We start from the raw sequence: 134,894 nt of genomic DNA, 5'->3' as shown, positions 1-134,894 counted from the left end.
CTGAATCTCTCTCTCTCTGAATCTCTCTCTCTCTGAATCTCTCTCTCTCTGAATCTCTCTCTCTCTGAATCTCTCTCTCTCTCTGAATCTCTCTCTCTCTGAATCTCTCTCTCTCTGAATCTCTCTCTCTGAATCTCTCTCTCTCTCTGAATCTCTCTCTCTCTGAATCTCTCTCTCTCTGAATCTCTCTCTCTCTGAATCTCTCTCTCTCTGAATCTCTCTCTCTGAATCTCTCTCTCTCTGAATCTCTCTCTCTCTGAATCTCTCTCTCTCTGAATCTCTCTCTCTCTGAATCTCTCTCTCTCTGAATCTCTCTCTCTCTGAATCTCTCTCTCTCTGAATCTCTCTCTCTCTGAATCTCTCTCTCTCTGAATCTCTCTCTCTCTGAATCTCTCTCTCTCTGAATCTCTCTCTCTCTGAATCTCTCTCTCTCTGAATCTCTCTCTCTCTGAATCTCTCTCTCTCTGAATCTCTCTCTCTCTCTGAATCTCTCTCTCTCTCTGAATCTCTCTCTCTCTCTGAATCTCTCTCTCTCTCTGAATCTCTCTCTCTCTCTGAATCTCTCTCTCTGAATCTCTCTCTCTGAATCTCTCTCTCTGAATCTCTCTCTCTGAATCTCTCTCTCTCTGAATCTCTCTCTCTCTGAATCTCTCTCTCTCTGAATCTCTCTCTCTCTGAATCTATCTCTCTCTGAATCTCTCTCTCTCTGAATCTCTCTCTCTCTGAATCTCTCTCTCTCTGAATCTCTCTCTCTCTGAATCTCTCTCTCTCTGAATCTCTCTCTCTCTGAATCTCTCTCTCTCTGAATCTCTCTCTCTCTGAATCTCTCTCTCTCTGAATCTCTCTCTCTCTGAATCTCTCTCTCTCTGAATCTCTCTCTCTCTGAATCTCTCTCTCTCTGAATCTCTCTCTCTCTGAATCTCTCTCTCTCTGAATCTCTCTCTCTCTGAATCTCTCTCTCTCTGAATCTCTCTCTCTCTGAATCTCTCTCTCTCTGAATCTCTCTCTCTCTGAATCTCTCTCTCTCTCTGAATCTCTCTCTCTCTCTGAATCTCTCTTTCTCTGAATCTCTCTCTCTCTGAATCTCTCTCTCTCTCTGAATCTTTCTCTCTCTGAATCTCTCTCTCTCTGAATCTCTCTCTCTGAATCTCTCTCTCTCTGAATCTCTCTCTCTCTGAATCTCTCTCTCTCTGAATCTCTCTCTTTCTGAATCTCTCTCTCTCTGAATCTCTCTCTCTTTGAATCTCTCTCTCTGAATCTCTCTCTCTCTGAATCTCTCTATCTCTCTGAATCTCTCTCTCTCTGAATCTCTCTCTCTCTCTGAATCTCTCTCTCTCTGAATCTCTCTCTCTCTGAATCTCTCTCTCTCTGAATCTCTCTCTCTCTGAATCTCTCTCTCTCTGAATCTCTCTCTCTCTGAATCTCTCTCTCTCTGAATCTCTCTCTCTCTGAATCTCTCTCTCTCTGAATCTCTCTCTCTCTGAATCTCTCTCTCTCTCTGAATCTCTCTCTCTCTCTGAATCTCTCTCTCTCTCTGAATCTCTCTCTCTCTCTGAATCTCTCTCTCTCTCTGAATCTCTCTCTCTCTCTGAATCTCTCTCTCTCTCTGAATCTCTCTCTCTCTGAATCTCTCTCTCTCTCTGAATATCTCTCTCTCTCTCTGAATATCTCTCTCTCTCTCTGAATCTCTCTCTCTCTCTCTGAATCTCTCTCTCTCTCTCTGAATCTCTCTCTCTCTCTCTGAATCTCTCTCTCTCTCTGAATCTCTCTCTCTCTCTGAATCTCTCTCTCTCTCTGAATCTCTCTCTCTCTGAATCTCTCTCTCTCTCTTTGAATCTCTCTCTCTCTCTGAATCTCTCTCTCTCTCTCTGAATCTCTCTCTCTCTCTGAATCTCTGAATCTCTCTCTCTCTCTCTCTGAATCTCTCTCTCTCTCTCTGAATCTCTCTCTCTCTCTGAATCACTCTCTCTCTCTGAATCTCTCTCTCTCTCTCTCTCTGTCTCTCTCTGAGAAAAAGCCTGTTTGACTCTCTCTGTTGCAAAGTCACATGACCCTCTTAGAACAGCAAGTTCCTTTCCAGACAGAAGGCAGCTCAGACAAGATCTTTCATCTGTTGCCTTTTTGTAAGCAACAATCCATTAGTGAATTATCTTGGACAGTCTCCAAAGCTCTTGCAAAAGCTGTGGGGCAAATATGTCTAGCATTAGTAGAGCTCCAGTATTTCAAATAAGATCTGTTTTAAAGAATTTGTATGTGACTTACTCTAACAAACCTTTCCCAATTTATCTCCCAAAAACATATCTATATACTCTGTCACAGTATTGATTCAAGTTTTCTTTAGTCCTAACCTCCAGATGATTGTTAACAATAATTAATGATAGTTCCTTTACAGATTGCTGACTTTGAAAAATAATTTTAAAAAAACAGAAACCATTTTAACCTCAAAATAACGGCAATAAATGTTAACAAATTTTTCAGAGACTTTTTAAAGAACTTGTAATCTTGCTGAGACCTTTAATAGAGACAAGTTTAATGAGTTCTCTATTTCTCCATCCATAAATATCCAAAACCTATTTCTAGTTCCTTCTTCCCCTTTTCACAGAAAGGAAACAAATGAACTGGAAAAGGCTCAGCATGGAGCTATATGTTAACACTAGCATCATATACCCTGTCTGAAATGCCTTTTACAACAGACTCAACTTCATGTTGTGTTAGCAATCTAAAACAATTAGCTACGCCTTCTAATAGCCAGTAATCTTGTTTACAAAAAAAATATTTCTGGATAGGGTAGTATGAAAAAAACCAAAAAAGTTTCTATATCTTAAACGAATAATTGTTAGATCAAGTGGGCACTCAGCTCATCTTACTGTTATTGCAAAATGAACTAGGTAAGAAATCTTGCACTTCTTATTATCTTTTCTCTAATTATTGAAATTAGTAAAGAAAAAAGTCAAAGATCATTTTTTCTAGCTTAGAGTTATACAATTTTTTCCAGATAACAAAGATATCTCCTCGAGATACAGAAGAAATTGCACATTTAGGACTCGCCAGTGAAGCACCCCTGAGAATTTGTACACTTATGATGGTCTTCCAACACCATTGCAATCATTTAATGTTTTTAAAGTAAATGTTTCAATTTAATTTAGAGGTACAGCATGTTAATAGGCTCTTCCTGCCCATGAACCCATGCAGCCCAAATACACCCAATTAACCTCCCAACTTTGTACATCTTTGAAACATGAGAAGAAACTGGAGCACAGGTAGAACATGTTAACTCCTTACGAACAGTGGCACATATGAACCTGGTCACTGGCGCTATAACATCATTGCATTAACTGCGAAACTAACCATGCAACTGCTATGTTAAACAGTTCCCTCGACTCAGGGGAAATTGGACCATCGGATCAAATGGGTGGCAGCTGTTCGTAACTGTAGCTGACCTAATTTGATGTGATCATCATATAGTCCAGATGTCAACTTCCAGAATATAATAAAAATCAGATTCAAATGAACGTTTATTGAAGATTAGTAATTAAAATTGAGAGGGTCACATTCAGTGCAGTTCACAATTGTTCGTTCTTCACTTAAGATAAATCATAAAAGGTTTTCATAAGAATATCACTTGCAATATATAATTATTTGATGATAACACCAAGCTATATTTTAAAGTGAATGAAAAAGAGATTGACTAATTATCTTTAAAAGGTCATAGGCTCAGAAAATTAGATCAGATGAGAAAGGATGTCCAAACTCAAAGAAGAATGCTGTATTCATAAGTTGCAACCATTAAGTATTCCTTGAAATATTGGAACACTTGGTGAGGCATATTCATGATTAAATATAATCCATCGCAATCACTTTTTTAAAATATAATTAAATACTTGCAAATTGTATCAAGCCAAAATTTAGACACATTCTCACAATGTCAGTTTTGCTTGTAAATCAATTACTGGACAATCATTTACCACAGTATACCATCAGTCATTATCTCAACTTTAAAAATATGTTACTTCTGCTTCATCAGGCATTTTATTCACAGTGCCATCTTTATTATAAACTACCAAGAGACGTGTTTATCAGTAACTTGTGAGGAGAAAAGTAAAACCTACTTATGAAATAAAATTAATAAATATATTTGCATAAATTTTCTTTCCTGAAAAATGACATCATGTGTTAGGTATTAACAAAAAATGCTGGTTATCATAATGCCTTCAACATTTAAACTCAAGTAAATTTTAATGTTAATGGGCTGATTTAAATAAAAGGGGTATTAATATATATTAAGAAATTGGGTGTTGATGTAGCTTTTCTTCAGGAATTGCATTTAACTGAAAAAGAACATCTGAAATTAAAAAGAGATCTTCATTTAATTCTAAAGCAAGAGGTGTGGCAATTTTGAATTTAAAAAAACCCTTCTGATTAAGGTTCAAAATTTGGTTACTGGCAGCGGATGTTTAATAGTTGTCAAATATTTTCAGAAATGTGGACTTTTTTGAATTTGTATGCTCTGAATGTTGATAACTTTATTCAAAACACTTTTCTTAATTTAGCAGAAGCACATGAAAATATTTTAATAGAAAAGGATTTTAATTTTTGTTTAGATGCTTTATTAGATAGATCTACTTAAACAACAATGAGAACAAAAGCAGCTAAAGCTTCATTTGTTTTGATAAAAGATTTGAATTTAATAGATCTACGGAGAAGGATTCATCCTAAAGAAAAAGATTGTTCATTTTATTCACGTAGATTTGATTCTTACTCAAGAATTTATTTATATTTAATTTTGGCTCAATTACAGGCTAGGATCCTTGAAGCAGATTATAAACTGAGGATTTTATTTGATCACTCCATCATCTTTGTTATTAATTATGGAAATGGCTGATAAGGAGATGTCGATCTATAGAAGGAGGTTAAATTCTTTGTTGTTGAAAAGGAAAGATTTTTGTGTCTTTAATTTGTGGATATTTTTGATAAATTTATTATATGGAATACCTTAAAAACATATTTAGGATGTCGTAAATGTTATTTCTAAAATTAAAAAGGTTCAGTGGGTTGTGTGCAAATGCAGCAAAATGCACTGAGACAGCAGACTGTGAGCTTGTTAAGCACGACTGAGTTCGCACTGCAGCCTTCAAGGCTGTCTGGAACCCACTTCTCACGTACTGGAACTTGCATCACGCTGATGTAAGCATGTACTTCTGGTCTGTACCGGAAGAGAAGGACCCATCTTTGCCGTGGCTGCTCCGCTGACTGTGCGTGAAAGTGGGCCCAGTTCGCTGCTGCAAATACGTGCACTGCCACACAACCCCCCCACCAATAACTGGTGCTGGTCGTCTTGCTGCACATTGTGGGTGAGGTCTTCTGCTTTGATAGCCGACCCTTACATGTTGGCAGTGGGACCATTACCGGCTGTGACGTCTAAGTGTGCTGGTTTGAGGCGGTTGAGGGTAAAAAGTTTCTCTCTGCCTTCAATGTCCAGAGTGTAGAGGCACTTCTCCAAAGCACTTTGTATGGTCCCTTGTAGGGACACTGGAGGGATGGCCTATGTCCACCCCTGAAAACAAACACCTAGTCACAGATGTCTAAACCTGCAGGATAAGTGGAAAGGGGGTGGCAGGGTCATGATGGCAGTGGTGGTGCAAGTGATCCCAATTTGCCTCAATATTTCCAGTGTGATGATGGTGCTTGAGTCCTGCCCTGGTAGTGAAGGGAGGAATTTGCCCAGGACTGCCTGGGGTTCTTCGTAGACCAACTCTTCTGAGGAGATTTTCAGGTTGTCCTTTGGTGCTGTGCAGGAGGACCCATGGCAGTTCGCCAACCCAGTTTGGGTTCTCCAGCCTTGCCATCAGTGCCGACTTAAGGTGGCGATGAAAAAGTTTGACTAGTCAGTTGGACTGGGGATGGTAGGCAGTGGTGCATTGTAGCTGGGTCCCCAAGCATTGAGAGAGTTCATTCCAAAGGGTGGCAGTGAATTGGGCTCCCTGGTCAGTTGTTATGTGTGCTGGAACTCCAAAATAGGAGACCCAGGCAGAGAGGAAAGCCCTGGCCCAAGTGTCAGTGGTGGCATCTGGAATGGGAACAGTCTTTGGCCACCAGGTAAATCTGTCCACTAGCATGAGCAGATAGCACAACCCTTGGGAGACTGGCAATGGACCTATTATATCGAGGTGGACAAGTTGGGATCTGCAAGTCTGAGCCTCAAACTGTTGGAGGCGGGGTTTGGTGTACTGCTGAACCTTTGCAGTTTGGCAGTGTGGACAGGCTTTCACCCTTTCACTAACTTGCTTTCACAGCTCGTGCCAGACAAAGCAGGAGGATGTTATCCATACCCTCATTTGGATAGAGCGATGGGAGTGTATTGAAAACCATTCGTCAACCACTGGGTGGAACAATTGGTCAGGACTGGCCAGTGGAGACTTCGCAGAGCAAGGTCGCATCATTGGTGTCCAGTGGGACATCCTGGAGCTACAGAACCATGGTCGCCATCCTGAAACTGTAGGTCTTGAGCCAGGTCAAAGTAGATGATGCTGTGCGACAGGACGTGAACAGTCGGCCTGGAGAGTGCATCAGTGACAACATTCTCTTTGCCCAAGAGGTGGCGAATTGAAGTGGTGAACTCCAGGATGTAAGATAAGTGCTACTGCTAATGGGCAGTCTATAAGTCAGATGACTTTGAGAATGCGAACATCAGCGGTTTGTAGTCTGTGTAGATCGTGAATGGTCACCCCTCCAAGAAGTACTGGAAATAGTGGACGATGAGGTAGGAGTCCAGCAGCGCTTTGTTGAATGCGCTCAGTTTAGGCACTCGTAGGTGATGGCAGAAAAAGGCCAGGGGCCTCCAAGTGTTGTCCATGAACTGTTCCAGGACACTGCTCGCCGATGTGTTAGATGTGTCAACAGTGAGGGCTGTGGGCACGTCCATGCATGGATGGACAAGCATCATTGTGGCAGCCAGGGCCTCTTTGGTTTTCTGGAATGCGGCCTATGACTCGTCAATCCAGTCGAGTTCTTTCTTGGAGTTCGACATTGACGTGAAGATTGTAAAAATTCACCATGCCCACTAATTCTTGCAGCCCATTCAGGGTTGTCGGTCTGGCGAACTGTCAGATAATCTTCACTTTGTCAGGTAAAGAAGTGGTGCAGTCCTTGGTAACCTGGTGGCCTAAGAAGTCAATTACCTCGAGGCCAAACTGGCAATTTGCCTGTTTGTTGGTGAGGCCGTACTCATCTAGCTGGTTGAAAAACTGATAGAGGTGTGAGATATGCTCCTGAAGTGTCTTGCTCACTACCAGGTATCGTCCAGGTAGATGAAGAGAAAGGACAGTCTCTGCCGACCACATCCATGAGGTACTGGAAAGTCTGAGCTGTGTTTTTAGGGTGAATGGCATGAGGAGAAAGTTGAAGAGGCCGAAGGGGATAATGATAGCGGTCTTCTGGACATCGTCCAGATGAACAGGGATCTGGTGGTATCCCAAGATCAGGTTGATCTTGGAGAAGAAACCTGTGTCATGGAGGTTTGCTGCAAAATCCTATATTTGAAAGATCTAGTAACAGTCGGGCATTGTTGCGTCGTTGAGGCATCCGTAGTCTCCACAGGGTCTCCAGTTGCTATTAGACTTGGGCACCAAGTGGAGGGGAGAAGCTCATGGACTGTCAGACCGATGGACGATACTGAGTTCCTCCATGCACTTAAATTCTTCCCTGACGAGTTTGAGCTTGTCGGGAGCCAGACATCTGGATCAGGAATGTCCTGGCAGGCTCGCTATATGGTGCTGGACATCATGCTTCAGTATGGCAATGGTGAACTGGGGGATACAGGATGGAGGGATAGCTGGCAAGGGGGCAGCTGTATTCGCCGTGCAAAATCTCCACAGAGGTGAGTTGGGTGGCTGGCTCATTGGATGTGCTGAGGGGTACTGTCTGGAAGGTCTCTGAGTGGACCAATCATCTGCCCTGGATGTCTACCAATAGGCAGTGTGCCCGCAAGAAATCTGCTCCCAGAAGAGGCTTATCCATGGATGCCAGTGTGAAAGACATCTCTCCAAAACGTACAGGGATATGCCTCTTGCTGAAAGTTTTAATGCCGGTGCTGTTGGCTGCACACAGGGTGGGGAATGAGGTCTCGTATGTGTCTCAGACGATGTAAGGGGGTATGATGCTCAGCTCCGCACTTGTGTCCACGAGAAATCTGCGGCCCAAGATCCTGTCCCAAACATGGAATAGACTGTTTGGTTGGCTAGCTGCCATGGCCACTAACAGTGGCTGGTCCTGTCATTTCTCTGAAATGAGCATGGTTGGCGGCATTTATTTGTTTCTGCGCCCCATAGTTGATGTTTAAAGATAATTAAAAGCAACTTTTGTTCAAGTATCCTTTTCTCTTGGAGATTATCTATTGCTGCTGGGTTTGTGGGCCCTCTTGGCTCGTAACAACAGTCTGTTCCAGATTCAATAGATTTGCAAAGACATTGTGATTTTACAGGGGAGAACTATTCTGACTGCTGAAGAGAAAACAGTTTGTGAAGCAGCTCTTGTGGCCAGCCATTTTGTGGAATTCCGAGAAACTTGATAAGGAAAATAAAATTATTGATAAGGCAAAAAGCTTTTAGATTGTGTGGATTTGTCAGAAACTTTTCTTGTAAACCAGGATATTGATGTTGAACCTGAAAGCAAGGATTTTTCTTTATTACAAAGGGATTTGATAGGAAAACAGAAAACAGATATTGATCTTGCTGAGGTGAGAAATAAGGTTTTATCTGAGGAGGAAATTGAGAGAAAGTGCCAGTTCTATACTATTTTTAAAACGGTGTGCTTATGAGAAGGTGGAGACCAAGTAATGTGCCTGATAAAGAAGAATGGGCAGTTATTTGTCATGTAGTTCCTAAAGAATATAGGAATGAAATTTTAAACTGGGCATATTAGCACACCCTTGGGTGGTCATTTTGGAGTAAAGATAAAATAACAAGACACTTTTATTGGTCTAGTTTAAGGAGGGACATTCTGACTTTTTACAGGATGTGTCACATTTGCCAGGCTGTGGATAAACCTAATCAGGAGCTGCCAAAGGCACCATTACATCTACATGTTTGTGGAGAACCCTTTTCTAGTGTTATTGTGGATTATGTTGGTCTGTTGCCTAAAACAAAAGCTGGAAATCAGTACTGTTATGTGTGCAACTTCCAGGTTTCCAGAAGCTATTCCACTGAAGAAAATAAAATCCGTAAACAAAGCATTGGTTAAATTCTTTACATTTGGTGGGATTGTGTAAGGAAATTCAATCGGATCAAGGAAGTAATTTTATGTTAGGGCTTTTCCATATATAATTTATAAATTCAAAGTTAAATAAATTACATCATCTGCATAGCATCCTGAAACTCAAGGAGCTTTGAAGAGATTCCATTCGACACTCGAGCATAATGACGACCTATTGCTGTGTTAATGATAAGGATTGGGATGAGGGTGTCCATTTGCTTCAGTTTACAGTAAGAGAGTCTGCACAGGAATTATTAGGCTTCAGTCCTTTTGAGCTGGTGTTTGGACATTGAGTTAGAGGACCTTCAATGTTGTTGAAAGAGCAATAGGTTAATGAGGATGTGCAATTAAATTTATTGGATTATGTTTGTAAGTTCAAAGACCAGTTGCAGAAAGTCTGGGAATTGGCTCAAGAGAATTTGAAGATGGCTCAAGGAAAGATGAAAACCTGGTGTGATAAGAAAGCTAGAGTGAGGAATTTTAAGAAGGGAGATAGTGTTAATTATTTCCCAACAAAATCATATCTACTTCAGGCTATATTTTTAGAACCATATGAAATAAAATCAAAGATTCTATTGTTAAAACACGTGATCAGAGACACAAAACATAAAATTTTCACGTAAATACATTGAAGCCATATTTTGAGAATTCAGGTGTTCGTAAGGAACAACCTTCCCCAAGATTAAGGAATCTATGGATCATGAAACAATACAAGTTGATTCTTATGAAGGTTGCTTTAAACAAAACATTGTTCTAGTTTGGCTATCTAATTCAACCATTTTGCAGAATTTGAATGATAAGTTAGATCATCTCCAGCCCCTGGAGAAGAAGCAATTGAAACAACTACTTTTAAAGTTTTAAAAATTTGTTTCCAGATGTGCCTCAAAGAACTTCGGTGATTTATCATGATGTGGATGTAGGAGAAGCACGTCCCATAAAACAACACCCCTATCAAATAAACATTGAAAAGAGTAAAATAATGAATCAAGAGGTTGTACACGTGTTGGAAAATTATATTATTAGACCTTTGAACTCAAATTGTGTTCTGATACCTAAAACAGATGGAAATGTTTGATTCCGTACAGATTTAAGAAAGGTTAATGCAGTAACCAAAACAGATGCTTATCCCATTCGTGGAATTGATGATTATATTGATAAAATTGGGAAAGATAAAGTTCTTATGAAAATGGATCTGTGGAAGGATTATTGGAGTGTGTCACTAACTGAAAGAAGAAGGCATATTTCCACATTTGTGACACCATCAGGCTTGTACAAATATAATGTGATACCTTTTGGCATGAAAAATACCCCAGAGACGTTCCAAAGAATAATAAATTCTGTAATCCAAGGTCTAAAACATACAGATGCTTCTATTGATGACTTGGTCATTAAAAGTGACACATGGGAATAACATCTGATGGAATTGGAGAAATTGTTTGCAAAATTATCCAAAGCAAACTTAACTGTTAATTTAGCTAACAGTGAATTTGGACATGCTACTGTGACATACTTAGGATGTGTAGTTGGTCAGGGCAAAGTTGTGCTTGTTCCAGCAAAAGGCGGGCAATTTCTGAATTCTCTATTCCCAATAGCAAGAAAGCAGTCAGAACGTTTTTAGGAATGATAGGATATTTTTGGAAGCTTGGCAAGAATTTTTCTGAAATTGCTCTTCTTTTAACCAATATTCTGAAGAAGGAGGAGAAATTTGTGTGACAAAATCTTGTCTGAGAGCTTTAGAACATTTAATGAAGATATTGTGTCATTACCTTGTTTTAAAATCTCCTGATTTTTGACAAACCATTTTCTTTGGCCGTGGATGTGAGTGAAGAGTGCGAGAGTAGTGTTATTCCAAAAGAATTATTGTGATTATATTGATCATCCAGTGGCTTACTTTCCTAAGAAATTCAATAAACATTAAAAAAAATTATTCTACCAGAGAGAAGGAACTATTATCCCTTTTACTGGCTTTGCAGCACTTCGATGTTACATCTGCACAGTTCAGGGACCAATTATTGTGTATACTGACCATAATCCCTTGGTGTTCTCTGCAAGAATATAATTTAATAATAACTTAAAGGCAAAGGTAACATAATTGCTGATTGCCTTTTCATATTTGAAGTTTGCAATGTTTTGCAGCAAAACAAAACTTTATTAGTTATATTTGCTTCAAAAAGAACTATTTTTTTTGTATTTAGATTTTATAACAATAGTGAAGGTTTTATTTAATGTTGTAGATTGTAGTTAAAAATTTTGCTCTTATACCTCATAATTTTCTTTGTTGGGGGGAGGTATTATGAGCTCCTGTTTTAGTAAAATGGAATTATCACTGTGAGGGATAGTATAGACAGGAAGAACTGAATGGTCATAGTTAACATTTCACACTTCACACAAGCACCATCACAACACAAATCACAGCCCAGTGACAATTGGAAGAATTGAGGGAAGACTTATCACGGTCTGTTCCAGATTTGTTACATTGGCAAAGACCATGTGATTTTTGCAAGGGCGAACCATTCTGACTGCTGAAGAGAAACAGCTTGTTGAAGCAGCTCTTGAGGTCAGCCATTTTGTGGAATTCAGAGCAAAGCATACTCTGTGAATGACTGGGCCTTTTTTCATTGATTGACCTATGCCAGGAAGGTCTTTTGAGGAACAAAGTGCTCCATTTTGAGTGTGACTAACAGTGAAGGTATTTTGGAGAGACCAGTTCCAGGGTCTTAGATGAAGGCCACCCAGTTCGAGTGTTGCCTACAAAAGGACCAGGAATGTTATGACTACAGCTTATGCGGTTGGACATTTCTTCAAAGGCAACGTAAGGAGAATTTCTGAGTCTATGGCAGCCACAACTCCAGTCTTCTCATCAGTTCATCATTAATTGTGGGCATCAAATTTCAAAGGCCTATGCTTCAGCACTGAATTTGAAAGACTGAACTTTGAAGTAACTTTCTATATTTTGGCCTGTAATGGTTTGGGTATATCACACATTCACTAGTACACCTGCGCATAATTGGGGATAGATTTAGTGTAAAGGATAGTTTAAAAGTGAAGACTATAGTTTGAGTTGGAAATAAAATTAGTGTTTTAAAATTATATACTGTCTGCTTCATTGTCTATTGCTGCTCATTACGCATGGTTCATAACACAAGAATACAATATATTTTCTAAACATTTCCTATTTTAATACCTAAAAATTTTTTGAAAATTTAAATAAACAAGTAAGGAAATTTCTATGACAAGATAAAATGTCAAGAGTTTCTATAGAGAAATTAACATCAAAATATGAACTTGAAGGTCTACAGCTTCCTCATCTTAGAAATTATTATCAAGTGGCACAAATGAGATTTCTTGCTTCCTATTTTGAAAATGAAAAACCGACATGGGTTAATATAGAACTGAATAAGGTTGGAGAGTAGAAGAATTTGTATCTAAGTGGCAACCAAAATTGATGGTTGCTGATAAGGAGACATCACCATTGAAACATTTGCTTAATATATGGAATAAAATAAATGATGAGATGGTGTTAGAGAGTCTATATCGCCTAAAATGCCATTGATTCAAAATCCCCTTATAGATATTTCAAGGGATAATCAGTTTTTGAAATAGCAGAACAGAAAACAACCGTACATCGCTCCCCAACAAACTCAATGCAGTCTCTGCTCACTTTGAGCAGGTGCCCAGTGACACACACCTCTTCAACCTTAGGAACATGCTCACCCACAGTCAATGTTACAGACACCAGAAGACTGAACCTGCAGAAAGTGACTGTCTCAAATGGAGTCCACAGTACAACTAGGAGTATTCACAGATATTGTCCACCTTTCCCTGCCACAGGCTCAAGTATCCACTTGCTTCAAGAAGCTCACTATCATTCCTGCTGCTGAGGAAGAATGGAGTGATGGGCCTCAATGACTACCAGCAAGTGGCTCAAACCCCCACCATTATGAAGTTCTTTGAGAGGCTATTCAAGTCTCCTGTTAACTCCATGTCAACCCTTGACTAGCTCTAATTCACTTACCATCACAATGGGTTCAAAGCAGATGCCATTTCCCTGGCTGCACACTTAGCTTGGAGCACCTGGAGTACAAGGATAACTTCCATCTATAAATTCATGGATGACTCCACAATCATAGACAGGAACTCAAACCACAAAAAGTTGGTGTATTGATAAGGAAATAGAAGGACTTGTCTCTGGGACAATAACCTCTCTCACAAGACCAAAGAGCTGGTTATAGATTTCTGGAGCATGGCAGAGGTCACTCCCCGGTCTGCATCGATGATGAGGTGGAAGTGGTAGACACCTTTAATTTGCTAGGAGTAAACATCTCTAGTGACCTGTCCTGGTCTACCCAAGATAACTCAATGGTCAAGAAAGTGCACCAGTGCCACTACTTCCTTAACAGCCTAAGGAAAGTTGGTGTGTCACCTGTATGCCTGTCAGGATGCATCACTGCATGGTACAGGAACTGCTCTGCCCAAAGGAACAAGAAACTGTAGACTATTGTGAATGCATCTCAGTCCATCACACAAATAGACCTCTTTATTTATTCTGTCTATACTTCCCACTTTCTTAGAAAAGCAGCTAGCATGTTAAATGACTCGTGCACTCCAGCACCCTCACCTTTCAGGAGGAAGATTCACAACTATGAGATCATGCACCATCATATTCAAGGATGTTTTCTTTCCTGCCATTATGTATGTTCTTCACAATAGCAAAATTAGATTATTTTTTCTCAATGTCAATAGATCTCTCTTTGTAACTCTGCATTTCTGTACTGTCTTATTTCTATTGTATATGAGATGTCTAATTTGACAGTTTACAAAGCAAACTATCATTGCACTATAGTATATGACTTTAAACTTGAACTTTAACACTAATATCAACAGTTTTTAATCTCCAGATTGTTTGGAAACAATTGGCAAACTAGAATTGCTCCAATCAAGTGCAATAGTTTGAGGTCCTCCCTTGGTTTCCTCTGACTTATGTACACCCCATACATATAAACAAATATTTGCAGAAGAGATGCGGATGAGTTTGCTGGCTGCCTGTGGGCAGCAGGCATCTTCTGGTTGGAACAGGACATATTCATGTTCATTCTCTCCCCTCATGTTTGAATGAATTTAAGCACCTTCACTACCTTATTCTTCAATGGCTCAGAGTTACTTCTCTGACAACTGTAGCCTGTTGCTTTACATTGCCACAATGCTACGTTGGATGATTATACCCATGTTGCGGGGGGGGGGGGTGGGGGGAAGCAATCTACCAGGGTCCAGTTGTGGTGGTCATGACTCCAGGGTAGAGGCTGGCCCCTTGGCTCAAAAGGGAAGGGGGAGAAGAGGAGAGGTTATTGGGGACTCATTGGTTAGGAGAGCAGATGGGTGGTTTGGTGAATGAGATTGAGGCTCCGGGATGCTGTTACCTCCAGTACCAGGGTCAGGGAAGTCTCTGATTGAGTTCATAGTATTCTGAAGAGGGAGGGTGAGCAGGCAGATGTCATGGTCTACATGGGGGCCAATGACATAGAGAGGAATAGAGATGAAGTCCTGAAGAGGGAATATAAAGAGTTAGGAAAGAAGTTAAAAAGCAGGATCTCAAGGGTGGTAATCTTGGGATTTCTGCCAGTGCCACACACCAGAGATGTTAGAACAGTAGTTGTGGCAGATGAATGCGTGGCTGAAGAGTTGTTGCAGGGGGCAGAGGTTCATATTTGTGGATCATTGGGATTTCTTCTGGGGAAGGTCTGACCTGTACAAAAAAGGATGGGTGGCGCCTGATCTAGCAGGCAAGTTTGCTAGAGTTGTTGGGGAGTGTTTAAACTAGAGTGGGAATCAGAATGGGAGTGCAAAGATTAGGGTAGGACAAAAGCATGATACTTTGTGCTCTGAGTTAGTGCGGAAGGACAAGCAGGGGACAAAACATAAATGTAGCCAGTTGGAGTGGTTGAAATGTGTCTATTTTAATGGTAGGAGTATTGGGAAAGGGGATGAACTTAGAACATGCATCAGTATGTGGAACTACAATGTTATTGCCATTACTGAAACTTGGCTGGAGGAAGGGCAGAATTGGCTAATGCAGATACCTGGGTCTAGGTGTTTAAAAGGAATAGGATGGGAAGTAGAAAAGTGTGTGGGGGTGGGGGGGAAGAGTAGCATTACTGGTCAGGGATAGTATCATGGCTATAGAAAGGTAGAATACTGCAGAAGGAGGTGTCCACTGAGTTAGTGAGGATGGAAGTCAGAAATAGGAAGGGAGCTATCACTGTGCTGGGAGTGATCTATATGCCTCCAAAAAGGCCTTGGGACACTAAGGAGCAGATAAGCAGGCAGATTTTGGAATGGTGCAAGAAATGCAGGGTTGTAATAATGGGTGACTTCAGCTTCCCTAATATTGAGTGGCACATGCTTACTGCAAGAGGGATAGATGTGGCTGAATTTGTCAGGTGGGTTCAAGAAGGATTCCTGACACAATATGTGGACTGGCTGATGAGAGGGGAAGCTGTACTAGATCTAGTTCTAGGTAATGAACCTGGTCAAGTGGCAGACCTGTTGGTGGGGAGCATTTTGATGAGAGTAACCACAACTTCCTTAGCTTCAACATAGCTATGGAAAAGGATAAAAACAGACAAAATAGGAAAGTGCTTAACTGGGGAAGGGCTAATTAAGTGATGAGACAGGAAGTAGCAAGTGTAAATTGGAAACAGATGTTTAAGAGTGAAAGCACAGAAGTAATGAGGAGAAAGTTTAGGGACCACGTGCTGGGTTCAGGATAGATTTGTCATACTGTGACAAGGAAAAGGGAACTGTGGCTGATAAAACAGGTGAGACGACTACCGTAGTTAAGAGGAAGAAGGAAACAGGAAGAGCTCATGAAAAATATATAGTAGCCAGGAAGGAGCTTATGAAAGGATTTAGAAGAGCTCAAAGGGGGCATGAGAAGGCCTTGGCATGTAGGATTAAGGAGAACCCCCAAGGTGTTCTATGCATATGTGAAGTACAGATGGATGATGAGAATGAAAGTGGGGCCTCAAAAGGGTAAAGGAAGCAATATGTGGCTGGAGGTTGAGGAGGTCCTAAATGAATACTTTGCTTCAGTATTCACAAGAGAAAAGAAGCTTGATCAGGGTGAGGTTGAAATAGAACAAGCCTGTGTGCTGGACACTGTGGAAATTAAGGAAGAGGAAGTGTTGGATCTTCTTAAAAACATCAATATTGATGACCCCAAGGGCCAGATGTGATATATTCCAGTTGCGGTGGGAAGTGAGAGAATAGATAGCTGGGACAGTAGCTATGATCTTTGAATCCTCTTTGGCTTCAGGAGAGGTGCTGGAGGATTGAAAAATGTAGTCCCCTTGTTTAAAAAAGGTAATAGGAAGAATCCTAGGAATTATAGACTGGTAACTCTTACATCAGTGATGTGAAAACTATTGGAGAGGATTCTTAAGGATAGGAACCATGAGCATTTGGAGAAGTACAGTCTACTCAAGGACAGTAAGCATGACTTCATGAAGGGAAGGTCATGTCTCACGAGCCTAATTGAGTTTTTTGAGGAGGTAACAAAAGACATTGATGAGGGTAGGGCAGCAGATGTGGTCTACTTGAATTCTAGCAAGGCATTTGACAAGGTCCCCCATGAGAGACTCATCCAGAAAGTCATGAGGCATGGGATCAGTAGAACCTTGGCTGTATGGATAAAATATTGGCTTGCAGGAAGAAAGCAGAGAGTACCAGTGGAAGGAAAATATTCTGCCTTGTGGTCGATGACTAGTGAAGTGCTGCAAAGATCTGTTCTGGGACCCTTGCTCTGAGATTTTTTAAATGATCTGAATGAAGAGGTGGAAGGATGGATCAGTAAGTTTGCAGATGACACAATGGTTGGAGGACTTGTGGTTGGAGCTGAAGACTGTCGAAGGTTAAAAGAGGGTATAGACAGGATGCAGAAAAGGGACAGATGTAGTTCAATCCAGATAAGTGTGAGGAGATGCATTTTGGAAGGACAAACCAGATGGCTGAGTACAGGGTTAATGGTGAGTTACTTAAAAATGTGGATGAAGAAAGGGACCTTGGTGTTCAAATCCATACATCCCTCAAGGTTGCTGCACAGGTTGATAGGATAATTAAGAAGGCCTATGGGATGCTGGGTTTCATTAATAGGGGGATCAAGAGTAGTGAGGTCATGTTGCACCTCTACAAATCTCTGATAAAACCACACCTAGAGAATTCTATTCATTTCTGGTCACCTCATTATAGGAAGAATGTGGAAGCTATGGACAGGGAGCAGAGGAGATTTACCAGGATGCTGTCTGGATTGGAAAACAAATTTATGAGGCTAGGTTAGTAGAACTGGGACTTTTCTCTTTGAAGCATAGAAGGTTGAGAGGAGATTTGATAGAGATCTACAATATTCTGAGAGGTATAGATGGGGTGGACAGCGAGAACCTGTTTCCCAGGGCAGGAACAGGAAACACCTGAGGACATATGTACAAAGTTAAAGGAGGGAAGTTTAGGGGTACTTTTTTATGCAGACAGTTGTGGGTGCCTGGAATGCCTTGCCAGGTATGCTAATGGACGCTGAAACATTAGAGGCATTTAAGAGACTCTTAGACAAGCACATGGATGAACGAAAAAATAGAGGGTTACAAGGTAGGGTATATTTAGAAATTTTTTTAAGGAATATATGGGTCGGCACAACATCAAGGACTGAAGGATCTGTACTGTACTGTTCTATGTGTTTTGATCATAATTTCATGTTGATGATACTTTCAGATTTGTCATAATTTTATGAAGAGCAAACAGTAGAATTTTGGTTCATCGTTCATCTTTTTGACACATGCCTTGAATCTGTAGGGTTTTTTTGTTTTGATGTTAAAGCCATAAAAATTAATTTGGCATGTTTTGTGCCTGGTTCCTTCATAACTTAACCCAAATAAACTTGCATAGTATTGTGAGAGATAAGTAAAACTGATATAAAAATATGAAGATGAGGAAACTACTATGGATATATGTGTAATGAATAAAGCCAGTATGAATAGGATAAGAATAGATATTAGAGAAGTAAAGTTAGTTTGAATAAGATAAGGGTCTTCTAGCCTTTAGACAGAATTAGCAAGTTCTGCATATAAGGTTGTAGCCCTGAGAGTCGGGAAGGTGTGAATTAGAACAAAGGCAGGTTTGTGAATAAGGACAATGACATGATGGGATACCCCCTGGTCCTCCAAGTGCACAGAAACAGCACATAGGCAGACAGGATTGCCTAATACCAAAATCATCCAGGAGGCAGAAGAATGTAAGGGGGAGGGTACTTCTATACTGAAATAAACTGTATAAAAGTTGGGTGAGCCCCAGTGTATGTGTGTATTCCCAGGGTAAGGGGAAAGCAACCAACTTTGCATTGTTGTGTAATAAATCTTCTTTGTTCTCAATTTTTCTCTCGAGCAATTTCTGTGAAGGTACTTCTGTTTCTCACAAATGGGGGCTCGTCCGGGATCCCTCTCCCTCCACTGACAGAGTGCCCGATGACGGGGGTAGGTGCACCCCGGCTGATTCAGCTGGACTCACGAACGGCGGGTGACTGGTCAGTGGATGAAGCGAGTGATATCCGAGAAGAGGCATTGAGAACAAACAACGGGAGGACGTTAAGGAAGCGCACTAGGAATAGCTACTGGATCCCGGTAAGAGGAATTTTACTTACCTGTTAGTATGGGAGGTGTGAGTAGCATGGAAGATAGTCTTAGGGAAGGATGGGACGACCAGATAACTAAGCAAAGTCCGTTAGGATTAATGCTATCTGATTGGGGTGCAGGGAGAACTCATGGGAATGACAAACTGACCATGGTCAGGTATTGCTGTCTGGAATGGGTTAAAAGTCCGATAAAAGGGAGTTCGGTATATTGGCCAAAGTTCGGATCCGAGGATGACTGGATGTGTCAGGCATTGAACATCTGGCTCTATCAAAACCAAAGAGATAATATTGAGAGCAAGGAATAATATGTGCCTGCTGGCTCAGTGGATCGGTTGATCAACTGGTTTTGAATGAAAAGGAATGTAAGGACAAGAAGGACGAGGAACCTTTTGTCCCTGAAACACAAGGATGGGATGTGTTACATTCCCTTCCTCCACCTTATGCTCCCCCTATGCCGGCTCCTATCTTTCCCCTCTCTCCTATGCTCTACCCTCTGCACCTTCCCCTCCTCCCCCACAGCTAAAGAAAGTAGGGGTGGTATGATGACCTGTTCACAAAGTACTAGATTACCACCTCTATTGACAAGAGAGGGAGGAGACTGGCACTCAGAACAGTGTGAGACCCTCCGGGAAGAAAGGGCAGAACCCTTTGATTCATTTCCCGGAGAGCAGGAACCTAGACATAATAAGCCAGAAATTAACTGGATGAGACCTCTATGGGAAGTTCCCGTGGGAGGGGGTCTCGGTTTTGTAAATGTGCCCCTGACTAGTACGGAGGTGCGTAACTTTAAGAGAGAAATTACCTCCCTGATAGAGGATCCTCAGGGATGAGCCGAACAATTAGATCAATTTTTGGGACCAAATATATATACATGGGATGAGTTAACATCAATCTTTAGGGCCATGTTCACTTTGGATGAACGTGGGATGATTCGCCAAGCAGGGATTAGAGTCTGGGAAAGGGAACACCAAGGGGGACCAGAGGCGGTACCTGGGGAACTTAAATTTCCCCTGGCAAAACCAAATTGGGATAAGAATACTAATGATGGTCGCACATTAATGGAAGAATATAGGATTAATCTGATAAAAGGAATCAAGGAATCTGTTCCAAAGGGACAGAATTTTAAGAAAGCATTTGAGGTAACCCAAGGTCCCGAGGAGACCCCCTCTGCATTTCTGAATAGATTGCGCACAGCCATACAGCAATATGGGGGTCTGGATGTAGAATCCCCAGCGGGTGAACAATTGGTATTAATGGGCTTCGTTACAAATTCAGCCCCAGACATTAGAAGGAAATTGCAGAAGACTGAGAATTGGCATGAGCAGGGAATAACACAGCTTCTACAGATCGCACAAAGAGCATACGTCCAGAGGTCTGAGGATAAACAGAAAGGAAAGGCTAAGATTTTGATGCAGGCAGTCAAGGAAGTCGTGGAGGAACAGCAAGGAAAGGGTGCCAGCTGTGTGACTGTGTGCCAGCTCCTGGACGTTGGGAGGAGCGCCAGGGGTGGGGAAGTAGAAACCAGAGCAGAGAGAGGGGTAGAGGAGAATTCCGGGGACGACGACCATTCCCAGGACCCCGTGGAGACCTAGGTAGAAATTGGGAAACAGGAACAGTAGTTTGCTACCATTGTAAAAAGGAGGGACACTTTAAGAGAGAATGCCCAATGCGAGCCAGGGAGATGCAATCTTACGCCCTGATGGAAGCAGATTATGAATAGGGGGGGTCACGGTTCTCAGTCAATACACACCGTGGGGCTGCACGGAGAACCATTGGTAAATTTAAGCATAGAACCCCACAGTGACAAGATGGTATTTTAGTAGATTCTGGGACAGCCCGGTCTAGTATTTTACAACCAACCGAGGGTGTTAAGATAGAGGGGACCGTGATGATTTCGGGAGTAGGAGGAAGAGATTTTACGGTCCCTGTATTAAGGGATGTAAGAATACAAATGGGAGAAAAGATAATAACAGAGGATATTTTACTAGTTCCCCAAGCTGGAGTTTGTTTGTTAGGACGAGATTTACAGGACCAATTGGCTATCGGCACCAGACCACAGGAATCGGGTATCGGGGTTCAATTGTATGTATTAAGCGAGGAAGATCGAGAACTAATAAATCCTGGAGTATGGGCAGAAAGAGGCAATAGAGGAGTGTTAGATATTCCTCCCCTGCAAGTTACTCTAAAGGATCCTGAGCAAGTAATTAGACGAAAGCAGTATCCAATTCCGATGGCTGGCCGAAAGGGGCTGCAGCCAGTAATTGACCAGTTGGTGAAAGATGGTATACTCGAACCTTGTATGTCACCTTTTAATACCCCAATTTTACCTGTCCAAAAACCAGAACAGTACCTATCGATTAGTGCAGGACTTGAGGGAGCTGAACAAAATTATTCTCACCCGTCACCCGGTTGTACCTAATCCTTATACAATAATGGGTAAAATCGATCCCCATAGTAAATGGTTTAGTGTGATTGACCTCAAAGATGCTTTCTGGACCTGTCCGTTAGCAACAGAGAGCAGAGACATGTTTGCCTTTGAATGGGAAAATCCTTTTACCGGACGCAAGAATCAATACCGGTGGACGGTCCTTCCCCAGGGCTTTACAGAATCACCAAATTTATTCGGCCAGGTCTTAGAACAAATGTTAGATGAGGCTCCTCGGAGAGAGAATTGTCAGTTGATACAATATGTTGATGATTTGTTAATTACGGGAAAAACGTACGAATTAGTTTAACAGTATACTGTTGAACTTTTGAATTTTCTGGAGAATAAGGGTCTCAGGGTGAGCGAATCCAAATTACAATTTGTTCAATCAGAAGTTAAATACTTAGGTCATCTGGTAAGTCAGGGAACTAGGAAAATAAGTCCAGAGAGGATATATGGTATTCTACAGATCCCACCTCCCAAGAATGTCCAAGAACTTAGGAAATTCCTTGGTTTAGTGGGATACTGTAGAATCTGGATTGAAAATTATTCTAGCCTGGTCAAATTCCTCCATAATAAACTCACGATTCTAGGGGGCGAAGCTGTTGTCTGGACAGAGGAAGAGATTAAAGATTTTAACTTGGTGAAACAGCACCTTATCAGTGCCCCAGTGTTGGCTTTACCCGACCTAAATAAGCCATTTGACCTATATACCAATGCGAAAGGAGATGTAGCCACCGGAGTACTAACACAAGAGAGGGCAGGCTGTCGACAGCCAGTTGCTTTTCTGTCAAAAGTTTTAGACCTTGTTTGTCGTGATTGGCCAGAATGTGTGCAAGCCATCGCAGCCACTGCTATTTTAGTTGAGGAAGGACGAAAGATTACGTTTGGTGCCCCGATGATAGTTCACACCCCTCACACAGTCCGCAAAATTCTCTTACAACGTGCTGGAAGGTCGCTCACAGACTCTAGAATTTTAAAATATGAAGCGATCCTAATGGATAGGGATGATTTGACCCTGATTATGAATAAAGAACACAATCCAGCAGCTTTCTTGGTTTCTCCAAATTCTGACAATACCATAAATTAGTTAGAGCATGTATGTTTAGAGGTAATAGATTTACAGACCAAAATTAGAGAGGATTTAAGTGATTAGCCTTTACAGGAGGGTGAAAGGTGGTTTATTGATGGATCTTCCCGTTGCATTGATGGCACTCGCTATAGCGGGTATAGTGTAGTGAATGGGAAAGAAGGAGTGGTGATTGAAGCCGGTCACCTCCCCGGTTATTGGTCAGCACAATCTTGTGAATTGTATGCCCTCTGTAGAGCTCTCCAGGGTATAGAGAACAAGGTGGGCACTATCTACACGGACTCAAAATACGCTTTTGGTGTAGTGCACACCTTTGGGAAGATGTGGAAAGAGCGGGGAATGATAACTGGAAAAGGACAATGTTGATCCATGAAAACTTAATTGTTCAATCTCTAGATGCTCTTACATTACCTGAGGAAATAGCTGTAGTTCATGTATGAAGCCATCAAAGTGGTGACAATCCTGAAGCACAGGGGGAACAGACAGGCAGATGCAGCTGCCAAACAGGCTGCGCTCACGGAGAAAATAGACATGCAGCTGTTACTGCCCACCCCACTTGAGGTTAAAAAGGCTCTCATCTTTTCACGGGAAGAGGAGGTTTACATGAAAGACCAAGGAATGCGTCAAACCGTTGATGGGTTGTGGTGGATGGCAGAAGGACGTCAAGTACTGAACAAAGCCTTGGCTCGGCAAATTATTGATCAGCTACACCAGCAGACACACTGGGGAACACAGGCAGTTGTGGATACTTTTGTACGGTCTTTTCATTGATCAGGCATATATACTATGCCAAACAAAGTACTTGGGGTTGTCCAATCTGTCAGAGAGTAAATAAAAAAGTTATGCGCCAGGTAATGCCTGGCGGTCGCGATATAGCTGTACGCCCGTTTCAATGGATACAAATTGACTTTACAGAATTACCTAAGATAGGGGTTTACAAATACCTCCTGGTGATGGTAGATCATTTCACACCCCTAATGATCGTGCCAGCACTGTTATCAGGATACTACTGGAGTCTGTGATTCCACGATATGGTATGATTCAAACCATTGACTCAGATCGAGGTACACATTTTACCTCTCAGGTACTCCAGAGTGTGTGCAAAATACTGGGAATAGATTGGCAGCTACATACCCCATGGCACCCCCAGAGCTCAGGCCGTGTTGAACGAATGAATCAGACCTTGAAAAATCAGCTCACTTGACTTCATGAGGAAACTGGCCTCTCCTGGATTAAATGCTTACCCTTAGCTTTAATTAGGACTCACACAGCTCCTCGTAAGGACCTTGCTGTCTCACCATATGAAATGATGTTTGGTCTTCCTTACATGGAATTCCACACTGATACCCCTATCCCTGAGGCTAATGACCAGTACATATCTAAATATTTACAGGGACTTTCTACTTCTCTCTATGACTTACGACAGAAGGGTTTATTAGCTCAAACCCCACCCCTGGAGTATCCTATTCATTCTATTAAACCTGGTGATTGGGTATATGTAAAAGCATGGCAAGATCACCAACTAAAACCTGTCTGGGATGGCCCCTATTGTGTACTTTTGATTACAGACACTGCCGTGCGAACGAAAGAAAAGGGATGGAGCCACATCCAACGAATTAAACAAGCTGCTTAACCACAGACTAACGACATTGATAATCTACCCTCCACCTGGCGTGCAGTCCTTCATCCTTCTGATCTGAAAGTTACACGACGCCAGGTAAAAGTGCTGTAATTATGTTTTTACCATTTGCTGTTTTATTTACTTGTTGGTTCCCAATTTTTGGGAAATCACCAAATTGCTCACAATGTATTAAGTCCTCCTGGAACAAGGGCAGCAGAGGTGACAATTATTTACCTTTAGAATGTAGACAGGGCACAGATATAGAGTATAATCATAGTGGGGTATGGGTTAATATAGGATCCCAACATGGACCAGGGGAACAGAACAGCTCTAGAAGAGTAGATTTGATTTGTATTTTGGCCTCTACAGGTATTAAAAAGAGGAGTTTTAAAGGGATAGCACAAAGAAGATGGTGGGACAATGACAGACAGAATGTTAGTCAGGATTGTACATGTAGCAGAGATAGAGTGAATACATATGCTAATATTCACAGACAGGCTGCAACTCACAGGTTCAGTGATACTTATGCTAATGTTCGCAGACAAAGCTGCAACTCACAGGTTAAGTGATAAGAAACACCTCTCCCCAACTTGGTACTGTAAAGCATCCTTTGGGTCACACAGACATTCGGAATGTTAAGCACCACCTCGGTAAGGGGAGTTCCAGCTGTAAAGGACGTAAGCTGCTCCAGAACACCACAGCTGCTTGGCATTTAAATCGTTTAATCAGACTCCAAGCAGCCTTGGAGATCATCACCGAACAGACAGCAATGGCCCTGAATTTATGGGCTGAAGAAAGACGACAGATACGAGCCACAGTTCAACAAAACCGCCTGGATCTCGATTACTCGTTGGCTGCTGAAGGCAGCGTTTGTGAAAGACTGGTTAATGACAATGCTCACAATGGTCAGGCGGTTAAAGACACTTCTTCAGGAGTTCGAAAATCTTCCCATGCCCAGGTTCAGACTTGGCAACCTCGATCCAGTGTGGAATGGACTAGACTTTTTATTGGTAACTGGAGTCTGATACCCACAGCCCTTATAGCAGCTGGACTCGCTATTCTGGCCATTATGGTGCTCCCCTGCCTAAAGACTTGTGTGCAGTATTTAATTCAACGGACCCCTCGTTACTAGAACCCAAAGGATGTATGTTTCCCTAATTCTGTCTGATGATGCTGAGACTGCAGTTCGTTTACTGACCAGCTGGGAAAAAGACCAAGTTTACAAATAATACATTCCAGTTGAGAAGTCATGAAGCGTAGCTAAAAGAAAAGTGAGGATTGTGAGAGATAAGTAAAACTGATATAAAAATATGAAGATGAGGAAACTAGTATAGATATATGTGTAATGAATAAAGCCAGTATGAATAGGATAAGAATAGATATTAGAATGTAGGAAGTAGAGTTAGTTTGAATAAGATAAGGGTCTTCTAGCCTTTTAGACAGAATTAGCAAGTTCTGCATATAAGAAGGTTGTAGCCCTGAGAGTCGGGAAGGTGTGAATTAGAACAAAGGCAGGTTTGTCAATAAGGACAATGACATGATGGGACACCCCCTGGTCCTCCAAGTTCACAGAAACAGCACATAGGCAGACAGGATTGCCTAATGCCAAACTCATCCAGGAAGCAGAAGAATGTAAGGGGGAGGGTACTTCTATACTGAAATAAACTGTATAAAAGTTGAGTGTGTGTGTATGTGTATTCCCAGGGTAAGGGGAAAGCACCCAACTTTGCATTGTTGTATAATTGTTCTTTGTTCTCAATTTTTGTCTCAAGCAATTTCTGTGAAGGTACTTCTGTTTCTCACAGTATCATCATAATTTTGGTGGAGTCTCCTAGGAGTCTTTAACCATAGTTTATACTTAAGGAAGGCAGGAAAATGGCAGTTTCATTCATTCTGCAACATGACAGCAGGCCAAGTTGTCTTGAATCAAAAGAAAAATATTTTTTTAACTTGACTTTTAAAAGTTTGAAGAATACTTTGTCTCATCTTTGTTTCATGCCTCTTAATGGATTGGGTTTGTGTGTAATTAGAGTATTGTTAACTTTGAATATTTCATCTGATATTAATTGATATTCTGAGGTCAGGTTCTGGTTTGTTGTTTACTGTGAAGCTGCAAAATGCACATTGGACACGTGTATCGTGCAGAATGCCTCGCTAATATTCAGATAGTGAAAATCTTTGTCTCATTCACTTTTACTCACTGTATTGGACTAATAGCCATTATGTTTCTGATTCAGAAACAGGAACACTGCCCTTGAATTGCCCCAATTCATATGAACATTTCATTTTTAAATATCTTTTTATGCCCTAGATCTCTCGAAATTGTTTAAAATACCACTGAGAATTTTTTAAAAACTCTTCATTAACATTAAGATTTCAGATTTATTGTCAGAGTGCATACATGACATTACATGCAAACCTGAGATTCCTTTTACCTGCTGATGTGGCAGAATTACCACTAATTGGTAGTACAAGAAAATAAACTATACAGTGTAAACATGTAAACAAACAACTGTAAACAGATAATGAATGTAAAAAAAACTGTGCAATGCAGAGAGAACAAGAAAATCAATAAAGTACACAAGTAAGAGTCCTTACATGAGTCTCTGGTTGAGTTTGTCGTTAAGGAGTCTGATGGTGGAGGGTAGCAGCTGTTCCTGAACCTGGTGGTGTGAGTCTTGTGGAACCTATTCTTCTTTCCTGATGGCAGCAGCGAAAACATAATGTGTGCTGTGTGGTGTGGATCCTTGATGATTGCTGCTGCTGTCCAACTGCAGCATTCTCTGTCAATGTTCAATAGTGGGGAGGGTTTTACCTGTGATGTCCTGGGTTGTATCCATTACCTTCTGGAGGGCTTTACACTCAGGGGTATTGGTTTCTCATTCCTAGATCATGATGAGGCCACTCAGCACACTCTTCACCACACTTCTGTAGAAATTTGGAAGGGTTTCTACTGAGAAAGTGAGACGCTGATGTCCTTTCTTCACGATGCCATTGGTGTGTTGGGTCCAAGAAAGCTCCTCCAAGATAGTGACTCCCAGGAACTTAAATTTGCTCACCCTCTCAACCTCTAATTCCCCCAATGATCACTGAATTGTATTCCTTTGGCTTTCCTTTCCTGAAGTCGACAATCAGCTCCTTAGTTTTGGTGACATTATGTACAATGTTGTTGTCGGTTCACCATTCAGCCAAGTTTTCAGTCTCCATCCTGTATGTTGACTCATCCCCTTAATTTATACAATTCACCACCATGGTATCGTCGACAAATTTGTAGATGGTGTTACTGTTGTACCGACCCACAGAGTTGTAGGTGTAAAGTGAGTAGAGCAGGGGGCAAAGAACATTTAGTATTTAAACACCATAGAAGTTGGCTAAATCCTGGCCATGGCTTTGACAGTTTTCAAAGTTTAATGAAAGAGATTTTTCAGCTCACATTTGAGCATTGCAAGGTCATTCCATTCGGGATTGGGATAGATTTAGTCTGTAAATTTACATTGCAGATCGTAAAAAGGCAAGTCCATTCACATCATATAATTTGCAGCACATGTGCATGGCTTATAATTGTGCAAATATATTAATCATGACTTCCAGTATTACTGATCAATGAGGATCTGAAAGAATAATTGCTTCTTCATTCTTTTACATTCTCAGGAGAATGCATTGGAAGATTGGGGTAATTGATTTTGTCTTGACATGAATCTCACCACCTCAGATCTAATATTCAACAAGCTTCTTCTGATGAGCATTAGTGGCTATAATGATCAGGGTGATTATGACTGACCCGCATTTTGGAATCAGAAAGTGTGCCTAGAATAGGAGATCTTCATATAGTGATAATATTTGTCAGAGATTCACTTAAGATGCAATGGTTACCTAAAGGTTTCCATTCCTTTCCCTGATAACACGTAGGGAAAAAAAACTACTTTGATATGGACGTCAATCATGTTGGTCATATGTTTAAAATGAAAAAAGTTAACCCCATTCCTTTAGCTGAACACAATCTGCTGGAGAAACTTAGTAGGTCAAACAGCATCAATAAGAGAAAATGGTCTTCTTTATGGAATGGAGCCCTTTGTCAGATTTAATGAAGACCTGAGCTCAAGTCTGAAAAATAGACTATTCTTTTTATTCCATTGATTCTGCTCAGCCCACCACTTCCTCCAAGTCATATTAATCTTCATGATCTAGCATCTATAGTCTCTTATGTGAACCTGTAAAAAGAACATAAGAAATAGGAGCAGGTGTAGGCGATTGGCCCGTCAAGCCTGCTTTGCCATTTAATGAGATTCTGACTGATCTGATGAGAGGCTTATCTCCACCTAGCTGACTTTTTCCCCATATCCTTTAATTCCTATACGTTTTAAAAATCTATCAAACTTATCTTAAATATATTCACTGAGTTCACTTCCACTGATTCAATGGGGACTGAATTCCATAGATTCACCACCCTTTGGGAAAAGCAGTTCCTCCTCACCATGTTGTAAATCTACTACCCTGGATCTTGAGGCTATGTTCCCTAGTTCTGGTCTCCCTTACCAATGGAAGCAACTTGCCTATCTCTATCTTAACTATGCCTTTCATAATTTTATACATTTCCTCTCTCATTCTTATAAATTTGAACAGTCTCCTAATAGGCTAACCTCCTCATCTCTGGAATCAATCTGGTGAACCACCTCCAAAGCCAGTACATCTTTCCTCGAGTAAGGAAACCAGAACTGCATGCAGTACTCCAGATGTGGCCTCACCAGTACCTTGTACAGTTGCAGCATAATGTCCCTGCTGCTAGATTCAATCTGTCTTTTTTTTAGCAATGAAGACCAACATTCCATTTGTCTTCTTGATAGCCTGCTGCATCTGTAAACTAACCAATTGCAATTCATGCACAAGCACACCAAAGTCCTTCTGCATGGCAGCATGCTGCAGTCCCCTGCTATTTAAATAATAATCTGATCTTCCATTTTTTCTTCCAAATGGATAACCTCACATTTACCAACATTGTACTCTATCTGCATTTCCCTGCCCACTCACTTAATCTATCTATATTTCTCTGCTGACTCTCTGTATCCTCTTCACAATTTGCTTTTCCACTCAGTTTAGTGTCATCAGCAAACTTAGATACACTACATTGTCTCCTCTTCCAGATCACAAATGTACATCATGAACATTTGCAAGCCCAGCACACCACTCATCACTGATTGTCAACCAGAAAAACACCCCTGTATCCCAACTCTCTGCTTCCTATTGGGTAATCAATCCTTTATTCATGTTAATACATCACCCCTAACTCTTTGCATTCTTATCTTGTGTATAAATCTTTTTTGTTGCACCTTATCGAATGCCTTCTAGAGATCCAAGCAAACAACATTCATCTGCTCCCCTCTATTGACTGCGCTCATTATGTTCTCAAAAAACTCCAATAATTCCTTTGCTGTCTCCTCCCTTTCCTGATAGATATTTGTTGCATTTCTATCACTTTTCATATCATATTGATCCTAGCAGACCATCTCACAACTTGAAAATTATGTTCAGCTTGTTTATGAAAGTTTGCAAGAATAGCACTTCCAATGTTCAAGTTCTATCTTGCTTTGCTGTTGCTCCTTCTGAGTTAACTGCTGTCTACACCCTATTGTTTTTTTTAAATCACAGGTAGTTTCTTTTTATCAGAGTTAGTTTCTTTATCTTGAAGATTCTGGAGCACATGCCTGTGGATTTTAACAATAAGACTGCTAGTGAGTCTGAAGTTCCTGAGCTACTTGATATTTAAATTCTACCTCTTGTTTAAACTCGGTTGTGGATCTGTGTTTAACCCTGAGGTATGCACAAGAGATATTGATTGATTCTGATGTTTTAGTATGTCCACTCTTTGATTGTGTAAAAATACAAATTTAAAGATATAACATTTCCATTTGCATTCATTTCTCATTGTGATTATTACTTTTGATTAATGCTAGTTTCTCAGTGAGAATTGCATTTGTTTTTTAGAGAGACGTGTAATTTTTGGTTCATTAACTGTCTTTTTTTAGTTCCATCATAAATGACAATGATGTCTTTAACTGTTTCAGGTTTTCAGATTTATTATCGGAGTACATATATAACATCACATATAATCCTGAAATCCATTTTTCCTGCAGTCGTGGCAGAATTACCACTAATTGGTAGTGCAAAAAATAAATTACACAGCATAAACATGCAAACCATTAAAATTGTGAACAGATAATGAATGTAAACAAACTGCAACACAGAGAGAGCAAAGAAAATCAATAAAGTGCACAAGTAAGAGTCTTTAAATGAGTCTCTGACTTTGCTATTGGGGAGTCTGATAGTGGAGGGGTAGCAGCTGTTTTCTGAACCTGGTGGTGTGAGTCTTGGGCACATATACCTCTTTTCTGATGCCAACAGCAAGAACAGAGTATGTGCTGGGTGGTGTGGGTCTTCAATGATAGGTCATTCCTTGTAGATGTACTCAATAATGGGGAGGGTTTTGGTGGGGTTTTGACAGCACACCCCATCAAAACAGTTTACAGGCTTCTGACTGTACTAATGCTGAATGACTTCTGATGTTGCAATCTTACCCATTATTCAATTTTTCAGAAGGCTTTTAACATTGCATGTCTCAAAGGATCCATTTAACCCTAATCCAATAATGTTCATGTGACGAGAGATTCTAATTTTGAATAAGATCACAATAAATTAAAGAACATTTGTTTTTCAGTACTTGGACAACTACATGTTGAGGAGGTAAGCAAGATCTTAAAACACTCACTTAGCTTTTTCACTGTAAAACCAATCAGGATTTCCCAGTTCTATGCAAAAAGTGAAGAATGCTTGAATTGACTTCTAGAATCATCTCATAGCACAAGGTAATCTGTTTCAAAATCCTCTTCTAGAACACTGGCAGAATATAGAAAGAATGGATGAAGTAACACTTTCTGATGATCATGTAAGTAATCGAAGAACCAATAGCTAAATCACAACTTGTGTTTAAGAATTGAGAGTAAGCAATTAATCAATATAAATAAATGTAATCAGAACAATCTAATAGTTTGAATAACACATTAATAGACACAAACTAAATAGCAGGATTGTAAAGATAATTAGACAGGGAAATTGTAATTATAAACAGTAAGAAAGACCTTGTCAAAGTAATTATGCTGGAGATCACTAACACCAACTGTTAATTTGGAAAACAAGGTGACAAATAAATCCCTATCAATTGACAAATTATAAACATTAGAGTCTACTATAGTAGTTCTCAACCTTTTTCTTTCCACATACCACTTTAAGTAATTCCTATGCCATCAGTACTCTGTGATTAGTAAGGAATTGCTTAAAGTTGCTGATATCTCTGGCATCTTGCCCAACTTTAATTCTCAAACTTGAAGATCTCTTTTACTTCTAATGGTTCACATCTTCTGTTGTCAATCATTTTTAATAAGTATTCACAATTCTCAGAAATGCCTCTGCATCAATAAACCCTGAACATACTGATGAAGGTCTTCGACCGAAAACATTATTTTGTGTTATTTTATTTTCACACATGCCTAGTGTTTCCACCATTTTCTCTTTTGGGTTCTGATTTGCATCATCAACATCCAGGGCCTGTCAAGCTTTGGATCAGATTTGTATTTGATCAGGATTTACTCAAAGAATAAATTTGTGCATTCATTCTGCAATCAATCTAACTAAATGGAAGATTGCTATAGAATCCAACATCATTCCATATTGACTGATGTAAGGCAATTTCATGTTAGTCTCTGCTACATTCGCTTTTAAGCGTTGAAGTAGTAAAACCCCAAAATACTTAATTGTAAACAAAATGAAACTAATGAATTAAGAACATCTCAACATTGTATTGGTAGTAATGCTACTGAATACAATCCAACGTTTATGAGCAGTTTTGGTAATTTTCTGCTGGAAGTTTTCTTGAGGGTTGTGAGAAGATAATGGAATATTCTATTTCAAAGCAATGGGTTGCTAGAAAACACTTGAACCACTTGACTCAGTCATGTTGACTTGATGCTCACAATAATCTCAAAGTTCCTTCAATAGGTCAAGCTCCTTCATTTTGTTTTTACCTGCAGGATCTTCTTGGGCTCCTCATGGAGTGGCCCAGATCATTGACTGTAAATCCAGAGAGTAGGTCACTATCTCTTAAGGTGTTGAAATGCTGTACTTGTGCAGAATATATACCAAATGGTTTACAGGTTTTCTGTGGAGCCAGTAGGAATGTCACTTAAAATGTAGAAAAACTAATCATGACAAGGTAGAAATGGAAAGTCCTCGTCAGAAGACACAGGATGCTCCAAACGTTGCTCAGATGGACAATACTTCTGCTTTTTGGAGTGGAACGATTAACATGATACTTCAGAGGGAGCTGCAGAAAATGTGAGAGGTATCAGCAGTGATCCTAACTATACTTTGCATCTCTGCAGAAAATTTGGAGGACTCAATTTCAAGCATGAATTCTCTTATGTATTATAATTCATCTCAAAGAGATTTTTTTTTAACTGTTTGCCTATTCTTGATACCCTATGAGGTCATGAATGAAAAGATGCAATGTATATTTGCAATAGGAGGCTATGAAAGAGGTGCTTGGCTTTTGCAGTATGACTGTGTTTGTGACTGGGCATAGATTGATTGAGGTGGAGTTGAGATGGTGATGTACGACGCTAAAATAATATTATAATATATCTGTTACTGGATGCATGTAAAGGTATAGCCTAAGTTGAGCATGTAACTCTGAGAAATTTAGACTCTGATAGTGATCCTAACTATACTTCATTCAAAATAGAATCAAGAGATATGGGGATAGTGAAGAAAAATTGTGTTGTTTGAAGATCAGTCAGTGGCAAAGGGCCAAATAGCCTATTCTTAATATAGCAGATTACTTGTGAAATAATTTCACATGTGCTTGTGCTAGCATCAGATTTTGCCTCCAAAACCTACTTCTGCCTCTCACTCTCAACTTTATTTCCTGAATCATCCAAAGAGGATCCATACTCAGAATCTTGTTGCTCCTGTGTGCAGAGATCAGTTCATCTATCTTGGAGATCCTTATTGTTGCATACTGAAGGACATCTCATTTCTGATCAGTCACGTGAGATATTTGTTCAATGGGCACTGCAGGGATCTGTGCATCTTGCCTCTACCATTGATGAAGGCACAGGCTTTCATATGGCTTGTTCTAAAACACATCTGCTGGCATAAAATATTGGTATATCATTTCTGAGTCACATTTAAGCCAGAATGTTTCCTAGGCATGGATGATGAGCCATTGTAAAACAAAGATTGTGGCACTTGTGGAGGATCTGTACTCTGATGGAATGGAAACCTCTGTACCTTCTGATCGATATTGCCATGTGTATATGCTGTTAATGATGAACTACACCTATAAGAAACCAGCCTGGACAGTGAACCAAACACTATTTCATTCTGATAGTTATCAAGATCATCAAATTTAATATATTTGTCATCACTAGCAAAAAACTAATAAGTCATGTGTTCCATTTATAATATCCTACAAATGCCTTCAGCACAACCCAGAAAAAGACAAATGCATTGAAAAAAATTGAAGGTGATGTAAACTTTGAAAGCACGAGAGTCACCATCAGATCTACTTTTCTGCAGAGCTTGTCCCTGGAGGTGGCAAATATTTCCCACCATGTGATGTGTTATATGCTAGGCTTCCTGCCACACTGTGCTCTGGCAATTGAGTTAGTTCATGTTCTGCCTTTCTCTGCAAGTCTGACAGCAGATGCTGTCATTGACATTGATGCTGCTCATTATCTGTTGGTGTGCAAGTTGACCTCATTAAACATCATGATGAAAGCAGCACTTTTGTTGATCTGATAGACAGGCAAAACTCTCCCCACCATCAAGAAAGTGTGCACGGAACACTAACGTTGGACTGCAGCAGCAATCATAAAAGATCCACACCAGCCAGGACATGCTCTGTTCTCACTGCTGCTATCAGGAAAGAAGTACAAGTAACACAAAACCCCTACGAGCAGGTTCAGGATCAGTTGCTACCCCTCCACCAACAGATCCCTAAAAAAATAAACTCAGAGACTCATTTACTTTCCGCATTATTTATGACTGAATTTTTTTTTTGTATTGCACAGTTAGTTTGTCTACATTTCACTCTTTGTTGACATTTTGATGTACACATATATTTTTTTGAGTACAGTTTTTTTTCAGTACCGGTACCAATAAGTAAAAATTCTGCCTGCCCCATCAGATAAAGAATCTCAGGGTTGTGTGTGATCTCATGTATGTACTCTGACAATAAATTTGAACTTTGAGATCAGATGTACAAAGTACAGGCAAGATGTCTCCTCCAAAATATGGAAAAATCACCTTGCAACTGCACAAGTTAGAATACCATCACAAGCCGCTTGCCACATGCAGATGTGAAATCAGTTGTATTATGATTTCAGCTTCCTCATTTACCATTACCTTTTGTGTTTCCTTCACTCAAGTTACAGGAAGTTTAGGAAAATGCTTGTGCCAAAATTAAAGTTCAAATCCCACATTAATATCTCTCTAATCTTCTGATTAACATTGAAATTAGCAACCAATCTTTACTGTCTAGTTGTCAAATGGACCATGGCTGACATACATTTTTTGTTATTACTTCTGGGTACAGGCTGTTTTGAAGTGACATATCTTCAGACAGCCAGCAAGCTGTTGATGTGAAACAAATGCTTGTAGAACTGACCGAAAAATCAGAGACTGAGTTCACAACATTTGGTCAAAGGTGTTGTATTTAATTTAGAAACGTAGCATGGTAACAGGTCCTTCTGGCCCGTGAGCCTGTGCTCTACAAATCTTGTACATTGATTTGGAAGATGGGAAGAAACCAAACTAGCTGGAAGAAATTCTCACAGACATGAGGAGAACATACAAACTTTTTACAGGCAGCACTGATTCAAACGCAGGTTGCTGGCGTTATCATCGCATTGTGCTCACCACTCTGCTCATTAGACATTCTCTTCATTTATCTATTTGAATGGCAATCAGAGAGTTTTGAATATATGCAACCCCTTATTAAATATTTTGTTTTCTACTACTCAATAAAGCCTGTTCTAATTATGGCAGTGGCTAGAAAACTAGCATGAATGGGTTAATATGTGCTATCAACCTGAAAATGTCCATTGGAACTGCTTAAAAAAATTCAAAACTCATATTCGATGATGGGTAATATACAATTTATGTTGTATACATATATTTTCTTAAATAAAATCCAATAACTCTTACAATGGCATGCACACCTCAAGTGGGGTTATTACTAAATCGTAGTATAATTTATAAAATGTGGAAATTGCAAATGGAAAGTATTCATTATACAGTACTAAATCTTCCAGCATTGAAATGAATGTTACTACATCACTAAACAACAGATTTTCTACATCTGTTTTCTTTAATTGTTCTTGATCAATTGAAAGAGCAGGCAGGGATTTCCAGAAAAGGAAAGTAGATTCTGTATGTCACATCTTTCAAAACATCTGAACTGATCAATACCTTTTTATGGGGTGAAGTTGCAAAAAATATTATTTAGCATTGTAAACTGTGCTTAAGACTGTAGAGTCAAACAAGAAACACATTTTAATGATAAACACTGTAGCAATGAATTTTCCATCATGCAAAAAGAAATACGAGAAGCACATTCTTGACTTGTTTCATTGTAGTACACCTGATCCCAAAGGCAGCAAATTTATTTTCCAGCAATACATTTTTTTGAATGGAGAATGGAACCCAATCGAAAATAATGATGGCAGTGGCCAACAAAAACTCTTAAGAAAATGTGCATCTTTGTCCTAAAGTACAAAACAATTACCAAAACCCTGTCCTACCACAACTGGTTGAAAAGGCACAGAGTTTTGTCTGGTAAAGTCTTGCTATGAATTAAAATATAATTGCACTATACAGATTTCCTAGTTTCTAATTTTTTGAAGCCATGAGTTAATTTATATGATTAAATATTTGTTGTTTTGGCAATCGTGCAGTGAACCAAAAGGTAAAAATAAAGCTAATTATGCTGAGAGTTTTCATTTTAAGTAATGATCCATTGGACTTCTAGGCAAAGTATATCCTGGGGATAATAATGTCAAGCAGCAAAACTGGACATTTGCCATCAAATCAAAACTGTTCATCCTTTGAAATTTTTCGATCACATTCAAATAATGGTGGGATAATTATAGGTAATAGCGTCATACAGCACAGAAATAGGTCCTTTTGCTTGATCATTTTACAACAACTATAAACATGAATCCCATTTTGTTTTCCACCACTCACTGAGACATGAGGGCAATTTACAATGCCAATTAATCTCCCAAAGCACATATCTTTAGGATGTGAGAGGAAACCAGGACACCTGGAGGAAAATCATGCAATCACAGGGCCGATATGTAAACACCACAGAGTCAGCACGCAAGATCATGGCATTATCAGGCAGCAGTTTCACTGGCTGTTCTATATAGTGCTGACAAATAGTCACAAAGTTTAGAAGCATTCATGACAGAGAAATTCACTATATTGATATTGAGCCCACCAATTCCTCCACAAGTAGAGATGACCCACCCCAATGCACTGCAAATCATAGTCGATAACCCAGCCCAATTACCACAAGCATGTAACATGCTGTACCAGAGATCCCAGCATACTTGATCACTGCTATTCCAAGATAAGGAAGGCCTAAATGTTTTTTTTTAAATTGAATACTTTATTCAAAATTTAAAATTATGATGCATAAAATTAATGAATATTACAAATTATAAAATTTGCATAGCATATAACAGAAACCACTCTAAGAATAAAACCCTCTCACTTTATATACCCCTTACTTAAAACCACCCCTAAACTCCCCCCTGAATACTCCTAAATGAAAGAAAGGAAGAAAAAGAAGAGAGGAAATGTAAACTATAATGACATAGATAAATATTGTGGATTGAGACATTTCACCACATCAAGGCAGAAGTATTCTAAATTTTAAACCCATAGAATCCAAATAAGGGCTCCAAACTTTCCAATAGAAAAAATAATTATCTCTTAATGTTATTTTTTCCAATGGTATACAAGATCTCAATTCTGTATCCCATTGAAATAAATTCAACTCTATTATAATTTTCCAAGTAATCGCAATACATTTTCTCATAACTGCTAGTGCTATTTGAAATTTATTTAATCTTGATTTCAAACAAATATTCTTAACAAAAATATTGATGAGTCCACTGGGAATTTAACTTTAAAAATATTTTGTAAAAGTTCCTTAAACTGCATCCTGAAAGCTTTCACCTTTTCACAAGTCCATGTTGAATGTAAAAATGTTCCTTTTTCTTTCTGGCATCTAAAACATAAATCTATAGAAAGTAAATTATATCTCATTAATTTCTCAGGAGTTAAATATAATTGATATATACAATTATAATTAACTAATCTATATCTTACATTCTTTATTTTTGTCATACTATCTTTACACAAATTCATAAGATTCACATGACAAAGGAACAGGAGCAGGCCTCTAGGCCCAATGAGTCTGTTCCGTAAATCCTCCTGAGTAATTTGTATTCCTAGGTCTTTTTCTCATTTTAACCTAAATATTTGTAATATCTGGCGGAAGAGAAAACAAGGCTTGTGGTCTTCCGCCAGGGCCAGCATTTTGTCCATCAGTGCCGATAGACTACAGTCCCCAGGCCCATCTAGGTGAAGGAACCTGGAAACCTGTTGCTGGGGAGTTAGCCCAAAAGTTCCAAGCAGCAGGTCTTTGTGGGCAGTGTACTTGCCCGTAGCAGTGGGCAAATATTTATCAGTGTCATCCACCCTCACTGCCGTATCTTGGTCCAGAGCACTCACGACATGATAGAACATCATGAAATTGTGCTTCTGCCTGCCCGAACCATGTTCTTGGTTGGTGGGTCCAAAAGGGGGGAAGCTTGATGGAGACAGTGTTAACCTCTCCTGAATCCATGGTGTTTTGAGTCCAGAAAAACATCTGGGCTTGTTGGGGTCACCACTGTGGCAGTTTGAGCAGTGGAAGAAACACAGCCACCACCTTGAGGGTTGTTAACAACTTTTTATTCAAATTCACCGCGCCCCTTTAAGGGCAGCATGAGCTCAGTCAACTGGTGCATTGTGACATCGTAATCGCTGCCCAGGGTGCGCGCTGGAAGGGATGCTGGAGTCAGAGAGAAACCTCTGACAATGCTATTTCTCCATGTCTGCCCCGCCAAGTGGTGATACAAGCGGGGCCGGTTCGCCATGAGGATATGCACCACCACAGCTTAAACATTTGATTCTGTAATAATACATACATTTCTGATATAAACCTGTTTTTTCTACTGTCCGTAATTAAAATTTCAAAATTAGTCTATCCAGGCAACCTCATAGTATTCCCAAATTGATCCATCAACAAAGCTCTAACTTGAAAATAACAAAATAGAGTATTCAATGGTATTTTGTATTTTTCCTTCAATCTTTGAAATGTAATAATATAACTGCTTCATAACAATCCTGTACAAATTTAATTCCTTTTTGATCCCAGACTTTCAGAAATTCATTATTAACCACAAAAGGAAAAAGCTGTCTTCATAGAAACTTACCACATGTACCTATCTCTTCATTTATTTTGTTCCATAATTCCATCAAGTGCATCAAAATTGGTGAATCATATTTATGTAACAATTTCAAATTCCATATATATATACAAATTGATACCTCTTCTTCTTATTAATTCAATTTAATTCAAAATCTGCCCATACCAATCGAGTTTCCAAATCAATCATTTTATTAATAAACTTTAATTGTGCCGCCTTATAATAATTTTGAAAATTTGGAAGTTGGAAACCTCCTAGATCATACTTCCATGTTAATTTTTGCAAAGATACTCTTGACATTTTATCTTTCCATAAAAACTTCTTAACTCTAAAATTCAAATCCTTCAAAAAATTTTGAGGAACTTTACAAGAAATAGACTGAAAAATATATTATAATTTAAGAAAAATAATCATTTAAATACAATTAACTTTGCCTATTAATGCTAACGACAAATCTTTCCATCAATTTAAATCATTCTTAATTCTATAAAATAAAGGTAAATAATTTAATTCATATAAATGATTAATTTTTTTATTATTAACTTTATTACCTAAATATTAAATTTGATCTGACCATTTAAATTTAACAATATTCTTACAAGAGGAATAATCATCTTTAATTCATGGCATAATTTCAATTTTTTCCCAATTAATTTTGTAACTAGATATTACTCCATATATTCCAATCTATTATATAACAATCTCAAAAGATTTTTTTGTTTCTGTTAAATAAAACAAAACATCATCCACAAATAAATTAATTTTAAATTCATCAGATTTCACTTTATACCTTTAATATTACTATATTTTCTTATTAGTTGTGCCAAAGGTTCAATTATCAATGCAAACAATGCCGGTGACAAAGGGCAACCCTCTCTTGTGGACCTCTCCAATATAAATGGTCACGATATCTGGGCATTTGTTACAACTCTAGCCATCGGCTATATTGCTTTAATCCAACTAATAAATACTGGTCCAAATTTAAATGTTTTCAATACTTTAAATAAAGATCTCCATTCCACTCTATCAAATGCTTTTTCTAGATCTAATGATAAAACCATTAGATATCTCCTGTGAAATATTTATCAAATTAATTAACTTTGTAATATTATCAGTAGAATAACAGTCTTTAATAAATCCAGCTTGATCTATATGAATCAAAGAAAGTAGATACATTGCCAATCTATTAGCTAGAACCTTTGTTATAATTTTATAATTAACATTTAACAAAGATATAGGTCAAAAGAACTTGTTTTCAAAGGGTATCTTTCTTAAGAATAATTGTAATAATTGCTTGAGAAAAAGAATCCAGTTAAGAATGAATTTCCATAGCTTGCTTAAGAACCTCAACCAATAAAGGTATCAATAAATCTTGAAACATCTTGTAAAATTCAACCGTAAACCCATCTTCACCTGGGGATTTCCCATTAACCATTGATTTGTGCTTCTATAATTTCCTTTTGAGAAAAAAGGGTCACAAATTCCTTAATTTCTTTATTAGTTAATGAAGGCAATTGAAGATCAGATTTAAAAAAATTATCTATCTTAACTTCATCTTTCACAGCCTCAGAAGGATATAATTTTTAATAAAATTCCTTAAATACATCATTTATCTCTTGAGGATTATACGTAATATCTGAATCTTTTCAAATAGCATTTATTGTTCTTAATACTTGTTCTGATTTCAATTGCCAAGCTAAAACTTTATGAGCCCTTTCCCCTAACTCATGATACTTATTTTTAGTTCTTTGAAATAATTTTTCAAATCTTTGTCATGAATTATATTTGTAATTTCTTATTAGCCAATTGTATCTTTTTAACCTCTGTTGAATTCTGTTGTAAATCTTTCTCTGAGGATTCTATTATATTTACATTAGTTTCTAATATATTTACATTAGTTACCTCACACTTATTCAACCAATAGAATTGACTGAAATTTCTTGCAGAAATATTCTTTTGGCATAACTTTAGAAGTGTAATGAATCCAAATATCTTTTTTTTTGCATCAACGAGCATTGCATTTGCTACTTGGAGTTTCTTTTTCAATGTACTTAGTTTCTAAAAAATATGTCCGTCAAGTAACTCACATAAGCTTTGTCATCTGTTGTTAGCAAGAGCTTCATTTCACATTTGTCCTTCAAAACTCACTGAGTAGATCAAACAGTTCTATAAACCTTCTGAAGCAGTTTCCCTTTGATAACCACCTTACTTCAGTGTGAAGCAACAATCTCACATATTTTGCATTTTTATTGACACAAAACTGCTTAAACAGACATTCAGATTTAGCATTAGCACAGAATACACTATCTCATGTATAACTTTCTTGGCAACTAAGTTTTCTTAGTGGATAACACAATGCACAACCAACATGCTTGGATTTTCATCCTTCATTAATTTTAAACATCCTTTTTTTTTCGATCATAGCAGGTGCATCATCTGCAGCACAAGATACAGTGTTTCTTTTTGGTATTTCATTTTCATCCAAATAATTTTTGAGTTTGCTGTAGTGGTTGTTTCTAATGATTCACAAAACAATATCTCTTCTTGAAATGCATCCTGATCAAAATATCTTGCGTATGCCAATAACAAATCCTCACTGTCCCTTACGGTAGATTCATCCAGTTGCATTGAGAACTTTCATGATTTCAACTTCTCAGTAAGCTGGTTTTCAACATCTTGACCCATGTCATCTATTCTGTTGCAGACAGTACTATTTCTCAATGGCATTGCTCAGACAGATTGTCATCCTTTTGCAGAACTGTCTTGAGAAACAAAGATATTGCGGGTTTAATCAGTTTCTCCCCATTCGTATGATTCTTCCCATGTTTTGCTATCATCAGAGAAATTTCTTAGCTAGCTTTAAGGGTACAATTCAGGGCTATAGTTTGCACAGTGAATAATGAAGTAATTTGTGATCTATTTTCAAACTTCTCTTTCAGTGATTTAAAATATTCCAATTTCAAATTGACATGATTAGGATGTTTTACTCTCAAATGAGCTTCAAGAGGCCTGCTTTCATTGATTCGTTTGTCAAAATCTGTTGACATAATAGACAAAAAGGTGCACGTTCATCATGTACAGCAGGTATAAGCTTCAAGAACTCTGCTGAATATTGACGAACCTTTTGCTTGCTTGGTCTGCTCATTTTGAATATACAACAGTGCGAGCTCCCTGAAACAGAATAAGACAACAGCGCAAGCTCCCTGAAAGTGATTAATCAATATTTTATTATGTCTTAGAATTGAAAAATGTAATAAAAGTAATGATCGAATAAAAGGAAGAATACTGACCCTTAAAAAAAAAATTTAACAAACACTAGCGCATCTTCTGATATTTTTTCTCACAGACAGTGCATCGAAACTGCGCTAGCCTCCTGCTTAACTTTTTGGGGTCCCTTTTTTCTGATTTTGGCGTCCTGCTCAGGTTGGTATTGGGGTAGACCCACCCCCCCCCCCATCAATATGCTAGTACACAAAGATACATACAGATACATGTCTCACTCACTACTGAACTGAAAAATTAAAGGGGAATGGACAGAGACATGATTGTTGAGAAAATTTGGAATCCTCATCGCCAATGAGATAATTTGGAATGGATGATAATAAGACTGGTCAGACAAAATATAATTTTGTTTTAAAAACCACTTGTCTTGGTGAATTTCTATTGCTGTTGGGTTTTGGGGTCCTTTGGCCTATAACAGTCTCTGGCCAACAGATGTGTCAGGAGCAGACACACGATAGGCCTTTTCAATCATTATTGGTTCACTAAAGTTGTCCCTGTCTCAGAATATCTGGGATCCAGCCTTTAAAAATTTCTATGTGATCCTTTCTGTCAGAGCCTTCCTTCAGGTTTAACGATATGGACATTATTATACCTGCTGTAATTTTTTAGCTGGTCCACTTTTCTCAGCAGAAAGTAATTTTCCTTCCTTAGTGTCTCAAAGGAGGGGTCTATTTCTGTTACTTGGTCCTTTACCATCTCGACGCGCTCCTCTATGGCAACCACTCAGGAGGTCAACTGGCTGAACATGACTTTAAGTCCTGTGATGGACTAGTTAATCTCATCTGTTTTGGCATCTAATTCATTAGAGAGGGCTTTGTTACCTCTTTGAATCTCCTGAAGGAGGACATGTAAATCCCCTTCCTTCAGTATTTGCTCCTGAGTTGGCCCTGTTCCTAGGATGGATCTTTCCACAGACCTCAAGGCTTTTACAGCCGCCATTTTGCCAGCATCCCATTGCTGAGATGGATTCCACTATCAAGACTGAATTTTAGTCAGTAACTGTATTTCTTTGTTTAGTTCCTCATTTCTTGCTCATGTTCTACCGATGTAGCTGGTTTAAAGATGATTTTAAGTGTTTTTAATGGTTTAAAACTGCTGGCATCTGTGATGAATATCTTGCAATCATGGATGGGTTATGATAAGGAAGAGTGAACTTTCACTTTGAATCCATTTGGGAAAATTAGTGGAATAATTCAGTAACAAAAGAAGGTGGCTATGAAAGCAAGTTTTGGTGAATTCCTTATTAAAAATGGGATGGGCAACTGAAATCAACAAATCTTTCTCCTGTCTGAGAGAAAAACAGAGCTTTGCATTCCTGCAAGCGAAGTGACAATGTATTAAAGAGCAATACAAACGCTATACTGAAAATACTGGACTTTCTCCTGCTCAGTTCTTCTCAAGTTCAAGTTTATTATCATTTAATTCTACATATACACCAGACAAAACAACATTTCTCCAGTCCACAGTGCACACATATACACACATGATACACAGCACATAATAATCACATATATTCCATTAAACTATCAAGGACTTTATACTATCTTTCAGCTTTGATTTGAACCAAAGTGTACCTCCCATTTGAAAGATGCAATCTTAACAATGAATGATAAAAATTTGGCTTGAGATAATCAGTAAAAAATAAGTTTATGGAAATCTAATAATGTTCAGAAAATGCTGGAAACACTTAGCATGTTGACAGCATTTATACAAAAGGAAATAGGATGAAAATTTTAGTTTGATAACCTATTATAAACCAGAGCTAATGCTTGCTATTCAGTAACTGTATATGTTCATTATATCTTCTTTGGCTTGGCTTCGCGGACGAAGATTTATGGAGGGGGTAAAAAATCCACGTCAGCTGCAGGCTCGTTTGTGGCTGACAAGTCCGATGCGGGACAGGCAGACACGATTGCAGCGATTGCAGGGGAAAATTGGTTGGTTGGGGTTGGGTGTTGGGTTTTTCCTCCTTTGCCTTTTGTCAGTGAGGTGGGCTCTGCGGTCTTCTTCAAAGGAGGTTGCTGCCCGCCAAACTGTGAGGCGCCAAGATGCACGGTTTGAGGCGTTATCAGCCCACTGGCGGTGGTCAATGTGGCAGGCACCAAGAGATTTCTTTAGGCAGTCCTTGTACCTTTTCTTTGGTGCACCTCTGTCACGGTGGCCAGTGGAGAGCTCGCCATATAACACGATCTTGGGAAGGCGATGGTCCTCCATTCTGGAGACGTGACCCATCCAGCGCAGCTGGATCTTCAGCAGCATGGACTCGATGCTGTCGACCTCTGCCATCTCGAGTACTTCGACGTTAGGGATGTAAGCGCTCCAATGGATGTTGAGGATGGAGCGGAGACAACGCTGGTGGAAGCGTTCTAGGAGCCGTAGGTGGTGCCGGTAGAGGACCCATGATTCGGAGCCGAACAGGAGTGTGGGTATGACAACGGCTCTGTATACGCTTATCTTTGTGAGGTTTTTCAGTTGGTTGTTTTTCCAGACTCTTTTGTGTAGTCTTCCAAAGGCGCTATTTGCCTTGGCGAGTCTGTTGTCTATCTCATTGTCGATCCTTGCATCTGATGAAATGGTGCAGCCGAGATAGGTAAACTGGTTGACCGTTTTGAGTTTTGTGTGCCCGATGGAGATGTGGGGGGGCTGGTAATCATGGTGGGGAGCTGGCTGATGGAGGACCTCAGTTTTCTTCAGGCTGACTTCCAGGCCAAACATTTTGGCAGTTTCCGCAAAACAGGACGTCAAGCGCTGAAGAACTGGCTCTGAATGGGCAACTAAAGCGGCATCGTCTGCAAAGAGTAGTTCACGGACAAGTTTCTCTTGTGTCTTGGTGTGAGCTTGCAGGCGCCTCAGATTGAAGAGACTGCCATCCGTGTGGTACCGAATGTAAACAGCATCTTCATTGTTGAGGTCTTTCATGGCTTGGTTCAGCATCATGCTGAAGAAGATTGAAAAGAGGGTTGGTGCGAGAACACAGCCTTGCTTCACGCCATTGTTAATGGAGAAGGGTTCAGAGAGCCAGCTCCCCACCATGACTACCACCCCCCCCACATCTCCATCGGGCACACAAAACTCAAAACGGTCAACCAGTTTACCTATCTCGGCTGCACCATTTCATCAGATGCAAGGATCGACAACGAGATAGACAACAGACTCGCCAAGGCAAATAGAGCCTTTGGAAGACTACACAAAAGAGTCTGGAAAAACAACCAACTGAAAAACCTCACAAAGATAAGCGTATACAGAGCCGTTGTCATACCCACACTCCTGTTCGGCTCCGAATCATGGGTCCTCTACCGGCATCACGTATGGCTCCTAGAACGCTTCCACCAGCGTTGTCTCCGCTCCATCCTCAACATTCATTGGAGCGCCTTCATCCCTAACGTCGAAGTACTCGAGGTGGCAGAGGCCAACAGCATCGAGTCCACGCTGCTGAAGATCCAGCTGCGCTGGATGGGTCACGTCTCCAGAATGGAGGACCATCGCCTTCCCAAGATCGTGTTATATGGCGAGCTCTCCACTGGCCACTGTGACAGAGGTGCACCAAAGAAGAGGTACAAGGACTGCCTAAAGCAATCTCTTGGTGCCTGCCACATTGACCACCGTCAGTGGGCTGATATCGCCTCCAACCGTGCATCTTGACGCCTCACAGTTCGGCGGGCAGCAACCTCCTTTGAAGAAGACCGCAGAGCCCACCTCACTGACAAAAGACAAAGGAGGAAAAACCCAACACCCAACCCCAACCCACCAATTTTCCCCTGCAACCGCTGCAACCGTGTCTGCCTGTCCCGCATCGGACTTGTCAGCCACAAACGAGCCTGCAGCTGACGTGGACATTTTACCCCCTCCATAAATCTTTGTCCGCGAAGCCAAGCCAAAGATTGCTACTCAATATAGGTAGTGTGGCTACTTTGAACAAAACAGCAACAAATTCCATCTATCAACAATTGCACAACCACAGTCCCATATCGTCACTTCTGTGCACATCTTACATCAGACGCACACTTGATGGCTATTCAACCATACTAAGCATATCATACGTAAGCCTTACAATACATTAAGTAACATTCGTGATTCACTGGTAGAAGAAGATTGAACACAATTTCAGCTCAAGACTAGTGAAGACCCTGCTATGCCAAATGCTCAGCTATCTGGAAAATGCTAATGATCTCAGAAATTCTAGGTCTATCCTTCTTGGCACATGTCAATTCTTCTTCATCCCTAATCTCTTCTGCTTTAAAATGTAGTTTAAATACCTGTCCCCTCTCCTGACACCTTCCTCTTTTTGAAAACTCAACAAAAATTGCATCACACTCTGAAGAGGAACCTGGCACAAATTCATAATTTGATCACTACTACCAACTCCAATCTGGACCATAATGAACGTTGCGATAATTCAAAGTTATGACCGACACATGCTGAGTGTCTGCAACCAAGTTAGATGGAAAGAAGAACTACCCAGTTTGCAAGCATACACATTGAGAAAGGACGCAGGTGAATATACAAGTGGTGCCCTTCAAGGTTAAATCTAACCTCTTCCAGGAATGATTTTGGTCTTGATTGAATGTGTAAAAATAATGTTCATTTGCTTGTTTATGGTGTTCATATTTTGAGTATACAGAAAAACAGGGATGATTTGTCACAGAGATATGGCCTCGTGGGTCACCATGGAGACTCAGTTTTCTTCTTTCGTCATTACAACTGAAATTATTGCCAATGTTGAGCCACTCACACTTGTTATTAATCTGCATTGTAATCAGAACTTAATCTTTTGTGGATATGACAATGTGAGCTTGCTCTCGAAATCCATCTTGAACCTGAAGAGTGAGTCTTATTTGAAAAAAGTGCTATTGTGAGGGGAGGCCAGAGAAATTCTGGCCTACAAAACAGCTGGAAACTATTTTCATAGCAGGCTAAGTTATGTCCTTTGACAACTCGTTCAACCAGTTTAATTAAGTACTGGAGAACTGCTGCAAGCTTGTGCTCTTGGCACTAGACTTTATAAGGTATCCACAGTCAGCCATCTATTAGTGAAAATTGGCTCATTATTGAACAGTGGCAATTGTGTGGAGATGCATTCTCCTTCATTAATGTAGACCATTATCACTCATAGGTGATGAGTATCATCGGCAGATCAAGATTTGATATTTATCCATAATTTGTCTTTGAGAGTTAGGCTCTCCTCAGTCATTATCTTGCAAGTGGTTAGCACATTCAATAGATGATTGCACTTTTCTTTCTAAGTAGTTGCTCTACACTGGCCACACTCCTACCAGCCTACTGCAGGGGCGACCACTGTACCTCCAGGATGGAAACCTGGGAGGCTGGTCCCACCAGCCAGCTGTCAATCACCAGCCCATATAAAGACTCGAGCCGGCCCCTTTCAGGGACAGTCAGACATGGAGCCAGCAAGGATACTAAGACTGGTGTACAAAGTTTAAATGAATTAAAGCCTGTTGTACAGTCTGTGAGCTTTGCGTCAAAAATCATTCACATAACAATTTAATTAGATTAAAATTAAAAGGACCATGGAGAATTTCCTCACCATTGAGAAGCTGGATATCAACACCTGGATGCTCCAGCAAACTTCGAGATCTGGATGCATGCAATTGAGACGATTGTCCACACACATGCTAAGGTCATCAACGCCAACCAGAAGAAATTCATGGTACTTGGCATGAAGTTGGGCCCGTGCACTTTCCAGACTCTCCGAGACTGCACGGATTTCAAAACAGCGATGGTCATCCTGAAAGGCATGTACCTGCCCCCGATGAATGTACTCTATGCCCGGTACTTGCTCAGCATCAGGGTACAGCAGCCAGGTGAGACGGCAGACACTTAACTGGGGGCACTGCGAGAACTAGCACACCCATGCAGGATTGAAGCTGGAGTGACTGCTGGGGAGGTGGAGCGACTTGTCCGAGATGCCTTCATGCTAGGTTTGCGGTCGAGGGCAACTTGACTGAGACTGTTGGATGAGAATAATGCCTCCATTACGAGGATCATGGAGGTAGTCCACTCCCTAGAAGCTGCAGCTCACCATGTAGAGGCCTTCGATGCTCGCCTCCCCCAACCACCTGCCTAGCCATTGTTGATGATAGCAGTTACTGAATGGCCCGCACGTGGAAGAGACGATCAACACCGCTGATGCAGTCCGCCGCTGTAAGTGTTGTGGGTCCCAGTGTGGGTTGGACAGGCGTTCCCGAAAGAACTGCCCTGTGAGAAATTTGCATTGCTCCTGATGCAGGAAGAAAGACCACTTCATTAAAGTGTACCTCTCCAGACCCACCGGGAGTGCTGCGGCCTTCCATGACCAATCGGGAGCCCCTTCCGACTCTCTGGATGCCCCCACATACGGATGGCAGGCAGTGCCATTATTCTGCCCACCATTTCCACCCACACTGATGATATCACTTCCAGTCTGTCCGTCCAACCAAGCCACCACCATGTGTTAACCATGGACACTGCCATCTTTCACATTGTCCAACTTCGATTATGTCATTTCTGCCTGCAGTGATGACATCACTCTGATGTCACTTCCGGATAAGTCAGCTAACCACGCCAAAGTCATATGCGTCTCCTGGGTGCCGCCATCATGGGCCAGCCAAATCCTGACCACATCAACTCACCCGACTGGTTGACATGGTCAACATGCATCCATACAAACATGCACCCCATGCTCTGAAAAGCACCCACTGGCCGCTACTTACCACAACCATCAAGAAGCAGCAACTTGGACCCCAAGGTGGTCCTAGTGTCCACCAAGGGTTCGGGAGCTCCATAATGGACATCGCTGTCAATGGGAAGGTAATAAAATGTCTGTTTGATAGTGGTAGTACTGAGAGCTTTGTGCACCTGAATGTCGTCTGTACACTGAAACTCATAGTATACCCAGCGAACTTCGCTATCACTTTCGCAGCCCAGGACCACTCCATCACTGCACTAGGGTGCTGCTCAGTGAACTTGACAGTTGTGGGGGATCATATCCAGAGTTCAGGTTCCTGGTCGTGTCCAAGCTCTGTGCCCCAATTATCCTGGGACTTGACTTCCAGTGTCACTTCCATAGCCTCACCCTTACCTTAGGTAGCCCACTCCCCCCCATACACCATCCACAACACAAAGTCCAGTGACCACCGCAGTCAACCTGCAGGCTCTCCACCCTACGGATGCACCCTCCATCCTTCTTCAACTACCTTACACCAGACTTTAAGCCCATAGCTGCCAAGAGCAGATGCTATTGTGCCGCTGGCAGAGGTGAGATGGTTTCTGGCGGAAAGAATTATAGAGCCTAGCACCAGCCCCTGGAGAGCCCAGGTCCTTGTTTTAGAAGGGGCCAGCAAACCGAGGATGGTCATTGACTATAGCCAAATCATCAACTGGTACATCCAGCTGGATGTCTACCTACTGCCTTGCATTGCCAACATGGTCAACAAAATAGCCCACTACAGTGTTTACTCCACAATTGACCTGAAGTCGACCTACCATCAACTCTCCATCCATGCCCGGAATAAACCTTATACGGCCTTTGAGGCAGACAGGCGCCTCTGCCAGTTCCGTTGGGTCCTGTTTGGGGTCACAAATGGAGTCTCAGTGTTTCAGTGAGAGATGGACTGCATGGTAGACTGGCACAATCTAAGAGTGACCTTCCCATACTTGGACAGTCACCTGCAGGACCGCGATGCCAACCTGGAGAGATTTCTCCAGATGGCTGAAGCACTGAACCTCACACAACAGGGAGAAGTGCGTGTTCAGCACTACCTGCCTAGCCATCCTTGGCTACATCATGGAGCTTGGTCTCATCAGTCCTGACCCCGAATGCATGCACCCCCCCTAATGGAACAGCCCTTCCCCCACACACTGGTGCCTAGGGCTCTCCTCTTACTACTCCCAATGGGCACCCCGCTTCTTGGACAAAGTCCGTCCACTCGCCCAAGCCACCACTTTACCCTTCCATGCCGAGGCACAAGCGACTTTCACCCACATCAGACAGGACATTGTCAATGTCACGATGCATGCCGTGGATGAAACCACCCCATTCAAGGTGAAGTGCGATGTCTCTGATGTTGCCCTTGCTGCCACCCTCAATCAAGGGGGCAGACCTGTGAATGTTTTCTCCAGGACTCTCCATGATTCAGAGCTCAGACACACTGACATCAAAAAGGAAGCCCAGCAATCTGGGAAGCAGTCCACCACTGGTGCCACTAGCTGGCTAGCAGAAGGTTCACCCTTTTCACAGACCAGCACACAATAACATTCATGTTCAGCACCACCCACAGAAGCAAGATCAAAAATAGCAAGATAAAAAATAACAAGACTATGTGTTGGAGAGTCAAGCTGGTCATTTTCATCTATGACATCCAGTATAGGCCAGGGAAACTCAATGAATCCCCCGATGCCCTGTCCTGGAACTGCGCCAGTGTGCAGTCCGAACAGCTTCAGACGCTGCACAACACCGTTTGCTATCTGGGCATCATGGAACCTCCCCTTTACCGTCCAATAAGTCCAGACCATGACTGAGTCTTGCATGGTCTGTGCAGAGTACAAATAGCGCTTCTTCTGCTTGCCACAGGGCCATGTAGTGAAGGTCACTTGGCCCTTCGAGCGACTCAGCGTCGACTTAAGAGACCACTGACATTCACGAATAAGAACATCTATTTCCTCTCTTGGTCATAGACCTAGCCCTGGCACCTCCACCGCCTCTGTTATCAAGGCACTGACTCAGAACTTCACCATGTTTGGATACCTGGCATTTATCCACAGTGACCGGGGGTGCTGCTTGAATGAATCCAAATTTGACATTTTTATGTTCAAATAGTTGCAAAACAAACTTTTTTTGAGTTTTGTGTCAATTGTAGGATTGAATCATGACAGATTTATAAATAGTTTAGCTGTTTCATAAAACAAATTTCAGTGATATTTTTCAAAAGAATGATGACATACTGCAATTATCTTCTGTTCTGTATGTCAGCATTGGTTTAATGCTTTTAATTTCACATCAGCCAATCACTAATATATGCTGATACAGATTTAGCAACATGATCATCAGTGGTTGTTTTTAGATTATTGGCTCCAAACTCATAAGACTGTTATATGGTAGTAAGCACCAAACTGTGATTATTGAGGTTCTAGCATTAAACAAATAAACCAACAGTTGAGCTTATTCAAGTTTAACATCTTAAACAGAAATTAAAAATCTGATTAGAATAACTTAATTGCAATGAAGCGGAGAAAGAGAGTATCATGCCCCCAATAAAAGTGACAACTTTTGAATATCTGACAACCCAAAATGTCATGCCCAAAATCCATCTGGATATGCCATAATTTGGAGTAGAGTCTGGTTAAGATAACTCCCTTTCATTCTTCTGATTGCCAAAGTAATTTTATACTTGCTCATTAGTTGAGATATATTGCTGGCATAATTTTTGTCATTTGCAGTTGAAACAAATATAGATAAAGGTAACTGTGTGCATTACTTTGACGGCACTTGAAGACACTATAAAAAATTAATATTTGAAGGACATGTATCAAGCAATGTGCAATCAAGCATTTAGTATAATGTGTATTGAATGAGCCAGCACAATAGATAGGGATGCATTTTTTAAAAAGAATGTTCCGCTGGACTTCATTTATACTGAAGCACATCTGCACCCTACCTGAAACAGGCAACAAACAAGTTTAGCCTGGAGAAGCTGGGATTGTTCAAGTTTGAGAAGGTATAGTATTTGTTGTAATCTACAAGATTATGATGGATCCAGTGGATTGTTTAAAGCAGACATTCTCAGCCATTTTTTGGCTCTGGTCCCCATAGGACTCTGCTCAAAATTTATGGGGGTCCTATTTTGAGGAGAAGTTAAGTTTACTTGGTTTCTTCTGGACTGGTCTCCTATCATTTACATAAAAACTATTTTATCATTTCTTGTCCATGGCCCCACTTTGCTGTGCAATGACTGGTTTAAAGAAAAGATTTAAAGTGACAGGTGATAAATTCAGAAAGGATGTGAGGAATATTCTTTTACACAGAATATTGATGATCTAAAACTCATGGTTAGTGAGGGAAGCAGTCAATCTGGGATTTTAAAAGAAACAGAATAGATGTTTGAAGAAATGTAATTTGCAATACAAGTGGGAGAATAGGACTAAGCACATTGCTGGAGGATTTCAGCAGGTCAAGCAGCATCAGTGGGAGAAAATAATGATGTACAAAATGTTTTATCTATAAAGCCCTTCAGCTCGAAACATAGACCATCTCCCAGTAATGCTGCTTGACCCACTCAGTTGCTCCATGTTTAGGTTCATGTTCTCACATTTACAGTTTCATATTTATCTCAGGAGAATAGTTTGCTCCACAGACAGCCAACAAGGACAGAACGGACTGCTTCTGTTCACTAAGGATACAAGATGATGAGAACCTAGGGCAGGGTCATGAGTAGTAGATGTGAGAGGATGAAGGTCATGGCCATTTCAGAATGTATTGTCAGGAAAAATCTAATTGCCTGCAGGTTCTCCTGAAGGCTCTGTTTTGTCTTTTGTACTCTGCAGATTCACAATATGAAACTAATGTGTGCCACAGACAATAGCCATGCATAATCTTTTGACAAGGGCGAGAGGTCAACTTCTTGCAACTCCACTGTATTTCTCATGCAGAAATTACAGAAAGACTTCAGTCTCATTAACAGAGAGGTGACTAGGAAGAACACACATGCAGCACAAGAGTATCCAGGTTTAAGCCTGACCTCGGCTGCTGTCTGCAAGTTTGTACATTCTTCCTGTAATTGTGTGGGTTTTCTCCTGATGCTCTGGTTTTGTTCCATATCATGGTTAACGTAGAGGGCAGAACGGTATTATAGCACCAGCGAACAAGGTTCAAATCCAGTGGTCTCTGTAAGGGGTTTGTACGTTCTCCCAGTATCTGCATGGGTTTCCTCTGGGTGCTCCAGTTTCCTGCCATCCTTCAAAATGTATCAGGGTTTTAGGTCAATTGTTTGTCTCAATTAAATAAATTAAATTTAAGTCTTGAAGACATGCAGATTGAGAGGTTAATTGCCAATTGAAAATTGCCATAGTGTATAGGTGAATGGCAGAATCTGATGAGAAAAATGGGAGAATAAAAATAGGATTAATCTAGGGTTCGAGTAAATGAAGGGTTGATCGCTGGCATGAACACAGTGGGCCTGTTTCTATGCTTAATCTCTCTATGATTCTATGATACATTCTAGAAATAGATGGGAATAGAACATCAATAATGTACACATGGATTCTTATGTTAATGATGTTAAAAATCTAAAAAGTTGACCATCGCAATCTGTTAGGCAATATTAAGAAAGAACAGCAAAGAAATAATCATCCACGTAGAATTGTCATGGTGTTCTCCCAGTTTTCCCCTGTATTTTAACTATTTCACTGACATCCAATGTGAACTGAAATTTTAATGGGAGCCCATTGAGTGGGTGAGTTGTGTTTTCTTTGGAGCAGAGAAGGCTGAGGGAGACCTGATTAAGGTCTACAATGTTTTGTGAGGCATGGACAAGGTAGACAGAATGAGAAACTCTCCTTTAACTCATTCATTGGTGTGGTGTGCTGTGGCACAGTAAGCAGACACAAAACACAGGAAAGACTGTACTACAGGCTTTAATCCACTTAAACTCTGTTGTACACCAGTAGAAACCTCGAAGGCTCCATGTATGACTGGCTAGGAGGGGCTGGCTCAAGTCTATATACAGGTCGGTGATTGACAACCAGCCAGGTGGAGTCAGCCTCCCAGGTGGCCTTCCTGTAGGTACAGAGGTCACCCTTTGCAGTAGGCTTGTGGGCATGCAGCCCAGTGCTCTGGTTGTATCACCACGTTCACTCCCTTCTTAAAATGAGCCCTGTGTGGGGAGGGGGGAGGGAGGTGTCTCAGTGCTGGGTAATATTTACAAGTTCAGGCACTCCAGCGGCTGTCTTTGCCTCTGTGACTATTGTAGTGTTGGATCCTGGTCAATGGTCAGCAAGGGCGGGGTTGCCTGAGGGTCGGCTGGGTCTGGGGTGGCCGGGGTGACAGGCAGTGTGGGCAGGGCCATGTCTGGCAGTGAGGGGGTCTATATGTGGGTCTGGTCCATGAGGAGTGGGGCCCTCTGGAGAGGCATGGGAAGGTAGTTGACTTCCAGTGAATCCTGGGTGGACCAAGGGTACCTGTGGTGGGGAGGTTGGGCAGGGTACTCGTGGTGTAGGGGTGGGGCCACTACTGGTGCCAGATCCCTGATCAAGACGGTGTCTTCATGTCCATTGGGGTACCTGATGTAGATGTAGTTTGGGTTCGAATGGACAAGGAGGACCTGCTCAACCAGGGGGTCAGACTTGTGGGTTCACACATGTTTGTAAAAAAGCACAGGTCCCGGAGATGTAAGCCATGTTGGGAGGGAGTTGCCAGTCACCGATTTCCTAGGGAACAAGAAAAGGCACTCGTCGGGGGGTCTGATTGGTAGCTGTGGACAGAAGTGACTGTATGGCATGAAGTGCCTCGGGTAGTTGATGGACCAGCCTTTGGTCCTCAGGGCCAGGAGGACTGCCTTCCAGATCACCCTGTTTTTGTGCTCCACCTGCCCATTGACCCTGGGGTTGTAGATAGTCATGCAACTAGCTGTAATGCCTCGTGCTATCAGGTACTGCCACTGCTCCTCACTCATGAAGCCAGACCCCCCCGGTCACTGTGGATGAAGGCCGGGTATCCCAACATGGTAAAGATCTGCATCAGTGCCCTGACAACAGTGGCGGTGGAGGTACTAGGGCAAGGGATGCCGAAGGGAAAACGCAAGTATTCGTCTATGACCGAGAGGAAGTAGACGTTCTTGTTTGTGGAAGGCAGGGAGCCCTTGAAGTCGACACTGAGCCACTTGAAGGACCAAGTGGCCTTGACAATGTGGGGCTGTGGTGGGCGGAAGAGCATGGTTTTCAATCTGCACAGACCCTGCATGACTCAGTCATGGTCTGGACTTCTTGGACTGTGAAGGGAAGGTTTCGGGACAATGAAATGATACAGGCATGTGACACCTGGGAGGTAAAGGGTGTCGTTCAGCGCCTGCAGTTGGTCAGACTGCACACTGGCACAGGAAGTCGGGGGAGTTGTTGAAGTTCTAAACTTTGACCTGGATGTCGTAGCTAAACATGGCCAGCTCAACACTTCAGGTCAAGATCTTGTCATTTTTGATGTTTCCCCTGTGAGTGGTGCTAAACATGAATGCCACTGTGCACTAATCAGTGAGAAGGGTAAACCTTTTGCCTACCAGGTAGTGGTGACAGTGGCGGACAGCTTCCACGACTGCCTGGACCTCCTTTTCAATGGCGGAGTACCTGAGCTCTGAACCATGAAAGGACCTGGTTGAGGGTGACCATGAGGGCAACATCAGAGGCATCAGAGTCCAAGTGGAATGGGGTGCCCTTGTCCACAGCATGCATCGTACCATTGGATATGTCTTGTCTGATGTGGGCGGATGCCGCTCGTGCTGTGGGGGGGACAGAAAAGGTAGTGGCTTGGGCCAGTGGGTGGACCTTGTCCAAGAAACAGTGGACCCACTGGGAATAGTAAGAGAAGAGCCCTAGACACTTGCGGAGGGCCTTGAGTGTGTGGGGAAGGGGCAGTTCCATTAGGGAGCGCATGCATTCGGGGTCAGGATCAATGACATGATGCTACATGATGTACCCCAGAATGGCGAGGCGGGTGGTGCTGAATACGTACTTTTCCTTGTTGAAAGTGAGGTTCAGCTCTTCATCGGTCCAGAGAAATTGTCCAGGTTGGTATCGTGCTCCTGCTGGCCGGAGATGGTGACATTGTCCAAGTACGGAAGGTTGCTCTTAGATTGTGCCAGTCTACCATGCAGTCAATCTCCTGCTGGAATACAGAGACCCCATTTGTGATCCCAAAGGGAACCCAGCAGAACTGGGAGAAGAGCCCATCTGCTTCAAAGACAGTATAAGGTTTATCCTGAGGGTGGATGAGGAGCTGGTGGTAGGCCGACCAGGTCAATCATGGAGAAGACCTTATAGTGGGCTATCTCATTGACCTTGTCAGCTATTTGGGTTAGGGGGTAGGCATCCAGCTAGGTGAACCAGTTCATATCTGGCTATAGTCCATGACCATCCTCAGTTTGCTGCCCTCTTTTACATCAGGACCTGGGCTCTCCAGGGGCTGATGTTGGGCTCTATGATACCTTCCACCAGAAACCACCTCACCTCTGCCTTGATAAAAGTCCTGTCAGCCACACAATAGCGCCTGCTCTTGGCAGCTATAGGCTTGCAGTCTGGCATTAGGAAGTTGAAGAGGGATGGAGGGGGACCCGCAGTGTGGAGAGGGAGGTGGACTGAGGGCAGTCGCTGGGCTTTGTGCTGTGGACCGTGAGTGGGGGAGTAGGCCACCGAAAGTAAAGGGTGAGGCTTTGGAAGTGACACTGGAAGTCCAGCCCTAAGGTGACAGGAGCACAGAGCTTAGTCATGACCAGGAGCCTGAACCCTTGATATGTTTCCCTACCCACTGTCAGATCTGCTGAGCAGCACCCGAGTGCTGTGATAGAGTGGTCCTGGGCAGCAAAGGTAATAGAGAAGTTCGTGGGATATACCTATAATTTCAGCATCTGGGCCACATTTGGGTGCACAAAGCTCTGAGTACTGTCACTATCAAACAGGCATTTTGTTACCTTCCCGTTGGCTCAAACGCCCAAGTCCATTGGGGATGCCCTTCTTTGGCGTGGTGGACACTAAGACCATCTCGGGGTCCGAGTCGTTGCTCTTCGAAGTTTGTGATGAATAGCGGCCAATGGCTTCTTCTGGGGCATGATGTGCATCAGATGCGCGAGACTGAAGGTGATGTCATTGGAGCAGGCTGATGTGGTGTCTTCAGTGCGGGCGGAAGATGGTGGCACCTGTGGTGAGCATACAGTGGCAGTGTGGGTGGGTGGCCGGACCAGAAGTGATGTCGATGACTTGGGTGGAAGTGGTGGGCTGATTTATGGCACTGCCCGGTGTTTGCATGTGGCGGTGGCCAGGGGCTCCTGACTGATCATGGAGAGTCATAGTGCTCCTGGTGGGTTTAGAGGGGCACACCTTAGTGAAGTGGCCTTCTTTACTGCATCAGGAGCAATGTGAATTTCTTGCCAGACAGCTCTTTCAGGAGCACCGGGCCGACCCACATTGGGACCCGCAGTACTTACAGTGGTGGGTTGCGTTGGCGGCAGCGATCGTCTCTTTCCCTTAGGGCCCTTCAGCCACAGACGTCAGCATTGGCCAAGCTGGAGGTTGCGGGAGTCGGGCATCAAAAACATCTACATGGTGGGCTCCAGCTTCCAGAGAGCAGACTATCTCCATGATTCTGGTAAGGGTGGCAGTATTTTCTTCCAGTAGTCTCTGTTGGGTGACCCTCGATTGCAACCCTCACAAGCAGGCATCTTGGTTTAGTCCTTCCAACTCCCCTTTGGTCACCCCAGTCTCAGTCAGGGAGAGGCAAGCTAGCTCACACAGAGCCCCCAGATAGGCATCTTCCATTTCACCTGACTGCTGCACCTTGATGCTTAGCAGGTACTGGGCATAGAGCATGTTCATCTGGGGGCTGTGCATGCTTTCCAGGATGGCCATTGCAGGTTCATTGTGTGAGCAGTCTCTGATGGCCTGGAAAGCATGGAGGCTCAGTTTGGTGTGAAGTATCATGACTCTTTTGGTTCATGTTAATCACCTCAGCATATGGATGATCATGGGGAGGCATGGCAAGATGGCGTAGAGGGAAGACATGTGGTTCTACCTTCCCCCAGTTAGACTTCTAAATACTCGACTTTAAAATTTGTAAAAGTGGTTAAATATAGTATCTATAGATCTTGGAAAAGTGAAGGATTGAAATGGCTGCAAACGTGAAAAAATCAAAATCTCAATTGCAAAGGAAATTACCTTACAAAAGTGTTGAAGAATTGAGGCCTACCTATCAAGTTGAAGCCATGGAGTTGTCGACTGGAGCACCCAAGCCTCAGAGGACTCCTGCTCGGTTAAGTATTATGCCGGCGCCGATCGTGCATCCGCAAGATGGTGCTGGTTCAGCAATGAGCTCGCCCGGTTCTGACTCACACCTGTGAGTCTGGGCATGCGGGCGGATCGGCCGAGCGAGGACAGGCCCATGAGCCCGCAACATTGCCTGGTGGTCCGGGGACGCGGAGTGTAGTGTCGGAAGACACGCCTGCGCGGTCGATGGTTCTGCTGGGCATGCGTGGAGCATCACAGGTCCATGAACTACTGGATAAGGTGTGGACTGTGGGGGAGTCTGAGCAATGGTGGGCTGAAGAGGTCGGGTGTCCAAACTCGCAGCCGCACCGGAAGAGGACCTACTGCGTTTGAGGAGGAAGAGAGCTCAACTTTATTGGAATTTACACAGGAAGAAATGGGGACTGACATCAGAGAAGGTAGGCTTCAAAAGGAGGTGATGGAACCTGGACTGGAATCTGTGTTTACAATCTTGGAAGGGATTGCTCATCAAATGGAAAAATTGTCAATGCAGATGTCTACTCAGATGACTCAAGGATTTATGGAAGTGAAAACTAAAATGAACACTATGTGTGAAGAAATTACTTTTATGAAACAAGATACTACTGTAGTTAAATGTGATGTTAGTAGATGCATAAAATCAGTGGATTCTGTACAAGATAATTTTAAAAGGATTTAAGAAGCTTTTTTGAATGTAAGAACCAAGTGGAGTGTAATAGAAAAAAATGGAAAAAGAGGAGGAATCTTTTGTGGATTGGGGGATTCAGAAGAAGGAATTATTGAAGAAGATTGATTCATTAAAAAATCAAAGTTGAAGAAATAATGTAAAAATAGTAGGTCTTCCAGAAGATATAGAAGGTTCTGATCCAGTAAAGTTTTTTAAGAAATGGATTCCTGAGGTCTGGGGCAAGGAATTCTTTCCAGATGGTCTGGAGTTAAATCGGGCACACAGAGCATTAAGGAAGAAACTGTTTCCAGGCCAACCACCACGAGCAGTTTGAAAAGTCAGGATAGAGAAACGATATTGCAAATGGCAGTGCAGAAGGCACGGCAAAACCAGGGTCCAATGATGGTTCAAAATAACAGGGTGTTTTTTTATGCAGATTTGAGTCAAGAAATTATTAGAGGGTGCCGAGAATTTATTTCAGCTCAAGAAAAATTGTGGAGAAAGGGATATAAATTTGCCTTTCATTATCTGGCAGCATTGAAAGTTTTTTATGGGAATTTTCAATCTCAATTTTTTGAAAATGATCATGATGCATTAATCTTTGCTAATTCATTGCCAGATTTATGAGGAAATGGACAATCACCACTATCGTCACCTAAGGGGAGGGTAAATGGCAGTAGAAAACATGGAAAGAATGGGAAAAAAGTTGAATTGACGCAGTCTTCTTGATATTGAGGATCCGGAACAATCACTGGGACTGGAATCACTGGGTTGACTGTTTTTGTTTAAGTACTTTGTGGATGATCACCTCAATCACATACTTCTAGATTTTAAAGTGCACCTGGGCATTCGGGTGTTGGGGGTCGATTTCTAGACTCCCGATGGTGAGAAACTTCTCCATGCTCTTTAAATTTAAGTGCATTGAATTGTGGTGCGTTGTGGTGCATCAAGCAGGCACAAAATACAGAAAAGACTGTACTACAGCTTTAATCCACTTAAACTCTGTTGTACACCAGTAATGGACTTGATGGAGGGGCTGGCTCAAGTCTATATACAGGTCGGTGATTAGTAGCTGGCCAGATGGAGTCAGCCTCTCAGGTGGTCTTCCTGCAGGTACAGAGGTCACCCCCTGCAGTAGACTGGTGGGCACACGGCCCAGTGCTGTGGTTGTATCACCACAATGGGCTTAAAGTAAGGGTAGAAAATTTCAAAGGCACAGATCCCTTTGATATGATGTGACAGATTATGTTGTGTTTGTATTTAATATAGATATGTTTTTGGGAGATAAATTGGGGCAGGCTTTTTAGTGTAGGTCACATACAAACACTTTAAAACAGATTTTATGTAAAATACTGGAGCTCTGCTCATGCTAGACAGGCCAGCTCCAAGTGCCTTTGCAAAAGCATTGGAGTGTGCCCAAGAGACTTCACTAATGGATTGTTTACAAAAAAGCAACAGATGAAAGAACACATCAGAACCGCAGGCTGTCTGGAGTGGAACTTGCTGTTCTAACAGGGACATGTGGTTTTGCAAGCAGAGAGAGTCAAACAGGCTTTTTCTCTCAGAGAGAGAGAGAGAGAGAGAGAGAGAGAATACAGTTCTGCAGTGCTACAGTCAGCAGCAGCAGCTGGGACTAGAACAGGACAAGCTGGCAAGCTTGTGGAAAAGCCGCATTTGGAAGACAAGTTGTGAGTGCTTAGTTCAGGCTGGCCAAAGCCCTTGGGGTTCATACAAGAGGAGAGAACTGGCTGCCTAATGTTTCACTTGAACTCTGTGGTGACCTGAAAGAAAGAGGTTATCATCTGGAGAACCCTGATGGGGCAAGTTTCTTCGGCAAGACACTGAATTGGCTGATTACAAGGACCCAGTTGTGGGTGTCCAGCAAACAACAAATCTCTCTCTGAAAACTGACAAGAACCTTCCTGAGTGGTAACCATTTACCTTTCTAGCACCAAAGCCTGGAGAACTTAATAAATGTTAAATTCTATGCACAGTATAAGAATTGCCTGCAACAAGTAAACTTGGAGGAATGAGAAGTGAGATTATACTGTGAATCAAAGAACTTTTCAAAACTTACACTCACATTACATACGCGTGTGCTTAGAATTAGAAGGGGGTTAAGTTAGGTTAGTTAATAGTGATAAGATAAAGTTTGATCCTGTTTTCATGTTTGAAGATAATTAAAAGCAACTTTTATTTAAGTAACCATTTATCTTGGTGAATATCTATTACTGTTGGGTGTGGGGTTCTCTGGGCTTGTAACAATGAGTACCTGTATAGAAAGCTGGAGTCTGAGTATTGGCAAATGAGACTAGTATAGGTGAATAAGGTGATGCTACCATGGATGTCAGAATTATAAGCAGAATTTATTGTCATGAATAAATTACAAAATTTGGTGTTTTGCGGTAGCATCACAGTGCAAACATTTATATAAACCACTTTTACAACAATAAATAAAAAAATCAAAATAATGCACAAAAAGACACAAAGTGTCTTTGGTTCATTGATTATTCATGAATCTGATGGCAGTGGGGAAGATGCTATCCTTGTGCTGCTGAGTGTTCATCTTTAGGCTCTTGTACCTTTTTCCCGATAGTAGCAGAGTGAAGAGGTTGGGGTTGGGGTCTTTGAGGATATAGGCTGCTTTATAAGACACTGTCTCATATAGATGTCCTCAATGGAATAAATATGATGCTGCAGACCGAATTAACAACCCTCTAGATTTTTTTTAATTGTCCTGAGAGTTGGCGCCTCCATATCAGACAGTGATGTAACCAGCCAGAATGCTCTCCATGGTATACCTGTAGAAGGTTTTGAGAGTCTTTGGTGACATACCGAATCTTGTCAAGCACATCACAAAGTAGAGCTACTGGCAAGCTTTCTTCGTGATTGCATCAACATGGAGGCTCCAGGTCAGATCCACCGAGATGTTAACACCTAGAAATTTGAAGTTGTTGACCTTCTCCACTACTGAGCCCTCGAGGAGGACTGAGTCGTGTTCCCCTGACTTCCTCCTGAAGTCCATAATCATCTCCTTGGTTTTGCTAATGTTGAGTGCCAGATTGTTAGCATGACACCATTGAACGAGCTGATCTATCTCCCTCCTGTATGCTTCTTCATTGCCATTTGTCATTCTGCCAGCAACTGTTGTGACAAAGTATATAGATATACTTTTGGGAGATAAATTGGAAGATAAAGGTTTGTTAGAGTAGGTCACATACAAACACTTTAAAACAAATCTTATTTAAAATACTGGAGCTCTTCCCCATGCTAGACATGTTGGGGCCAACAGTCTTTGCAAGAGCTTTGGAGAGTGCCCAAGAGACTTCACTAATGGATTGTTGTTTATAAAAAGGCAACATGTCGGAGCTGCCTTCTTTCTGGAGGGGAGCTTGCTGTTCTAAGAGAGTCATGTGGTTTTACAAGCAGAGAGAGTCAAACAGGCTTTCTTTCTGAGAGAGAGAGAGAGACAGAGACAAAGATCACTTCTACAGTGTTACAGCTAGCAACAGCAACTGGGACTGGAACAGGACAAGCTGGCAAGCTTGTGAAAGACAGGTTGTAAGTGCTTGATTCAGCCTGGTCAAAGCCCTTGTGGTTCACTTGGAATAAGAAAAACAAAAAGGAACTCTGTGATGACCTGAAAGAGTTATCATCTGGAGAACCCTGAATGGAGCAGGTTTCATCATCAAGACACTGAAGTAGCTGGGTGTCTATCATACAACAAATCTCTCTCCGAAAACAGACAAGAACCTTTCTGAGCAGTAACCATTTACCTTTCAAGCACCTAAGTGTGGTGAACTTTATAAATGTTAAATTCTGTGGACAATATAAGAATTGCCTGCAGCCATTGAACTTGGAGGAATGAGAAGGGAGATTGGACTGTGAACCAAATAACTTTTCTGAACTTACACACACATTACATACACGCTTAGAATCAGAAAGGGGGTAAATTAGGTTAAGTAAGTCAATAGTAATAAGTTAAAGTTTGATTCCATTTTCATGTTTAAAGATAATTAAAAGCAACTTTTGTTTAAGCAACCATTTGTCTTGGTGAATATCTATTGCTGCTGGGTTTTGGGATCCTCTGGGCTCGTAATACGGTGGTGTCATTGGCATACTGTGCCTGGCAACACAATGGAGGGCTGTAAGGCCTGCATTACATGACTGTGACTGATATTTGTATTTATCTTGAAAAGAATGAACTGAGCAACGTTGGTTGAAATCTATGTTCTGTTCTTTCATTTGCAGAACAGGCCATGGACAGATGTTAAGTAGAAAATAAAACCTGAATGATGTTTATTTTAGGCTGCACTCTGTGCAATAATGTGTCTATGTTCCCGATATCACAGGATCCTGTTGGACTTCTGCTCCACCTCAGTATTTCCATATGTATTTTAAATGACAATATTGTGCAACCTGAAACTGCTACAATTATGAACTAGACTTGATGGAAATATTCCATGAGGAATACTGTCCAACTGTTACAGCTTGCCTGCATGTCTTGACTCAGAAACTGACATAAATCTGAGATCATATTACGGGGAAGCGTAGCCTCCTTACTCATTGTCCCTGGTGGGAGTCTTTGAAGGTTGTAGTACTCACAATGTATTGAATTACATAGAAAATGTAACATGGAAGCACCCTTATAGCTTCTGCTTTACATTCTGTTATTTTGTGTCTTTTTTTTTAACTTTGTGAACTTCAGACTTGAAAAAGTTTGTTGTTTGTTTGTTGAATGGTAATGATTTTGAGATGCAAGGGGATTTCTGTAAAATCAGCAGTGATTGCTCAGCTACATGTGATTGTTGTTGTCCATTTCAGATTTATTAACAGTGTGGTATTGTTTGGTGAATCATGGTGCCATGGATCATTTCAAATGTCATATTGAATTAGTTGCTTGTCTATGATTGGCATGTTTCACAAGATACATATCCCCTAGCTCCAATGGTATAGATGTAAATTTTACGTTTCTCTTCATTGGCTTCCATGCTGTTTCTTCAACTAATACTATATGTGTGCATGTAGGTTGCACAAAATTGAGCAGAGCTGACTGCATTCTTGACATTGAATGCAACCCCATTCTCATTTTGTAGATATCCCTTTGACAAGAACAATTCAAAGGATTCTCTCCATGGACAATAAGCTGTGATTGCAGTGGGTTACAAACTTCCTGAAGTCATTCCAGTGAAAGAGGAGTCTGATTCCATCTTCAATGCAACAGATGGTAAAACACCAAACAATCCAAAGATATGATCGACTTTTGGGGTGGAAAAAGTGACAATTCACATAGAAGTATCTATTGTAGTCATTTACAAATGGAGGCCTCTTTGGCCAACTCCGATGCTTATATTGGTTCTTGCAGCGTTAAAATATTGGTTGTTTGATAAGTTAAGTACTTAATGATTTTATGTTCAACCAAACCATCTGTTCCTGGGAATTAAACCATTGTCCTTAAGAATATTTAGTTTTCATAGTATATATTGCTAGTTTTAGTGAAAAGTGTTCTTAACACATAACATTAATGACTGTGCAATTACCTTTCTGAGATAGGTACAGTCATGAGCCTTTGGGATCTTTCTGTAGATGTTGCATATTACAAGAAGATGCAGCTTCTAAGACGTGTGCCCATTTTGAAACTGAATTGCTATCAAGCTCAGTGGTAGATTTGTTCCCCTGCAGTGTTAATTTTGTTCCCTGACATTTGTTTTATAAATTTCTTTCATGATTAGTGGGGTCAATTGTGGGTGTTCATTATGTGATGTTTAAATTGTGAAAACCTGACATGCTAAAAAAACAAAAAATTATCAAAATAGCTGAAATTTTATTTCATTTATTAATTTTACTAGAATGTAGGTTATGGTGAAACTTGCTCTTGAACTCTGCTTCCTTTGAATGGAATTATTTCTTCATTATGGAGGGTATTTTTGGATTTAGACCAAAGGGTAATGAAAAATTGGCAACATATTTCTGGATTAGGAAGGATCACCACATGGAGGGGAAGCTGCAAGTGATGGTGCCCTGTGACATTGCCCTTGTCCTTGTTGATGAATGTTGCAGGTGATGACCAAAAGGTAATACTACCCTGGAGAAAATCATTTTCAATTTAAGAAAAATCCAGAGGGTTGCATAGGAACCTTACCTACAAAGTGTAGGGTTGAATACTTAATAAATGTTATTTATTCTATTTATTTTTCTTCCTTTATTGCAATCTAGACAAAAATAATTGGGCCCCCTTTTTCATTGAATTTGATTTAAGATCTCGACAGCTCCTTTCTTTTTTCCTTCTCTTTTTTTCTGTCCTTTTTTATTTCTTCCCTTCTCTTTTCTTCATTTATTTAGTGTTTTGTTGGGGGGGGGGAAGTAGGGGCTATATTTGGAACATGAGCTTCTTGAGTGATGTTCATTTTGTATTCATTCAGGCAATTGTTGGAAATACTTAAAAGATTAAGAAGCATCTGTGGAAAGAGAAACACTGTTAACTTTTCAGATTAAAATATTCAAAATCTATCAGAATAGGGAAATAGAAGTAACTAGTTAGGATGAGGCGAATGGATTGGAGAAAAGAAAATGTATCTAATGGGATGATACTGGACCTTCCTTCTCCTACCTTTTCTAAAACATAAAACTCACTGATCCTACTCTGTCCCATCATGTTGTAACATTCAAGATATTTATCTCATAATCATGTAGTTGATTAAGAAGGCCTATGGAATGCTAGACTTCAGTAATAGGGAGATTGAGTTCAAGAGTAGAGAGGTCATGTTGCAACTTTACAAATCTCTGGTGAGACCACATTTAGAGCATTGTGTTTAATTCTGGTTACCTCATTATAAGAAGGATATGGAGAGGGTGCAAAGGAGATTTACTAGGATGCTACCTGGATGGGAAACAAGACCTATGAGGCAAGGTTTGCAGAGCTGGAGATTCTCTCTTTGGACCACAGAGGGATGAGAGGAAATAGAGGTCTACAAGATTATGAGATGCAGAGATAGAGTGGACAACCAGCACCTGTTTCCCAGGGCAGGAATAGCAAACACCAGAGGATGTGTGCATAAAATGAAGGGAGGGAAGTTTAGGGGATATACCAGGGGCACTTAAAAAAAAAAAAAATTATCGCACCGCGCACAGTTATTGGTGCCTGGAATGCCTTGTCAGGGATGGTGGTGGAGGCTGAAACATTAAGGGCATTTAAGAGACTCAAAGAAAAATAGGTTACTGGGTAGGGAAGGGTTAGTCCTTTTTTTTTTAAGGACTATATGGGTTTGAACATAAATGAGGGCCAAAAGTCCTGTACTATGCTGTAGTGTTCTATGTTCTAATATCTTCTATTAGAAAATTAACAAATCCAAATTATTCTTTGAATTAGAATTTTCTCATACCACATAACATCCAAGTGAATCTGAATTGTCTAAATTTTTTTAACTCGAGAATGAGGCTCAAATTTGCACACAATACTTAAAATCCTGTCTTACTTGGGTATTGATTCATTATCATATCCTCCCTTTCATATTTTATGGCCCTTACTATAAAACCCTCTATTAGATAGCTATTTTATGGTATTATCTACTTAAGTGGTACTTTTAATATCTTGTGAGCTTGACCTTTTGTCAACCAAGGCGCCTAGATATCTTTCATTCAAAGTATATAATGATCACTTTTTTAAGTCAGTTGAACAGTTTCACATTTACTGATAATGAAGGTCATGTACTACTTTATCAAAACAAGCTAAAGCTGGCCCAGGTCCCAGTGGTCAATTAGACACACAGACGAAAATCTTAAAAAAGTGAGGTGTATTCATTCTTAGTAGTCATGCCTTGATCAATACAGGGTGCATGTTTCTTACTTTAATGCATTTTAATTTCTTGAAAATGGTGATGATTATTTCATTCCAGACCAGAGAAAGTTTGAAAAAGCCTATTGCTTACACACCATGACTCTTTTACTCCATAACACTTCTTGGTCCTCAGAATTATTTATCTTTCCTTTTTGGTGCAAATGAGAAGTTACTCTAGCCTTAAACCCAAGTCATTGACACTTTTCTTGAGTGGGTACATCTGCATAGTGATTAAATAAAAGGACTAAAAAAGTACTGAAAACATAATTGAATCCCATTGTGACAGAAATAGGGAATTTAGATTCAAGTAATCAAATAACTCAGGAATTAATAGAAATAATCTCATTAATGATAATTCTGAAACTACTGGATTGTAGTAAAATCCCATCTGGTCAATTTGTATCTATTAGGGAAAGATATCTGCAATCCTTCCCTATTCTAATCTACCTCTGGACCAACCATTAGGAATAAAATTAAAAAAAACTGCAAATACCAGAAATCTAAAATTAAAACACAAAATGCTGGAAATATTCAGCAGATTGACAGAATGTGTGGTAAGAGTAAAAACAGCAATAATGCTTCAGATCCAAGACTTCAGATGAAGGGACATTGGCTGCTCCAAATCTTTCAAAAATCTTCATGTGTTTGACCTGAAATATTGAGTTTCAGGGCTGGTCCACAGATGCACCCAGACCTGCTGAAAATTTCCATCCTTTCCTGTTTTTGTTGGGTGGATGATAGCATAGCTTTGATGGATCAAAGGGCCTGTTTCTGTCAGAATTCTGCAGCTAGAAATTAATGCCTGAGAGAACTTATTGGCTTGATACAGTAAATAATATCAATTGAATTAACTAGAGAAAGGTAGTTTCCAATGATTAATGATATGGAAAGTTTGTGGAGATGGGGTAAATGAGGTGTTTGAAGGGATATAGAGCAGCAACAGCAGACCAGTGATGTGTGTAGAGGAGGCATGGCCTCCCTGCCTATTGCTGGTGGTCACTTGGCCTCCCCACCTGAAACCCATTCGAAAGACACATCACCTGTCAGTACATGGTGTGCTTTTTGGTTCACTCAAAAGTTACAAGTTATAGATAAAGTTATGGTTTGCAAGTGGAGTGTCAGTTAAGATTGGGCTCTGGCCATTGGTCAGTGCACACCTTGCCATTGGCTGGTTCAAATCACCAAGCATCCTTATTGTATTTAGCACCAGCACAGAGGACATTCGCTCACCCTGCCTTGCAGTGATAACCCCAGATGCTGCTCCTTGCCAATCGCTACTGTAGATATCATTTGGAAGGGTCGTGGGTAAAGTGTGCACTGCACTAAAGTTGAACCATAGTATTGTTATAGCTAAAATTGCTATGGATCAATACTGGCAGAAGAGCTGCTGCTCTCAACTGATCAGGGGTTTGAGGGCATGTGTATACTCCTGTGGGTATAGTAGTACCAGATCCACCCCCTCTCAATTAGGGGTCTGGGGAGGGGAAGCTGTGTAATATAGTGTGCAAATGTCTGCATTGCCTTTGTGAATTAATAGTTGTGTACTGTTTAACATTGTCCATTTGTTTCCCATTATGATTTTTTTTCCTGTGCTCTTTATAAATTGTTTGCATTTGTTCCTGTGCTCTCTTATTAATTATTATGTTAATAAAGTTATGTTTGACTGCAAACCCTTGTGTCCAGACTCGTCTCTCTTTGAATCTGACACTTTCTCAACAAAACAATCAGGCTGAATTTGAGATGTTTGGATAAATATTCTTGATCTTCCTTAACCACCAATATTGCATCAAATTCCTTCTAAACCCCAGAAAGTACAGGCCCAGCACCATCAAATGCTCCTTATCCCTGGCAACATTCTTGATAAACTCCTTTGGATTATTTCCAATCCCAGGACAAACTCTTTTTTTTTTAAGATTGGGACCCAAAATTGCCCACAAGATACCAAATGCCTTATAAAGCCACATATTTACCTTTATATTCTAGTCCTCTCAAAATGGATGAAATCTATTGCATTTCCTTTCTACTGATTCAACATGCAAGTTAAGCTTTAGGACTAATGGCTCAGGCCCAAAACTTTGGTTATATATCTTTGGTTATATACTGAGTTCATCCAGAATTTTTATACAATCATGCATCTGCAGTCTTTTGTTTCACTAATACATTATTTTATGTCTTATGCATCTTACCCTCACTTTGACAAATTTCCAGCTTTATCTACATTTTTTTGCAGCTAAAACAATTGTATTTCTCTTGAAGCATGGTGCAATAGGGGAATGGAGGGTTATGGGCAAGGTGCAGGTAGGTGGGACTAGAGGCGAGTACTTGGTTCGGTGTGGACTAGAAGGGCTGAGATGGCCTGTTTCCGTGTTGTAATTGTTATAAAGTTATAATATTAAAAGTTATCTAATATTTAGTAAGTAGACAATTTTAAAAGGATTTCAAGACTGCAGGAATATAAATATTAGCAATTAATAATCCTTGAAATCACTTTTACAATTGTTTAAAACCATATGCTGTATTTCAATTCCCACAACTGCAGTCAGTTTCCAAATGATCACAATAAATTGTTTTTTGTTTGGATTTTCCAAGGTTAGGTTTTGAACATGCATTTTTGTGACTAGTTAACTAGGTATCAAATTAAAACAGAATATTTGCAGGACTTTTGCAGAGTGATTTTTGCAAAAAGAGCATACAGTTTTCCTGGGAGAGCATGCGATTTTTGCAGGCAGACCAAACAGTTTTGCTTTCAGAGAGGGAGGATGTGAAACAGAGAGAAGGAGACAGAAATCAGTTCCAGAAGGACAAAGCTGGCTAACTTTTGGAAGGTGACCTGAAAGAGGGAGGATCATCTGGAGAACCCTCAAGAGGGCACGTTTCATCAGCAAGACTGATTAAACAGGAATCAGGTGCAGATGTCCTGGAACAAAAGAAATCTCTTTCTGAAGACCAACAAGAACCCTCCTGAATGGTAACCATTTGCCTGTTAAGCACCAAAGACTGGTGAACTTTGTTAATGCTAACTTCTGTGCACAGTACAAGAATTGCCTGCAACCAGTGAGATTGAACTGTGATCCAAAGACATTTTCTAAGCATATATACACATTACACACACCTGCACTTAGTATTAAAGGGAGGATTGGGTAGGTTAAGTAAGTTGATAGTAATAAGTTAAAGTTTTCTGTTTTCTTGATCAAATATAATTAAAAATGACTTTTGTTTAAGTATCCCTTTGTGTTGTGGTGCATATCTATTGCTGCTGGTTTTTGGGATCCTCTGGACTCCGTAACATTATTAACAAATTAATCTAATGTAACCCCCTTCTACTTCTAAGCGCACATGTAAGTAATGTGTATATGTTCAGGAAAGTTCCCTGTTTCACTGTCCAATCATTCATTTTTCACTTCTCCAAGTTCACCATTATCAGGCAATTCTCATACTGTGCACAGAATTCAACATTTATAATTTCCACCAAGCTCTTGTGCTTAAAGTTAAATGGTTACCACTCAGGAAGGTTTTTGTTGGTTTCATTGGACAGGCACAAACTGATTTCCTCCAGTTAGTCAGTTTAGTGTCTTGCCAAAGAAACTTGCCCCATCATGGGTTTTCCAAATGATAACCTCTTCTTTCAGGTCACCACAGAGTTTCTTTTGTATCCCCTATTTTAGGAGAAACACTCTAGCCAGCCATTTTCTTTTGCAAGTTCTACAAGGGTTTTTAACAGGCTGAACTCATCTTTAAATGGTATTTTTCAACAAGCCTGCCAGCTTGCCATTTTGCAGCCTCAACTGCCACTGTAGAACTGACTTCTTGTTCTCTCTCCAAAATAGAAGAATTACTTGACTGTTTATTTTTCTCTCTGCTTGTAAAAACCATACAACTTCTTACAGGGCTCCAAACCCAATCTTTGAAAGATCATATCAGTCTCTTTGAGCCTGGAATTTATTGCCCATATACATATCATCATTCTTCATTGCTTCTCCAAAGTCAACTGATGCCTCAATGTCTAGCTTCAGCAAAGCCCTTGCATTTTAAATGAGATGTCTTTTGTGAAGTGTTACCCAAACTAAACACCCACAATTTCTTTTAAAGACATATTTTACCCATAACTATTCTAACATTAAGAAGGTTATTAAGAAGTCAAATGGAATGTTGGCCTTCATCGCTGGAGTAATTGGTTTCAAGAGTAGGGATGTAATGTTGCAACTGTATAAGGTACTGGTGAGACCACACCTGGAGTACTGTGTCCAATTCTGGTCTCCATATTTGAGGAAGGATATACTGGCTTTGGAAATGGTCCAGAGGAGGTTTACTAGGTTGATCCCTGGGATGAAGGGGTTGACTTATGATGAAAGATTAAATCGTCTAGGATTGTATTCGCTCGAGTTCAGAAGAATGAGAGGAGATCTTATAGAAACATATAGGATTATGAAGGGTATGGATAGGATAGATGTAGGAAGGTTTTTTGAGATGGCCGGGAAAACTAAAATGAGAGGACACAGTCTCAAGATTCAGGGGAGTAGATTTAGGACAGAGATGAGGAAAAATAGTTTTTCCCAGAGAGTAGTGAATGTTTGGAATTCTCTAACCAGGGAAGTGGTTGAGGCTGCCTTATTAAACATATTTAAAATTCGGTTAGATAAATTTTTACATGATAGAGGAATTGGGGGATATGGGGAGAAGGCAGGTAGGTGGAGTGAGATCATAAATTAGATCAGCCATGATCGTATTGAATGGCGGAGCAAGCTCGATGGGCCATTTTTGGCCTACTCCTGTTCCTACTTCTTATGTTCCTAAAAACAAAATGAAAAAAAATAGCCTCCTCTATTGATCAAACCCCTCCCTCTAAACAAGAAAAACTTACATATCCAATATACCTGTATATAGGAAATGAAGGACAGCATTTGGAAAACAGACAACACTGTTCAGGAACACCCCAATTCTTTAAATGAATGAGCATCACATCTTATAAAAGTTCACCTTTACTTCTTTAACATTATGTCTGATTTTTCTCTAAACTTAAGTAGGACATAACCTCCTATAACCATTGAGTCGGGGTGTGCTTTCTTTCCATTTTATCAAAATTGCCAGTCTAGCTATCAATGAGGTAAAAGCTAAAATTTGCTTTGGAGATTAAGTCAGTAGAATTTCCTCTCTTGAGAAAAACCAAATAGAGCAATTAAGGTGCATGGTTCTAACTTGGTCTGAAAGTAAAAAAATTTCTAAACTATTCCATATGTATCAATGAAGCCTCAAAAATTTTACATTGATCACATAATGGATCAATATCAGAATAGAAGCGCGATAACAACTTTTGGAATATGTACTCCATGTACCATTTTGAATTGCAACAAACAATTTCGCATACAAAATGAGGATTCATTAATCAGATTCAGAATAATATCCCAGTCCTCATCTGGAAGTGACAAATCCAAGTTATGCTCTCAATCACTCTTTATCTTAACTAGGGAAACTGTTCTTAAATCTATCAGATCATTATAAATAATTGATGTTGAGCCTCTATGGGATAATTGAAAGTCAAAAAGTGAATCAAGAATATTTGTTTCAGAAATCAGTGGAACATCAGAATGCTAGGACTGAACAAAATGTCTGACTTGTAAATATCTGAAAAAAATGACTACTGGGTAATTTAAATTTTGCCCTCAATTGTTCAAAAAAAGTTAAATTATCTCGAATAAAAAGATCTTTAAAATGATTAATCCCCAGTCTACACCACTCCCTAAAACCTGCATCTGACAAAGAAGGGAAAAAAGGACTGGCTAGAGAAAACTATCGAATCACCCAAACAAAAATTTAAATTGTGCCCATATTCTCAACCTATATCTCATTATCTGGTTACTTGTTAGAAAAATTTAAAAAAGTAAAAAGAACCCTAGGACTGCCAACACAGATGCTTTTTTAGAAAAAATTAATTCCATTTCCACCCAAGAGGAGTGGTCAACTAATTTATCATATTTTAATAATAGAAGCAAGTTACGCATATAGACCACCCAATAATAGAATATGAAATTTAGAAGTGACAGTCCTCTGCTCTTTTTTAAATTTTTTGTTTAAACGAGGCTGTTTTCCTTGCCATTTATATGAAGAAATAAATGAGTTCAGTGAATCAAAAAAAGATTTAGGGATAAAAATTGGTATAGACTGGAAAAGATACAAAAATGTTGGTAATATATTCATTCTAATCAAATTAATACAGCATAGACAAGGATGACCACCCCGATAATAGAACTTTAATCTGATTAAATATTGCAGAAAAAAATTATTTCAATAAATTCTTAGAACTCTTAGTAATTGTAATTTTAAGGTTTTTAAACCTATAATTCATTAACTTAAAAGGGAAATTGGAATATATTAAAGACAACCCCTTTTGGGATGGTAATTCATTCTTATGTAGATTTATTTAATAATTTGAGAACTGGTCCATATGGGCAAAGAGTTAATATGTTTGGCATAGAAACATCTGGGTTTGAAATGAAAAGCAAAAGATCATCTTTGTGTTCAACACCATTCCTAATTAACCCTGAAAAAGCTCTAGCAAGAGATTCTAATACCAAATCAAAAAGCAATGGGCTAAAAGGGCAACATTGCCAGGTTCCCCAATAGAGCCTAAAAATTTTGTCTTTTGGCTGTTGGTACGAATTGTGGCTGTGGGACATAAATATAGTAATTTAACCCATTTAATAGAATCTGGGCAAAAATTAAACTTTTCTAAAATAGCAAAAAAAGATAGTCCCTATGCACCTGATCAAAAGGGTTCTCAGTGTCGAATGAAAGAACACATTCAACAGCTGAAGTAGAAGGTAAATATAAGATGTTCAATAATAATAATAATAATAATATCGATTTTTGATGTTACGAACCCAGAAGACACCAAAACCCAGCAGCAATAGATATTCACCGGGACAAATCATTACTTAAACAAAAGTTGATTTTAATTATCTTTAAACATGAAAACAAAATCACACTAACTTATCACTATTGACTTACCTAACCTCACTTAATCCCCTTCTAATTCTAAGCGCACATGTATGTAGTGTGTGTAAGTTGAGAAAAGTTCTTTGATTCACAGTCCAATCTCACCTCATTCTTCCAAGTTCACTTGTTTCAGGCAATTCTTGTACTGTGCACAGAATTTAACATTTATGAATCTTCACCAGGCTTTGGTGCTTGAAAGGTAAATGGTTAACGCTCAGGAAGGTTCTTGTCGATTTTCAGAGAGTGATTTGTTGTACGATGGACACCCAGCCACTTCAGTGTCTTGCTGAAGAAACTTGTCCCCTCTGGATTCTCCAGATGGTAACCTCTTTCTTTAAGGTTACCACAGAGTTCCTTTTTTTCCTCATTCCATGTGAAACATTAGACAGCCAGTCCTCTCCTCTTTCATGAACCACAAGGGCTTGGACCAGGCTGAACTAAGAACTCACAACCCATCTTCCAAATGGGGTTTTCCACAAGCTTTCCAGCTTGTTCTGTTCCAGTCCCAGCTGTTGCTAACTGTAAAACTGCAGATCCAAAGGCTCTAGGCACTGGACTAGAAGAAGAATGATCTAAAATGGTATTTAAACATCAATTAAAGCCACTCCCCCAAAAAAAGAGTACTGATTATAAATCAAGTAAAAAAAATTCCAAAAAAATGCCAGCTCATCAATATTCAGGGAATAGATATTTGCCAATATAACCAAATTATTATACAATTTACCTGTAAGAATAATAAAACAACATTGTTTGTCTTAAGTGCCATTATGAAGTACAAATGGAACATTTTGATTGATTAGAATATAAACGCTTCTAGCTTTAGCATCAGAAGAAGAATGAAATTATTGATCCATCCATCTAAACATTAATGTATCCTTTTCAGAGTTCCTGATAGGAGTTTCTTGGGGGAAAAAAAATAACCACCTTTAAATGTCTAGCATGTGCCATTATCCTATGACATTTGACCATCCTATTCATGCCTTTAATATTCAAAAAAATATTAATAGAAGAAATTATTGAATTAATTAATTAATATTAATTTTTTGGTGAACAGACACTCCAGCTGCACCTGTCTTTGCTCTGAAAGCCATGCCATTTGATTCAAGTTGAAATATAAACAAAACATAAATTACAGATAATCTTGAAAATCGTAACCAAACCCAAATAACCTCCCCCCTTCCAACCCTCCCTTTTCTGAAGGTCGCCAGTTGAAGTTAAAACCTGCTCAAAGAAAAACATTTTAACCCAAAATGCTTTTGCTGTTGATCTCCTTCTATTTAAAACCTAAATTATTTATTAATTTTTACATCAAAGTAACTATTATTGAAAATTAAGAAAAAAGATAAGTAAAATTTGTATAATCATGTATACAATCATTTCTAGTCCAATATCCTGAATAGAACTGTCCATTAATTCATTACTTTAAAAATTAATGATAAGTAAAGCATCATTCTACCAATGAACTTCGTATGAGTTTGGATACTATTGAAACAAATCCAAAGGAAAAAAAAATTCAACATATATTTAAAAACCTTCCACAGAATTCTACACATGTGCTATAAAATCTCAATTCCAACAACCTGAATAGAATTATTTGTTAGTTCACTACTTTAATAATTAGTAATTGGTAAAGCATCATTCTACTAATAAACTCGAAACATCATACAAATTAAGCTATGCTAATTAAACTAATTCATTAAAAAAAAATACAACATATTAAAAAAACCCCGGCAGTTATGTTCTACATCCATGTGCATTAAAAACTCTGTTTTCGATTTAATAAGTTTCTGTGCACATGTCATGCAATCGTTGCTAGTTCCAACATCCCAAATAAAATGCCCTTCATCCACAACATTAGTAATTGATAAAACTCAGTTCTACAAAAGGACTTTAAAATCATCATACATATTTGATATAGTATAAACATTAAGCTAAACAGTAATATTCAACAAAATAAACCATTGACATTTTACATGCATGCTCAGTGAAATCTTTGTTCTCGAGCATAGTACCAAGCTTATACACCTACATCATAATTTTATAATTGATAGAATCAATAAGGTTTTATCTGTTGATCCACTACTTTAATAGATGACTCACTTTTATATGAATAAACCATTATCAGCTATATATCATAAGATCACAAGTAAAAGGAACAGAAGCAGGCAATTTAGCCCATCGAATCTGTTGTGTGAAACCTCCCTGAACTAAACTGTTCTTGCATCTAGTTCAATGTTCCACCCTTGTCCCCATATCCCTTGATACCCTGAATAATTACATACCTATCAATTCCCTCTTTAAATTCCCCCAAAGATCTTGCCTCCACAGCTGCATGTGGCAATGAATTCCACAAATCCACTACCCTTTGGCTAAAGAAATTTCTCCTCATCTCTGTTGTAAATTAGTATTTTTTTATTCCAAGACTGTGCCCTCTTATCCTGGAATCACCCAACGGGAAACATCTGTTTACATCCACTCTGTCCAATCCATTCATTATTTGAAATGTTTCAAATGTGAGATCCCCCAATATAAATTGATATGCTATTGGAACCAAGCCAAAAGGTAAAATTTGACCTAATAAATGCGCAAACTGTTTTCAGTAACCCATGTTACGAGCCCAGAGGACCCAAAAACCCAGCAGCAATAGATATTCACCAAGACAAATGGTTACTTAAACAAAAATTGCTTTTAATTATCTTTAAACATGAAAATAGAATCAAACTTTAACTTATCACTATTGACTTACTTAACCTAACTTAACCCCCTTTAATTCTAAGCGCACATGTATGTCATGTGTGTGCAAGTTCAAAAGAGTTCCTTGATTCACAGTCCAATCTCACTTCTCATTCCTCCAAGTTCACTGGTTGCAGGCAATTCTTATACTGTGCACAGAATTTAACATTTATAAAGTTTACCAGGCTTTGGTGCTTGAAAGGTAAATGGTTAACACTCAGGAAGGTTCTTGTCAGTTTTCAGAGAAGTACATCCACAACTAATGTACTTCCATCAGCCACTCCACGTCTTGCTGACAAAGTTTGACCCTTTAAGGTTCTCCAAATGATAACCTCTTTCTTTCAGGTCACCACAGAGTGTCGTTTTTTTTATTTCTCTTATTCCAAGTGAAACATTAGACACCCAGTGCTCTTCTCTTGCATGAATCACCAGGCCATCTTCCAAATGGGGCATTCTACAAGCTTGTGAGCTTATAACCATGACAATTCATTTATTCCAAGCTTGACTGTAAAAGAAACCTCTTGTGACTATTCTTCAACATGATCCTCAATCATGGCAGATACAACAATGCCAGTTTGAGATCTTTATTTTAAAATTTTGACATGACCTTGTGATATTTTTTTCTGCATCTCCACCACCTCTTGGGAATTTTTTTTGTTGTTGCATATTTTATTTTAAAATTTTCCATACATTTAATTGATAAACTGGTTGACACAATGGGTTAAGACCCTGCATTGTTCATCTTCCTCCAGTGGTATCCATCATCCTTCTATTTATTCATTAAAGCAAGGCACAAGGTAACCACTGCTACCTGGAGTGATGTGCAGGCCGAGCAGTTCAGCATGAGTGGGAATGTCATTTCTATAGGCAGAGCAATCCTGGGACAGATATGGATATTTACTTTCATTACTGCCTTGAAAATTATGAATATTTGAATACCTGTTTGTTTTCAGAGAGATGGAGGTAGTAGTGGTCGCTATCTCTATTTTTGTTAATAAATTCTGTAGGTGAGACCTCTTCTGCTCCTTCTCTTTTGGGGATCTGGGCCTTAGAATTGGCCTTTTACTCTTGCTATTGCTGAGCACTATACTTGGCAGGTTCATTATTAAGGCACATATTGCAAAGAACAATTCCCGGAATAACTGAAGAGACCATTGAAGATAAAATGCACAGTTAGGATCCCCCCCATCCCCCACCCCCGATGACCCATGGCACCTTGCAAACTCCTGTAGAGCAAACTGAATACCCAGGTAGAACTTTTGATACAAATGGAGAAGTGTGAAAAACTCTCTCTCTGCAAGAATCACACTGTTTTTTCAAAGTTTAGCGGATGCAAAAAACTGTACTCTAAGAAAAGATGTATTTATAAAGGAGAGAAATGTAAACAAAAATGAAATACAACCAATCTGTACAATACAGAAAATATTCAATAATAAAGAGAAGCAAGAATCTTTAAATGAGTTTCTAATTGAGTTTGTTGTTGAGGAGTCAGATGGTGGAGGGGGTAGCAACTCTTCCTGAACTTCGTGGTATGGGTCTTGCGGTACCTATACCTCTTTCCTGATAGCAGCAGTAAAAACTGAGTATATCCTAGGAGGTCTGGATCATTGATGATTGCAGTTGTTTTTCAATGGTAGCATTCCATGCACATTTTCTCAATGGTAGGGAGAAATTTGCCCATGATGTACTCGATTGTGCCCACTACTTTCTGCAGGGCTGTCCGCTCAGAAGTATTGGTGCCTCTGTGATGCATCTGGTCAGCATACTTTCTACTACACATCTGTAGAAGTTTGCCAAGGTGTTCAATGTCAACCAAATCTCTGCAAACACCTGATGAAATAGAGGCACTGATATACTTTCTTCACAATAGCATTCGTGTGTTGGGTCCTGGAAAGGTTCTCCGAGATAATGACTCCAAGGAATTTGAACGAGCTCACCCTCCGATTTCCCCAGTGATCACCTCCTGAAGTCTACAATCAGCACCTTGGTTTTGGTGACATTGAGTGCAAGGTGGTTGTTAGTACATCATTCAGCCAGGTTTTCAATCTTCCTCCTGTACGCTAACTCATTGCATGCATAACTGCAATCGTACAAACAGTGGACACTTAAAGTAATCAAAATCAAAGAAACATCACAGATATATAAATAAAATACTAAAACTGAACTACATGTTGATATACAAAGAAAGAAGATCAACACATTATCACAATTATCAAATTCTTCACCAACATACAACTGATGCAAAAAATTATATTGCACCAGCCTATACCTTACATTAATTGTATTGTTCATGCTGTCCTGACATGGGTGCAATCAAACAGACACGGAAGAGTACAACTGAATACCAGCTTCACCAAAACTGTTGGGGAAGTGGATTGACTATTTGAAGAGACAAAAATGGCATGATAATGCTTCAGATTCAGCCTCCACCCAGTGCTAATTCTGCAGCTTTATTGAACCTTGTATCATGCATCAGGTCCATTGTATTAGAACATTTCAAATGCATCTATTGCACATGACAAGTTCATCATTCTCATCAGTTTTTTTATTTGCCATGGATATTCAGAGATATTAAAAACAGTTAAACTTGATTAAAATAAAACAACAATAGCCAAAATATATTGTTACAATAAAATTAGTTCTATAAATCATTGTATTCAAAAATCATGAGAAGAAAAGGTCAGATGTCACAGATAATCTTTTGCCCAGAGTAGAGGAATCAGGAACCAGAGGATACAAGTTTAAGATCAGGGCAGAGAGATTTAACATGAACCTAAGCCGTAACTTCCTTTTTTTTTTAAGAACAGAGGGTGGTGGGTGTATGGAATGTGCTGCCAGAAGCAGTACTATTGGAATATTTAAGAAAAAAATTGGACAAACACATGGGTAGGATAGGTTCAGAGGAATATGGGCCAAACACACAAAGGTGGGACTAGTGTGAGTGGGATATTTTGGTTGACATGGGCAAGTTGGGCTGAAATGCTCGTTTCCATGCTGTATCACCATGACTTGATAAGATAAAAAAGAGAAACAAAAACTTGACTTGAAGAGCTGGGTTGTATATATTTGACAATAAATTTGTACTTTGAACTTTATCCCTCCTTAATGCCAAGAACTGGTTAATGAGAGTGACATTATTCTGTCCAGTTGTAATGGTGACAGAAGCAGGTAATATTTTTGTTACTGCAGTTAGGTCTGGGATCCCTGTAATTTAAAATCCAATGATGTCAAAAACTGCTTACTTAATCTGCTGTTAAATCAGTGCACACATCAATGAGAATAAGCAAGCATGTAAAGGTAATTTTGTAAGTAGTTGACAACGTATAATTATAAATGAAATGACGAAATGACATTGAATGATTTTAAAGGTCCTGACAATCTGAAGTTATATCAACATATGAGCTACAGGATAACATAAAAATGAACTCTTAGAGCTTTAATAATAATCTTGTGCAACATCTGTGTAACCATGCATCCAAGAAATCTCCAGGTCATTTAGCCACCCTTGAAATGTAGTCAGACTTAAGCTCTTGATGGATTTCATTGGATGTTGCTTATTTTGTCACTGCAGCTGTCATAGACTTCATCATTAGCAATTTTCAACTTTTTGGCATACTGTGAGTTCTTTCAAAAAATAAACTAGCACCTAAACATTTCAGCAAACCCAATGGAACATTTTTGGGGTACTCTGGGCTCATAACATTTAAACTAGCATTACAATGTAGATGGAAAGAAGTATGCACAATCACTGAAATTAATTGCTAAATTAATACTATAATAATCTATTAAATACTAATGAATAAAAGTAATCAGAATTAAAGCTTGCTTCTAAAAGAATGGGGAAACTAATTGCTGAAGGAATTTTTTAAATGTTATTTTATTGATAAACTCTCATCAATGCACATTATAAAAAGAATGCACGTTAATATTGTCCAGGCCTTCTCACTCACACCATTCTGTCCTAACAATAATATTAAACCAAGATCATCTGAGGACATCAGCAATGCATGTGGAAAGATGAGAGTGAGAAAGTCCGTGTGATATCCCACCCCTCCTCCCATCTTCATGTAGAAGGATGAAGTAAAAATATCTATTCACAGCCACAATTAAATGCTTTTAGACTTTGGGCTTTCTTAGAAGTTTAAAAAAACCCAGGAAATACTGAAAATACTGAGTAGGTTTGGCAATATAGGAAAAAGAAATAGAGTTAATATATTCAGGCTGATGACTTTTCAACTAGAATGGGAACAGTTCAAAATGAAACAAGTTTCAAGTTGCAGAGAAAGGGGGATGAGAAGAGAGGCCAAAGGTTTGTTTTGTGAGGAGTAAGTTGGAGAGTTTAAATGATAATTATGATAATGTGTTTCCATTCGTAGGAACTATACAATGAACATGTGCACCACAATTCTTATTTGCTGCAGCTAAACAGGTTCTTTGTAAAAAAAAATCAATAGCAGTATGTATATTAAAAATTAAACACAAAAGACAAATATAAATAGAAAAAACTGACATTACAATTGTGCAGACAGTTCCTTTGTGGTGTCAAAGCAGTCTATGATTGGTGTAGAGCCATACAACATTACAGCACAGAATCAGGCCCTTCTAATCTGTGCTGAACTATTAATCTGACCTGAACCCAGTCTATATCCCTCCATACACCTCCCATCCACGAATCTGTCAAATGTCAAAATTGAGCTTGCATTCACCACTTCAGCTGGAAGCTCATTCCACACACACCACTCTCTGTGTGAAGAAATTTCCCCCTCACGTTCCCTTGAACCTCCCCTTTCACTCTCAACCCATCTCCTCTGGTTTGTATCTCACCTAACCTCAGTAGTAAAGGCCTACTTGCATTTACTCTATCAATACCCCTTATAATTTTGTGGACCTCTATAAAATCTCCCCTCATTCTTCCAGGCTCCAGGGAATAAAGTGCTAACCTGTTTAACCTTTCCTTATAACTTAGTTCCTCAAGTCCCAGTAACATCAGAATAAATTTTTCATGCACTCTTTCAACCTTAATCAAATCATTTCTGTAGTTAGGTGGCCACAACTCAACACAATACTCCAAATTTGCCCTCCCCATTGTCTTATACAACTTTACCATAACTTTTCAACACTTATACTCATTACTTTGATTTATGAAGGCCAATGTGTCAAACACACACTTTATGACCCAATCTGCCTGTGATGCTACTTCCAGGGAACTATGTATCTGTATTCCCAGATCCCTTTGTTCTACCACACTCCTCAGTGCCCTACCATTTATTGCACGTCCTACCCTGGTTTGTCCTTCCTAAATGCAACACCTCACACTTGTCTGCATTAAATTTCATCTGCCATTTTGAAACCCATTTTTCAAACTGGTCCTGATCCCTCTGCTTTGAAAACCTTCCTCGCTGACCACTACATTTCCAATCTTTGAGTTAAAACACCAAAATGCTGGAGAAGTTCAGCTAGTTTATTCAGGATCTAGGACCTTTTTGACAAAAATGTATTGCCAATGTTTTGGGCCTATTTCTTCAAGGGAAAAATTAAAATCAGAAAAGCAGAAGCAGGATATAACAGAAAGTCTCAGAATTCAAACAATGGGGGAGGAATCCAAGGCAGCTAAAGGTGTTAATTGAATGTGATAAGGGTCTAGGTGGAATTTATGTATGAGTAAAATGAGACAGGGAATGGAGAGATGACGGAGGAAGCAAGAGGGTTGTGGAGGGAAATTTTAACAAAAGCCAGAGAAGTCGATATTAATCCTATCTGGTTAGAGGATGCCTAGTCAGAAGGTGAAGTGTTCCTCCAATTCTGGGTGGTCTCAATCTGGCAGTACATGTGACCATGTCAGCAAGGGAATGGGATGGAGAATTGAAATGGGTGACCATTGGGAGATCCACATTATTGTGGTGGTGCTCAACAAAGCAATCTCCCAGTCTGCATCTGGTCTCTTCAATGTAGAGGAGACCACAGCAGGATCATTGGGTGCAGTAGATGACTCCTGCAGAACCACAAGATTGGTTAAACATGACCTACCAAGCACAAAACTATGTTGACTACCCCTAATCAGTCCTTGACTATCCAAACACTTGGATATCCAAGATCTTAGAACACCTTACAATAACTTACTACTGATATCAGGCTAGAACGCAAGCTATCCTGCAATCCTCAGGCTCCTCCCCCATGGCTAAGGACATTTTCAATACACTCCCAGGGCCCCTGCCATCTCTACACTTGCATCCCTCAATTTTATATAAATAATATTTTATTATGTTATTTTGCTCCATGGTCCTGTTTACCATGTGAGCATGGTATGAATAATAAATAAAGGTGACTTGACTTGACTCAAGGTCCAAGAGAATATCCTATTGAGCCCTGGGATTTATCTATTTGTTTTAAGACAGCCAGCACCTCCTCCTCTTTAATCAGTATAGGTTCCATGTTCTCACTGCTAGCTTGTCTTACTTCACTAGACTATATGCCAGTTTTCTGATGAAAAAAAAAATCAATTTTAAGGTTTCCCCACCCCCCCCCCCCCCCTTTCTTCTGGCTCCATATGTTCCTTAAATTGCCAACCACTCTGATCTTCAAGAGGACCAATTTTGTCCCTTACTATACCTGTAGATGCCCTTAGGATTTTTCCTTTACCTTGTCTGCCAAAGCAACTTGATGTCTTTTTTTAAAGCTGTCCTGATTTCCATCTTGTTTTTTCCTGCATTTTTTAAACTCTTGACTTGTTCATTGTTTCCTATACCTGCTATACACCTCTCTCTTCTTCTCAATCAGATCCCAAATATTCCATCAGAAACAAGGTTCTTAATTCATGTTAATTTGGCCTTTAATCCGTACAAGAACATATAAACTCTGCACTGTCAAAATTTGACCTTTGAAAGCCTTCCACTTAGTGAGCACAACCTAGCCAAAAAAAACCCAACCTATCCCAATCCAGGCTTTCTAGATCCTTTTTCGTTTTCTCAATATTGTCCTTTCTCAATTTAGAATCTCAATCCAAGGCCCAGACCTATCCATAATTATCTTAAAAGCTAATAGCATTATGATCAGCAGACCAAAATGTTATCCTACACATACTTCTGTCACCTGTCCTGCCTTGTTCCCTAAAAAGGAGATCCAGCATTGCACGCTTTCCAGTTGGTACCACTTGGGAGACCATCTTTCCTCTGACATATACTATAAACCTTCCAACACCCATAACTACTTAAACTACACTTCCTCACACACTGCCCATGCAAGGATTCCATCCCCTTACTTCAATTTATCCATCTCTGCCGCATCTGTTCCCAAGATGAGGTCTTCCAGTACAGAGCTTCTGAAATAACTGCCTTCTTCCACAAACGTGACTTCTCTTCCACCACTAACGACTCAGCCTTCACCTGCTGCATCTCCATTTCCTCTGCCCCCAGATGCAAACAACATAGAATCCCCTTCATCCTCACCTACAACCCCACCAGCCTCTGCATCCAACACATCATCTATCGAAATTTCCGATACTACAGGATCCCATCACTAGACAAATCTTTCCCACTCCTCCTCTCTTACCCTTCTGCAGGGACCACTCACTCCATGATCCCCTCATGCACTCATCCCTCCCCACCCAATGCATCTTTGCGCCCACATCTCTTCCCTCACCATGGTCCGGGACACCAAACAGGTCTTCCATGTTAAGCAACACTTCATTTGTACATCCAGAGGATTTATTTACTACATCCGGTGCTCCCTTTGTGGCATTCTCTACATCGGAAAGACAGGTCTCAGACTGGGAGATCGCTTCGCTCAGCACTTCCGCTCCAATCACAACCAATCACAACCACAGGAACCTCCCAGTGGCCAACTACTTAAATTCCAAGTCCCACTCCCCCACTCGCATGCCTTATGCACTGTCCCACCACCAGCAGATTGGAGGAACACCACCTTATTTTCTGTCTAGGCACCCTCCAGCTAGATGGCATGAACATTGACCACTGCTTTCCATTAAATCTGCTTGCCTTTTCTTCCCCCTCCCCTATTTCTTGCCTTTCCAGTTCTTTCACCTACATAGAACCTGCCCTTCCCCCTTCCTCCACCCATCATCTCCTGCACTGCCACCCCTTTCCCCCCCCTCCTGCTCTTTTATACTGACACTTTTCTCACACTTTGATGAAAGGCACAAGCCTGAAATGTCAATTATGTATCTCTGTCTTTCTCCAGCATTGTGTTTCTCCAGTATTGTGTTTTTACTAGTTGATACCTCAATATATTGATTAAGAAAACTTTCCTTTCTTAATATTTTGAGGTACCAACTAGAGAGAGTGCAATACTGGATCCCCTAGCCTATGAGTCTCTCACCCCTCCCCTACTACCCAAATCCAGATCAAAGACGCCACTGTGAAATATACTCTGAATCAGAGACCCATGGATGATAGGTCAAGCTCCATTGATACCAGGACAGGGAGCGGATCTTACGGGAGGCAGCAAAGGGAGCGAAAAGGGGTGGGGGGGGATCTGAATATGAGAGTTAAAAAAGTCCTCTTTTTCTTGGATATTAATGCCATGCTATTAAGGGACAGGAAGGAATTTGAAATATTTAAAATTAATTTAAAGCAAAAGCATTCAATCTCCTTCACAATGGAACTTTAAAAACAACAAGGCCAGGAGGGGGAAAAAAATTATTTGTGGACACTAGAGAACCAATGAATTATGTTAAAAACTTGCTGCCCTCTTGGCTTTAAATGTAAATATAAATCGGAAAGAAATTAAGAGATGACGGGTTGTATATATTGTAAATGAGAAGAACACAGAGGGGAATGTTTTATTGCTGTATTGTTAGAAACAAAAATGTTAAAGGTAAATAAAGAAATAATATGGGGAGCTCTGAGAAAGGTGAAGAAACAGAGTAAGAGGTAGATGGATGTAATAGGCACACTCCATATTAATGGAGGAGTTGGTGCCAGTTGTGTGAGAATGGGTGCCAGGAAAGGAAATGGAGAACTAGGAGGAAGAGGAGAAGGGAGAGGGGTACCTGGGGGTATTTCTGGTTTATTTCTTTGTTTAATTTGTTTGTTTTAATTTTTTTTTTAAGTTTGTTTAGGTTTTATTTGGAGTGCAGTTGTCTGAATCAGAGACCCATGGATGATAGAATAAACAGAAGGCAAGTACCAGGGGAAAAGAATGGAGGGAGGAAATTAATGGAGAGGTACTGGGGTAATGGATAAGACAATTAAATTTGTAAGTTTCAGTGTAAATAGGATTAATGGAATGCTAAAGAGAAAAAGAGTCTTTGCACACCTAAAAAAATGCAGATTTTACTAGAACATTTCTACAGGAGACTCACCTCACAAATCAAAAACATTGGGCCAGGTGGTGATGTCTTCCATCAATTCTAGAGTCAGGAAAGTGGCTATCCTTATAGGGAAAAATGTTCCAATGGTGGTCCGGGGTGTGGTCTCTGGCTGGGAGATTTGTGATGATCCACTGTGAAATATACTCTGAATCATGGACACATGAATATATATGCCCCAATTTTTAATGATGAGCAACTTATACAAGATGTATTTCTGAAAGTAACAAAGGGATGTGAAAATGTTTTGAATGAAAGGGATTATAACTTTTATCTGGATCCAGTCATGGACAAGTCAGCAAGGAAAGTTACAAGGGCCAAGGCAGCTAAATCTACCATGGCCTTCATGAAAGAGTTAAATTTGATAGATATCTGGAGAAGGCAGAATCCGAGTGAGGGGGACTACTCATTTTACTTGAGACAACATGATTCCTACTCCAGAATTTATTTATTTTTAGCATCAGCCCAATTAGAGGGTAGGATAGTGGAGACCAAGTACACAGCTCAGTTATTGACTGACTATTTACCCTTGACTCTATCCATCATAATAGTAGATAAGCAGGCCACAGCCTTAACTCGTTGCTGTTGGGAAAATTGAAATTTTGTGGTTTCATAAGAGCTCAGATAGATTTGTTCTGTGAGACGAACTGTCCGTCCATTTCCAATAGTTTCCTATTATTGGACATTTAAGGAGCCAAATAATTGGATATACCAAGGGTGTCAAAAAGGGGTAAATGAAAGAAATAAACAACTTGGAACAGGAAATAACCCAAATGGAAAAGGATTATTGAAGATTGGGTTCTGAGGAAAAATATAGAAATTTTATTAATAAAAAGCTCAAATACAATGCAAGTGTATAAGATAGAAAAGATGATTTTAAGATCAAGACAACAGTATTTTGACCTGGGGAAAAGGGCCCATAATGTCTCGTCTTGGCAGGTGAGGGTGTAAGAAGTCTCAAGAACAATTAATGCAATTCAAACAGGAGGTGGCAAGATTTCTCATAAACCAAAGGAGATAAAATAAACTTTTAGAAAATTTTATAAAATAACTGTATAAATCAGAATCTGTGGGGGTATTCTATTAAAATAGATGATTTACATATAACTATATAACCATTTATAGCACAGATTTCAGCCTTACTAGTCCGTGCTGAACATCTTCTCCCACCTGGTCTCACTGACCTACATTCAGCCCATAATCCTCCACACCTCTCCTGTCCATATACCTATCCAACCTTTCCTTGAATATTAACATACATCTTGCTTCTACCACCTCTGCCAGATGTTCATTCAATACCCCTTACCCTCTGTGAAGAAGTCCTCCCTCATCTTTCCCCTAAACTTTTCCCCTTTTACTTTCAATCCGTGCCCTCTTGTTTGAATCTCCCTCACTCTCAATGGAAAAAGCCTATCCACATTGACTCTTATCTTTTCCCCCCGCCCCTTATAACTTTAAATACCTTTATCAAATCACCCCTCAGTCTTCTATGCTCCAGGGAATAAAGTCCCAGCCTACTCAACCTTTCCCTGTAACTCAAACCCTGAAACCTCAGCAACATTCTCATAAACCTCCTCTGCACTCTTTCTATTTATATCCTTCCTGTAATTCGGCATCCGAAACTGCACACAGTATTCCATATTTGGCCTCACCAATGCCTTTTAACAAAAACATCTCAACTCCTGTATTCTATACTCTGATTTATGAAAGCCAACATACTAAATGCCTTCACCACCCTATCCACATGTGATTCAACTTTCAGCGAATTATGTACCATGACTCCCAAATCCCTTTGTTCCACTGCACTCCTCAAGTGTCTATCATTTAACATGTATGACCTATTTTGTTTAGTCCTACCAAAATGTAGCACCTAACATTTATTAATATTAAACTCCATCTGTCATTTTTCAGCCCACTCTTCTAACTGTTCTACATCACCCTGCAAGGTTTGATAACCTTCCTTGCTGGCCACAACACCACCAACCTTTGTATCATCTGCAAATTTACTAATTAAATTTACCACCCTATCATTTAGATCATTAATATATATGACAAACAGCAGTGGACCCAGTACCAATCCCTGAGACACTCCTCTTGTCACCGGTCTCCAATTTGACAGACAATTTTCCACCACTACTCTCTGGCATCTCCCATTCAACCATTGTTGAATCTATTTCATTACTTCATCATTAATACCTAATGCTTCCACCTTCCTTACTAACCTCTTTTGGGAACTTTTTCAAAAGCCTTACTAAAGTCCAAATAGACAATATCCACTGCCTTCCCTTCATCAACCTTTTTAGTAACCTCCTTGAAAAATTCTATAAGATTTGATAAACATGATCTACCATGTACAAAACCATGCTGACTACTTGGAATCAATCCCTGATTTTCCAAATAGTCATATATACCATCTCTCAGAACACTTTCCATTAATTTACCCACCACGAACATCAGTCTTATAGGCCTATAAATACCAGGTTTACTTTTGGATCCTTTTTTGAACAGTGGAACAACATGAGCCACCCTCCAGTCCTCCGGTACTTCCTCCCCCCGGTCAATGACTATTTGTTCACTAACCTCCCTCTTCTTACATTGGAGTTGCCAAACTTGGATCATGATGAATGAGAGGGGCTGAGTGCTCCCTTCTCTAGAGAGGAGATTGAGAAAGCTTTGGGCTCATTGCAAAACAACAAATCACCAGAGGAGGATGGGATCCCTGCCAAATTTATAAAGAATTCTAAGATCTTTTAATGCTGCTTCTTATGAAGGTGGTGGATCAGGCCAATACTCTCCTGGAGTCTTTCTCAACAGCATTTATTACTGTAATCCCAAAAAAGTGTAGGGATCTGTTGAATCCCTCCTCCTATAGGCCCATTTCATTATTGAATCTGGTTTATAAAATTATACCAAGAGCATTGGCTAATAGATTGGCACAATATTTGCTGAAGTTGACAAATCTAGACCAAGCTGGATTTGTACAAAAGAGGCAATCAGCAGAAAACATATGTAGATTTCTCAATATAGTGCATCTGGCACAGTTGGGGGTGGACCCAGACATAGCCATGGCTTTGGAAGCAGAGAAGGCCTTTGACACCTGGAGTGGGGTTTTCTGTTTAAAGTACTGGAAAAATTTGAATTGGTGCAGATGATGTGTTCTTGTTTTTTTTTTGTCCTTTACCCCTTTTTATTTAAGAACCTGGGGTTTTTCCAGTTTTTTCCAAGGGACAGTGTTTGTGTTTTTTTGTATTTGTATAATTTATATAACAGACTCGCCAAGGCAAATAGCGCCTTTGGAAGACTACACAAAAGAGTCTGGAAAAACAACCAACTGAAAAACCTCACAAAGATAAGCGTATACAGAGCTGTTGTCATACCCACACTCCTGTTCGGCTCCGAATCATGGGTCCTCTACCGGCACCACCTACGGCTCCTAGAACGCTTCCACCAGCGTTGTCTCCGCTCCATCCTCAACATCCATTGGAGCGCTTACATCCCTAACGTCGAAGTACTCGAGATGGCAGAGGTCGACAGCATCGAGTCCACGCTGCTGAAGATCCAGCTGCGCTGGATGGGTCACGTCTCCAGAATGGAGGACCATCGCCTTCCCAAGATCGTGTTATATGGCGAGCTCTCCACTGGCCACCGTGACAGAGGTGCACCAAAGAAAAGGTACAAGGACTGCCTAAAGAAATCTCTTGGTGCCTGCCACATTGACCACCGCCAGTGGGCTGATAACGCCTCAAACCGTGCATCTTGGCGCCTCACAGTTTGGCGGGCAGCAACCTCCTTTGAAGAAGACCGCAGAGCCCACCTCACTGACAAAAGGCAAAGGAGGAAAAACCCAACACCCAACCCCAACCAACCAATTATCCCCTGCAACCGCTGCAATCGTGTCTGCCTGTCCCGCATCGGACTTGTCAGCCACAAACGAGCCTGCAGCTGACGTGGACTTTTTACCCCCTCCATAAATCTTCGTCCGCGAAGCCAAGCCAAAGAATTTATATAACTATATTCGCGGGTTGAATTGGGGCATGGGGAGAAGGGAGGGGAAAAGCAGACTGTATATTATCCATAAGTGTTGAAAGTAAGTTAATGGTTGTCTGAATCTATAGAAGTCTTTGAAAATCAAAAATAAAATATTTAAAAAAAAAGAAAACTTTCTTGAACACTTTTGACAAACTCCAAGCCACTGTCCCTTTTACAGCTGGGAGTCCCAGTCAATATGTGAAAAGTCAACATCACCTACTATCACAATTTGATGTTTCCTGAAGCTGCCTGTTATCTCTCTCAGATGGGCTTCTCCAATTCTTGCTGGCTATTGGGTGGTCTATTATGCAACCCCTTGGCAAATGCTAATGAAAACATGCTAATAGGAGGAGACTTTACTTTTTGCTTTGATCCAATTTCAGATAGGTCAACAAGAACTATAGCAAGGTCAAAAGCATTGTCATTAATTAAAGATTTAAATTTGGTAGATGGTTAGAGAAGGTTTCATCCAAGAGAAAGAGACTATTCTTTTTATTCTAGAAGACATGATTCTTATTCCAGATTTAATCCATTTTTTTGATATCTGCACAACTGCAAGGATAAGGCAAGAATTTTATCTGACATTCTCTCTTGTAATTAGCAATAACAATGATAGACAAGAATCCATTTATTGTACACCCCATTAAAGTGGTCACACCTTTCTCATTTCTCAGATCCACCCATATAGCTTCAGTAGACAAGCCCTCTAGACTGTCCTGTCCTGACAGGCAATACCACTCCTCCCCCTTTCACCTTTCCTAATTTATCACGTCTGAAACAATAGCCACTTTCAGGTGCATCCTCTGCCTTGAGGGCAGCAGCAGGAGCTGGTATCAGGCTGAAGACTCACTTTTCAGGTGGAAGCCCTAAAAGGCTGCTGCAGCCCACCTGAAAGGACCTGTTTTTCCACAGGCGCCTCATAGCACCTCCGCATCTGAAGGAGGCGGGGCGTCTGGTGCCACCTGTCATTAACATGCAGCATAGCAATGGTCATCTTCTCTACCCATAATCCCCCACACAGGTGGAACCGCTCTGTGTTCCCCACACAGTTCCAGCTGCGTGGGGGTTTATGGGTAGGGAAGGCCGCCATTACTATGCAGCATTTTGAGCAGCTGAGAGCGGCCCCGGTGCAGGAGTGGTCAGCCAGGCTGTGACAGCCTGCTGGCCACTCTTGCCCCGGTGGCCATGCCCCAACGGCCCCCGCTGGCCACCCCCACTCCACTGCCTGAAGCCCCCCCTCCCTGCTGCCCGACAGCCCCCCTCCCCACTGCCTGACAGCCCCTGCCTTATTGGGGAGGGTAGGTCAGCAGTACATCGGGGTATGGGTGGCCAGTGGGGGGATGTCGGAGCAGGGGCGGCTGGTATCAGGGCAGGGGCAGCAGGGAGGGGGCCTATCGGGCAGCGGGGAGTTGGGTTGCCAGCTGATAGTGTCATCAGCCTGCCCCTCAGCAGCCACTTTCAGGTGGCTCCATTCAGGTGCGCCGGGGGACTTCACAGATTATCCCTCCAAGAGGAGGCTTGATGAGTGCATCTCGGAGGTGCATCAGGCTCTTTCAGGTGGGTCCACTGACAGCCATATAGGGGTAGAATATGTGGCTTTACATCCAAGTATTCTGGCCATCTGAAAGAGCCCAAGAACATTAAGCCAGTCCTACCTGCCCCTTCAGCAATCAACTTTCACTTATGGCCATAATGTCATAATGCCATATGCCAGTCCACACTCTAAGCTTGTCTGCCTTTCCTACAATATTCCTTGCAGTGAAGTAGATGCACCTGAGAACATTAATTCCACCATGCATTATCCTTTAATTTCTGCCTTTATATGTATGCAGATTTAATATAATCTTTTTCCTCCTTCACCACTATCTGCTCTGGAACTCTGGTTCCCTTCTCCCTGAAAATTTAGTTTAACCCCACCCCCAAAGTAAACCTTCCTGCAAGGATATTAATCTTCCTGCAGTTCAGATTCAACCATTCTGCTGGTACAGTTCACATTCCATAGAAAGGAGCTCAATGATCCATAAATCTGAACCCTCCCTCCTGCACCATATTTTTAACCATGTTAAAAAGATGCATTATCCTATTTCTAATCTCACTAGCATGTGGCATGAGTAGCAATGCTAAGATCACTACCCTGGAGGTCTTGTCCTTAAACTTAACACCTAAATCCCCAAATTCTCTTTACAGGACCTCATCACCCTTCCTACCCTCAGCTATTGGACTGTTCACCCTCTCTTTTGAGAATGCTGTGAATTTGATCTGAGCCATTCTTGACCCTGGTAAGGCAACATATCATCCAGGATTCTCAATCTCTTCCACAGAATTTCTTATCTCTTCCCCTCACTAATGAATCCCTTATCAATACAGCTTGCCTCTTCTCCTCCCCTTTCTTAGCCACAGGGGCATACTCCATGCCAGATACCTGACCACTGTGATTTGTTCCTGGTAGGTCATCCTCCTCAACAATATACATGTTATTGAGGGGAATGACCACAGGAGTACCCTTCACTGACTGCCTGTTGCCTTTCCTCTTTTGACTGTCACCCAGCTACCTTCCTCTTCGGTTTAATTGCATCCCTGTAACTCCTGTCTATCACACCTTCAGCCTCCCAAATGATCCAGAGTTCATCCAACTCTAGTTGCAATTCCGTAACACAGTTTATAAGGAGCTGCAGTTGGATACATTTCTCACAGATGAAGTAATCAGGGATACTGTTAGCTCCCCTGACTATCCACATTCTGCAAGAGAACCATGTCCCTGCCCTGGCGGCCATACTGTCTACAAAATGGAAAAAAAAGCTAGAAAAACATGCCCTTACCTTTGCCTTCATGATGAATTCTTTTGACCCTTGATGGTGATGCCCTTAAATCAACTCTTGTATTATTATCACTGCACTCTTGCACTGACCACTCCCCCAGTGGTCATTCCACTTAAGTCCCCTTCCCTTTAATGGCTACAGCTAATTAGCCAATGGATAAAATTAAAGAAGCACCAACCTTTCCCAGTTTTTTTAAGCTTCTAATGAAAAACTAACAAAGGAAGGTTCAAAAGCCTGATAGCCAGTGGGAAAAAAAACTGTTCTTGAATCAAGAGATACTGATATTTAGGCTTCTGTGTCTTCTACCCATAGGTAGCAATGAGAAGAGTATGTGACCAGGGTGATGGAGGCTCTTTATGCTGTTGACTGCCTTCTTGTGGCAGCACCTCATATAGATGTCTTCAATGGATGAGACATTAGAGTCTATGATGGACCTGGCTATGTTTGCTACCTTCTGCAGCCTTCTACATTTCTGGGTACTCCAATTGCTAAAACAGGCTATGATGTTACCAGTTGGCATATTCTCCTCAGTGTACCTGTAGATGTTTGATAGAGTATTCAATGACATGTTAAATATCCTCAGACTTCTAAGAAAGTGGTGGTTTTCCTTCTCCATGGTTATTTCAAAGTGCAGGGTCTAGCCTGCTCAAATAAAAGCTCATAGGGACTTTAAACTACTACCCCTTTCCACCTTTGCCCCATTGATAGTTGCTAATTATCAGAAGGGAATAGTGAACAATGGAAGGTGATGTGAAAGTGCAGGAAATGCTCATTATCTGACTGAGGGAACTGTGATTCTGTTCAGCTCGCTGTGGAAACCAAAATGCTGTTTTGATCTTAATCAAAAGAGGGGGAGCTGATCCTCAGAAAGAGAGATAAAAGATGGAATGGGTCAGAGGATGAAAGTGTTAAACAGGTTAATGCTTAATAGGGGTGGGGTCAAGCTTAAGGGCAATTCTGCACAGGTGTTACCTAATATACCCCTTGTCTCCCAACAGAAGAGATTGCAGGATGAAAAAATAAAGACTAAAAAGAAGCATTGTGTCAATTGATATGTGCTTTAAGGACTCAGTTAAAAGCAAGTGGTAAGACTTGAAGTGCATGGGTTGTTGTTGAGCGTAATGAAGCAAATCAATTTGTCTAGCATAAACTGTTCCTCCCCAAGGTTGAAAATTGAGGAGAGGAGCAAATGCATCATGTGGTGGTTTTATGTTTGAAAATGGCAGAGATGAACTGTTGAATGTATCTCTCTTTCAGTCTTTGTGTCTCTGTCTCTCCTCTTTCCTCCAGCTCTGGATTCTCAGTTTTTCTCCCCTACCCTATTATCAATATCCAACAATAACTTTTTTGCTGATGGCTTGTGTTCCTTCTTCCCTCCTCTGCCTACTTTTTTATTGAGGCTTTTTTAAAAGCCTGCTTTTTGCTTATACCCTGGTGAAGAAGTTCATTTGCTCCACTGTAGTTCTGTGAGAGTCTCTCTCACTGCTGCCACTCTGCCTTCCCTACTGCTGTCAAGCTTTATTATGACCATTTACCTGATTGTGGTGCACTAATAGCCAGAATCAGACACACACAAGGTAAAGACTGTACAACAGGCTTTAATCCACAAACACTTCTGCAGAGCCAGGCTGGCTGTAGCTGCAGTAACTCTGAGTGAGCTTTGGGAGGCCGGCGCAGGCTTATATCCCGGAGGGTGATTGACACTCGACCGGGTGGGGCTTGATCCCTTCAGGCCAACTGATTGACAGCTGGCCAGGTGTTGTCCCCCCTTACACTTCTGTAGGAACAGAAGTTTCCCCCTGCCGTAGGCTAGCAGCACACTCCTGCAGGTACAGGTGTTGCCCCCTGCAGTAGGCCGGCAGTACACTCCTGCAGGTACAGGTGTTGCCCCCTGCAGTAGGCCGGTGGTGTACCACCACATTCACCCCCTTCTTTAAATTGTCCCGGGTGGCGGGGGGGGGGGGGGAGGTGGCACAATAAGGGTCTCTGTGACTGTCGTAGGACTAGCTCCTGGTCACTGGTTGGAGGGGAAGTGGGTGTGGGGGGGGGGGCGCTGATAGCCGGGGTCTTTGTGACTGGTGTGGTGCCGCATGGAGGGGTGGCCGGTGGGGGGGGGGGGGGGGGGGGGGCAGGGTCGACGTATGAGGGTTGTATGGGATGGGTGGGGAGGGCAGGTTTGCTTCCCAGGGCTGAAGCAAGCTCCTGGTGGTCAAGGAGGTCCTGGGTGCCCCATAGCTGCCTGAGGACAGGGATTATGTCCAGTAAATGTTGTCCTGGGTTGGAGGGTGGCGTGGTGTGGTGGGTGCTCCTGCTGGTGCCAGGTCCCTGGTTGAGACAGTGTCCTCCCTGCCACTACCGAACCTAATGTAGGCGTACTTGTGGTTTGCATGTAGGAGGAAGATCTGCTCCACCAGGGCTTTGGCCTTGTGTGTCCGTAAGTGCTTACGCAGTAGCACCGGTCCTGGGGATGTGAGCAATGCTGGGAGGGACATTCCAGTCGCTGACTTCTTGGGGAATGAGAACAGACATTTGTGAGGGGTCTCGTTGGTAGCCGTGCACAGCAGCGACTGAATGGCATGGAGCACCTTGGGCAGTGTGTCTTGCCAGTACTCCACGGCCCACACTTTTGACCTGAGAGCCAGAAGGACTGCCTTCCAGACCACCCCATTTTCACATTCCACTTGCCAATTGCCTCTCGGGTTATAGCTCATCGTGCAACTGGTCACGATGCCCCTCCCTGTCAGGTACTGGCGCAGCTCATCACTCATGAAACTAGACCCCCGGTCACTGTGGATAAGGTGGGGTAACCAAATATGGTGAAGATCTGTCTCAGGGCCCTGATGATGGTGGCCGTGGAGGTGTCCACACAAGGGTTAGCGAAAGGGAAGCGTGAGTACTTGTCCACTACCGTGAGGAATAGACATTTCAGTTCGTGGAAGGCAGGGGCCCTTTGAAGTCCACGGCAAGAAGCTTGAAAAGCCGAGTAGCCTTTACAACATGGGCCTGGGGCGGGCGGAAGAAACGGGGTTTACACTCCGCGCAGACCCGACAGGCCTTGGTCATGTCCCTGATGGTGTACGGCAGGTTCTGGGACTTAATGAAGTGGTACAACCTGGCGACACGTGGATGGCAGAGGGACTCATGCAATGCCAGCAGCCTGTCGTCATGCATAGATGAGCAGGTGCGAGAGAGGGCATCGGAGGAGTCGTTAAATTTCCCAGGGCGGTATTGGATGTCGTAGTTGTAGGTTGCCAGCTCAATTCTCCAGCACAGGATCTTGTTGTTCTTGATCTTGTTCTTATGGGTAGTGTTAAACATGAACGCCACGGACTGCTGGTCCGTGAAGAGGGTGAATCTCCTGCTGGCCAGGTAGTGGCGGTATTGGCGGACCACTTCCACAATCGCCTGGGCCTCCTTTTCAATGGCGGAATGCCCTAGCTCGGAGCCGTGGAGGGTACCCTCTTGGTTGAGGGTAGCGGTGAGGGCTACCTCGAAGGCATCGCTCTCCACTTGGAAGGGGGAGTCCTCATCCACAGCCTGCATCGTGGCATCCACGATGACTTGCCTGATGCGGATGAAGGCTGCCTGCGCCTCGGATGGGAGGGGAAAAGTTGTAACTTGGGCCAGTGGGCGGACCTTGTCTGAGAAGCAATGGACCCACTGCAAGTAATAAGAGAAAAGGCCAAGGCACCTGTGGAGGGCCTTTAGCGTGGGTGGGGGAGGAGAGATAACTCCATTAATGGACACATCCTTTCTGGATCTGGGCCGATGACTCCATGGGCCGTGATATACCCCAGGATGGCGAAGCGGGTGGTGCTAAACACACACTTCTCCTTGATGTAAGTGAGGTTCAGCTCCATTGCCATCTGGAGGAATTTCTTCAGGTTAGCATCATGGTCCTGTTGGTCACAGCCACAGATAGTGACATTATCCAGATACGGGAATGTCGCCTTCAGCTTGTGCTGGTCAACCATGCAATCCATCTCCCGCTGGAAGACGGAGACCCCGTTCGTGACCCCAAAAGGAACCTGGCAGAACTGGTACAGGCGCCCGTCCGCCTCAAAGGTGGTGTAGGGCTTGCCCTTCGGGTGGATGGGGATTTGGTGATACGCTGACTTCATGTCAATCGTGGAGAAAGCCCGGTAGCGGGCTATCTCGTTGACCATGTCGGCGATCCTCGGCAGGGGTTAGGCATCCAGTTGGGTGTAATCCACGACCATCCTTGGCTAACTTCTCCCTTTGACCACCAGGATTTGGGCTCTCCAAGGGCTGTTACTGGGATCTATGACACCTTCCACCAGGAGTCACCGCACCTCCGCCTTGATGAAGTCTCTGTCTGCGGCACAATAGCGCCTATTTCTGGCGGTGATTGGCTTGCAGCCTAGTGCGCGATGTGGGAAGAGCACTGGTGGGGTGATGCGCGGTGTGGAGAGGCCGCAGGTTTGCTGGGGCTGGTAGGTTGGCGTGCTGTGCAACATAAGTGGAGGTTGGGGCCCCTCGAAGGCAAGGGTAACACTCTACAGGTGGCACTCAAACTCTAGGCCCAGGAGGACTGGGGCACAGAGTTTGGGCAAGACCAGGAGCTTGAACCCTTTGTAAGTCTCCCCTCCCACAGTTATATCGGCCAAGCAGTGCCCAAAGGTACCAACAATCTTATCCTTGGCAGCAAGGGCGATTGAGCAGGTGGTGGGGTGGACCTTTAATCTCAGGGAGTGGGCCACGCTTGGGTGAATGAAGCTTTCAGTGCTGCCACTGTCGAGCAGGCACTTCGTTACCTGCCCGTTGACTTGCACGTCCATCATAGAGCGCCCGAGGTCATGAGGGATGTTCCTGGTCAGCATGGTGGCGGCCAGGACCGTCTTGAGGTGGTGCGACTCCTGGTGGAAGGTGTCATAGATCCCAGTAACAGCCCTTGGAGAGCCCAAGTCCTGGTGGTCAAAGGGGGAAGTAAGCCAAGGATGGTCGTGGATTACACCCAACTGGATGCCTAACCCCTGCCGAGGATCGCCGACATGGTCAACGAGATAGCCCGCTACCGGGCTTTCTCCACGATTGACCTGAAGTCGGCGTATCACCAAATCCCCATCCATCCAAAGGTCAAGCCCTACACCACCTTTGAGGCATACGGACGCCTGTACCAGTTCCGCCGGATGCCTTTTAGGGTCACGAACAGGGTCTCCGTCTTCCAGCGGGAGATGGATCATCACTCTCCAGTTGAGTGCAGTGATTTATGGCATCCAGAGGCGTAGGGAGCATCAGTAAGACGGCCTGGTTATTGTCTTTGTTGACCATGTTGTCATCGGTCATGGGATGTGGCGTGCGGTAGCCGATGGCATCTGGCGGCATGGGGAGCATCGGTAGGGCGGCCTGGTCAACGCCCATGTTGACCACATCATTCTGAATGTCATCGGAGGCCGCTGCCTGGCCCAAGATGGTAGCGGCACGTGGGGGCCTGCTGCGTGGCTGGCCTCCTTCCCCAGCTGTGTTCATTGCACCAGGGAAGTGACGTCATCATGGCCGGCAGCAGTGACGTCATTACATCAGCCGGAAGTGACTTCACGCCATGAGCTGGAAGTAACGTCGCTGTAGTTCTCGGCGAGCGGCGCTGGCGAGGGTGGGGGCTGGTCCAGGTGCTCGTGGCACACGCTGCGACCGTCGCTGGCGGGGCAGATGTTGCACCGTCAATGTCGGGGAAGGCGGAAGTCGTAGCGGGGACAATGGCGCCACCCGGCATGCACACGTTGAGGGGTCTGCGGGGGAGGTGGGGAGGTCATAAAGGGTTGCTGAGCTGCTGGCTGGTTTTGAGAGGCACACTTTAGTGAAGTGGCCTTTCTTGCCGCATCAGGAACAATACTGATTCCTAGCCGGGCAGTTTTGGCGCAATCGTCGGTCTGACCCACATCAGGACCCACAGTACTTACAGGGACGCCAGGAACTTGCCGCAATCACATTTTCCTCCCCAGCTCAGTCTGGGGCTGCAGCTGCAGTGTGAGAGGGCCATGAGGGAGCCTGGGGGAACCTGGAATCAAAGGCTTCGATGAATAGTGCTGCCGCTTCCAGGGTTTGGACCAATTCCACTGACTTAGTTAGGGCATAGATATTGTCTTCCAGCAACTTCTGCCGGATGGCCCTCGAGTGTAGCCCTCAGACAAAGGCATCCCAGATCAGCCTCTCGACCTCCTCTGCACCTACCCCAGGTTCTGCCAAACACGGTCGGGCCAACTCTCGCAGGTGTCCCAGGTAAGACTCCGCCGTCTCCCCGAGTTTCTGGGCTCGGGTGATGAGGAGGTACCTTGCATAGACCGCATTCATGGGGGCTTATACAAGTTCTCGAGCGTGTCCATTGCACTCTTGTATGTGGAGCAGCCTTTGGTTGCCTGGAGGGCATGGGGACCCAGCTTTGACTGGAGTTGGACCAAACTTTTCTGATCTGAGTCCAGGTTGCTGCCTTCATGTGCCTCGATGATTGCCTCGACTGTGTGCTGTCAGATCTCGAAACATGTCTGTGCTTCCAGGTGGCATGGGTCGACTTTGAGGCTCCCTGCGCTCAGGAGATTTTTCATGGCAGCCATGGGAAAATTTTTTGGATTAAATTGTGGTGCACTGTTAGCCAGAATCAGACACACACAAGGTAAAGACTGTACAACAGGCTTTAATCCACAAAGACTTCCACAGAGCCAGGCTGGCTGTAGCTGCAGTAACTCTGAATGACCTTCGGGAGGCTGGCGCAGGCTTATATTCCAGAGGGTGATTGACACCCGACCAGGTGGGGCTTGATCCCTTCAGGTCGACTGATTGACAGCCAGCCAGGTGTTGTCCTGTCCCCTTACACTCCTGCAGGTACAGAAGTTGCCGCCTGCAGTAGGCCGGTGGTGTACCACCACATTGCTACCCTGTGCTCTTCTCCCTGACCTTTCTTCCCTTCTCCCACCACCTTTATTATGCATCTGCTTGCATTTTGCAGGAGGGCTTAGGTCTGAAAGGTTGGTCATGTATCTTTATTTTCCTAATGACTCATCTGCTGAGTTCTAGTAGTTTTGTGTAATTACAGTGTCTGCAGACTTTTGTCTTTCAATTGCTCCACTGCGAAATCTCCTCACGAGATGCCTACCCCAAGGAATTTCTCCTCTTTTCGAAGGGAGTTCTATGAGCCCCTCTCACTGCTCCCCCTCTGCACTCCCTGCTGCTCTCAGCTCTGTTCTTGCATTTTGCCTGTTGGCCTGTGCTCTTCTACCTTTATTCTCTCCTCCCCTAGCCTTTTATTCAAGCGCCTGCCTGCCTGCTTTTGGTTCATACCTTGAAGAAGGCCTCATGCCCAAAGTTTTGATATATTTTTACCTCCTTTGTGCTCAGGTCCTCCAGCATTTCTGTGTTTTTACTCAGGTCTGAAATGTTGCCTCGTATGAAAGCTGCAGGACCTGCTGAGTACCTCCAACTTGGATTTTCAGAAAATCTTTTACAAGGTGACATGCATGAGGCTCTTAAAAAAAGCATGAACACATATTACAGGAAAGGTCCTACCATGTATAGAAGATTGGCTGACTGCTAGATGCAAAGATTATGAATAAAGAGGGCCTATTCTGGCTGGCTGTCAGCTGTTCTTTACATAGAACATGTGGTTTTTTTCTCTGTTCTGAAGTGTTTCCCCACCTTCCGGGCATGGCCATTCACTCCAAATATCCATATCACTCTGTGAATTTAGACCGAATATCTAAGGTGCAGTATTTGTGTCCTTATCATTAGCCCATTGTTTGCGGATCACCTGCACTTCAGTGTAGACTTCAGGCGATTCGTGATAATTTCTAGGGGTCGTGGAGGTAAAATTTTGGATCAGGAATTCCCGTTATGATCTTTTTACACAGGCTGCATTCTGGAAAATTAGGAATAATTTCCTGGAGCACAGTGGCTGTGTATAAAAAAACAAGTGACTTGTGGTTTTCTTTAGAGGTTGGTGTTGGGTCTGCTGTTTTTACATTGTGTGTAAATGATTTAGATAACTGAGTTGATGGCTTTGAGGCCAGGTTGCAAATGATATGACAGAGAGGCAGGTATTATTGAGGAAGGGAGGCTGTAGAGATGTTTGGACAGGCTCAGAGAATAGGCAGAGAAGTGGCAGGTGGAATATAATATAGGGAGGTAGATGGTCATGCACTTTGGTAGAAGAAATAAAGAAGTGGACATTTTTCTGACGAGAACATTAAAGCAAAGAAAATATTCAGGCATTGGTCAGACAATATTTTGAGACTAGTGAGCAGTGTTGGGCTTTGTATCTAATGAAGGATGTGCTGACATTGGAGAGGACCCCAGAGGAGGTTCCCAAGAATGATCCTGCAGATAAGAAGTTTAACATATGAGGAGCATATGATGGCTCTGGGCCTGTACTCACTGGAGTTTAGAAGGATGAGGGAGGATTTCATTGAAAGCCAGACTGGATGTGGAGTAGATGTTTTAGCAGTGGGAGAGCCGTGTACCAGAGTACACAGCACCAGCGCCAGCTTTAAAGGGTATTTATTTTGAAAATTGATGAGGAGAAATTTATTTAGCCAAAATGAACCTGTGAATTTGTTGCCCCGCAGTTGTGGAAGCCAAGTCATTGGGTATATTTAAAACTAGGGTTGATAAATTCTTGGCTAATAAGGGTGTCAAAAGTTATGGGGCGAATGGGGTTGGGAGGAAATGTACCTCAACAAAGATTCAAATGGCAGAGCAGATTCAATGGGCCAATAGCTTAATTTTACTATGACATCTTGTGACCTTATTGCCTTGTATCTTTGGCTTGGCTTCGCGGATTAGTGCAAATGCATAGTTGATTACCAGTGCGGCTAAGAACTCAGCCTTGTGGTGTTCCATCTGTACCATGGCTCCACGGGGTTGTGTTCTTAGCCCCTTGTTCTACTCGCTGTACACCTACATCTATATGGCTCGGTACGACATTAATGCCATCTACAAATTTGCTGATGATACCACGGTAGTGGTAGTGAAGAGCCAGCTCTTCAGCGCTTGACGTCCTGCTTTGCGGAAACTGCCAAAATGTTTGGCCTGGAAGTCAGCCTGAAGAAAACTGAGGTCCTCCATCAGCCAGCTCCCCACCATGACTACCAGCCCCCCCACATCTCCATCGGGCACACAAAACTCAAAACGGTCAACCAGTTTACCTATCTCGGCTGCACCATTTCATCAGATGCAAGGATCGACAATGAGATAGACAACAGACTCGCCAAGGCAAATAGCGCCTTTGGAAGACTACACAAAAGAGTCTGGAAAAACAACCAACTGAAAAACCTCACAAAGATAAGCGTATACAGAGCCGTTGTCATACCCACACTCCTGTTCGGCTCCGAATCATGGGTCCTCTACCGGCACCACCTACGGCTCCTAGAACGCTTCCACCAGCGTTGTCTCCGCTCCATCCTCAACATCCATTGGAGCGCTCACACCCCTAACGTCGAGGTACTCGAGATGGCAGAGGTCGACAGCATCGAGTCCACGCTGCTGAAGATCCAGCTGCGCTGGATGGGTCACGTCTCCAGAATGGAGGACCATCGCCTTCCCAAGATCGTATTATATGGCGAGCTCTCCACTGGCCACCGTGACAGAGGTGCACCAAAGAAAAGGTACAAGGACTGCCTAAAGAAATCTCTTGGTGCCTGCCACATTGACCACCGCCAGTGGGCTGATAACGCCTCAAACCGTGCATCTTGGCGCCTCACAGTTTGGCGGGCAGCAGCCTCCTTTGAAGAAGACCGCAGAGCCCACCTCACTGACAAAAGGCAAAGGAGGAAAAACCCAACACCCAACCCCAACCAACCAATTTTCCCTTGCAACCGCTGCAATCGTGTCTGCCTGTCCCGCATCGGACTGGTCAGCCACAAACGAGCCTGCAGCTGACGTGGACTTTTTTTACCCCCTCCATAAATCTTCGTCCGCGAAGCCAAGCCAAAAGAAGAAAAAGAACCACGGTAGTGGGTTGTATAAAGATAGGTGATGAGTCAGCACATAGGAGGGAGTTGAAAACTTGTTTGAATCTTTGGCTTGGCTTCGCGGACGAAGATTTATGGAGGGGGTAAATGTCCACGTCAGCTGCAGGCTCGTTGGTGGCTGACAAGTCCGATGCGGGACAGGCAGACACGGTTGCAGCGGTTGCAGGGGAAAATTGGTTGGTTGGGGTTGGGTGTTGGGTTTTTCCTCCTTTGCCTTTGGTCAGTGAGGTGGGCTCTGCGGTCTTCTTCAAAGGAGGTTGCTGCCCGCCAAACTGTGAGGCGCCAAGATGCACGGTTTGAGGCGATATCAGCCCACTGGCAGTGGTCAATGTGGCAGGCACCAAGAGATTTCTTTAGGCAGTCCTTGTACCTTTTCTTTGGTGCACCTCTGTCACGGTGGCCAGTGGAGAGCTCGCCATATAACACGATCTTGGGAAGGCGATGGTCCTCCATTCTGGAGATGTGACCCACCCAGCGCAGCTGGATCTTCAGCAGCGTGGAATCGATGCATCGACTTGTTTGAATAGTGCACCAACAAAAACCTTGCATTCTATAGCCCCTTTCCCACTGCTAACCCTCCTAGGAAATGGGAAAAATTGTTGGGCAAGCTGAACATGGGAGTCTTTCACATTTCGCCATTATTTGCAGGTAATTCTGGGATTTTAAGGTGGGGTCCCTCCTCCAGTGGTGACATCACGAGTTACATATTATGTACAGCACTCTGATACCCCAGGTAACTGCACAGTTACATTTCACAGCTGTCTGATTGGTGTAACTTTGTCTTCCTTAATTTTAATTGCGCATAAATCTGCTAGGAACCGTGCAGAGTTAGAACATGTTATGTTGCATTTTTTGGCCAACTGGGTAATAGTGCTCAACTTGCTCACTTATCTTTTTTTTTAAGAAGAAACAATCTTTCAGAGTTTTCCAACTTTGCCGCAGCATGGTCCATTCTAAGAGAATGGTCTATTTCATTTTGAAATCAAATTCTGTGTAGTTCTACATTTGTTCAGTTCAGCATGAAAGGGAGCAAAAGGGGTGGGTGTACCTTGTCCAGAGCTGAGAGAGTGGCCAAGAAGCCCCAGCTACTTGAGCAGCAGGAGATTGTGCTTTCCCTTGCTGGGGCGGCTCGAGTGGTGTCTGTTTGATGCCCTTCAAACCCAGGGCATCCTTGCAATAGGAGAAAATCCCAGAGGGGAAATCCTCATTGCGCTTCGCTGGGGTAATGCAACTGTTATTCAAGAGGAAGTGGTGGCTGTTTCAGGGACTTAATCCATGAAGGGGAGCTCAGTTAATGCTTGGATAGCGTGGGAAGATGGGCACCGTTTTAACTGTGTGTTCCTTGCCAGCCTGTTGTCATGGCTGTGCAACAGTGCAGCTTGTATGTTATGCAGCTGTTGCCCCAATTCCAAGAATTCTACAGTCACTAGTTTGATCTATGCATTAAATTTGGTTCTGGGAAGGAATAGCAATACAACTAAAAAAGATTCCAGGCTTTTTGTGAAGAACTGAGGGGCGGTGGGGCTGTCGAGATGGTGCAGGGTGGTGGGATTGGTGTGGGTCTGATGAGGGGAGATGGGGAAAGAGGAAGGGGAAATGAAAGTGAGAGGGAGGGGGTGAGGAGGAAGGGGAATGGAGAAGGAAGGGAGTGGGATGGTGAGGCTGTCAGGCAGTGGAGCGGGGGCTGTCAGGCTGTGGGATGGGGGGCACTGTCAGGTGGAGGTGTCAAAGTGTGGCTGCCGGGGCTGTCAGAGCGAGGTTGACCGCACTGTGAAATATAACTCTCAGACCGATGCAAGCATGTCATTAATGATACCCGGTGAGTTGAGTGGACCATTCACACTGCCAGAAGGCAATTGGTGAGTTAACTTGGCTGGGCTCTGATATATGCTTCCACCATGCATCAGAGCTTGATTGACATTGACTTGTCCTGCCCACTTATGTCATTTCACACCGCCTGATTCATGTAATTTTACCCACCAAAAACGGGCTTATGTCACCAAAAATAAGGAGCTGATTGTTGACTTCAGGAAGGGAAAGTCAGAGGTTTACAATCCAATGATCATTGAGGGAATCAGAGGTGGAGAGAGTGAACACATTTAAGTTCTTTGGATTCACTTTCTCGGAGAATCTTTCCTGGATCCAACACACTAATGGCATTGTGAAGAAAGCACTTTAGCACCTCTACTTCCTCAGGCACTTCCAGAGGTTTGGTTTGACACCAGAAACCCTGGCAAATTTCTACAGATGTGTGGTGGCAAGTGTGCTGACTGGCTGCATCATAGTCTGGTATGGGGATACTTATACCCCTGAGCGCAAAGCCCTCCAAAAGATAGTGGACATAGCTCAGGACTTCATAGGCAGAATGCTCCCCATTATCAAGAACATCTACAAGGAACATTGCTGTCAGAGGGCAGCAGTAATCATTAAAGACCTACACTACCCAGTACATGCTCTTTTCACACTATTGCCATCAGTAAAGAGGTATAAGTGCCACAAGACTCGCACCACTAGTTTCAGGAACATCTGCTATCTCTCCACCATCAGATTCCTCAATGACAAACTCAATCATTTAAGGATTCTTTATTCATTTTTGTATTCACTTTGTTCTGCTCAGTGAGTTTGTTTACATTTGTTATCTGTTTACAGTTCTTTATTTGTTTACATGTATATGCTATGTACAGTTTTTTTTTTGCACTTTCAATAAGTAGTAATTCTGCCTAGCCAGTAAGAAAGAGAATGTCAGGGTTGTATGTGATGTCAATAAATCTGAAGTCAATGTACTCAGGGATATGGTCAACATCTTACTCTGGCTGGGTCTGGTACCCATCTGTTTCAAATGAGGCTCAGTCGTACCTGTGCCCAAAAAAGTGTGGTACCTCCTGAAATGACTAAAGAATAATGACACCCACTTACTAAGTGATTAAAGTGTTTTAAGAGGCTGGTGTTGAAGCATATCAGCTCCTGTCTGAGTGGTGACATAGATAGATTCCAATTTGCCTACTGCAGTAACAGGTCTATGCCCGATGCCATCTCACTGGCTCTACACCAAGCCCTAGAACTCCTGAAGATCAAAGAGACGTACATCAGGATGCTCTTTAATATTTTTAAGATTAGATTAGATTTAACATTATTGTCATTGTGCCAAGAAAATACAAATCCAATGAAATACAAATATCTTCCAACCAGAAGTTAAAAAAGTATTATACGCAAATAACTACGTGCAAATAAAAAAAAGCAAATTTATAGACTACAGTTTGGTATTCAACACCATCATCCCCTTAAAATTGATCAACAAACTCCAAAACCTCGGCCTCAATGCCCCATTGGATCCTTGATTTCCTTACCTCCAGACCACAATTATTGAGGATTGATAAGAAAATCTCCTCCACAACCTCCATCAGTATTGAAACTTCACAGAGCTTAGCTCCCTGATCTACTTGCTTTACACATATGACTGTGTGGTTCGGTATGACAACAGTACCATCTACAAATTTCCTGACAAATACTACAGTCCAGATTTGTATAAAAAGGGGCAATGAGTCAGCATACAGGAGGGACATTAAACATTTGTCTGAATGGTGTGCTAACAACAACCTTGAACTCAATGTCACTAAAGGCAAAGAGCAGACTGTGGACTTTAGGAGGGGAAAGCCAGAGGTGTACGATCCAGTGATCACTGGCAGATCAGAATTGGTGAGGGTGAACAAATATAAATTCTTGGGAGTCACAATCTCAGAGGATATTTCCTGGACCCATCACATGAATGTCAACATGAAAAAAGTATGTCAACACCTCTACATTTTCTGAAGTTTGCAGAGATTTGGTATGACATCAGAAACCTTGGCAAACTTTTACAGATGTGTTGTGGAAAGTGAGTTGACTGGCTGCATCACAGCCTTGTATGGGGACACCAATACCTCTGAGTGGAGAGCACTGTAAAAGGTAATGGATGCAGCCCCATACATCACAGGCAAAAGACTCCCTCCCATCAAAACAATCTACATGGAATGTAGCTGTTGGAGAATAACAGCAATCAAAAAGGATCCACACCACCCAGGACATGCTCTGTTCTCACTGCTGCCATCATGAATGAAGTGTAGGTGTTCCAAGACTTGTACCACCAGATTCAGGAACAGCTTCTGCTCCTCCACCAACAGACTCCTAAACAAAATACTCGATCAGAGATCTTTTTAACAACACTTGATTTGCAGCTTATTTATTACAATCTACTCATGGATACTCAGCATAGCTTTGTGAAGGAATGGTCATTAAGTTTTTTTGAGGAGGTAACAAAAGAAATTGATGAGGATAAGGTGGTAGATTTAATCTATATGGATTTTAGTAAGGCATTTGACAAGGTCCCATAAGAGAGACTTGTTCAGAAAGTCACGAGGTACTGGATCCATAGAACTTCGGCTGCATGAATAAAAAAATAGCTTGGATGTAGAAAGAAGAAAGTGTAGTGGAAGGAAAGCATTCTGCTTGGGGATCAGTGACTACTGTAATTCTGCAAGGATCCGTTCTGGGATCCCTGCTATTTGTGATCTTAATAACTGACCTAGATGAAGAGGTGGAAGGATAGGTCTGTAAGTGTGCAGATAATGCGAAGGTTGGAGGTGATGAAGATTGGTTACAAAAGGATATCGACGGGATGCAGAGTTGAGTGGAAAAGTGGTAGATAGAGTTCAATCCAGATAAGTGTGATGACTTGCATTTTGGAAGGATAAACCAGAAGACTGAATACAAGATTAATGGTTGGTTACTTAGGAGTGTGGATGAACAAAGGGACCTCAGGGGACCAAATCCATACATTCTTCAAGGTTGTTAGAATAGTTAAGAAGGCCTATGGGCTGTTGGGGTTCATTAATAGTTCAAGTTCAAGAGTCAAGTTCAAGTTCAAGAGTCGACTCTACAAATGTTGCAACTCTACAAATCTCTGGTGATTCCACACTTGGAGTATTGTGTTCAGTTCTGGTCACTTCATTACAGGAAGGATGTGGAAGCTATGGAGAGGATGCAGAGGAGATTTACCAGGAATTTGCCTGGATTGGACAATAAGTTTTATGAGGCAAGGTTAGTAGAGCTGGGTCTTTTTTCTTTGGAGGGTAGGATGAGAGGAGTCTTAATAGAGGTCTACAAGATTATGAGAGCAAAGATAGGGTGAACAGCCAATCCCTTTTTACAGGGCAGGAATAGCAAACATTAGAGGACAGATACAACGTGAATGGAAGGAAGTTTAAGGAAGACATCAGGGGTGTGTTTTATTCAGAGAGTTGTAGGTGCTGGGAATGCCTTGACAGCGATGGTGGTGGAGGCTGAAACATTAGGAGATTCTTTAACAGGCACACGGATGGAAGAATAATAGAGGGTATGGGGTAGGGAGTGTTTAGTATTTTTTAAGGAATATATGGCTCGGCTCAACATCAAGGGCCAAAGAGCCTGTACTGTGCTGCAGTGTTCTATGTTCTATATTATTGAATATTTATTTTCTGCTTTGCATGTTCATTTTGTTTACATTTTTTCTTTACCTTTCTCTGTTTTGTGTACATCATCTTTTTCTTGAGTGCCATTTTTTGCACTACCAATAAGTAGAATTTCTGTCTGGTCCACAGGAAAGAGAATCTCAAGGTCGTATATCATTTCATATATTTAATCTCACAATAAATCTCTCAATAAACCCTCCTCCTTTGGTAGAAAGGAACATGAGATAACTTTGATAGTTAGCATGGATGTGATCTCCTGGAGTGTTTTCATTCTATATCTTTCTATGACTCTATATCTGACAGAGGCAGGAATCAACTGAGGTCATGTGGCCTTGCATGGAGAATGATTTCTGTACTTGGGTGAAGAAAAGGGACCCCAGTTCTTCCTGGTTGTGATGATAGATGGTGTCGGTGGAAAAGTTCTGAGTATAAGGGAAAAGAGAGCGACAAATGGAGTAAAAAATCTTGTCAAGATAGCTTTGTATTATCCTTGTTTAGCTGGAGGTGCCCAGTTGCCATGGTTACAAATAACAAACATAACCTGGAAAATGAAAAATCAAGTGAAAAGAACTGTCACCACCTAAACATTACATAGACAGTAGGATATTTACTAGATTCGATCAAAGAAGCCTATTGGGGAAAAAAGGAGAGCTTGTAGATTTGGGTGCATCAGTTCATGAGGAGATTATAAAATGATAGCTATGGTAGCTTTTAGAACTCTCAATAGAGTTTTGTGATTTTCAGATATCAAGGGATATACTGGGTAAGAGGTAGTGAGGTATAGATCAGTCATGATCTGACTGCATGATGCACCAGACTCAAATGCCTGATTGGCTTAGTCCTGTTTCTAGCTTCTTGTACCTCATTACACAATACAGAATAAAGCAGTATCCAAATAGCTAAGTGACATCACATCAGTTGGTGTAAGTATGAAACATTTCTCAGGCAGGACCAATGAAGTCCTGGAAGCCAAAAGACCCATTAGCTTTATTTGAGTAACGGGGAAAATTATTACATTAATTATTAGAAATAAAGTAGGATAAGTGTACAAATGCAGGTATCATTCTCATAGTTTCAGGCAGTGATGATCTTCCATCAATTTATTTTGTCAAGGGATTGGTTATTTGAACTTCCAGAAAGCCTTTGGCAAAGCTCCATGTAAAAGTACCTTATAGAAGCACTCTGCAATGAGAGCTCAAGGTGAAATGGAGAGGAAAACAACTAAAAGAAAGAAAATACCAGGATGGTATCAGATATCAATTAAGGGTATGACGTGCGATGTGACAATTCATGCTAAACAAGAAAGTCTATTTTATTTGTCTCTCTCCCAGACAGATCAAGGGCAGAGTTCTCCTTGTCCTCACATTCTATCTCAGCAGCTTTCACATCTGACATATCATTCACCGACACTTCCATCAATTTCAACAAGATCCCAACACCAGCCACATTTTTCCTTCCCCACCACACTCCAGTTTTTTCAGTGATTGGTCTTTCCATATCTCCCTGGTAATTGTATCTTTGATTTCCTCACCTGCAGACAACAATCAGTGAGGATTGGTAAGAACATCTCCTCAATCTCCATCAGTAATGGAGCACCACAGGGCTGCTTTCTTAGCACTCGCTCTATTCGCTTTACACCAATGATTGTGTGGCTGGATATGACAGCAGCACCTTCTACAAACTTGTTGATGATACCATGGTAGTGGGTTGTGTAAAAATAGGTGAGTGAGCATATAGGAGGGAGATTGAAAATTTGGACAAATGGTGCATCAACAATAATGTCATAAAAACTAGGAAGCTGATTGTTGACTCATGAATGGAAAACCATATGTGTCCAATCCAGTGATCATTGGGAGATCTGAGGTGGAGAGGGTGAGGAAATTTAAGTTTTTGCAAGTCACTAACTCGGAAGATCTTTCCTGGAGCCAACACCTTAATGGCATCACGAAGAAAGCATGTCAACTTCTCCACTTCCTCAGGGGTTTGCAGAGGTTTGGTATGACCTCGGAAACCCTGGCAAATCTCTACAGATGGAAAGTGTGCTGATCAGTTGCATCACAGTCCTGCAAAAGGTAGTGGAAACAGCCCAGGACATCACAGGCCAAACCCTTCCCATGATGGAGAACATTTATGGGGAACACTGATGTTGGAGAGCAGCAGCAATCATCAAGGATCCACACCATCAAGTTCATGCTCTGTTCTCACTACTACCATCAGGAGAGAGGTGCAGATGCCATAAGACTCACACCACCAGTTTCAGAATCCACCATCAGACTCTCAACAAACTCAATCAGAGACTCATTTAGGGACTCTTACTTTTGTGCTTTATTATTTGTTTTTTCCCCCCTTTCTGTATTGCCCAGTCAGTTGTTTACATTTGTTTATTTGTTTACATGTGTACATTGTGTGCAGTTATTTTGCACTATCAATAAGGGATAATTCTACCTGGCCTGCAGAAGAAAAATCTCAGGGTTGTATATGATGTCATGCATGTACTCTGACAATAAATCTGACATCTGGTCCATTCTTCCCTCTCCAATCATCCTTCCACCCCTGAAGCACTTAATGTTAAAGATAGTGTAAAGGTAGGCAAAAATAAATTTATGTAGAAAGTTAAAAACTCAGGGCAAAGTGTTATGTGTAGAGTTATGAAAAAGTAACCACAGTATGTTAGGAAGGCACAATGGATTCAAACATAAGAGTACACCTCTAATTAGAGTCGCAACAGGGGGAAATGATACAAAGACAAAACTGAAGGCTTTTTACCTGAAAGAATGGAGCAATTATCACAAGATTTAATGGCATAGACAGAAATAAATGGTACAAGCTAAAAGCCATTACAGAGAAATTGTAACAATATGAGCAAGGTTGTAATCATAGTCACAAAATTAAGGAAGGAAGAGAAGTTCATTTAAAACAGAATCTTAGGTATTTCTTCTTGCAGTGGGTGCTGGATCTATGAAAATTTCTAGCCTCGAGTATTTTGGAGTCTGGATTTTGAATATTTAGAAAATAGATTGATTTTCAAAAGATCAGAGTACAGACAATCAGGGAAGTTGGATAGAAGGGGGAATAAGACTGGGGTGCACTGTTCCCTCTAAGCTGTGCATGTGTTTTGTAACCAGCGCATAAAGAAAATTAATGTGCATATAAACTAAACAAAGTAGTTCAAAGTATAGAATAAAATCTTAACTAAATACATTATTTTGTAAAATGGAATGATACTTTTATTATATTAATACATGCCAATGCTGTGTCAAAATTATCTTGAAACAATTTCAAGTTTACATTTGCACAAGCATTCAGTGCACACATATTTTTGTCACAGGGAAAAAAAAATTACACAACATAAGATTTTTGTGCAGTGACTATTCAACATTAGAGGGAATATTTCTGGGATGGATCAGCCTTGAACAGATTGAATGGCAGCGCAGACCTGAGAGCTCAAGTGGCTACTACTTACCTGTGTTCTTAAAATTTGGAACTCAATATTTCAAAAACAAAGGAAAAAAATAGAAAAGGGAGTGGAGAGGAACACTCTATTCAAAAATCAAGAAACAGGGTTAAACTAGATGGAGCAAAGAAACAAAATCAGTTCAGGCCCTTTATCAGGAATGGTCATAAATCAGGAAAATAGAATCAGAATTTATTGTCATAAACATGTGTCACAATTTTGTTTTGTTTTGCAGCAGCAGGATTGAGCATTATAGGTATAAAATTTGCTATAAATTACAGTTACTTAAAAACAATAAAAAAAAATCAATTAGTACAAAAGAAGAGAAAAAAGTGAGGTTGTGTCTTTAGTTCATTGTCCATTCAGAAGCCTGATGGAAAAGGGAAAGAATCTGTTTTTGTACCATTGCGTGCTTATCTTCAGGGTCCTGTACCTCCTCTTTGATGGTAGTAATGAGAAGAGGGCAAGGCCTGGGTGATGAGGGTCCTTGATGATAGAGGCTACTTTCTTGAGCAATGCCTCTTGTAGATGTCCTTAATGGATTGAAAACTAATGCCCATGATGGCACTAACTGGGTTCACAACCAAATCTTCTCAAATTCCTAATGAATTACAGGTACATATAACAAGGGGAATGTAATAATTACAGGAAAACTTTTTTTTTGAAATTTTTATTTATAATTTTACAGACGTACTTTACAAACATTATAGGGGATCAATCCTCCCCTTTTACAGATCATTCTTTATTGAGTCCTTTCTTTTTTTCCTATCCTCCATCCCCATCCTTCACCCTCCCTCCCACTCCAATATCAATGACTAAGAGTAACAATACATGCGTGAAAAAAGGTGCCAGCCATGTCTCTAAATTATCTCCTCATTCTTAGTATTTCAGGACGTGTGAGCCTATTGTCCACTATTTCCTTTGAGAAAGGCCTTGCGAAGGTTAATCACACTTGAGTTTCAATTTATCTCAAGTATGGCTACCATACCTTAACGAACATGTTGTATTTCCCTCTTAAGTTATAAGTAATTTTATCTAGAGGAACACAGCTCCACATCTCTGTGTTCCATCGTTCTATGCTTGGCTGGGAGTCAGATTTCCAGGTAACTGTTATGCATTTCCTGGCCACTGCCAAGGCAACTTTTACAAATTGAATTTGGTGTTTGGACAACCTCGGACTCGTGACCATAATATACCCCAACAGGAACAGGACTGGATCATGTGGATATTACCCCCTGAATTTTTTTCCAAAATGTCCCCTAACTTTACCCAAAAGGGTCTCACCTTGGCGCATAGCCAGGTTGAGTGCATAAAGTTTCCTATCTCTATGCTGCATCTAAAACATGTTTCTGAGGCCACATCTCAAACATGATTCTGAGATTATTGGTTTTACCTTATGTAATTTTTGCAGCATAAGATATAGCTGGTGCAAGAAATTTTATTGCACCAGCCTATATCTGGCATTAATGATTGACGTCATGCTGTCCCGACATAGTCGAACCAGGATCATTTATGAATTGTTGTTCCTAAATCTGACTCCCATCTTTGCCTCGATTTATGGAGATCCAGTTTTGGGCCCTCATTTTGAAACAGGAGATAAATAACAGAGATGAATTTACATGTGATCCCTTTTCAAATTAGAGCCTCCATGGCACTACACAATGGCAGTATCATAGATGTGCCTAATTTATCCCTCAAAAAGGATATTATTTGAAGATAGCAGAAGAAGGTCTTATTTGATAAATCAAATTTGTTTTTTTATTTGCTCTAATGACAAGGGCTGCCCCTTCACATAACAGTCCTCAATATACCTGATCCCTTTCTGGCACCAGGTGTCCATAATCATAGGAATTAATTTATTCTGGGTTAAGTGTGTTTTGGGGGACAACCCAACTTTTGACCCAATAATCTTTTTTTGCCATGTTTGAATTATAGTATAGTTAGTATAGGCTTGTCTGTTTCTTTTGGATTATTGAGTTAGTGTTCCATTTGTATATAATTTCTCCTGCTATTTGTGCCCGGGATGGTATACTGTCCTCCTCAAAGAATGAGGATATAAACCTTGACTGGGACGCCCAATAGTATTTTTTGAAGTCCATGAGCCTCATTCCTCCCAGAGTATAATCCCGTTAATTTCTCCATGCAGACTCCAGCTACCTCATTCCTCCAAAGAAACTGTCTGACACTTCCGTTAAATGTCTTTAAGAAAATATGGCCAAAGATTGAAAAATATATTGTAGTATTGCAATCACTTTAATTTTAATGCAGTTAACCTTGCTTATCAATGTTATGGGAAAGATTGTCCATTTGTGTAGGTCCTCCTCAATTTTTCCAAGCAGGGTGAGATGATTCAGTTTATATAAATTTATAGGTTCTTGTCCACCCTTATCCACAGATACTTAATCCCCTTTTGTAGCCATTTAAACTTAATGTCTCTTTAATATTCCTCATAATCCCCTTTGGTTAGTGGCATTATTTCACTTTTATCAAAATTGATTTTATATTCCTCAAGTATAATCTGTAATGTAACCTGATCAATGACTCTACTGGTTCTGTCAAATAAATCAACACATTGTCCACAAATAAATTAATTTTGTGTTCTTCCTGGCCCATTCTAAATCCTTTGATGCCTGTATCCAAGTGAATGGTTACTGCTAATGGTTCAATAGCCAATATGAATAGAGCTGGGGATATCGGACAATCCTGTCTACTAGATCTTGTCAGAGGGAAGGTTGGAGATATTTTCCCATTAGCGACAATTTTGACCATGGGTTTATGGTAAAATGCCTTGACCCAATTTATGAATGATTGTCCCAACCCAAATTTTTACAGCACTTTAACCAAGAAATCCCACTCCAGTCTATCAAAAGTTTTTGCCACGTCCAATGCTATAACTATGCTTGGGTCTTATTTTCACCTGAAATAAGGGAAAAAGGAAGTCTTTGGTGACCTGCAGAAGAAGAGGTTATCATTTGGAAAACCCTGATGGGGCAAGTTTCTGAAGTGGCTGATCAGAGGGAATTAGTTTGTGTGTGTCCAATGAGCAACAAATCTCTCTCTGAAACCAACGAGAACCTTCCTGAGTGGTAACCAATTACTTTTAAGCACCAGAGCTTGGTGAAAATGCATAAATGTTAAATTCTGTGCACAGTATAAGAATTGCCTGATATCAGTGAACTTGGACGAGTGAGAAGTGAGATTGGACAGTGAATCAAAGAACTTTCCAGAACATATACACGTTACATAAACATGTGGTTAAAATTAGAAGGGGGTTAAGTTAGGTTGTTCCGTTAATGGTAATAAGTTAAAGTTTGATTCTGTTTTTATGTTTAAAAAAAATTAAAAATGACTTAAGTCTAAGTAACCATTTGTCAGTGAATTTCTATTGCTGCTGGGTTTTGTGGTCCTCAGGGCCCTTAACAGTGGGTCATTTGAAGTTGTCTTTCATCCCTCTATAAGAAAAAGAAGAAATCTGACATTCTGTCTATAACTACACAATGATGCCAAGTGGGTTTCTCATTCCCACAAAGGAGATCAAAGAGCTGTTTACTCTTGTGCTGCCTTCTTAAAATGGCCACCTGATCAAATGATGCACTGTCTTTTTAAAAAGCTGATGACATGTTCTTTACACCTGGCTGTTCCAGAGCTTCAGTGTTGATTCTGCAAATGTATCTAGTAAAAGGAACATGATGTTCAAAGCTTGCTGCTAGTTTCACAGTCACTTAAAATCCTTTAGGCAGGTTGTTAAATCTGTTCTCTTAAAGGGATAGTCCCACTCAAATAAAATTAAATTAAAAATGGGAGAACATCACACATCAGTCGACACAACATTACTTCTGCCTGTGTTCATTGTATCTTTCTGATAAAAGACCAGTAACCTTATCTTGCTGTCCCTGATACCACTTGGTTTTCTTGGTATTCCATTCACTGGCTGCTGTATCATCACACTCAGATCCCTCATCTCATGCACCTCCAATGGTCACATTGTCATGGTGCATCTTCCATAACCATTCCTTTCCCTAGTTTGTATTTCAGTGTTAGTTCTCTGAAAATTTAGATTTCAGATTTATTGTCAGAGTACATACATGGCATCACATATAACCCTGACATTCCTTTTTCCTGCATGCATAGCAGAATTACCACTAATTGATAGTGCAAAAATAAACTGTACATAGTATAAACAATCAGAATTTATTGTCATGAACAAGTCATGAAATTCAGTGTTTTGTGACAGTATCATAGTGCAAACATACCGTAGTGAACTGGGATTCACTAGAAGTGTGTTGTACAAATGACTGGTCCCGCTCTCCCTGGGAGGCCCGTATATTACCCAGGTTTCCTGCCTAAACCCACAACCCCTCTGAAGCCTGTTCATGAACCCTACCTGTGTTGTAAGCTAATAAAAGTATTATTTCTCCCTCCAGTTGAGTGAGAGCTTTTATTTACACTATACATACATATTATAGCCATCTTTCAACATTACTATAAAAGATAATAATAATATTGCATGAAAAGAAAGGCAATGTCTTTGGTTCATTGATTATTCAGGAACCTGATGGCAGCAGGGAAGAAGCTGTCCTTGTGCTGCTGAGTGCTTGTCTTTAGGCTCCTGTACCTTTATCCCCAATGGTAGCAGAGTGGAGAGGGCATGGCCTGGGTGGTGGTGGTGGGGGTGGGGGGGATCTTGGAGGATAGATGCTGCTTTTTTGTCTTCGCCTCATGTAGATGTCCTCGATGGAGTGAAGTCTGGTGCTTATGATGTTACAGGCTGAGTTAACAACCCTCTGGAGTTTATTCTTGTCCTGAGAGTTGACACCTTCATACCAGACAGTGATGCAACCAGCCAGAATGCTCTCCATGGTCCACCTGTATAAGTTTACAAGAGTCTTCAGTGACATATCAAATCTCCTCAAAGTATAGCCGTTGGTAAGCCTTATTTGTTAATTCATCAACGTGGATTAATAAAGTGCACAAGTAAGAATCCTAAAATGAGTCTCTGATTGAGTTTGTTGTTGAGGAGTCTGATGGTGGAGGGGTAGCAGCTGTTCCTGAACCTGGTGGTGTGAGTCATGTGACACCTGTACCTCTTTCCTGATGGCAGCAGCGAGAACAGGGTGGTGGGGAACTTTGAAAATTGCTGTTGCCCTCCATCGGCAATGTTCCCTGTAGGTGTTCTCAATAGTGGGAAGGCTTTTGCCTGTGGTGTTATGTGCTGTGTCCACCATCTTTTGGAGGGCTTTTGGTGTTCCCATACCAGACTGTGATGTAGCCATCAGCACACTTTCCACCACACATCTGTAGAAATTTTCCAGGGTTTCTGGTGTCATACCAAACCTCCCCAAACTCCTGAAGAAGTAGAGATGCTGATGTGCTTTCTTCACAAGGCCTGTGGTATGATCAATGACCACCTGCAAACATGAAGTAGTAAAAGGCTTTATTAATCACAAAAACATGCCATGCCTCCCCATGTTTCTGGCTCATGTCCAAGGCAGGTATGAGGGAGGAGACTAGGGCTCAAACCTTTATTAATGATATTACTGGGAGGATATTACAAATACAGAAGGCTAACCAGCTTGCACAGCCCAATGAGGTCATGCCTGCAGTATCACATTCCAGGAAAGATCCTCTGAGATGGTGACTCCCAAGAACCTAAATGTTCCTGATTTCAGGAAAGGAAAGCCGGAGGTATTCAATCAGGTCCTTAGTTTTGGTGACATTGACTGCAAGGTTGTTATTGGTGCTCCATTCAGCCAAGTTTTCAATCTCCCTCATGCTGACTCATCCCCTTCCTTTATACAACCCACTACCATGGTATTGTGGGCAATTTGCAGATGGTGTTATTGCTATACTGAGCTACACAATCATAGGTGTAAAATGAGTAGAGCATGGGGCAAAGAACACAGCCCTGTAGTACTCTGGTATTGATGGAGATTGTGGAGAAGTTCTTACCAATCTTCACTGTTGTGGTCTGGAGGTGAGGAAATCCATGATCCAACTCCCAGATCTTGGAGTTTCTTGATTAGTTTTGAGGGGATGATGGTGTTAAATATCAAACTGTAGTCGATAAAGAGCATCCTGATGTATGATTCATTGCTGTCCAATTGTTCCAGGGCTTTCTGTAGACCCAGTGAGTGGCATCTGCTGTAGACTTATTTCTACAGTAGGCGACCAAAACTTTGCAGTCTTGTTCATGTTGTACATGGCATTTCCTCCTGTAGCTTTCATCTGGGGGCTAGGTGAACAGTTTATATAACAAATGTCCTCCCACAGAGTGAAGTGGAGAGTTTCTCACATCCATGAACAACTGTGATAGTTTTTTTCCTCCCATGTTAGCATATTTTACTTCTGCAACATTAGTGTTAAAGATGCTAATGTTATTGATGTGCCAACTAATCCCAGATCTTTAACTGACATATCCAATTGTCAAAGGACAATTGTTCCTGTTGTATTATAACATATTTTCCTTTTTTTAAAAAAAACTTGATGTCTGCAATTGTAATCACAGATATTTTGCATCTTCTTTCAGTCATTCTCTTAGATTTGTTGCTTGTTCTGATATATTAAAAAACTTCTAAGATCATTCTTGTCCTTTGTGTTTTCATCTCGCTGATAACTGACTGCAGGTGCCTAACCTTTTATCTGGAATTCTGAAAACCAGCAACCTCCAAAAACCGGCACTTTTTTCAGTAGATGACATGTAATGTTAATTTTCTGTAATAAATTCTCTGTTTTCAGAGGGAGATCTCCCCAGTCCCTGACATCCATGTCCGTGCCCCCCCATGGACACCCTTTCTTACCTTCTGTGGAAAGGTGATTCGGCCCCAGCACCCAGTGGGAGAGAAACAGGTGGGCGGCTGGCTCAATGCGGAAGCAATGGCAATCTTCCTTACCTATAATCTCCTATGCAGTTGGAGTCTCTCTGTGCAGGACCCCTAATGACGCGTTGGAAGTTAGATGGGGGGGGGTGGGAAGTGACGGACAGTGCTGCATTGCCAAGGTGTCCCAGAGGCCCAGCCTGACAAGCTGGTAAAATGCTTGAAAGCTGCCGGTGCACGGCTCCACCACCCTGACGATCTGCTCCTCCTGCAGCTCTGCACCTTGTGTCCGGCCTTTTGCCCTGCTTGGCAGTTGGCTCCATGCAGCCAATGCTGACCATCTTTTTGGCTGGGTTCTCGGGCCACCCCATTACCTCCAACCTCCACCTGACTGATGTGCTGGTCGAGAGCCTCCTGTACGATGCATGTCGAACCCTGAACACCCATGTCCACACTCAGCCCGGCTGAAGGCTCAAAATAGTCTGGAACTGGCCCTGGGTGAGGGGGGAGCAAAGAAGAGCTGGGGAGTGGTTGGGATGGGGCGAAAGATGGCCGGGGGGGGGGGGGAACTGATGGCAGGGGCTAGGAGCAAGGCATTTGCTTAAAGGGACCAAAATCAAAATGTTTTCCGATATCCAGAAGATTCCAAACAACAACAGATGTCTGGTCCCAAAGATCACAGATAAATGCTTAGGCATTTGTATTACTGGGCTTGTTTTTACATCTTTTTACCACATCAAAAATCAAAATATTCCATGTGATAAGAATCTGAAATTTAACACCAAATGTGTGTCAGGCACCAGTGTAGAAAATGAAAGAGATCACTAACCTTTCATCAGAACTGGAAAAATTGAGGTAAAATATGTTTTGAAATACAGACAAAAATAGCATAAGGGGAGGAAAGAACCAAAGGAAAGAGGTGATAGGGTGGAAGTGATTAAGCAGTGAAAGTGAAGATGGAATCAGATGAAAGAGGGTGGTAAAGATATTAGCAGATAACAGAGAGTAGAACTTTGGCAGGTACAAGTCAGGGAACAAATATTTTCCTCCTTGATATAAAGTTTATTTTTAATTACATAAATGATTTAGTTTATGGAATTTTAAAAGAGAGACCATAAGTAACTTAATGTATTGCATCTTTCAAGGTTTTGTGTCAGAAGCAAAAAGTTTGGTGGATTCAAAAAATAGTGGGTCAGGACACAGGCTGAATTCAGAAATTGTCTTTATCGAATCACACCTGAGGGGCTCGCAACAGGGATAACACATGTAAGTATTCTCAAATAGTCAACACAGTACAACCAATCGATTCAGATTTATTACGACCGATACCAGTAACTGCTTTTCACTCTCACAAGCACAGTACAACCAAGTCACATTGGACTTAATACTACTGATACAAGAAACTGTTTATACATATTTATCACAACCAAGGGCTACTATATGCTGCCCGCCGATCATTGTCTAATGTGGGCATAGGTCAGATGCTATCTACAACATTATACACCTTGCCAGTGACTCCTCAAGGATTGTCCACAACAGGGTTTGTCTCAAGACTGAAGAACAAAAGAGAAAGAACTACTGCACATGGTGACTTGATAATGTAGTAAGCTGGAGGATCTGGCCCAGGTGATTAAAGAGGCCAATGGTCAGGTGTGCATCAATGTGTGGACAGAGTCCAACGATTGGCAGATGATACGACTTACGACTAGATTCCAGGTGGTGAGGTCACAACCTTCCACAATCTATATTCCCATCAGGTTCCAGACAGAGAGGCCTCATTCCCGACCTGGTCACCATTTGGGGACTCAGAGTCAGGACTTTGTATTGGCCAGATTGCGCACAGGAAAAGACCCACCCTTGAGCCACCCACCCCACCAAGGGTTGTAGGGTGTGTGACTGTTAATGATGTGGACCGAACCTTCCCTAAACAGGAATATCCTGGTAATGCTATCAATTGCATATATCCCAGTTCATGCACTGCAAACATCCTCCTCTCTCAGTGCCCCTTTCCCAGCCAGGAGACACCACACTCCACCTGCTTCATCTTCCCACCTCTCAGTAAGGACATGCCACCCACCACGGAGTTCGCACACACACACACACACACACACACAGACACACACACACACACACACACACACACTCTCCCAGTCTGTGTGCTAAAAACTCCCCCCTCACCTTCACAGGTGGGCAGATCTAACCCATGAGTGGCAGGTGATACAACTTCCAACTCTGTTCCAAACAGGGAGGTCAAGTGACCCTCAACAATCCACATTCCCACCAGGATCCAGATGGAGATCCCACATGGCCCTTCACAATCCACATGACACAAGATAATAACAGTTGCATAGTGGATGCACTTCTTTGAATATTTTCCATTCTGTGCTATTTAACATATTCATGGAAAACATCAAGATTCAGGTCCAAGGGGACAGAATGCAATGGAAGGTAGCTACAAACTACATGAAAGTGTGGGAGGAAAAGGGTAGATCTTCAAACTAAATGAAGACCTGCAAAGTTCTATGCAGCATCATAAGACCATCAGACGTGGGTACAGAAATAGGCTCTTCAACCCGTCAAGTCTGCCCTGTCATTTAATCATGACTTAATCCATTTTCCCACTCAGCCCCACTGCCCAGCCTTCTCCCTGTAACCCAAATCAAGAACCTATCAATGCCTGTCTGAAAAACACCCAATGACCTGGCCTCCTCAACTGTTTATGGCAATAAATCCCAGATATACCACTCTCTGACTGAAGAAATTCCTACACAAATCTATTTAAGCAGATGTACTTCAATTCTGAAGTTGTACCCCCTTGTCCTAGACTCTCCCACATGTATTCTATCTATGCATTTCAACATTCAAAATATTTCAATGAGTTCCCTCCTCATTCTCCTAAATTTCATCGAATACAGACTAATTGCTGTCAAACTCTCCTTACATGTTAACTCCTTCAGTGCCAGAATCATCCTAGTGAATCTTCTTTAAACCTTTTCCAACATCAGCATATCAGCACAGACTCAAATTGCTCATAATGCTCTGTGAGGTCTCATCAGTACCTTATAAACCTTAATATCATATCTCTGCTCTTATTTTCTATACCTCTTGAAATGAATGCCAACATTGCATTTGCCTTCTTCACCAACATTTGCCTTCTTCAGCAAATTACAAGTTCACCTTCAGGCTATCTTCCACAAGGATTTTTAGGTCCATTTGCATCTGGGTACTTTTAAGTTTCTCCCCATTTAAGAAATAGTTCTCCCATTTTTAAAAAAATTGACTAAAGTGCATGACTATACACTTTCCAACATTCCATTTGCTGCTTCTCTGCCCATTCTCTTCATCTGTCTAAGATCTACCTTCTGCAGCCTTGGTGTTTCCTGTACATTACCTGCTCCTCCACCTACCTTCATATTATCTGCAAACTTGGCCACAGAGCTTTTCATTCCATAATCCAAATCATTTTTAAATTTACAACACAAAAACAATCATCTTTGTGCACTGTTGAATTGAAATCCAAAATTAATGAAACATTGGTTAGTGCCTTTATCTTCATTGTGTAAATTACAGTTTTTGACCAGTTGAGTTTCTCCAGCATTCTATTTTTACTTGAGGTCTTGATTGTTAGGAGTGAAATTTAGCTCAATAGCATCCATTGTTTGTTTCTTATGAGAACCTTGAGGATCTGTGGCATCTGTTGTATGTGCACAGAGATCTTTCATAAAATGACCAAGGTTGCATACTGGTAAAACATTTGGGCAATATGCAACTAATATTAGCTGCAGCAAATGTCAAAATATAAGAGCAATTCTATGAATTAGGAGAAGGAGCAAGATCATTGCTTGCCTGATTACAGCCTCAGTTCTACATTCCTGTCTATCTACCTCTGCCTCAAAATACTAAAGGAATTTACTGCCACTGTCCTTTGAGGAAGAGTTCCAAAGATTCACATCCCTCTGAGGGAGAAGGGAAAAAATACACATATTTTCTGTTTTATATGCCTAACAACTTATTTTTAAACAGTACCTCCTTGTTCAAGATTATCGCGTAAGAGGAAACATCCTCGCCACATCCAAGCTTTCAAGGCTCCAAAGGATCTGTCATGTTTTAATCATCTATTCTCACTCTTTTAGATTCCAATGGATACAAGTTGAGCCATTTCAAGTGAAAACAGTAACTGCTGGAAACATAGGCAGGTAAGGCAACAATTTTATAAAGAAGAGGAGTTAATGTTTCACACTGAAGATCCTTCTTCAGACTTGAAGCGGAGAGAACCAAGTTGCAGAGGAACCACCATTGAACAGCAGCGAAACAGTCTATTTAACCTATTGAGTCTATCCTGACCATTAAGTACCTTATTTATACTCAGTAATTCAATTTACCAGCACTTGTTGGTTGGCCTTCCATGTGTCGCTGATTCATGTGCTCTTCTAGATATAGGTAGCTTCAATGTTGTGAGAAAACTTGTCTCCACCATTCATTCAGGTAAAGTGTTCCAAATTCCAACTACCATCTCGGGGAAAGAGTCCTTCCTCAGATCTCCTCTAAATCCATGTCCTCATATTTTTGATTCCTCTTATGAAGTTTCCTATGCCTTTCCTAATCTTACTTCTTATTAGGTCATCTCTCTTAGGTTATCCTCCACCCCAAGGAATACAAACCCAGTAAATCCAGTTTCTCCTTCAAAGTGAAACACTTCACATCAGACATCTCTTGCAGCCTCTCCAATGTCATTATAGCCTTCCTACAGTTTGATGGCTAGAACTCTGCACAAAATTCCAGCTGTGGCATAACCAATGTTTTATACATCTCTTCCAGTACCTTCACTCTCTTAATCCTATGGTCTGGCTAATGAAGGCCAGTACTCCATATGGATTCTTCACCATCTTATCTATCTATGCTGCCAATTTTGGACAGACACAGATGCCTCAGTCTCTCAATACTCCCTTGAATACTACCATTAACTGTGTATGTTCTACCTTTATTAATTCTCTCAAAGTACTTCAAAGTTCCATTTATTAGGATTAAATTCCATCTTCCAAGATGACCCTTTTTATAAAAAGAGATCCATATCATCTTGTAACTATGTTTCTCTATCCTCCACACCATCTACAGCATACTTAATTGTTTGTGTCATCTTTAAACTGATTAATCCTACCTCATATATACAGTATCAATATCACAACCTCCAATGACAAAACCAGCCCTCCATCAACACTCTTTTTTCTGTTACCAAGTCAATTTTGGATCCAATTTGTTAACTTGCCCTAGATTCTCATGGGCTCTAGCCTTTAGGATAAATTTCCCAAGTGGGACCCTATCAAACACCTTAATGTAATCTGTCTACCATCTTTGGGACCATAAAGAGTGAGGTTAGTGTGAAAATTGGGATGGAGAATTAATGCAGCAGAAACAGGAAGCTCAGTCATCTGATCTGCATGTGCATTCCTCAGATTTATTGTCAGAGTGCATACATGAAATCACATACAACCCTGAGGTTCCTTTATCCTGCAGGTGCAGCAGAATTACCCCTAATTGGTAGTGCAAAAAAATAAACAAACTGCATACAACGTAAATATATAAACAAGCAAAGGAACTGTAAACTGATAACAAATATAAACAAACTGACTGTGCAATACAGGGAGAGCAAAGAAAAATTAATAAAGTTCACAAGGAAGAGTCCTTAAATTAGTCCTCGATTGAGCTTGTTGTTAAGGAGTCTTATAGTAGAGGGGTACCAGCTGTTCCTGAACCTGGTGGTGTGTATCTTGTGGATGCAGGATACTTGTATCCTGTTGGCAGCAGTGAGAGCAGAATGTGTGCTGGGTGATGTGGTCTTTCCACTACCCTCCTGGGCTGTGTCCATTACCTTTTGGAAGGCTTTACACTTGGGGGTATTGGTGTTCCAATACCAGACCATAATGCAGCTGGTCAGCACACTTTCCACCACACATCTGTAGAAATTTGTCAGGGTTTCTGGTGTTATTACAAAACCTCTGTAAACTCCTGAGGAAGTAGAGGTGGCTTCTTCATGATGCCATTGGTGCATTGGTGCATTGGGTCCAGAAAAGATCCCCCGAGATATTGACTCCCAAGTACCTAAATTTGCTCACCCTCTCCACCTCTGATCCCCCAATGATTGCTGGATTGTATATCTCTGGCTTTCCTTTCCTGAAGTCAACAATCAGCACCTTAATTTTGGTAACATTGAGTGCAAGGTTGTTGTTGTTGGTGACCCATTCAGCCATGTTTTCAATCTCCATTCTTTATACAACCCACTATCATGGTATCATCGGCAAATTTGCAGATGGTGTTATTGTTATACCAAGCTACAGAGTTGTGGGTGTAAAGTGAGTAGCGCAGGGGGCTAAGAACACAGCCCAGTGGTGCTCCAGTACTGATGGAGATTGTTGTGGTCTGGAGGTGAGGACATCCATGATCAAATTATGCAGTGGGGTGTTAACTGCTGATCAGTTTTGAGGGGATGATGGTGTTAAATGCCAAATTGTAGTCAATAAAGAACATCCTGATGTATGCATCTCCAGATGTTCCAGTACTTTGTGTAGGGTCAGTGAGATGGCATCAACCATAGACCTATTTCTGCAATAGGTGAACTGGAACAGATCCACATCACCACTCAGACAGGAGCTGATCTGCTTCATCACCAGCCTTTCAAAACACTAAAAATTATTTTATTTACATTTTTTAAAGCCAAACATGTAATCAACAAGAAAAAAATAAAATATTTGAAATACAGAAAAGAGCTAATGATCTATGATACATGATGAATATAATCCCTCATCCTACCCACCCTCCCAAAGAAATGAAAAGAGAGAATTAGTCAGGAAGTTCCAAGGATAAATGAAAGTAGAAAGAAAGAGGAATTGTCGGGGATCCGTCATCTACTCCACAGGCTTCAAATTTCCATGACTTATCTAGACCTTGAGGGGATGTTGACACAGGTCTCAAGGGCAAGGGGGGCACAGCTAAAGGTTTGCACCAACACTTTATAAATATGGCTGCTATATTTTAAAAATTCTTTACCTCCCTGTCCTCTCCTCCCATGCCCCGCCCCCCCCCCCCCCCCCCCGCCATAGATCCATCAATCTTTTTTCATCTGGGGCAAAATGGATGAAGTTGTATCCTTTCTACCAAAGGGATCTGCATTTTAGTAACATCACACTTGTATCTAGGTAGAACAGTACTCAGCCTCCTTCGGCTTCAAGCAGTCCTTATCTTGCTTCTGCTCCCTTCGCTGCTGAGCTCAGTACTTATTCCCCTCCTGATGTTTTAAACATTTAATCAATACAGAATGTGGATTTTGGTCCAATATGAGGGACCTATGTGTTCTCTCGATTTTGATATGTGTTCCAACATTTTCCTCACCCAAAACCTTAGGTAATCATTCCTGAAGTGGATAGGTTTCGCTCCATCCACTCCTTTTAAGACAATAATTTTAATATTATTCCTTCTGCCTAAGTTTTCTAATATCCAATTTTTCCATGTTTATTTCTTTCTGCAGACCATCCATCTATTTTGTTCTTTTTTTTAAAAATAAACTTTTTTTTTGCATTGCTTCCTTCATTTTATTCTCCACGTGGTTTACTCTTATGTTCATGCTTTCCATAGCTCCTTTCAGCTTGGTCATGACTTTTTTTTTATTCACATGCTTTTCTTTCTTATCCAAAGCCTTCATTATGTCCTCAATGGTATATTTAACTTTCCTTTGTTCCTTAGTCTTTTTGTCCTTAGCGGATACTGCAACAGTCTCTTGTTTATCATCCATGCTGGTGTAGTTCTCTTCACTGTCAGTACTTACATTATCAGATACCTCTTCTTCCTCCTCTGGGTTGAGTCGCTGCTGTCGTTCTCTTCCAGCAGTGCCAGCAATGTCGGTACCTTCACCCCCTCACCCATTGAAAACCTCAACCCTAGGCCTTGACCTATCCCTTTCCATAATTACATTGAAGCTAGTGGCACTATGATCACTGGACCCAAAGTGTTCCCCAACACATAACTCCATCACCTGACCTATCACATTCCCCAACAGTAGATCCAACACTGCTCATTCTCTAGTTAGGACCTCTACTACATATTGTTGTAAAAACTATTCTGCACACATTTTACAAACTCCAACCCATCCAGCCCTTTCTCAGCATAGATTTCCCCAATCTATACATGGAAAATTAAAATCTCCCACAATCACAACCCTGTGCTTATTACAAATATGTGCTATCTCCCTACAAATTTGCTCCTCCAGTTCTCATTCCCCATTAGGTCGTCTATAATACACCCCTATAAGTGAAACTACCCCTTTCCCATTCCTCAGTTCCACCCAAATAGCCTCCCTGGACGAGCCCTCTAATCTATCCTGCCCAAGTACTGCTGTAATATTTTTTGACAAGCAATGCAACACAACCTCCTCTTGCCCCTTCGTTGCCCAAAGCAACAAAATCCAGGATTAGTTTGTTATTTATTTATTTTGGATTGCTGGGTACCGTATATATATTATGTGTAAGATGTTCTGTGTGCGCATGCGCACTATAGCCTGGAGATCCGCTGTCCCAACCCCAACCAACCAATTTTCCCTTGCAACCGCTGCAATCGTGTCTGCCTGTCCCGCATCGGACTTGTCAGCCACAAACGAGCCTGCAGCTGACGTGGACTTTTTAACCCCTCCATAAATCTTCATCCGCGAAGCCAAGCCAAAGAAGAAGATATGTACAATGACATGACAATGAAATGGAACTTAAACTTGAATCCTTCACCAGTACTATTTTGAGGGATAGTTGCAGGTTTATTCCTCAAAGGTTCAGAGGCCATAGTTTTAATCAGAGTAGCTTGAGAATTTAAATTCTGTTAATTAAAAGTGTATCCATTAAAATAAGTAATAGTGGGTGAATGACTTCCTAAAAGCAAATAGTAAATAGAGCAGCTGGGCAATTAAGTGGAGCAATGGGCAACACTGAAGTCACCTGACTCTAGTCATCCTTCCAGTTTGCATGCTGTCTTTGTAATCATCTGGGTGGTCTTCAAGTTTCCTCCCTATTTTAATTGGTTAATTGGCATCTGTAAATTGTCCTCAGTCAGTGAGAGGCTATAGATTGCAGGGAAAATAAATGGGGGAATGGGACTGATGGGAAAACATGAGAGCTAGCACTAATTTGATTAGGGGAATGAACTCCTGTGTCTTAGTAAAATATAAAAATGAAATAATCAAATCCAGGGTACAACAATCCAATCTTACTAAAATCAATGGTAGAAAGCTACCAGATTATATTCTTTAAAAAAAGCAAGAAATGTTTCAGTGGCAGAGAATTGTAATGAAGCCCAGCATGGAATTTTGGAAGAAAGATCTTGTTGAACTAACTTTTGCCATTTTTTTAAGAATAAGCAGTGATTCTGCACTGATCGCTGAACCATTGCTTGGCTGCAGACTCTGTGGCAACTGCAACAATGTTGGCCAGTTCTCCCATCTTCACACTGCCGAGCCCACAAGTGCCAGCTATCTGGGCTTCTCCATATGTGTTTGTGAAAGTGTTTTCCAATTAGTTTGGGTATTGTGTCCACTCTGGTTGAATTGCAGGCAATATGTGCCAACTATAAATGCTGAAGTAAAACGTATTAGCTGAGGAAGTGTGCAGTCAAGAACTTAACTGCTTCTATTAACTTGTCTGCTGATATCTACTTAACATATAAGTTTCAAGGGGTTAAATCAATAACTAATAGAAAAGCCACCCAAGTAAAGAATTTCATTTACTTTCACCCTTCACCACTGAGAGACATGAAGCTTGGAATACAGGTAAATGGCTGTTGTTGGACATATGAAGGTTAAATAGAAGTAATACCATCTGCTATTAGATGAGTCAGAGGGAGATAAATCAGGCAATTGGTAGAGGAGTTGAGAGATAATACTTGATAATTCTTGACTACGCTCAACCATGTGTACAAGTTTCTTACATCTGTTTTGCAACATTGCAGCCATGTCTGAGTTTTAGTCTGTGTGTGGACCTTGAGTGTGTCCTCTTCCTACAGGTTTTAAGCAGTCATTGGAGATCTTCCAAGGCTTTTATAAGTAGAGGCCCTCTTCACTTATCTTCATTCATGTATCTAGATTCTTGCTGGAAAATTAGGGAACCCATTTCTCCTGTTCTGTATTATAATTTTGACAGCTTCTCAAACTTGTGGAATAGCTTTCACCAAATATTCACTGCAATGAGCACCTTTCTTGAAGAGATGCTGCACTTGCTTCTTAAACTGGTGGTGGCCTTCAATGAAATCAGATGTCCTGTGGCTCTAAGGGAATGAATAAAGTGATTGATGCTGGATGGACCCATATGGAAGTACCAGTTTGAAAAGGAATCGATCATTCACACTTGTCAATGTTTTCCAGTGCTGTTCAATTTAATTGCCATATGTCTAGAGGATTTTATCACAGTGTAATCTTTAAGAAATGCAAGGTAGCAATGCTTTTGAAATGTCTGCTTTTGAAATGTCTGCTTGTGTGTGCAAACAAATAGTGCAAGGAATCATTGTGATGAACAGGCTGACTGCCTGCCTTTTGCATACAGACATATCGGCATCTCATTTTCACCTCCCATTTTCAGTGGCCAACTTTAAAATCTGGAATTTTACTTGATAAGTTCTTCTTTCTTTTCTTCTTTGGCTTGGCTTCGCGGACGAAGATTTATGGAGGGGGTAAATGTCCACGTCAGCTGCAGGCTCGTTTGTGGCTGACAAGTCCGATGCGGGACAGGCATAAGTAAAATATCATTAAATGGCACCTGAGGGTGTTAAAATTGTGAAGAAGCTCAAGTAAATAGATGTAGAGAAATTGTTCAATTTATGTCCAGAACATAGTTTCAATATCTCTGCGGTTTAGACACAAAAACCATAGAAAATACCTCATTTTCTTCCTTTTGCACTAATTTATTTATTTAAAAACATTATTTATAGCAATATTTGTTCTTGCAATTCTGTCACAAAGAATGCATTTCATGACATGCTTATGACAACAAAAAAACTGGACATATGAGGAATTCTGAATTCCAAATATATGAGGAATGGAGGGATATGTATCATGTACATGCAGCAGTTTTGTTTGTCACAGAATCATGGACTAAAGAGCATGTCCCTATACTGAATGATGTTCTATACATAAAATCAAGTGAATAACTTGGGATGAATATCTCTCCAGAGACCAATAAGACAGCTTCCTCCCGCAGGTGGTGAGACCGTTGAACAATCCTCGAAACCCGTAAATTATTTTTATATATATATTGGATTATGCAGACACCACTGATTGATGAAGAAGTTGGTTGTTTCGGACATGGATACAGGGCAGGAAGGAGAAATGAAATTAGACCAGGCTTACGTGGTGTATAAACTGGCACAGATTGGTTCTGTTCTGTAGTTTTTAAGTAATACTCTAAGAGATCAGCTGTACATTGATGGAGAAGTTGCAATTGAACCAATACATCACAGCTATGGCATTTGAAAGCTACAAGGGAGCCGTCACCCAGCTCTATAATTTAGAAAATCCATCAATTTGGTGAAATAAAGTCACTTTGTCATGATAGTCAATGGGAAAGGAAATTAAACCTTTAGCCTTCCTGAATAAAGCATCAGATTTCTATTTATATATGAAAACTGATTCTATTGATACTCCCTCTGCTAGTATTAAGGAAACATGAAGCACTGTGGTTACTTTGATGGATCATGAAAGTGGTATTCTGATGTGTAGCATCATCTTTGTGTCTTTAACCACATCCCTGAAAACTGTAGAACCATTGCTTGTTGATGTATCTACACATTGGTTATTGACAGAACTGCTTCAGTCCAAAAAATGTAGTTTGCTGACAGTGATGGTGGGAGGAGCTGGATGGTTATATGACACCCACCAAAGTGAACAGACTTTGTTTAAAAAGCAGAAAACAGAAACAAGATAACTTCTCTGAGTAAAATTAGGATCATTTTCCAAAAGAAAGCTATGAGTGGATGATATTTACATATAAATTATACACGTAACTTAATTCACCCACTCACAGTAATAAGTTTTAAAATGTTGACTAGGAGAGAGAAACTAACTGCATTCTATTCTTTTGTTTTCAATTCAAAAAGGCTAGGGCTGATAGGAAATTCCTTATTTGGCAAAGCAGTTAAAGACTATTCTCTTCTTTGGCTTGGCTTCGCGGACGAAGATTTATGGAGGGGGTAAAAGTCCACGTCAGCTGCAGGCTCGTTTGTGGCTGACAAGTCCGATGTGGGACAGGCAGACACGGTTGCAGCGGCTGCAGGGGAAAATTGGTTGGTTGGGGTTGGGTGTTGGGTTTTTCCTCCTTTGCCTTTTGTCAGTGAGGTGGGCTCTGCGGTCTTCTTCAAAGGAGGTTGCTGCCCGCCAAACTGTGAGGCGCCAAGATGCACGGTTTGAGGCGAGATCAGCCCACTGGCGGTGGTCAATGTGGCAGGCACCAAGAGATTTCTTTAGGCAGTCCTTGTACCTTTTCTTTGGTGCACATCTGTCACGGTGGCCAGTGGAGAGCTCGCCATATAACACGATCTTGGGAAGGCGATGGTCCTCCTTTCTGGAGACGTGACCCACCCAGCGCAGCTGGATCTTCAGCAGCGTGGACTCGATGCTGTCGACCTCTGCCATCTCGAGTACTTCGACGTTAGGGATGAAAGCGCTCCAATGGATGTTGAGGATGGAGCGGAGACAACGCTGGTGACTATTAACCATTGGGTAATGGACACAACACTAATGAACAAATCCCAAGAGAATTCTATGTTCTTATATGGAGAAGTCTGTTCAAATGTTCTGGAAAACTGGAAGTTTGACGATTTAAATATGGGACATGTGAGCCATGAAGTAGGATTAGATACTTCATGGCAGTGCTTTTTGGTGTAACAGAGTTCTCACGCTTTGCAAAACTATAATAAAGTATTATGCTTTGAACTGTAGTTGCGTTTATTTGTAGTTAATTTCAAGTTCACTTTAACAATAGAACAGCAGAACACTCAGCACAGAAACAGACCCTACTATTCTTCCTCATCTCATTCTCCTACACCCGAAGCATAGCCCTCTCATATCACTCCCTTCTATGTACCTATCCAAATTTTTATTCAAATTCAAAATTGAGCTCGCATTTACTACTTCAGCGGGCATCTTGGTCCATACTCTTACTGTCACATTTGTGGCCCGAAATGTGAAGTTAATAAAACATTAAACACAAGTTTTATCAGGTAAACTTCCCAGTGGCTTTTTATTTTCCTGTTTCCTTTGTTCTCCTCCCTGTGTTCTTATCTCTCCCTCATACCACGTGACTTCCGGTACATCTCATACATATTCATTATCATGACATCCCTCCTTTAATCAGAAATAAATTTTACCTTCACTTACCAATATCCCTCGGAAACATACAAACATCGTAACTAATGGTAATACTATAACTCAACTACATAAAGTTTACTTCCTACAGCACTCATACATGCACTTTATGATATAAGATTAAAATACTGTCCCAAAGTTCTTATTAAAACTATGGCACAAAGTCTTCGTATCGTTTGGGCGCTTTCCGGTTTCGTTTCGGCCTGCCTGCGATATTGTCATCGCTTCTCGGTTGTTCACTCTCAGCGTCGGCAATACTGCTCGCCACGGCTTCGGGTGTTTCTGGCGCTCTAGTCACTTCATCAGGAGTGCTGGTAACTGCCTCTGGAACATCATCAGGTCTCTCAGTTTCAGCATCTCGTATTGGCCTTTCAACCTCTTCGCTCGATGTATCTCTGGACTGGTACCTTTTTACACCTGAGACATTTCTCTTATACAGGACTCCAGTCGGAGACTTGACTGTCACCATACTGCCACTTCTGGATACGACAGTATAGGGTTGATGGTAATAAGGTGTGTCTAGCTTACCACCAGTTTCATGCCTCACTAGAACATTATCTCCTGGCATGATGTCTGAGTACTTGGCTCCACGTTTCGAATCTATGTACAGCTTTGCTGCACCTTTCTTTTCAGCATCGTGGCGTGGTCCCTCATCTCCTGGTCGTCTCGGATTTCCTTTATTTCTGGCATTTTTGTGCGGATTTTTCTCCCAAAAAATGCTTCTGCAGGACTTTTTCCACTGGTTGCATGAGGAGTTGCTCGATAGACAGCCACATAAGATAGCAATGCTTCTCGCCAATTTTGTCCTTCAGCGTGTGCAATCCTCAATCGTTTTTCAATGGACTGATTTTGTCTCTACTTCTCCGTTGGCTTGCGGCCATTTCGGAGTTACTTTATGATGGTGGATACCTGTGGTCCTCATGTATTCCGCAAATGTCTCTGAAATGAATTGTGGACCATTGTCAGAGTATAATGTAACAGGTAATCCATATCTTGCGAATATCTCTGCTAACGCTTGTATTGTTTTTTCAGTGGTTGTGGACTTCAACACCACGTACTCATAGTATCTGCTGTAGTAATCTATCACTACCATAATTGATTCACCCGTCGGTAAGGGTCCAAGAAAATCAACAGCTACGTCGATCCATGGTCCTGTCGGGAGTTGCGTACTCCGGATCGGTTCTGGCGGATTACTCCTACTTGTGATTTGACATCCGTGACAAGTTTTAACAAATTCCTCTGTGTCTTTATCACAACTTGGCCACCATACCTTGGTCCTGAGGTTTTGCTTGGTACTAACAATGCCTAGGTGTCCTTCATGCGCTAAGGATACGATCTTCGGTCTCAATCTTTGTGGTATCACCAATCTGCAACCTCTCAATACACACTGTCCGATGCAACAAAGTTCGTCTCTAATGGGAATGTAAGCCTTGTGAGTACACTTGTCCCATTGTCCACTCTGTATGCATTCTCTTACTTCCATGAGTTCTGGATCACGTTCAGATTCTCTCTCGACTTCCTTCGTAGTCACAGCTTTCGGTGTCGACTGAATAGCTACAAAGCGTACAAAGCTCTCTGTTTCTGTTCCCAATTCTGACTTGGATTGTGGACCACCATCCTTCACCAATCTGGACAGCGGATCAGCAATGTTTGTTTTCCCTGCAATGTGGATTATTTTATATTTGTAGGGTTGTAGTCTGAGTACCCATCTCTCTATTCTGGCACATGGTTTGGATCTAGGTGCATAGATCACCTCTAATGGCTTATGATCTGTGATGAGTTCAAATTCAATGCCGTATAAATATGCATGGAACCTCTCACAGGCCCATACAAGTCCGAGTGCTTCTTTCTCTGTCTGAGAGTATCTTCTTTCCACATCTGATAACGATCTGCTGGCATAGGCAATGATTCTTGGTCCTCCATCATGCATCTGGACCAACACGGCTCCTAAACCAACTGGGCTGGCATCCGCTATGACTTTGGTTGATGCCGCCGGATTGTAATATCCAAGAGTTTTTGCATCTGTCAGGCTTTGCTTCAGCGCTGTGAACGCTTTCTTCTGCTCAGATCCAAAATGAAAAGGTACACCTTTCCTGGTTAGTTTCCTTAGTGGTTCTGCCACTGTAGCGAAATTAGGAATGAACTTTGCACAAAAATTGACCAATCCCAGGAAACTCCTCACCTCTGTTACGTTCTGAGGTGCACGTGCATCTGCAATAGCTTTCACCTTGGCCTCTGCAGGGTTTAGTCCTTCCCGGGTAAGTCTGTGTCCCATGAAGTTCATTTCTGACACACCGAACTGGCACTTGTTTCCATTCATGGTAAGGCCTGCCTCCTGTAGTCTAGATAGTACACGCCTCAACCGTTTGTCATGCTCTTCCTTCGTTGGTGCATGGACTATGATGTCGTCAGAAATGTTGGCAATTCCAGGAATGCCTTGAATCACTCGATGGATTTCATACTGGTAGATCTCCGAAGCTGCATTAATTCCAAATGATAGTCTCTTGTAATGATACAATCCACAGTGAGTCACAAATGTTGTTACATCTCAGGAACCTGGATCCAGCTCTAATTGATGATAGCCCCATTTCAGATCAATTTTTGAGAATACCTTGCTGGTAGTTAGTTCTTGAAGTATTTCTTACACTGTTGGTATAGTGTGTCGTTCTCTAATTATAGCTTCATTGGCCATTCTCATGTCAACACATAGTCTTATGTCACCCTTTGGTTTGGGCACAATCACTACGGGACTGACCCATTGTGTCGAATGTTCCACCGGTTCAATAATGTCTTGTTCGATCAATTCTTTAATTTTGGCTTCGACTTTCCCACGAAGTCCAAACGGAGTTCGGCGCATTGGTTGTGCCTTAGGTTTGACCATTTCATCTACCGCTAGCTTCAATTGTCGACCTTTCAGCTTTCCTACTCCTTGGAAGACTGCGGGGAATTCTTGCTTCATATTCTCGTATGACTGAATTGAATTGACACAAGCTCCAATATGATGTATTGCCAGGTCTTGCGCTGTACTTCTACTCAACAATGGTTCTCCCCTCTCTTCTATGACCATAAACTCTGCTTCGGTGTACTTATCTCCAACTTCAACAGTTGCAGTAAAACATCCAATGGTCTGCAATGGCTTGGTTGCTGTGTATGGATACAGTTTCTTGGAACACTTCTTTGAGGTACAGATGATCTTTTTCCTTTTCAACTTCTCCCATAAATGTCGATCAATCACATTACTGTCACTGCCTGAGTCTACAATGACCTGCACTGTCACTCCACCAATGATCACTGGGACCTTCTCATGATGTACTTCATTCAACGTAAATTGGTAACACCTCTGTTCCACCTGGGTATCATCATCGTCACCGTCTATCTGGCGAATGGTATCTTTCTTTCCAGGATACTTTCCTTTCCCCCAGGCTTTGCCTTTGGAAGT

At 41.4% G+C, this 134,894-nt stretch overlaps 1 long non-coding RNA gene across 2 annotated transcripts; it reads left to right on the top strand.

The window, feature by feature from the left end:
* The first annotated feature begins 14,547 nt into the window (after positions 1-14,547).
* LOC138749295 (uncharacterized) lies at positions 14,548-122,265 on the top strand. 2 transcript variants are annotated; one of them, XR_011348545.1, is made up of 4 exons: positions 14,548-18,914; positions 24,009-24,157; positions 119,214-119,334; positions 122,202-122,265. It is a non-coding gene; the product is annotated as an uncharacterized lncRNA (long non-coding RNA). The 2 variants fall into 2 exon arrangements; XR_011348544.1 differs by lacking the exons at positions 119,214-119,334; positions 122,202-122,265 and adding an exon at positions 63,694-68,104.
* The last annotated feature ends 12,629 nt before the right edge of the window (positions 122,266-134,894 follow it).

This window comes from Narcine bancroftii, chromosome 14 (assembly GCF_036971445.1).
Source record: "Narcine bancroftii isolate sNarBan1 chromosome 14, sNarBan1.hap1, whole genome shotgun sequence".
NCBI classification, from domain to species: Eukaryota; Metazoa; Chordata; class Chondrichthyes; order Torpediniformes; family Narcinidae; genus Narcine; species Narcine bancroftii.
This window is presented reverse-complemented; position numbering and strand designations above follow the sequence as displayed.